This window comes from Styela clava, chromosome 7 (assembly GCF_964204865.1).
Source record: "Styela clava chromosome 7, kaStyClav1.hap1.2, whole genome shotgun sequence".
Taxonomy (NCBI): Eukaryota; Metazoa; Chordata; class Ascidiacea; order Stolidobranchia; family Styelidae; genus Styela; species Styela clava.
The window spans coordinates 690653-829316 of record NC_135256.1 but is presented as its reverse complement, the minus strand read 5'-3'; the positions used below and the strand labels follow the sequence as shown (position 1 = coordinate 829316).

Here is a 138664-nt window from a genome sequence, read left to right as displayed (position 1 = left end):
GCTGACTTTGTTATCTTAATACTGTATCAGCATATCGTCAATTTTGCCATTTAACGTTTTATAGCCAGTCAGTCTACACCCAATAAAATGGCAAAAGTACAAGGAATTAGTTCAGTTTCCATAGACACCAGCATCCTGCAAAAACTGGACATCATTCAAATGAAACAGAAATCTCTCGAAGACCTAAATCTCCTAAATCAAAGCGAAGGAGCGGAGCATCTTCTACGTCATCTACTCTACATCATCCCCATCCTTAATAGAAGAACTAAAACAATTGGCATCCGAAATTAATGTTATAAAATCGTTCGTTGAGGAAATTGATAGAAGATCCAAAGAAAATGAGATAAAAATAGACAACCTCGAGCAATACGGTAGACGGAACTGCCTCATTTCCCACGGATGTAAGAACATTCCGCCGTCTGAACCGTATCAGAGATTTGAGATGTTTGTTGCGAGAACCCTGAATACAAGTCTAAACTCAAATACCCGGTTCAATTTGGGGATATTGATACAACACACATATTCTACCCAAAGACTCTAAAGGAAATGTACCGATCATTGTTAAATTTGTTCGTCGAAGCGTAAAACACCAAATTTATGCTGCAAAAAAAGACTCCGTGGAACCGGCCTTTCCATCACCGAATCTCTAACCCATGGTTTCCCAACCCCAGTCCTCGGTCTAAAATAAGTCCGCAGAGCGTTTGGATGAGTCCGCAACGAGCCAGAAATTTACTGCGGGCCGTAAACGTTTTTGCGAAACTTAATTAACTATCAGCCAAGTTACGATTTACGTTAGGATTTACATAAAACAGAAAAAGCCAGTTTATTCACATAACATCAATCAAGTCAATAATTAACGTTTACTGAGTAGGGCTGGCATATAATCGTATATTCAATTATTAGAATAGCAATTTACTATACGAAAATTTGGTAACACGTGACGCGACAGGTCACTTGCGAGTCGCTTTATCAAAAGATTGGATTTCACAACTCTCTTGCGAATCTTCGACGAAAACAAGTCTGTAAACGCTTCGATAAATACGTAATGGGTGTTTCTCGCGAGTTCAAACAACGAAGAATAAATTTTTTTTCTGGTAGGTGTAAATGGTGGCAACGCAAATTTTCTAAATTGAAAAGCGGTCCGCGACCGATTAAATAGACTTTTTTTGACATTGCAAATCGGGCACTTTACCACGCATTTTGGTGTCCACGGATTGTCATGGCATTTTCTGAGTAGTACTGCTCTTATTTAGTCAACACAACCGCAGGTTAAAAGGATCACACATATGAATTGAATATTTTATGCAACAGAAAATATCATTGAAAAGTCGACTCTTTTAACGAGTGACGTATACGCGACGATTGCTTCAGAAGTTGTTCGCGAGAATTTTAAGGCGATGAACATGTATTTTTGATTTACTAATATACTTTAATATATTTTTTATAAATACTAAATTAAGTTGTACATTATGGAAATTTATAGCAGATAGTAGGATTTTTTCTAACGGCGATAACAAATTGGCAAGATCGCAAAAAATATGTATATATATATATCAAAGCCGAATATAATTGGGCAATATATTCTCTCATTATTATGTTCGAAGATGGCCGTGGAATTTTGAAGGAGTAATGCTTTCAACTTGTCGTAAGTCGACGCAACCGCGAGTTACCATGAACACAATTAAATTAAAATAGAAATACATTTCAAATTCTCGTTGTTGTCTTGGATTGAATATTGTGCGACAGAAAAGTCCATTATACACCAGAAAAAGTCGGCTCTTTTAACAAACGCGTAATTGCGGCGGATTTCCGATTTTGAAATTCGTTAAATTTCTGTTGTGTTTGGCTTTATTGCTTCTTCACACAGAGTACGGTTGCGATAAACGCACCTCGAGTCCGCAAAGGTTTTCGTCGGTGAGAAAATAGTCCGCGACCAAAAAAGGTTGGGAAACGCTGCTCTAACGACGCCGCATCTTATTGACTGAAGCCCGGAAACGACTATCTTTCGACAATGTATGGACGATGAACGGCGAGATATATGGAGCATTCAATGGCGAAAGGCGAGTATTTAAATCAATTGATGATATAGTAAAATTAAACTAAGTCCTAAATTAGTGCAACGATATAGATGTTAACATAGGAATTATGTCAGCTAGATATAATATGCGCATAACTAGCAATCCCATAAGCGTACTTGCAATCCCATAAGCGTATTAGCATCGTAGTACACCGGTTAAATAGTCTATTAGAAAGTATCAATTAATGACTGGAAAAAATAATAATAATGCTTTATCATGCCATCGTTGTAGTAAAATTGTGAAAGATAACGAATACAGTATTTTTTGCGACCACTGTTCACATTGGATCCATTTAAAATGCAGTGGGTTATCCCAAAGTGAATACGAGAGATTAGAAAAGAAACCCGACTGTGTTCCCTGGTGCTGTAGATACTGTATTAATAGCAACCTTCCCTTCTAGCAGTTATCAAGATCAGAAGTGATTAATTTATTTAAAATAACTCCTATTCCAAGTGGGGTAAGCACCCTAGACCCATTAGCTTTGAATGACTTTTTTATCTCTGATAATATCGACGACGACCAGGACGAAATAGCCTCAGGTCTATGCTATTGTCAATTTATAAATACAAACGATATTGAAGAGATTTGTCCAAGCTAAAAGTGAAATGGTTATCTTTTCACAATGTGCACAAATATGCGTTCCCTTGCAAACCCAAAACATTTTGCCAAACTGGAAGTTTTGTTAGAATCAATGACTAGTCGACCCGATATAATTGCGGTTAACGAAACTTGGCTCAGACCCGACCAAGTTGGCGCACATATAAATTTACGTGATTACAGATTCATTTCAAATGCAAAAAGCAACCATAAAGTGGATGGAGTAGGCTTGTATATTATGGCATAGATGGCATTACCTTTAAAATCAGACCGGAATTGTCCATAATGGAAGAGAAAACGTTCGAATCATTATTTGTTGACGTTTATCTCAAAGACCGAATTGTAACTTGTGGTACTATTTACCGATCCCCACTGTCTGATATTTCTAGAAATAAAGATTTTTTCAATCTCATGAACATTGTTTTGCCCTCACTATCAAGACAAAGTATACTAATGGGTGATTTTAATTACGACCTGATGGACACCTCGCACCGTTTCGTCAACGAATTGACTGAGTTGATGAAACGATATTCTTCTTATCCCACTGTAACCAAACCGACCAGAATAACTGAAAACAGCGCGACAATTCTCGATCATATATGAACAAACATATACGATCGAGAACCTGTCAGCGATATTCTAACCGATGAAATCTCTGATCATCTACCTGTAATGCAGTGCATGTCGATAGAACAAAAAACACTTAAAAACGAAGAAAACAGTTTTTCTCGATCATTTAATCCGACCAATATGACTGATTTTAGGACGTCATTAGATTATATTGATTTCTTTGTAGTGTATGGGAAGTCAGACCCCAACGATGCCTTTAGAAAATATTCTTGCCATGTTATACCAGTTTTTAATCGCTGTTTTTCTAAAATTTTGATCAAAAAAAACTAACAAGAAGTGGTTTAATAAAGAATTATCAAAACTTTACAAGAAAAAACAGAAACATTACAAATTAGCCCTCATCAATAAATTGCAATATTCTAGGAATGAATACTTGGAAAACAAGAAAACGTACGAGAAATGATATTGGTCAAAAAGCATTCTTACTACAGATCGCTCTTGAGTAAAACTAAAAACGATCTTAAAAAATCGTTGCAAACAATGAATACCCTGCTAGGTCGATGCAAATCTAAACTGTCAAGAGTATTTGTTGTGGGAAATAAGGAAACGTGTGATCCTGTATCGACAGCCGATCATTTCAATGAACATTTTTTCATGATAAGAAAGCGAATGTATGATAAATTCACTAATGATATTGACGATAACTTCATGAAATACATGGGCAAATCAAATAACTCTTCGATGTTTCTTATCACTCATAACAGCCACAGAAATACAAGCTATTATTCGAGCTTTTAGATCTAAAACCAGATGTGGGCTTGATGGAATCTCTATTAAGGTTATCAGAGCAATGCCGTGGAACTGCATGCTCTCTCTAGCTCATGTTTTTAATCTTTCTTTGCAATCGGGACAATTTATTGATGAATTTGAAATTGCTAAAATTGTACCGCTTCACAAAGGCGGAGACATGAAAAATGTCAAAAACTATGGACCGATTAGCTTACTGCCGTCTTTTTCAAAAATTTTAGAAAAAGTAATGTACTGTTGCCAAAAGCTTCTATTTGGCTACAATTTACACCCTAAATAGCATTGTCCCTAAGGTAAAGCATAAATATAAATTGTACCTTAAATAGTATTGTCCATAAGATAACAGCTGGATTAGCCAGAACAGCTAACCTTTTTCCAACCGTTCACCACTCCTCTCTCTAACTTCTTTGTTCCGATAAGTCTATTTGTATGGGATTGGGGGTTTCTCAAATTAGAGGATAATTTGTCTATCTTTATTTTATTACTTTTCCGGGAAGAAGGTTTTTCTTGGCCAATCAAATTCAAGTTTGTCTCGTTTTTGATAGGAGGAATTTTGGATGCGCACGATAATTTCTTATTTCATCGGCATGGTTATTTAGGTCAATTATCTTGTAAAGTTATGAAATGACCTAGCTTTATGTCTAAAAATAGCAATGATTTCATTTGTCCTGTGAGTATGAATCATTTTATGCTCGTTGAAATTTACAGGTGCTAAGTCGAAAGTCAAGGTTTTAAGATTAATTGTGGTAATATTCGATGATTTAAAGTGACAAATTGCAAATTTGTTACACAAGCAAGGCCTGCATACACATCAAAATTTGTTTTTCTGAATACGAGTCAAACTGAAGCTGGTATTAGTGAGTCCAGTACAAAAGAGAGCTCATCCTTAAAATATTGTAAATTCGTTATTTGTCATTTATCAAAATGTGTTAGGATGCGCCAAGGTATACGCAACTTTTCTGCACATACGACTATAAATGTTATTATAATTTCTTTATATCAATAGTTAATAGCATTCAATGAATTCATTTTTAGTAATTTTACCAATGCTCAGTCTGACTCGAATGTTTGGCTTATGACGAACCGTAAATTTTTTTTTCTAACTGTTTTAGGCCAACTCGATTACAAACTTGATTGCTGCGAACTGTACTTAGTGTGTATTTCGCAATGTAATCGCCTTGTATTTTCTTATTATTTGTCTTGTATGTTTTACTTATTATTTTTTAATTGATAAAATAAAAAAATTTCACTAAAAAAATTAAAAAATTTAAAACCATAAAAAAAATTTGTGTTGTTTCTTTGTGAATATTTTTATTGATCCATGTATGTTTTAAAAAATCTTAAGTTTGATTTGTTTCATGTAGAATTTGATACAGAATCAATTTCAAGTATTCAATGGAACAATAACCAGTTTCTTCATTTAGTGATTCGATTTCTTATTATTACAGCTTCCAAAATAATACGTTACAATTTGATCATTTCACAGCTCAAACATCAAAGCCAATTTTCTATTTAGTTCACTACGACCTACGTACCTAATCCGATATTTTTTTTTTCGCTTAAATTCCTTCGTGAGATGTGATCGACATTTTGTTTCAATATTTGGTATCCATCCTATTTTTTACCATTAGAAGAATTTGAAGAAACCCACTGAAATTCATTCGACTTGGCTTATTGACTTGAAGATAATATTTTCAATTCAAAATAATATTAAAAATTATAACATTTTGATAACATTAATTCTTCTCCGCTTACAATTTTTAACAACATATACTTATTTTGAATAAACTCAAACCCCTCTTGATCGGACAACATGCTGCTGGTGAAAATGACAAAAATCGTCATTTGTGAGTTACTTCAACTTTGCGACAGATTATCAAAATTCAATCGAAAAATTTGAAAATATACAAGTTTTTGTTGAAATTCATTTGACTTTGCTCACAATCGATATGACTATATCTTTAGTTTCAAATAATAAAATCAACCGCCTCTTGAGCAGAACCACATGCTGCTGGGCTTTGGAAATCACCAAAATTGCCAAATACGAGTTACGTCTATTTTGAGTCAGATTATCAAAACTCAATTGAAAAATTCAAAAATTTATGAGTTTTTATTGAAATTCATTTGAATTTGCTTACAATATATATGACTATTTTTTTCAATTTATAATAATAAAATCAACCGCCTATTGACCGGAAAAACATGCTGCCAGGCTTTGAAAATCGCCACATACGAGTTACGTCAATTTTGCGTCAGATTATCAAAACTCGGAACGGAAAATTCAAAAATTTATAAGTTTTTGTTGAAATTCATTCGACTTCGCTTACAATCTATTTGACTATATCTTTAATTTAAAATAATAAAATCAACCGCCTCTTGACCGAACATTATGCTGCTGGGCTTTTAAAATCACCAAAATTGCTATATGCGAGTTACGTCAATTTTGCGTCAGATTATCAAAATTCAATGAAATAATTCACATAATTCCAAGATTTTGTTGAAATTCATTTGACTTTGCTCACAAAATATATGACTGTATCTTTAAATTAAAATAACTGAATCAAGCCCCTCTTGACCGAAACAACATTGCATAAATTGTAATGTTCGTCTGACGTCATTGTTGCTTTGGATGAATTAGTTGCTGAATTGTTGAAATACTTTTCAATTTAATGATGTCCACATTGTTTTTAAAATCGAAGAATATACGCTATGTTTGAAATTATATATGGCCAAGCGTGCTGCTACTGTTCTGGTGTAGTGAAGTCGAATCTATGAGGTATCTGCTTTTCTCCGAATGTGTCATGGCCGTTTTCGGGAAATCGACGTTCCAAAAACGATAATTATTTCAAAACTTCTTTCTTTTCTTACGGAATGCCTGAAAATTTGTTTTTCGATTAATTAGTCTTTTTAAAACACTATTTTTTACTCAAATTCGTTGTGATCATTTAGTTTAGAGATTTTTTCATGTATTCCGTGGTAAAATTATATTTTTATCAACCTTTTCAATCTTTATATGCAACTATAAGTGAACATTATATGCGCGTGGAAACTATATTCAATGTGTAAAAATATTCTGGCTGAAAATGCTGCTAGGTTCACAGTGGTCTGGAGTGAAATAAAAATTTAGCATTTCTTGGAATTCCCATATAAAAATTTATACTTCTAATGAGAATAAGAAAAGTTTGCTGAACAGTAAAATGCATAAAGTTGACTCAACATTCATTTCATAAAGGCTCGCGTTGGCATAAATTTTGTAGTCAAAATATGGTTTTAACATATCAAAATTTTCGGCAAAAGTTTTCACTAATATTTTCAGCGGATAAACTTCAGATAGGTTCCCATATAAAACAGCTAGGCCCTTTGGATTATGCATTCGCATATTAGCTATCTTCACAAATCTAAAACAAAGAGATTGGGATGATTTTCGCTCATTACTGTACTGTTCGCACAAAGCAAGGTCACATGTTGTCACTCAAATGTGAATGAGACGTATCTAAAGGCAACATTACGGACACTCACGCAGAAGACTCATTCATCAGCAACATAATAGACATTCACTGAGAAGTAAAGAAGACTCATCCCTGAGCAAAGCTATGGATATTCACTCACAATTAGAGGAGACTCATCTCTGAGCAAAGTTACGAGCACTCGCTCAATAACTATCTCTTAGCAACATTATGGGCACTTACTCAAACGATTCATCTTTGAAGAAAGTAACATGCACTCACTCAGAAGTATCTAAGAAAAAATCAAATCACTCAAAAAAATCTAGGGCACTCACTCAAAGGCAAAGAAGACTCATCTCTGAGCAAAATTACAGGCACTCACTCAGAAGACTCATCTCTGAGCAAAGTAAATGCGACTCTTCTCTGAGCAAAGTTACGGGCACTCACTCAGAAGTAAAAGAGCCTTTCTTCTAAGCAAAGTTAAAGGCAACAATTGACATTTCAGGAGATATGAATCTCACCTAAGATTTTGTTGGCTCTCCTGATTCTATAATTGGATTTTATCTAATTATATTTATAGTTATTACACAATTGTCACGTCACGAAGCTTAAATAGATCATACAACAAGTATATTTTATCTTATGAAAAAGGTTTGAACCGGTATGGACTGGTCGAAACTAGTTCATAAAAAACAAAATAAATATATTATCTTAACAAGAGAGTTATGCTCAAATATATGGACACGTAGAGTCACATAATTTTGATTACGTCCTAGCGAAAAAAAAAATAATAGCCTTCTGGAGAAAATTTTTATCTTTAACCACTGAAAATTTCAAAGCAATTGGTCCAGTATTCGAAGAGAAAAGCGACTTTTTAAAAACGTGTCAAAGAACAACAACAACAACATAATATTGAAACGATCGTTATGTCCACTACGTGTCCAATAAAGAACAAACTACAAAGATGTAAAATTTATTTACATAATGTTGTTACTGTCTCAATCTATATGTAGCTTTGCACAAGTGTCACCCAAGAAGCGACTATTATTTAAAAGAATCTCTCAAATTTGACGTTGCCTTAGAGGTGAGACCTGCAATTCCGAACAATACCAGAGAGAAAGTTTTCGTTCCTTCCGAAGAAGGTTTTTCAGGAATCAGTGAATTCTTGCACAGGGCAATGTTCAGAGTAAAAACATAAAACAAATATCAAAAAGATTTTCAAATTTCAGAAACCACAAGAAAAGTGGACGTATAGGTTGGCATTGCATCCAGCACTTGATTCGAAATTAATTCGATTGGATTTAGTGAATTCTTGACTGTAACAATTTTCGTTTCAAACTTTATCTTTCCAGGCATTTAACATCGGAGGTCAGACAACAAAATTAATAAAAGCAAAAAAAAATCTAGTTTTTTATAAATTCACAATGATTTGTGTAAATTTCCCTATTCAACATGGCCTATTTTAAAATATATTCAGTAGCATGTAATGTATTTCCAGGAGAAAAGGAAAGAAGATCAGATGTGCTCGTTAACAGTTTGTGCATAAAGCTCAATAAAATAAAATCATCTTTATTTTAAATTTCTCAGATTGAAATCCCACAAAATTTGTCAAACTACCAGTCCACAAAAAACGAATTTCTGAGGCTCACAAAGCCTTCCCTTCATGTTGAGCACTTTAATATGGGATTCAATTATTGCATTGATGCATTGCTATCATTATGTTTTGTGTTCATTAGGCGTGCTAGTGAGGAATGAGTACCAATATGGAGGTAACTAATTTTGGTCACCCATATTACATCAAGTTGTGTTAGGGGACTGGAACCTATGGCCAGAGGGATATTCGCTTGGCTAACACGTACACTCCTCGAGCTCGTAAAAAACTTAAAACAAGGAAAATCAAAACAAAATTATGGTCTAACCCTAACCTAGTATGCAGACTTCAGTAGTATCGATTTTTGATTATTGAACGTGGCTCTTTAAATATAAACTTGATACAACTAAAAAAACAGATATAAGAAGAGCAGGGGGCACACGTTTTGAGTGTCCTGGATATGGCCACAGATCATGAAAGTTTTAAAACCTCTGGTAGTGGTTACAGCAGTGGACCAAACTACATAAGAGCGCATTGTCGCAAAGTGGCCCACATCTCGTGTTTAGTTTCACTTTAAAAGACCAGTCTGGACTATGAAAAGTGACGTAATGCTCTTTTTAGAGAGTATTTTATATCTCTTCTATCTCCCATGTGTTTAACAAAGCGATCATAATTAGAAAGTTTTTTCACAAGAAAAGTGTTGAATGGCTCTCTTATCAACGCCATAGACCAACCTTTTCCGTCTCACGGGTCACTTTCACATTTTGTACTAAACTAAGTCCTGATTTCGATATAATTCACATAAACGGCAAGTTTATTAACATCGGCAACGGCAAGTTTATTAATCAATCAAGTTAATAATTATTTACTGGTTACCCAGTAGAGCTAGCAAAATATTCGAATATGAAGTCGAATATTAGAATAGCAGTTAACTATTTGAATAGGTTCCAAATTTATTCCTATAATTGCGCTCAGCGTTCGTCCCCGATGATCGCACAATAGCCTTCGAGTTCGTCGAACAGAACGCACACGTCGATTTCCACCAGGATACAAGACACATATGTAATTATAGGAACCGGCATTTGGATGTGAATAGATGGCAGGAAAGACACTTGAGCCCATACTACACAGTAACCTTAAAACATAGTAACCATCGAAGAAGAATGGTTAACAATTGCCGTGAACGAGGCACCGGTCAACCTGCCTCTCTTAAACTATGCAAATTATTACAAAATTATTCAAAGCAATACAAACCTTTCATTAATGACGTCGCTTTCCTCGCAGGAATTATTCCCGACCGAAGATTCGATGGGGGAAAGGTCGTGTAACCAAGAATGAATATTCCAATTAATGCTGTATGGCGTTTTCGTTCTGAAATTAAATTCTACAAATTATTCTCAGCGATTGCACACAAAGATATTTCATAAATCTGGAGCAAAAATCTATTTCTGCAACATTGCCTGTATCCGAGTTTGGAGACCTCAAACAAAATGTTACAGAAATACATTTGCGCAAATGATTCCAAGAGTCTTTCTGCACACTAACAGAAATATAGGGTGTCCATAAAGTCCCTTTACAATTTCAATTTTGTTATGAAGTCAGGTCTCAATTTATCTTAACCAGGTTCGTTGTTTTTCAAACAGTGATTGTTTAAGTAGTTTAACTTTATTCATTACATTTGCAAGAGCCAAAATAATATATGATATCGATGAATTTACTTTGCAATTTAGCAAAAAGTCTTTATGGACACCTTATATATTTTGAAACTTGGTAAGACAAAATATTACAGAAATTCATTTGTGTGAGTGTGCAGCAAATGTCTTGAATCACTTAGGCTATATATCTTCAGTCTTGCTACAGCATCCTTGTATACGCCACAGCACAAAAGCATAGAAGAAAGATAAATTTTTAAATTACCTGAAACCCACTCGAAAGCACATAACTATGAATTAGTAATTATTGGAATAGCACTAAAATATAATAAAATTTTCTGTAAGATTATAACAAATTAATTGGATACTACAATCATTTTATTCAGGTTGGCACTTCTGCTATACGCAATCAAGTTATCTTTGTGTCAGATTGACCTTATCAGTTTTCCTTTCCTGTAGGATAAATATGAAAATCCTATCGTACTATTAAGCCGACTGGTCAGTTTTCCTCAACCGCAGATTACAAGTTCTAAACTGTTTTAAACTGTCAGACTTCCAGTCCAGTGGGTCATTACGAAAGCCCGTACTTAACCCCACGTTAAATTGCTGATTCAGCAATCAGCAATTGCTGAATCAGCAATTTACCTCTTCCACTGCTTGACCGGCTCTCTTCGCGGAACGATACCACGATACCTGTCGTACACTTCACGCATGAGTTGTTTTGATTGTTTCGTGGTTGGTCGACTATGCTTTGATTTGAACTTTAATAATTCTCGTTGCATCGACAATTTCCCGTCTGTTAATTCCTCAAAACCCATTCTTGCGATGTCAAACGGTCGACATAAACGGTAAAAATGATTTAGCGTTGTTTTGTAAACACTAAGAATAGCGATGTGGGCTTTAAAATAGTGTTTCCATATTTATTCCATGGGGAAGAGGAAAGCTAATAGGACGATGAATGAAATGACGAACACGTGCTTCTCTTCTGTAGGATACCAATCCATGTCAAATGGAATAAGTAACTAGTTGGATAAATGAGCTTTGATCGTGGAGAAGGCTGTAACCGACTAGTTGTCACATTAAATACCTTACAGCGGCAAAGAGTCAAGCAATCTTCTCACACAAAATTATTCCCAACGGATTCGAACCAACACAGAGTATTCAGAGGTGATAATGTCGAGCGTATAGGTCTGGAGCAACATCAGAAAATATGGCTCGAGAGTATTTAATGCTTAGCACGACATGAACTAACAAAATTTTGATTCGAACACTTAATTTCCTGGTTGATCGAAATTTTGACTCAATCTCTGAACTCTCAAAGAAATCGCATTTTATACCAAAAATCTGCGAATCTTTTCAACTTGAGAAATATTTCACTGGAATATTTTGTGTAGAGATCAACTACATTTCTAATGTTCAACTGAGATCCTTTACGGCTTGCATTAACAGGGCGCGAGACAAGTGAGAACACTCTCAATATAACGCGGTTTTCCTAATTTTGCCTTTTCTAGCGATGTGATGAAAAAAGTAAAATACAACCCAGCGATCTGTAGCTTAAGAAATCGTCGTATTTGATCTCCTGCATTTTCTATGATTGTTCGCATTTTAGCAGATTTTACATTATGTTTACATTCTACTTTTATTTTCCAGAACTATTTCCAATGAATCCTGAAACGTAATTCGATATTTCAATGCATTTGTTGCATTGTACATAGTAGCGTTAAAATTATACCGACATTGCTATCAGTTCATTGTCCGGAATATTATATTGCTGATAGAAAACTCTCGCGAATGCAAATTGTTCGAATTTACTTTAAGCCGAGGTTTTTCTCTTGCGTGTGTGCTTTCTGCTTAGAATTCTATTCACTTGGTAGTAAAGAATGATACTGTAATTGGATTTTTGTTGGTTACTTTATCTCATTGCTGTTTGAAAGTTTCACCTTTAGATTTATAATAATAGAACAAAACGTTTTTCAAAAATTTTCCGCAGATCATATGTTAGTTCGGGGATTCTTTGTGAAGCATGTGAGAAGAGATTCGCTATGACGTGTTGTTGGGGAGAGCATGAAAAAATCGTTTTGGTGAGAGACCATATTCTTGTGAATCACGTCGAAAGAGATTCTCGATAATGTGCAATTTCAAAACCCATATACAAACTCATACTCTTGTTTAACATGTGAAAAAAGCTTCGTGACAGCATGTAACAAGATAAATTTTCCAGATTTTAAACTCCGCATGCTTGGTGACATGTCATTAGATATTTATTGCATTACCGAACCTATGTTAAATAAAATTAAATGTTAAAATGACTTTCGGCGTTTCATTGTGAAAAAGGCGATTTTAGGTCGTTGGAAAATTCTAGTTATATAAATAGCATGGATTTAAAAATGACCAAAATGTTTCCAAAAGTTGGTATGAGTTACTTGTATGAAATACATTGATTAAGTTGTAACCAGATAAGAAATGTCACGTCCTACTCCTTTTAAAGCACGTTGTATAATCTCTTTAGTGATCCCTTCCATCCTTGGCGAAGTAATAGTTCGAATATGTAAACATTTCACTCGACCATGCATGGCCGTTGAGCCAAGAGTAGAACGTAAAATCAATCGATAATTTCGTTGTAACAATGCACACTTATTCGTCTATTATCATTGAAAATGATTACAATTGTTATATTTTGAAGCATTTGGGCAGGACATAATCAAAATCATTAAGTGAAGTGCTAAATTTGCAAATTCCGTAAAGACAATTGAGTATTACTCAGTAAGAATTTTAGCTATAATAACCATCGGGGTTTTGTTTTGTTGAAAAAAAGTTAAAACTTGAAGGAATTAAGTATAATTAGCGTCTGACCCTCTATTAGGCACAAAGGCCTAAAAATGCCTTAATTGCCAATTAATTTAATCGCTATTTTAAATCAACATTCAGGATCCACGAAATCGTAAGTTTGCTAGGTTTATCTATCTAATACTAAAATAACACGAACACCATAAAAAAGCATGATAAACTCAATTATCATTCAAAAAAATATCTGCATCTCGGTTACCATTCACTTTAAACAGGTTAATTTACAAGCGGTGATAAGGAAGATCAATTCCAAGGCAGAGGACAAAACTCAGAATAAAATTAATTTGGTTTTGAAATCAGCCCTTAATATCTTCAACAGCTGTCGCTGATGTGAACGCAAGGGTATACTGGAAAAATGAAACTTCGATATCCGGCGACCCCCTTTTCCTGCAAAAAAAAACGAGAAAAGGCAGGAATATAGAATACCAACTTCAGGATATCGCCGCCGAAACGATCGCGGTGACAAAGACAATCAGCAACTATAATGAAATTAAACCTTAATCAGTAAAAAAACGCTTTATTGCTGACTTTCCAATTTTTCTATTAATTTCCGAATTCGAAAAAAAGATTCGATTTTGCCCACCCTAGACCAATAGCCATTTAATTTGGCTTTGATTTCTAATAAGTTTGTTGAAGCTGGTCGTAATCGTGGAGGATGCAAGTGCAGTAGCTGGTTATCGCCAGATATTTCGGGACTATTTTCGATTATTTTCGATTAATTACAGCCATGATTAAAATCTATCCAAGTGAAAAGTGTCGGAGAGGCCGCGAAAATGCTTACAGTTGCGTCAGTATTGCATCTTGTAGATTAGTCAACGCTACGCAAATAAACACGGAGGTATCCATTCGACTAACTAATAGATTTCCGCATTTTAATTGCAAATCAATGATTAGTGTTTCCAATTAAAAATTTCTTTTGAAAGTAATCATTTTTTAAGGCATTAACAAGAGCCACAGGAAAGGTTGTTGAGTGCCGCATGTGGCTCTCAAGACGTAGTTTGAGAATCATTGCTATAGAGTGTAATTTGAAAGTACGTGAACAAACTAAACCTAGGGAAGGACATATTTATGTGAAACATAAGGGAAGAGCTTTGTGACAGCATGTAACATTAAGAAAAAGATAAAAACTAAAACTGGAGAGTAGCCATATTATTTGGAAAATGTGGGTTTAAATTTGCGATAGTGTGATCTTTTTAAAAGGCGTACCAAATTTATAGATTAACAGTCAAAATCTTGTGAAACGTGTGTGATGAACTGTTCCATAGCATTTAATATGAACTGGAAAACATATACTGATAATCATATACCTATACTGACGAGTGACCATATTTTTGTGAAGCATGTGTGAATAGATTTGCTATGACGTGTAATTTGAGAAAGCAATAAAAACATTAACATAGGGAGAGATCATATTCTTGCGAAACGTGTGGGAAGACATTCTCAGCAGCGTGTAATTTGAAAAAAAGCATACACACAAAGCGAGGCCGTTTTATAGTGAAACAAGAAGCAAGAGCTTTACGATAGCATGTATTTGGAAATAAATACACAAAGTCATACTGGGGAGAGGTTGGATTCTTGTGAAACATGTGGCAAGAGCTTTGCTATAGAGTGTAATTTGAAAATACGTAAACAAACTTACCATGGGGAAAAGCCATATTTTTGTGAAACATGGGTGAAGAGCTTTGCGACAGCATGTAAAAAATATGTACAAACCTAAATTGGGAGCAGCCGTATTCTTCAAAAACATGTGGGAAGAGATTCGCAATTGCGTGTAATTTGAAAAAGGCACATACCCATTAATACAGAACAGACGCTGAATTATACTGAAACATGGAGCAAGAGCTTTTAAAAAGCGTGTATATGGGAATAAATACACAATCTCATATGGGGGGAAGCCGTATTACTGTGAAACATTTGGGAACAAATTTTCGATGGCATCTAATTTGAGTGGGCATAAACAAACTTATACTGGAGAAGCCATAATATTGTGAAACATTTAGCAAAAGCTTTGCTATAGAGTATTATTTGAAAATGCATAACCAACCTTATCCTGGAGAAGCCATAATATTGAGAAACATGTAGGAACAACTTCGCTGTATAGAGTATAATTTGAAACTACGTTAACAAACTTATCCTGATAAGAGGCCATATTTTTGTGAAAAAAGAGGGAAAAGCCTATAATATAGAAACTGAAACTGGGAGAAACCGTATACTAGTGAAACATGTGGGATGAGCTTTTCTAGAGCGTTTAATATAAAAAGCAAACACATACTCATTCTGTGAGATACCATATTTTTGTGAAGCATATTAAAGATACTGGCTAGGATATGTTAATTGGGAGAGCATAATAAAATCATTCTCGGGAGATACCATATTCTTGTGTAAGATGTCGGCAGAGAATATTGATAACGAAGAAGTGAAACAAGAAGCGAGAGCTTTACGATAGCATGTATTTGGAAGTAAATACACAAACTCATACTGGGGAGGGGTTGGATTCTTGTAAAACACTTGGGAAGAGATTCGCAATTGCGTGTAATTTGAAAAAGGCACACACCTATTAATACAGGACAGACGCTGAATTATAGTGAAACATGAAGCAAGAGCTTTTAAAAAGCGTGTATGTGAGAATATATACACAATCTCATATGGGGGGAAGCCGTATTACTGTGAAATATTTGGGAAACAATTTTCGAGAGCATCTAATTTGAGTGGGCATAAACAAACTTATACTGGAGAAGCCATAATATTGTGAAACATTCGGCAAAAGCTTTGCTACAGAGTATAATTTATTATTTATTATTATTTATTATAAATTATTCCCAACGGATTCGAACCAACACAGAGTATTCAGAGGTGATAATGTCGAGCGTATAGGTCTGGAGCAACATCAGAAAATATGGCTCGAGAGTATTTAATGCTTAGCACGACATGAACTAACAAAATTTTGATTCGAACACTTAATTTCCTGGTTGATCGAAATTTTGACTCAATCTCTGAACTCTCAAAGAAATCGCATTTTATACCAAAAATCTGCGAATCTTTTCAACTTGAGAAATATTTCACTGGAATATTTTGTGTAGAGATCAACTACATTTCTAATGTTCAACTGAGATCCTTTACGGCTTGCATTAACAGGGCGCGAGACAAGTGAGAACACTCTCAATATAACGCGGTTTTCCTAATTTTGCCTTTTCTAGCGATGTGATGAAAAAAGTAAAATACAACCCAGCGATCTGTAGCTTAAGAAATCGTCGTATTTGATCTCCTGCATTTTCTATGATTGTTCGCATTTTAGCAGATTTTACATTATGTTTACATTCTACTTTTATTTTCCAGAACTATTTCCAATGAATCCTGAAACGTAATTCGATATTTCAATGCATTTGTTGCATTGTACATAGTAGCGTTAAAATTATACCGACATTGCTATCAGTTCATTGTCCGGAATATTATATTGCTGATAGAAAACTCTCGCGAATGCAAATTGTTCGAATTTACTTTAAGCCGAGGTTTTTCTCTTGCGTGTGTGCTTTCTGCTTAGAATTCTATTCACTTGGTAGTAAAGAATGATACTGTAATTGGATTTTTGTTGGTTACTTTATCTCATTGCTGTTTGAAAGTTTCACCTTTAGATTTATAATAATAGAACAAAACGTTTTTCAAAAATTTTCCGCAGATCATATGTTAGTTCGGGGATTCTTTGTGAAGCATGTGAGAAGAGATTCGCTATGACGTGTTGTTGGGGAGAGCATGAAAAAATCGTTTTGGTGAGAGACCATATTCTTGTGAATCACGTCGAAAGAGATTCTCGATAATGTGCAATTTCAAAACCCATATACAAACTCATACTCTTGTTTAACATGTGAAAAAAGCTTCGTGACAGCATGTAACAAGATAAATTTTCCAGATTTTAAACTCCGCATGCTTGGTGACATGTCATTAGATATTTATTGCATTACCGAACCTATGTTAAATAAAATTAAATGTTAAAATGACTTTCGGCGTTTCATTGTGAAAAAGGCGATTTTAGGTCGTTGGAAAATTCTAGTTATATAAATAGCATGGATTTAAAAATGACCAAAATGTTTCCAAAAGTTGGTATGAGTTACTTGTATGAAATACATTGATTAAGTTGTAACCAGATAAGAAATGTCACGTCCTACTCCTTTTAAAGCACGTTGTATAATCTCTTTAGTGATCCCTTCCATCCTTGGCGAAGTAATAGTTCGAATATGTAAACATTTCACTCGACCATGCATGGCCGTTGAGCCAAGAGTAGAACGTAAAATCAATCGATAATTTCGTTGTAACAATGCACACTTATTCGTCTATTATCATTGAAAATGATTACAATTGTTATATTTTGAAGCATTTGGGCAGGACATAATCAAAATCATTAAGTGAAGTGCTAAATTTGCAAATTCCGTAAAGACAATTGAGTATTACTCAGTAAGAATTTTAGCTATAATAACCATCGGGGTTTTGTTTTGTTGAAAAAAAGTTAAAACTTGAAGGAATTAAGTATAATTAGCGTCTGACCCTCTATTAGGCACAAAGGCCTAAAAATGCCTTAATTGCCAATTAATTTAATCGCTATTTTAAATCAACATTCAGGATCCACGAAATCGTAAGTTTGCTAGGTTTATCTATCTAATACTAAAATAACACGAACACCATAAAAAAGCATGATAAACTCAATTATCATTCAAAAAAATATCTGCATCTCGGTTACCATTCACTTTAAACAGGTTAATTTACAAGCGGTGATAAGGAAGATCAATTCCAAGGCAGAGGACAAAACTCAGAATAAAATTAATTTGGTTTTGAAATCAGCCCTTAATATCTTCAACAGCTGTCGCTGATGTGAACGCAAGGGTATACTGGAAAAATGAAACTTCGATATCCGGCGACCCCCTTTTCCTGCAAAAAAAAACGAGAAAAGGCAGGAATATAGAATACCAACTTCAGGATATCGCCGCCGAAACGATCGCGGTGACAAAGACAATCAGCAACTATAATGAAATTAAACCTTAATCAGTAAAAAAACGCTTTATTGCTGACTTTCCAATTTTTCTATTAATTTCCGAATTCGAAAAAAAGATTCGATTTTGCCCACCCTAGACCAATAGCCATTTAATTTGGCTTTGATTTCTAATAAGTTTGTTGAAGCTGGTCGTAATCGTGGAGGATGCAAGTGCAGTAGCTGGTTATCGCCAGATATTTCGGGACTATTTTCGATTATTTTCGATTAATTACAGCCATGATTAAAATCTATCCAAGTGAAAAGTGTCGGAGAGGCCGCGAAAATGCTTACAGTTGCGTCAGTATTGCATCTTGTAGATTAGTCAACGCTACGCAAATAAACACGGAGGTATCCATTCGACTAACTAATAGATTTCCGCATTTTAATTGCAAATCAATGATTAGTGTTTCCAATTAAAAATTTCTTTTGAAAGTAATCATTTTTTAAGGCATTAACAAGAGCCACAGGAAAGGTTGTTGAGTGCCGCATGTGGCTCTCAAGACGTAGTTTGAGAATCATTGCTATAGAGTGTAATTTGAAAGTACGTGAACAAACTAAACCTAGGGAAGGACATATTTATGTGAAACATAAGGGAAGAGCTTTGTGACAGCATGTAACATTAAGAAAAAGATAAAAACTAAAACTGGAGAGTAGCCATATTATTTGGAAAATGTGGGTTTAAATTTGCGATAGTGTGATCTTTTTAAAAGGCGTACCAAATTTATAGATTAACAGTCAAAATCTTGTGAAACGTGTGTGATGAACTGTTCCATAGCATTTAATATGAACTGGAAAACATATACTGATAATCATATACCTATACTGACGAGTGACCATATTTTTGTGAAGCATGTGTGAATAGATTTGCTATGACGTGTAATTTGAGAAAGCAATAAAAACATTAACATAGGGAGAGATCATATTCTTGCGAAACGTGTGGGAAGACATTCTCAGCAGCGTGTAATTTGAAAAAAAGCATACACACAAAGCGAGGCCGTTTTATAGTGAAACAAGAAGCAAGAGCTTTACGATAGCATGTATTTGGAAATAAATACACAAAGTCATACTGGGGAGAGGTTGGATTCTTGTGAAACATGTGGCAAGAGCTTTGCTATAGAGTGTAATTTGAAAATACGTAAACAAACTTACCATGGGGAAAAGCCATATTTTTGTGAAACATGGGTGAAGAGCTTTGCGACAGCATGTAAAAAATATGTACAAACCTAAATTGGGAGCAGCCGTATTCTTCAAAAACATGTGGGAAGAGATTCGCAATTGCGTGTAATTTGAAAAAGGCACATACCCATTAATACAGAACAGACGCTGAATTATACTGAAACATGGAGCAAGAGCTTTTAAAAAGCGTGTATATGGGAATAAATACACAATCTCATATGGGGGGAAGCCGTATTACTGTGAAACATTTGGGAACAAATTTTCGATGGCATCTAATTTGAGTGGGCATAAACAAACTTATACTGGAGAAGCCATAATATTGTGAAACATTTAGCAAAAGCTTTGCTATAGAGTATTATTTGAAAATGCATAACCAACCTTATCCTGGAGAAGCCATAATATTGAGAAACATGTAGGAACAACTTCGCTGTATAGAGTATAATTTGAAACTACGTTAACAAACTTATCCTGATAAGAGGCCATATTTTTGTGAAAAAAGAGGGAAAAGCCTATAATATAGAAACTGAAACTGGGAGAAACCGTATACTAGTGAAACATGTGGGATGAGCTTTTCTAGAGCGTTTAATATAAAAAGCAAACACATACTCATTCTGTGAGATACCATATTTTTGTGAAGCATATTAAAGATACTGGCTAGGATATGTTAATTGGGAGAGCATAATAAAATCATTCTCGGGAGATACCATATTCTTGTGTAAGATGTCGGCAGAGAATATTGATAACGAAGAAGTGAAACAAGAAGCGAGAGCTTTACGATAGCATGTATTTGGAAGTAAATACACAAACTCATACTGGGGAGGGGTTGGATTCTTGTAAAACACTTGGGAAGAGATTCGCAATTGCGTGTAATTTGAAAAAGGCACACACCTATTAATACAGGACAGACGCTGAATTATAGTGAAACATGAAGCAAGAGCTTTTAAAAAGCGTGTATGTGAGAATATATACACAATCTCATATGGGGGGAAGCCGTATTACTGTGAAATATTTGGGAAACAATTTTCGAGAGCATCTAATTTGAGTGGGCATAAACAAACTTATACTGGAGAAGCCATAATATTGTGAAACATTCGGCAAAAGCTTTGCTACAGAGTATAATTTGAAAATGCATGACCAACCTTATTCTGAAGAAGCCATATTATTGAGAAACATGTAGGAAGAACTTCACTATAAAAAGTGCAATTTGAAACTACGTTAACAAACTTATCCTGATAAGAGGCCATATTGTTGTGAAACATGAGGGAAAAGCTTATAATATAGAAACTGAAACTGGGAGAAACCGTATCCAAGTGAAACATGTGGGATGAGCTTTTCTAGAGCGTTTAATATGAAAAAGCAAACACATACCCATACTGGAAGATACTGTAACAAATTAACCAATAATTTTGGAAATAATGACATCAAGACTAAAAATAATTCTTAAGTCATAAATACTGGAGAATATTCTAGAAGATTCCAATATAATATTTGATATGTCGAATGACCTTGTTTTACATGAATAATCTGTGTACAAACGGTCTCGAACAATCGAGAAAATTGTTGTACCCTTTAAAATGCGATCTCAAACATACAAGAGATCGTCATCCTTATCGTCAAACGTTAATAAATCTGATGATCGCTACTCTACTGTTATGAATATTAACTTGAAATTGTAAGTTGGTTTATTTGATTTAATTTATCGTAATATAATTATCGAAGGAAATAAAATCTATACAGGCAATTGTTTAGATCCTTGCTGTTATATCAAATTAACAGACGTCTCAACTTGAACAAGTAACAACCGATTATATATTCTGTTTGGAGTCAGATAAATATCTAACTAGTTTAATTAGCTTAATTAGCAACTACAACAGAAGTCGTTTCAATACCATATTTTTGTGAAGCATATGTGAAGAGACTCGCTATGATATGTTATTTAGGAGTGCATAATAAAATCATTCTCGGGACAGACCATATTCTTGTGTAACATGTCGGAAGAGAATATTTATAACGTGATAAAAAAGATCAAACTCAAACTGGGGAGTAGCCGCATTCATATGAAACATGTGGGAAGATTTTAACAGCAGTTTTAACAGTGCAATTTTAATAGGATACACAAACTCATCCTGGAAATAGGCCATAATGTTGTGACACATGTCGGAAATTCGTAAACAAACTTATCTTGGAGAGATGCCATATTTTTGTGAAACATGTGAGAAAAGCTTCGCGGCTGCATGTAACAATAAAAAAAATGCAAACTTAAACTAGGGAGTCGGAGTATTCTTGTAAACCACGTGGGAAGAGCTTTTCAACATCGTGTAATATGAAAAGGCAAACACTTACTCATAATGAAAAGATATTTTTGTTTAATATTCCATGATATGACAAAACTAGCTTCAATTTATGCATCGAGTTCCTTGCTATATAATATCATAAATTTCTCCTGCCTTTTCAGTATTAATTTAAAGCCATTTAATCTGTGTTTCATTACATCTGATTTACGAGGGTAGTCTCGTACGAAGTTTTTGTGATTTGTTCCATAATGCCGTTCCACATTGCTGACTTTAATATGACTTAGCCGCCTTATGAGAGTTTAATCACAAAGATTTGTTTTCTTGACCAATGAACGCGTATTCTTCTTTCCAGTCTGACTTGACAACTTGTTCATATTCGTATTGACTGATTTAAAATTCCACGCCACAACGATTTTCATACTAAAACATAATTTGTCCCAATGATTGATCAAAATTTCTACCGCTTAAAAAATTCAAAAAAATGTATACTACAGTACAGTACAGTACTACAGTTTCTTTTAAGTTAAATTTGGATAATAAATGCTAGCGAGAAGAGCCGCGTAAAAACTCTGGCAAGCCGCGGTTTGCCCACCGTTAGCATATGACATTAGAAAAATTCAAAACATAAACTGGGGAGTAGCCGTATTCATATGAAACATGTGGGAGGAGTTTAACAGTAATACACAAACTCATACTGGAAATAGGCCTCAATGTTGTGACACCTGTCGAAAATACGTAAACAAACTTATCCTGGAGAGATGTCATATTTTTGTGAAACACATGGGAAAAGCTTCTCGGCGGCATGTAACATTAAAGAAATGCAAAATTAAACTGTGGAGTAGGAGTATTCTTGTAAACCACATGGGAAGGGCTTTTCAAGAGCGTGTAATGTGAATAAGCAAACACTAACTCATACTGGAAAAGGGCCATATTATTGTGAAACATGTGGCAGAAGCTTCTCTATAACGTGTAATCTAAAAAGGAAGAAAAAAACTTATACTGGAGATAGGTCATAACATTGTGAAACATGTGAGAAAAGTAACTTATCATGGGGAAAGACCATATTTTTGAGAAGCATGTGAAAAGAAATTCGCTATGGCGTGCAATTTGGGAGATCATATACAAACTCATACTGAGAAACAACATATTTTTATTGAATATGTAAAAAAAGCTTTTCGGGAGTGTTTCAACAATAATTTATGAAAGTGAAAAGTGAGGTCACGAAATAAGTGCATGGTTAGCTGATTTTTGGTCGCCATTCTTATATTTTCCTCACCTTGCTCGTGCGCTGGGCGTGCTTAATGTCAGCTCAGTTTACGTTTTGTAAGAGATTATATCATGCCTAAATGATTTAACCTGGATTAAGACGTTTAAATAAATATTTCTCGGTACAATGACTGTTGGTATACAGTACTTTAAAACGGATCTACACTGAGGACCACACATGTTGTTCGTTTGTATGATTTCTATTTTAAATGTAAATTTTTTAATATTCAAATATTCAATAGAGCAGTAATAACATGAGATCAAGTCCGTATACTCGTTATTAAAACACATGATAAATGAATACCTCTTGTGGGAGAGCTCTTCGATTTAATTTCACATATAATTAACATGGAATAGGCAGCGACTGGATATCTCACAGGCAGTCATTTCATCTGGGCTAGACCAGCTATCGACCTCAATATTGCAATAACTCAGAACGCCTGCAGCGTCTTTGCCGAAATTTGTGCTCGCCACTAATAATTAGTTCAGAAAATCCCGTGTGTTGCAAATCCACACAAATAGAATGGACGTTCACGATGCAAACAAAGATATTTTACTAACGCAGATAATATCAGAGCGACAAAATACGGTGCTTATTCCACGACAGCCAAAGCAAGAAGAACGCTGCGATCAGTAGCAAGACTTACGTATGCAGCGGTGTTTGGAGTCGTACATATGCAAGGACTAAACAATAAATATAAATACAATACGAAAAAGATATGACGACGCCCCTAACATTACTTGCAGAAGACACTGGTTTACATCTTGCAGATCCCCTTGTTGCTATGGTGAGCTGTGTATGTTTGAGAATAGCGGGTCCGTTGATTTTGAACAGCTGGCATCAGATAATTAAGTTATTTTCGCAATTAGTAAAAAGCAATCGTACACAAACTGCCTGAGTTTTTAAGTAGGTTAGACCGTTTTACCGGGGAAACGAAGTCGTAGGAAAACAAAGCTGGTTATCGAGCAACGAAACAAATACAGTTTATTTCAGTTTTGTATTATTGTTACGTGTCGGGATGTATGGCTCCGATTATTTAACCGATTAATATTGTCATTCAGATACTATATTAAACGAACCACAGAACTCACAAATGGACTTGATTTTCAACAAGATTTCCTGAACAAAATTCCCAATCCTGCGAACAGTTTGAAGAATAATGAAAGTCACCCAGCCACCCACGTTGATACAATGCAGAAATACTTAACTGAGTGCACTGGTCACTGTAAAAAATATCATGGTGTTTACAGGGTGATATATGTAACAATTACAAATTATACTCTGTTATTAACAATGACATAAAATAATATGTAAATTTTACAAGTTCGGCTATGTAAAAATACATTAATCTATGTAAAGTTGATAATACAGAGTATTTTTTGTAAAAAGGTCATCAAACCATTAAAATTTTTGTTGGAAAAACATATGTAACAGATGTAACAGAAGTTTACGGAAAATTGATTTACATAGTAGTAATTTCATACGTTTCCACGCAAAACATATTTTTCTGTAAAATCATCATTTAATCATAAAATATATTTCATATGTTTTATAGATTCTAAGTAGAATATATTATTCGCTAGCAGTAGTGGGATCGTGGGAAAGTAATTCAACTTTAGGGGGTGTTATATATATATATATATATATATCTATTTGCTGCATTGAGGTTACATACTATTTTTTGCTGCATTTGGGCCACTCGTTTTCTGTGGCATATAGTGAGCTACTCACAGCGTTAATTTTGGTGGTTTCAGTGGGAAATGTTTTGACAAAATTTCACGCAAGTAATACAGTTTGTTTAAAACATAGTCGAGTTGGTGCACAATCGTCGTCGCCCAATTCCGAGGGACTGCTTTTTTTAGCCTATTTGCGGAAATGAAGAACATTATTGGATATGGTCGACACCGCATGGAATAGATATAGTCATTGGCTATTTAATCATTGTCCTTCATTAAAAAGGTTCACAGCTACGGCTAAATGCTTTGCTTGCAAGGTAAATTAAACACCAGTTACAATCGTACCATGAAATAGCCGAAAACAGTGGTTTTGGATGTTTTAAGGTGTGCCTGAGGCTTGTCGCCTTGCCCTATTTACAGCGTGATATGTTGTTATTTTGGCGTCACGGTTGATCGCTCGCTGAACGATATTGTTGCGATTTGCCCACTCGTTCTGACTGCCTGTATCTTCAATTCTCCATGCCCTCACACGAAAGTATAAAGAGTAATTGTGTATATACTGTATACTGTATATATATATATATTGTGTATCTACGTAGGCCAAAGTGTAACCTGAAAATAGATTCAATGGCGATATTTGAAAGTTGTTCATAGTGGATTCTAGATAGCAGATGACAAAACTTCCATAATTTCATAAATTGGATTGTCTGAGATGTGACATATTGCTGAAATTTACGAAATCACGAGTTAAAATTCGAACACATATAAATCAGCGAATTTTAGGTCAAATTTGAAAAATTTTTCACTAGTCTATGCGGAAGTTTTGTATTTATCTTTTCAGGGAGTGGTTTAAATTAATTATTTGTCATTTGACCCCAAAATTGAAAAGTTGTTCTATTGTAGTTGTATTGAAAATTTCAATATATTTGGATAGATTTCAATAAAGCAAAACTAAAAATAGTTTTATAATTAAAATTCATTTAATAGTTTTCGAGAAAATTGGGTTCAAAAATTTTTTTTTTTATCGCTTTTTGGTTATAACTTTTGATATAATTAATAAAAAACAAAAATGTTAATACCGTTCAGTTGGTATTTTAGAGACGCATTCGGCGATATATTGTTCAATGATATTGGATGGCTAGAAAAATAATTCAAAATTTTGAAATTTCCAAATAAATGCAGTTCGGAAACATATGATAGCATATCGTCGTTACTAGGGTTTCATCGATTATTTTAATTTTTCGCCTTCGATGTCGTTTTTTTTTGTTGTATTCAAATATATTTGAATATAATAAGTGCATTTCACGTGCTTTTCATCAACTTTAGGCAAAAATATCGAAAATATCGCTCCTTTATGGCGATGTTGTCAAAAACGCAATTTTCGCCGTAATTGTTAAGTTTTCTGGCGATAATATGTTGTATTAACAATCAAAAGCATTTATATGAGCAAGTTTTAACTGTACCTAGTATTATGGTACTTCACATCATTAAATTAAACCATCACCTGAATAATTAACCATTTTTTAAATAAATATAGTCACCATTTCGGAAACGAGAAGAAGAATCGGCGATGTATGAAAACTCAAATTCCCGCAGAATCAAATCCAATTGCCCGGTCTAGTAAAGCAAAGAACGTTTCCCATTTAATTCAATGTTTTGTGTTGTGAGGACCGTGCTTAATCATATAATTAAAACTGGAGAACAAAGGGAATGAGAGTGGAAAACGAAATAACCCGGCATCGGCATGAGCGACCTAGACTTCCGATATAGAAAGTTTTTCTAATTCCTACATTTCCGCTAATCTAAGTAACAATTTGTATCCAATTGTTAATTAGGAATACTGTCGCTAAAAGGATCACAGATGTTTCAAATATGCCACTGTTCGTTAAAATAGATTTTAGGGCTAATTAGCTCTTTGTAATCTAATTTCAACTGCGCAGTGTTCGATTTCCGATTTTCAGATAATGTATTTTTCCGAGTGAGATGCGTCCAAAATAGCCAACAATGTACAAGAGGTTACCATAACTCATTTGCTTATTTGATAGTCGGAAATTAGTGACACCAGTTAATGTAATTAGTATTATGTATTTCCGACAATGTGAAAAATTATAGTAACGTCATACGTTTTTTTTGAGTGAAATTAATTTTGGCGTCATAGCAGAGATGTTCATGTGATATGATGTCATAAATTAATATAAAAAATTTCGCAAAATACGAAAATTGCCGTTGTACGGAATATCCGTATGTTATTCACGCAAGTATACTGGATAATAAGTTGAATATAAAAAAAAAACTAATAAACCGCGTCACCAGTAAACTTGAAGTCATAGTAGCTATTTCTATTTGTGCCAAGGGTGCAGGGACGTACCCAAATCTTACCCTCTTCGTAATTTTATGAAATCGCTCATCTGGGACTTCAAAGAGAGGGGCGTAGGAGTAATATGAAAACGTATCTGCGCATTTCTTGATATGTTCAATAAAGGTGTTATGGCAATATTGTTAGCAACGCAATGCAGATCGTTGCTTTATATAGAAGTAAAATCGTCAAGCTTTACACGACCAATCCAGCTTTTCAACTGTTATAACGTCTCATGACCACCCCCCACCCCAAGATCAGTCTTTCAAAATCGGTAACAGCAAAATGACCTACGCTGACCATGCAGTTTATAGTGACTGTTTTGTACCATTGACCGACAAACAATTCAACTCAGCGTTGTATTTTAACATCTCCGGCTAAAATAAGCACGGTGGTATACACCTGGTCACACATGATTTATTTCCAAAAAAATGTGTTCGAACAAAGTACATTTGCATGCGAAAAGTACATAGTAATCAAGAATATATATTACAATAACCGCTCTATATCATGCATCAAACTTTTCTAATATTCCGTTGTCATCCATTCAATATCCAGAAACGTTATGAGGGTATTTAGAAGAATTTTTATAAAATAACCTATTTTTTTGCCAAAATAGGCATGGGTTTCAAAATCCGGTCAGTCCTATTTTAAGACATGAGAAACCCAATACACAGATTACAAAATTCGATTGGTGCGTGCGTCTCCTGCCGAAATTTTAATGAACTTATATTTATATTCATGGATTGTAATAGATAACCTTTTCTAGTGTACAATAGTTCTGGCTTATAAACAAATTTCTAGAGATGCAACCAATTTGTCTTTTTCCCCATATTTACTGTGTCTACCTTTTTCCAGATTGACCTTACGCTTTTCTGACAATATTCACTTGTCTTATCCTCATTGAACCTTTTGTTCTTCAAATAACAGTTTTCCTTCCACATGTTTTTAAATGACTCAAAATTATCTTATATATATATATACTATAAACTTTCTATTTGAATGTTCTCGAGTTTGCTTGGAAAGTTTTCCTTTTCCTGATCTTTGACAGACTTCCGTACACGTTCAATGATCTTCTGTCAGCTTCGTTTTTTCCCAAATCTGTGACTAGGAAAACAAAACATAAATTTATTTTACAAAATAATATAAAGTTTACCTTTTTTAAAAAAATATTGGACTAGACTACATTTACTGCGAAATCCTATTCTGTCGCACTGGATAGGACTATCACGTCTGTTCCATATATTTTCATGTCTTCCATAATTAGGTAGCGAGATACTTTGCAGACTCAAAGTGATAACATCATCTCAAACTATTTCTTTGCATACAATATCTCAGAGCCTTTGTTTTACATAATAACATGTCCCGCATCCTTATGTACAAACTGAATTGCCTTTGATTCAAAACGATAACTAAAACCAACTTCTCTCATCGCTCCTGACAGAGCAGACGCAGACCATATATGACGTCATATGTCTCGTCTGCAATTTGCACATTTTGTCAGAGTGAAATATACCATAGCAGTGTCGCAAGTCCCAGATAAGTTTCCGGTGAATTATTGGAATACCATACGATAGCGAAAATTTTTTCTTGTTAATCCTCCAATTCTGGCCAAAAGATAACCGGGTTAGAAAAGAGAAAATCATGATTTATTTTTGTAGCCACAATTTAGCAAAAATAGCAAAACGGGATATAGCTAGACCTAGAAACTGTCGGCAAAAACCAGAGTTTTTTTGCTTGAATTTCAAATCCAACATTATGTGGTGATAGTTGAGGGTAATGTTGAAAAAGACGAAAAGTTTTAGACTTTTTGCTTGAGGGATTTATGTAGAAAATAAAGCCCAAACTATTTGGGCGACAACAAAATGTGGCCCAAAAATTCCCGTCGCCCAAATACAGCGAAAATAACTCCGTGTTGTCGACCAAATCGATAAAATAGAAGTATATATATATATATATATATATCTTGTCGTTCTCAGGTTTCTGCATTTGCGATGACCTTTTTTAAATAATAAAAAATTGGTTGTAAGTTTTAGTAAATCATGTCGTTTACTGGCGTATAATCCCAGTTCTATATTAGCAAATGCAATCACACGTGATTCAGTATAAAAATGGAAATCTCAGTATAAACAGAGAGGGTGGTGTAAATTCAGGGGAGTGTAGAGAAATTACTGGTATTTTATATCTTTGTCTTCGATAGACATTTGTCGTAAAAGTTAGTTCAGAGCACGTGACCATTTCGTCTACAGGTGTATCACAATAAATTCTGTTACGTAAAGAATACAATCATCAAAACAGTCGTTTTACTAATATGAATAAGTGAGTCGTCGTGGGTCGGATTGGTTTACTCCGCGGGCCGTAGGTTGCCGACCCCTATTTTACGGTATGCAGGTTTCCCCGACAATCGACTTTTTTGTTTATATCCGTAACAATGATCAATCAGTAAAAACTCAAAGTTGTCGGAACAATTAGAAATTTTGCAGCTTATCGTACACATCGTTCGCTCAGGCAGATATTCAAGCATAGTTGTAAACATTGCCTCGGTTTTACGTGTTATTTAACGCTTTTCAATTGTTATTTCATAACTTAGTTGTAAATGAAGTATTTTAATGGTCATTATGTATTCAGGTGAGTTGCAGTTTTGTCTCAATAATCAAAAATTAGTCCCGGGAAATCTGCGATAGACTATGCTAAAACGAGCTATAATTACGTGTAAGCGACATGTGGTTGTATATTTTAATAAAAATAAGGGTTTTGAGCATGTAAATCATTTTATGTCAACTCTCTAAAACACTCTCAAAATAAGCAAAATAAGCAACTTTTGCGATAGTAAAGTATAGGGAGAATAATTTTTCAGGGGTTAAGGGTCGAGGAAACATCCATTGTTACGCCATAATCTCCACGCAGGTTTGCGCATGCGTACAAAATTTGAATTTCGCCGCCTTTTACTACACTTGAGACTGCTGAGTTTGCAACTTTAGGTTTCGGGCGATGTTAGTCAACTCACAGACAACAGTTATTAGGATGTTGTTAGAATTGTTTGCTGACTGGGCATGGGAAGGATAAAAGTCGACAAATACTGGTACAGCAATACCGTGAGATGATGAACAAAAGATAGTACGGTACGATACTAGGCCAATATTACCGGTAAGTTCTTTAAAGTGACCTTACAGTTACAGCACCAATTAGTACCGGTAACGTACCGTGCGGTACTAGTAACTTAGTCTTCTATCAGTAAAATCAGTCTTCTATTGATATGAACAAGTTAACGTTACAACTTTAATGTAACGTAAGTTATCCTATTATCGCCACTTTTTAGGGTGGATCAATCTAAAGTCTATAATATTTTACGTATCATTTTCTCTATATTATCTTAGAACATGATTAACCATGTATGTTGAGTAGAGACTGCAGTGGGTCGATGCTAGAGGCGTGTGGTGGAAAATAAATCGCCTTGTAGCTTGTTTTTATTTTTTTATATATGAAGAAAGAATCTCCCCTAAGCCCCACCCGTACTTCGAGTCTTGTTATGACGTCACCTCGCAATCAATATGACGTCACTTCTAATCTGTTTGTTTAGGTGGCTCAGAAAGCAAGAAACAAAAGTAAATTAAATTACACAATATGGAAAATTAAAAACATCAACAACAAAAATTGAACGAAAAAATGAAATATAAAGCTATTAACGAGTTTTAAAATTTCCCTGAACAAGGCTATGGAAGATAGATTGAGCTACAGTTAAAATCTATTCACAATTCATACAGTAAAAATTGTTGCTATAATCAATATTTAATGGCAGGCATTCGGGACAAGTCCAATTAGGGCATCTAAGTTTACTGCACCCAACCCATTTACGCTGATTACGGGGAAAGTCTTCCTTATAATCCTACGCGCAAATACTACATTCATCGTCGCCATGCCAATCCTCTGTGCTTCCTGTTCTCTGAAATCTTCGGTTACGCAATTCAGATTGTTTTTTTCCCTTCAATTCAATGACGCGCCCCTGCTCATTTAAATCTTTTGTGACTTCATTTTCTGTCATGGCCGAAGTGTTTAATTTAACGCGCAAAGGAAGTTTGCGCTTTCTTGGTATTAATTCTTCTACTGGAGTAAAAACATCGGCCAACTCTCTTGGAATTATTCCATGCCGAATTAGCGGGTTTTCGTGTATAGGGGGGGAGGGGGGGGGGGGGGAGCTACTAATTTTTGATGTTGAAGGCTCCTGAATATCGTCAGTTTGAATAGGGATTTCAGAAGTGGGGTTTGCCGGTTGAGACAGATCGACGTCTGTATCCATCCCCTCCAAGCCACGAAAAAGTTGGTTTTATCTACGGCGTTGGCAAAGGAAAAATACCCGATTTTTTGAATCCGCTTTTGATATTGCTTATGGTCATACTATGCACTAGAGCAGGGCTTCCCAAACTAGGGGCCGCGGCTCTGGAAGGGGCCGCGAAACGAATTTTAGGGGCCGCACAGAGAGCATCAATTTTACACAAAGTAATATATCTATTGTACTTTTCCAGACTCTTGATTCGAAATACAATTAATAAAAATAATGTGAAACAAAAATTTCACGATTCCTACTGAACACATCATCATACTGTGTAAATAAGACAGTGTCTTCAATTTATTTCGAAACTAATACTAGGGCTTATTTTGGGAGGATGTAGAGAATACCGAAATTTTTTATTATGCCAAATATGAATACCCCTTTCCATTACTTATAAATAGCACGTCTTCATTTAAAATAACTGCTACATATAGATTATTAATCATTTAAAAAGTAGAAATTTCTTGCTATCGACTAGGACTCAGTGGTTCTCGAATTTCATTGAATTGTGACGCCCTCCAAAAATATGCTCAATTTACGACTACCCGTGAAAATACGTATTGATACCTTTCAATAAAAGACTTTTTTTTGCAATGAGTTTCATATGGAGGAACAAACAAAACATAACGACAGTCAGTGAAATCGTACTTAATGGGCCTTGGTAGAAAAGTCTGCTTTATATAAAAACGAAATCGCAAAGGGGATAGGGGTCCGCAACGCTTTTTGAACAAAGAAATATAATCTTTATCTACAGAAAACCGAATTTTCAGAATTAAACTTTTTTATTGTAACACCATCACAGGTTAGATCGATATAATCTTCCCTTTTTCTGTAAAAGTAGAAGATATGGGTTGTTTGAAAGGTTCACGAATCATGAAATTTTGCGACGTCCTAGCAAAATTGAAACGACGCACTTCCACGGGATTAGGTCAAAAAAAAATTGCGCTATCGACTAAGTCTTTTTTAAAGGGGAGCGCCTATATTAAAATATTTTCTAAAATTCAGGCTTGATTTTATTTTCGGGGAAACACAGTAGAATCACCGCGCTTGCATAACAATGCATATTCTGACCAAAAGACCCGATTTGCGTGTGCTTGCATAACAATGCCGGCTTTTATAATTTTTGAGCTAGCGGTTCCCGTTCGAGGCGATTTGCTAAGGGCGCCTCGAAATATATTACATATTTTATTTATTCTAAATGTTTTATTGTTTCTCATTGTTGCAAATGATGTGTATACGAATCAAATACATTTTACTGTTCTATGATGTGTACGCTCTGTTACGTCGGGTATCCTACATGCTGCAATTTCGTAGGCTGCAGTTTATTCATTTGCTGAACATGAGTGATTTTTTTAGCATTTTAGAGAAAAACCAGGCAGAGATAAGATAAGTACATACTAACGATGACAAAATTGTGTTTTATTATCAAGCAGCATATTTTTCGTGTAGGTGCGCCATTAGTTTTTTCCATGATAATTTGGCGCCCCACGAACCGCTTATGCTAAGAGTGAACAATTCCAGATAAGAACCATGCCGTCGGTGGCCAGACATCGTAAATCATCATATAGGCCCGCATAAACAAACATTGAGCCAAGGCTGGACTTGCCATGCAGCAAAAAGTATTCGCACCCATTACACTGAATAATTATGTAACGTTAATCTGAATAAATATGTGCTTGTTTTTGTAATTGAGTAGGCCTACTAAAAGTTGAGAAATAGCTGTGTCAATAAAACATCAAAAAAGCATATTTCGAGCTGTTTAGCATTATTAGCGCGAACAAGGGCCGCGGAAAATTTTAATATATTAAAAGGGGCCGCGAGCTCAAAAGTTTGGAAAGACCTGCTCTTGAGGATACTTCAGAATGCGAGCAACATCTTTTTTTCTTCAGCGAGTTTTTTGAGATCTTCAGTTGTATGTGATAACTGTCCGTCGAGTATTAATATAACTGAATTCTGGAGGCTTCTGTCAGCAGGGCAATACTTTAAAAATTTTTTTTTTAAATATTGTTGATGTTACCACTCTCCGACTTGGCATATAAAGCACAATCCGGTCCGTTTTTTGCGTAGTTTTCACCCTGGAAACCCTTGGAAAAAATAACAAATGGTGGCATAGCATGACCGGCCGCATTCACGCAACTAATAACTGTTATGTGTTCCCGAGAAGCAATTTGGCGGCTATGCACATGCTTTGTGCCACGAGGAACCAAAACCTTCTTTTGTTTTTTATTTAAATCTATCATAGTCTCATCGCAATTGAATATTCTTTCGGGTTTAGATTGTAAATCGAATTTGTCCATAATTGTTCTCAGATCCTGAAAGTACTGGCGTAGGTCCTCCACAATTGTTGTGCTAGACCGCGCTCGGTCTAACAAATCGGGTTTTCTCAGTCTCAGGTCGCAGATGTTTTTGTTGCGCTCCTGGAATCCCCGCCACCATTTGTATCTCGGTCCCCTATTGCCAAATTTATTTTTTCCAGTAGGTTTATCGACTAGCCACGCATGTTGCTTTACTTGTTGGATATTCAATGGCAATGCCTTTTTTGCCCGGTTATTTTATGTATGAAATAAGCTGCTTTTCATTCTTTGCCTCTAATTTAGTTCTAGGTCCCACAACCGCATCAAAACCCACCTTACCGTGAACCCTATCGCTGAGTGTTTTCCTCGGCACATTGAATTTCACAGATGCCGTTTTAATCTTCATTGCTTTTATTACGGCGCGATATGCATCGATCATCGCCACACTATTTTTCCATGTTTTTCGTGGGAGCCCTTTTTGGCGTGCCATAATGCCTTCACCCTATTATCGCCACCCTCCGGCTAAGATAATTAACAACAGTCGCAAATTTCTGAACACTTCTAACGTCAAATTTGATTCTATCTTGATCTGTCGCTGACTGGCAGAATTTAAAATAAATAAACGGCAGCAGGCGAATTTGGGCTAATAATTAGTAATTCTCGCGCGCCCAAAAAGTTGGCCGAGCGTGACATCAGCCGGTTTTTTTCATGATCAATTTGCGTGCCTTTTTCTGAAATACTTTTACGCCACCAGGTGACAGAATATAAATAACATTTATCACTTATGACGTCGCAATGCGAAACTAACTTGAATCCAGCGGTATGTTGAGTAGAGACTGCAGTGGGTCGATACTAGAGGCGTGTGGTGGAAACTGGTGAGTGGCGATAATAGGGTAACTTACGTTAGACTAAGTTAGGCCACGTCCTGACGTCCAGCACGTTGTTTGGTCAAATTATTGAACTGAATGAAAATTGTGTTTTCATAGTTGACTTACGGCATTGGTACCGGGACTCTGCACATTTCTGTTAATTTAAATTTATGTTTTCAGATGAATCTGCTTCCACATCAACAATGAAGATGTCCTTTTTTGTCCTGATGTTGAGCTTTTGGATACAGGCCTACTTTTGCTGCATTTATAGGATAACGTTACACGAAAACTGCAAATGAGGCACGAACAGACCAGTGCCTCTGGAATACATTAACAGGTAACTTAATGCTTTACCGGTAATGGAAACAATTTCCTTCGAGTTCGTGTGTGAGATTCAAACCTATCAATTTAGTCTAGTCATGCATGGTGTCTGATAGGTCTGAAATCAGCAGACAAGCAGTTGCATTTTTTGTTTAACTTACGTAATTATGGTTTTATGTGTCTTCGGGAGGATGGGGTTTGCAGGAAAGTGGATAAAACGACTGAACCGCAACTGTTAACTCGACTATTATCATATAATACAACCTTATATTACACGATCAGAATAGATATATATTAGCTTGCACAGCACCCATGCTGCATTCATCCGAAGCAAGAAGCAGCAGATACAAAATCAATGAAGCGTAAAACAATAACAATGAAAGAAGTTAACAGGCAGTGTTGCCAGAAATAGACAAAACGAAATAGTACAAATATTACAATATCAACATATTCACTCTGTTTTAACTTTTAGTTTAACAGAGGTAAAGTAGTCCATCACAAATTATAGAGACTAATCTTTCTGAAGAAGCCCCATGCTTTGTGAGCACATCAGCTAACTGGTATTTTGACTGCAACCATTCTACGCCACAAATTTCCTTCTTCATAATCATTTCTTTGAGCATTCCAATTTCAATTCGAAGTCTTTTGTTGGAAACATTTTTACTGGAGTATAATGCATCTCGAAGTGAGCAATTATCTGTCATTACATAAATTGGTATATTGAATGAGTTTGCAAAATAAATTTCTGACAGCATGCTCTTAACAAATACAGCATTATCCACGGCGTCAGATAGTGAAAGTGTTTCAGCTGCCAAAGTGCTTTTGGCCACTCTACGAATCCGTTTCGATTGCCATGTTAGCAATGAGCATTTGTCATCATCTCCAACTAGAAATACTAGGTGTCCACCTTGACTACCTCCATCAATTAAATTCCCATATGCAGCATCTGCAAATACCACAATCCTGAGTGATTGGTCTTTTCCCAGATATTGATACTTCAGCTTCATTTCTCGAGCTTTCAGTTTTCTAATTATTTTATTGGCATGATGAACATCTTTCTGTTTGCCTTCTTTTAGATTTGTGGCAAGTTGGCAGACATCATAACTCACATCTGGCCGGGTTTGATTCGATGTCCAAAGCAATTGACCAACTATAGCTCTCAATGCATCCCTGTCTTTTTCATTCAACTCATTTTCATTTGAACTTGATGTAAAATTTTTAAGACTCTCAATATATGTTTCTTGATCCACTGTTATTGCTGTTTTATTTTGTTGAATATTAAGACCAAGATATTTAAAAGCCTCGTTTTTCTCACGACTAATCTGAAAAGTGGAACGTAAGCTTGTTATAAATGTATTTTCAAAATTCTGTGTTCCAGCCCAAATGATATCATCAACGTGAATTCCCATAATTCCATGCAAGTTGTTATCACTGTTTAGGTGAAATAAAGCAGAATCTCCGCATGACATTTTCGCCCCATTATTCAATATAAAATCTTTGAGCTTTTTATACCATTTCAAAGATGCATCAGCCAGTCCATAAACACACTTATTTAGTTTCCAGAGTTTGTTGGAGCCAGCTTCTTTAGGGGGAACCAGGAATATTTCACGATCCAAATTTTCGCCTTGCAGAAAGGCAGTCTTTATGTCAATGGTATTCAATTTCCATTTTTTCTGAGCGACAATTGCCAACAGCAAGCGGAGGGAATCTTTAGAACATGTTGGCGATTCTGTTAAGACACTGTCATTGTTTTCCTCAAAGCCTCTTGCCACAAGTCGTGCTTTAGGTACAACACCATCTTCTGTAGATTTTAGAGAACAGACCCATCGTACTGAAATAGTTATTTGTCCAGTGTTGTCAACCTCTTCATAAACATTATTTTCTTTCCAACTTTTTAACTCTGATAATTTTGCGCCGTCAAAGTTAACATCTTTTGTAACCAGAACATTTTCTGTAGGTGCTTGGAGTTCTTCTTGTAGGTTTTCGACCTGCTCAAAATCAACATATCCAGTATTTCCCTTAATGCTTTCTGGTGATCGATATTTCACATTGAAAGAATTTTTATATTTTCCAGTTGCTTTTCCAGCTCGACTTATAATTTCCACTTCATAATCCATACCATCATGCGAATATGTGACAATTTTACCTCTTGCTAAGTGACATGAAATATCACTGTCATCGTCCCTGTTTGTAACATTCGCATTTGAATCATCTCCACTGACGTCACTAACATCTGCTTGAGCAGTTTGTGATATTGGAGCCTTATTTTTGTCATTGGAATTATCAGGCAAAATAGTCATCTCGGTAGGTTCCGCCACATGTTGGACTCTGCAAGAATGCACTTTCACACATTGGCCTCCATGCCGAATAAAGATTAAAGGCCCATCTTGACCAATTACACGTCCAGGTCCTTTCCATTTCTGTTGTTCATCTCTTTTATAATACACATACTCTCCCTTTGTGAAGGCATCAACCGTCTCTCTCGTTTGTTTTCGTAGTGCCCTTCGAATCTTTTCAGATGATTCCGACTCAATAAATGCTTTCCGAGCAATATGAAGAGCCAATATGTTTTTTGCCACATACATGCTTGTACTTGTTCCTTCTAGTGCTGGAAGATTTTCATGAATAACAGATGGTAGTCTGATGCTTCTACCAAAAACAAGTTGATTAGGGCTAAATCCTTTAGTATTGATAAGACTATTTTTAGCACTAAGTGCCCAAGCCAGAGCTGTTTCCCAATTACAATTATTTTCATCTCTCACCTTGAGAAGAATTTCAGAAAGAATTCTGTTATGACGCTCGCACAGTCCATTGCTCCATGGAGAATATGCCGGAGTAGTAGAAATTTTGATGCCAAAATTCTCACACATATCATGAAATTCAGCAGAATCAAATTCTCCACCATTATCTGAAAGTACTCTGTTTGGTGCTCCGAATATGCTAATCCAGTGTTGCATGAATTTTTCAACAATCGTGGAAGTCTTTTTATTATGAATGACAACAGCGCTGCTGTAACGAGTAAATTCGTCTACAATATGGAGGTACCACACATTTTGTTCTAACTGATGGAGATCCAATGCTACAGTCTGATTGAAATCCGTAGCCCAAGATAAGCCAACCACAGGACGTGGACAAGGCCTTTTATATTTGGTGCATATTTCACATCTATCAACTGTTTCATCTATAATCTGACTATATTCAGGACGATATTTTCCAGTATTAGTTATCAATCTTTTCATATTTTCTTTCGATGCATGCCCAAATTGTTTGTGAATTTTCAATATATCATTTTTGCTGTAACTTTTTGACCCGTTTTCTGATAATAAAATTTCAGTTTTGTGACCTTTTGAACGCCTTTTCTTAGGCAGTATTTTGACTGTGTAGTGGCCATTATTTGATAAATGGAGTGCAATTTCCTGTCCCAACATCATAGCCGTATCATTCTTCATATTCAAGTGAGTTTCTGCTCTCTTCAGAGATCTTTTACTCATCAGCAATGGAAGATGGGTGTCTATGATTTCCACTTCCAATTCCAGAATTTTACGGCCAATTTGAATGGGAATTACTACTCTTTTAATAGCATTAACAGTGCGGCCATCTCCAAATTTAAAGGTTCGACTACTGGGAAATATCTTGATGTTTTCGCGCATCTCAGGCTCCAAAAGTTCAATGTATTTCTCAAACCAGGTTTTTCCTGCCACAGTTTTTGTGCATGCGGTATCAACTATAGCATATTCAGCATTTTCTGAAATGAAGATTTCTTGATAGTTTTCATTGGTCATTAATGCCATTTGCACATTTTCACATTCTTCATCATCCGAGTCATCAGCACAGAAAACTTCCCGATTTTGATGAGGGCATTTGCGAGCCCAGTGCATTTTTGAGTCGCAGATGGAACATCTTGATATATTGCCATTTCTGTCAATTGGATTCATGTTTTGATCAAAATCCTTTTTACTTTTCACCTGATAACCAGATTTCCTGGTAAACTTATTACCGGTATTCCCAGTATATCTTCTTCTTGAAGTTACCGGTATCGGTAGTTCAGTTAAAGCTGCACCTTGTGACACAAATGCATCATTTGTTTGTGATAAAGACAACAAACTTCCTCCGGTGCTACCGGTACAATTATGTTTTGAAAAAATTCTTTTTAATCCAGATTTCATTGACTCATATTTTAAATCACTGCCAACTGTCAATACAAGCTGTTTTTGTTCTTCAGTTAATAGTGCACCATCCATAATTCGGAATGCCAAAACTGCATCAGGCAATTTCATATCAAACTTTACCAAATTAGAATTCAAATGCTCAAATTCTAATATATAATCAGCCATTGCTAGACCGGCTGGCCTAGTGTAGGAATTAAATGCAGTATATGCATCATAGGCTAAATCAGTCTTCTCTGATTTGAAAGCAACATCCAATTTTTCAATAAGTAGGCTTAGACCATCATCCACATTCAGTTCATCCGCTGTTAGATCAGAAACAGCCTTTTCAGCTTTAGAATTGCCATCTAAAGACAAAAGTCGCACCAAAATTCCTTGTTTTTTCACCGGTATCTCAGTCACCGCTTTCCACATGTCCAGTTTATTTACCCACTCCATGTAGGTCAAATCTTCACCAAACTTTGGTGGTTGAAGTTGTTTTGCAGTCATTTTCCTCTGCTACCAATGTTAACTCGACTATTATCATATAATACAACCTTATATTACACGATCAGAATAGATATATATTAGCTTGCACAGCACCCATGCTGCATTCATCCGAAGCAAGAAGCAGCAGATACAAAATCAATGAAGCGTAAAACAATAACAATGAAAGAAGTTAACAGGCAGTGTTGCCAGAAATAGACAAAACGAAATAGTACAAATATTACAATATCAACAGCAACCACTCGCCCTTTCATCAGACTATGTCTGTTTGTGTCCAGATGCATGGACTTAGAGGTGGAAGAAGTCGTAGCCAGCCAGCAATTACATGAACCATGGTGGCGAGGAGTCAACTAATCAATCGCCTCGCACATAGTTACCCCACAGGCAGATGGAATCTACCCAAGGTAATCTGAGGTACAATGCAATTCTAATGCCAATAAGCTCATATGCAATGCATGAAGCGGTAATGTAAAGTTGGTGGCTGTGTTTGAGGTAACTGTATTTAATTTTTCGCTCATGATAAGTGGGGATTTCAAAAATTGATTCTTTTACTTATTTTCCTAACCTATTTTATTGTATTTCAGATTATTTGCAGAATCTGGTGTACATCCCACAGAGAAATTAAAAGGACAAGATTACAACTTGGGTTTGGGGCATTCATAGCCAGATATTATCTTTCAAAAATCAGTTAAATGTATTTGAACTCTTGTCCTACAGTTTATCCATAATCCAGATGCCTTAAAATTTTTTAGGTTGGGCTCCTTGTTACACATTATATTTGGTCAGTTTTTCACTTTATAAATATTGTTGGTGTTACTATGTGGTCCCTGTTTTTCATTGTAATATGCCTAGCAAACTAATTTTTACAATTTACTTCAATTGGTTATTTTATTCTCTTATATTTGATTAGCTAATTTATGTCACAAGGAAGATTAATGTTTATGTTAACTGTCCATTGAATCTGATTTTGAAATTATCTTGAAAAATGTAGAAATCCAGCTTAAGCACCGATTTTTGCAATGAGACTATCAAAAAGTCTGTGTATGTTTTATAAATTTGGAATGGTTACTCAATGGCCAGAAATATTTAAAAAACTGCCTTTTTTGAATATTTTTGCTTTGTATTTATTTACATAATATGTTTGCTATATTATTAAACAAAATCCTATTTATCTTAAATGGAAACATTTAATTTAAAAACATTATTTTTTAAAATACAGTCGTTTCGAATATATGATATTTTGAACTAATTTTAGTAATTCTAAATTTTTCATATTTTTTGGTAACTAGTTTCGTTCAAGAAATTGAATTTTATTCTGACATGCTTATAATGAACTGAATTTTTTATATTAGTATGAACTTGGTGCCACCGTTTCTATGCCTTTGCCAGTGATTGAAGACTGTTTTGATTTGATTTTTTGGATGTTTTGGCTTTTAGTGAAGTTGAAGTGTTTTGGAAGTATTCAAATTTTTTTATGTTTTACATCAAGAATTTGGTGATTTTTATCCAAAGCGAATCGAAATTACAGTCTCATCACTGAAATTTACCAATTACATTAACGCCCACGTTTTACACCTTCACTCCCAACAAGGGCTTTATACAAGCAGCCACCGAAATGAAATTTAAGACAAATTATTAGAATCCCAATTATTTTATCATGGCCAATCCACATTCACACCGCAAGTATGTAGATCAACCTAGAAAGGCATATCCATTACAACAGCTTCGATTCACGAGATATATATTGCATTTATTGTTGGAATAAATTTTTTGGTTGAATTCACCTTAAGTAGTTTTTTTCTTTTGTCATGTGTATGCTATGCAGGTCAGGTAATGTAAAGGGTTAATGGGGCCGCAGGCTCTGTTTTTGAAAATGAAGTAGCTTATGTATTAGCAAGTTACAGGGCGTATGTATTTTCGGGAAATAGGCTTCTTGTATTTTGAAATAAGAAACACCATGTACAATGTGAAAACAGAGTGTGTATTTTTCACTAGTACACAACGTTTGTTTTTAGAAAATTAGGTGACTCAATTATAGTGGCTATACAAATACCCTGTATGGTGCGAACATGGGCCATGGATACACTGCTGCCAAAGAATTTAATTGAATTATTTTTACAGTGTACAAGACAACCAGGTAAAATGAATCAAAAAATAACTTAGTTGACATATCAGGTGGCGCTCCGGTAGTATTTGTACCAAGATGACGCACAACCTGAACAACCCTAACCTGGTACACATACAATATTCAGGTTGTGCGCCATATTGGTACGATTACTTCGGGTGCACCCATCAGGTTTTATACTTCTGAATAAGGGGAGTTTGATCACGATGACAACTCTGCCTGTTCTAAAAACATGTTGTTCATCAAAAGAATGTTTTAACTATGGTTTGGGGCTAAGTTGACATTGGGTTGTATGGCACAGCAAAACTAAAGCTAAATACATCGATATTCAAAAAGCATGTATTGTACTTGTATCAGGACTGTAAATCCAAGCATAATGTGTTAAAAGCCTCAAAAACGTTTGTTCATCCACAATACATCTCTATTTGATCAAGAATTTTGCTGCATAAATGTATTTCTATATCGTACTGTTTACCATTATGTTGTGGAACACGACAATTATTCGACTCAATGAATCAGCTGATTTGGCGTTCATTCATAAAACGGTTTATCGTTCAATGAAATCTATTGCTTTAATTAAATAATTTCACGCGTTTTTAACAAGGTTAAGTATATTGCATAGATGCCGCGTTTTGAAATGAAAGTATCATTAGGAACTGAGAATATTGATAGAAGAAATTACTTTACGTTTGATACTTTGTGAGAAATAGGTTTCATCTAATTTTTGTGATTTTTTTTTAATTTTCACGAAACAAGCTGTTTCTTTAACAATTACACAGATCCTACCTTGGGTCGTAGTTTAAAAAGTACTTTTATGATCAAACATGTTAATATCTGAACAACAACAACAAGCATGAAAAGAGATCAGCTAGTTATGGCGAGGAAAGCTCGGTCTGCGACACAATCAAGATGTGATAAGTCGTATATTCCCTGAACCGTTACCGGTACCATACCGGGATCCAATCGTGTTCTTCCACTGTATTCTTAATTCGCATCGTCATTTACTCTGTATGTGCCAAGTTCTGTTTTTCACTTTCGACAACTTTTTATCATATAACCTAAATGTGAAAGAAATGCATGCTTCAGCATGCATCAGTTCATTAAGCCAGTAAAGTTCTGTCAAATTGAAATTAACGTTGCTGGGCACGCCGATCCAGTTTTCAAAGTGCTTAGTCATGTTAATAAGCGTTATTCTCGTTTAATTGTGTACATTGAGGTATATCGCATTTGCTTGATGGCGCCCTTGCGCTCGTCAAGGGGTACGTACCGGTTTCCTTAATTAAAGTCCTCATGGCTCTTCATATTTCCGTATTTTATTTATCATCCGTTGTTGTTGTTTCTATGCTTTTTAGTACCGTATTGTACGTGATAAACCCAAGTCTTTTGCTATATCTGTTGCTGAAATCCAGCATATAGGTGTCGCTGACACGATGACTTAATAGTCTTTCGCGACTCCTCGTCAATTGCGAAACATTGTGTATTTTTGATTTATTCAAATTTATTATTATTTGTTGACAATGTTTCATGCACGACGAAATAAAATATCTGAATCTGAATCTGATAACATTTGTGAAATTGATAGCTGATGTGAATATAAACAAAATGAGTTTAAAATTACATTGTGAGCGCAGAATGATAACAATTTAATATTGCATGGGTTGGAATTGATACTGAAGGATTAGTTAGAGTTAGTGAGGGGAGCACAAAATAGCGAGAGTTTTATTATAAATTGCAGAAGTATTTCATAACAAGCTGACATTTGGTTAATTCAGTGGGTTTTGAGGTTTTCAGTAAACTTAAACTGAAACCTGATTAAAATCTAATTTTTCGATACTTTGAAATGCATTTCCGTTACTAAATTATAAAACGCTAGTCGATATGAATCGGAATAAACTCACAAGGAAATAAGCATTAAGAAAGAGTATGGGACAGGTCAATTATTGGGTCATGTTTAATATAATGCTAATAGACATTGGTTATTTAAAACCCATGCCCCGCTTGCATTTTATATTTTTAAACCGTGGAGTCGATAGAATAATCATCTGACTAAGAACCGACTCCGGTCAAAGTTGAAACAATAATAAACTTGATTCTGAAATATAAAGTTTCGACATAAAAACTCCTGATTTCAAGTCATTTTAAGTTGGGGCTCAAAAGTTGATTCCGAATCAAGGTTGTGGGGTTTACGAGGGTCGTTATTCTTCCAATTGGAAATTTAATTCAATACGAAATTTCTACTTAAAAAGCAATAGCGCCGTTTTACCGTCAACGCAATACGGTCATAACGATATCATTTGTGCGTTATAACCATAACGCAATGATTTTTGTCGTTACGATATGTTTTCTTTTTCCACTCAAAAAGCAATAGTTTGATGGTCATTACGATATCATCTGTGCGTTATAAATTTGACGAAATGACTTTTGTCGTCAAGATATTTTTTCCTTTTTTCATAGTTGTCGAGTTGTTGTTCATGCTGAGTATTGACAAACAATGGCACAAAGTTTTAAATTAGTCAAGAAATAAAATTATTTAAAACGCATGGTTTATTGATGGAATAATGTATCCTAAAATAAATCACAAAAATGAACTTTTCCTTGACGGATGAAAACCCTCACGTTAAAATTTGGTCGCTCAAAAGGAGAGTGTAGTATACTAATTCGAGATACTTTCCAAAGTCGCGACACAGTCGCTTCAATTAATACAACGGCGCGTTGAAAAGAAAAGTAGACTTTTCTAACATCAGTTTACGACAAGTAAGAATTATATATTTTTTACATATAATCGATGCTACACGTGAGCTAGTTCATCTTCTTAAAATTAATTTGCACGATTTGTATTTCTAAATCCGACTTCATAAGAATCAATTTATTAGGAAATGGATTGATATTTCGCGACACATGTAAAATTAGGTTTGGAACGATTGGCGTATATCATTTCTATATTTTTTATATTCATATCATGAGACAGTTACAATTTAATTTCGTTTTCGTTATATCTATGTTAAAATTTATGTTTGCGCCATAATTCATAATAGAATCCTATGACAGCGTTAAGCGGGGCATTGATAGCGTACGTGTCCTGTACTGGGCTTACAACATCTACGAGGATCTAAAGATTTATCGCTTGACTGTTTGAAATTTCCACGCCACATCGATTTTTATACTGAAACATACCTTGTCCTGATGATTGATTAAAACTTCTACCGCTTAATAAATTCAAAAAAAGGTTACACTACAGTTTCTCCCAAGTTAAATATGGATAATAAATGCTAGCGAGAAGAGCCGCGTAAAAACTCTGGCGAGCCGCGGTTTGCCCACCGTTGGCATATGTCATATGACATCAAAAAAATATAAAACATGAACTGGGGAGTAGACGTATTCATATGAAACGGTTCCCGTACATTTGAACCCACGTACATTTGAACCCACGACAATTGCACCTGCATATATTGCACCTATGGAATTTTTTTTTGTTTTGCGGATATTTGAACCCATACTAACCTTAACCCATGGGTTTTAGCCCCCGTATATAAATTGAACCCGCAGATATACACATGGGTTCAAATGTACGTGGGTTCAAATGTACGGTCACCATATGAAACATGTGGGAAGATTTTAACAGTAGTTTGCAATTTTAATAGGATACACAAAGTAATTCTGGAAGGAGGCCATAATGTTGTGACACATGTCAGAAATACGTAAACAAACTTATCCTGGAGAGATGCCATATTTTTGTGCAAAAATGCAAAATTAAACTGGGGAGTAGGAGTATTCTTGTAAATCACATGGGAAGAGCTTTTCAAGAGCGTGTAATGTGAATAAGCAAACACTAACTCATACTGGAAAGAGGCCATATTATTGTGAAACATGTGGCAGAAGCTTTGTTATAACGTGTAATCTGAAAAGGAATAAACAACTCATACTGGAGAAAAGCCGTAATATTGTGGAACATGTGAGAAGTGCTTCACTATAGAGTGTAGTTTGAAAAGAAGTAAACAAACTTATTATGGGGAAAGACCATATTTTTGAGAAGCATGTGAAAAGCGATTCGCTATGGCGTGCAATTTGGGAGAGCATATAGAAACTCATACTGGGAAAAACCTAATTTTATTAAATATTTGGACAAAGCTTTTCGAGAGTGTCTCAACAATAATTTATAAAAGTGAAAAGTGAGGTCACGAATGACCAGTGCATGGTTAGCTGATTTTTGGTCGCCATTCTTAGATTTTCCTCACCTTGCTCTTTCGCTGGGCGTGCTAAATTTCAGCTCAGTTTACGTTTTGTAGGAGATTGTTTCGTGCCTAAATGATTTAACCTGGATTAAGACGTTTAAATAAATATTTCTCGGTACAATGACTGTTGGTATACAGTACTTTAAAACGGATCTACACTGAGGACCACACATGTTGTTCGTTTGTATGTATTTCTATTTTATATGTAAAAATTTTAATATTCAATAGTGCAGTCATATCATGATCAAGTCCGTATACTCGTCATTAAAACACATGATAAATGAATAACTCTTGTGGGAGAGCTCTTCGGTTTAATATCACATATAATTAACACAGATTCCGACAAACGAATGCATTTGCTGTTACATTATTGCAGAATGAATATAGGATTGAAATGTAGAGATGTCATTTTTTTAATGAGGCAACTATCAGTTTTCATTTGATATTTTTGAACCTTGGTTCACAAAAATGCACAAATGTTTCCTAACGGTTTCGTCTCAACTTTGTAAAATTAGTTCCGTATTAGAACATGTGCAACTATTTTTGTCTTGTCGAATTTTGAAACACTTCATTAATAGACCCGAAGATAATTTTATTTAAAGCTATTTAGTAGATATGGCTAATAAAGATATTCAGTAGATATGGCTAATAAAGATAAGTCTCCTATTTTCAAATGTTAGATATATTATATACCTCAAGTATGTTTCCTTTAATATTCAGGGAGGTACCGTATATATTATTCAGAAAAATAAACCCCAAGCACATACTCACTGATTTTTTTATCAGCTGGTATTTTGAACAGAAAATCCAATTAACTCGATATTAGATGTCAATTTGATATGTCAGTATTTGCTAGATAGTCCTCTGTGATTGAAAAATCATCCAACAGTGTTTTAATGGATAGATCTTGTGGGGTTTTCAACTCCAGTCAGATACAATTATAAAGCCGAGCCTAAAAAAATCAAAAAAAAATCAGCTCTTACACCATTCACTCACAATAACCGTCAGTCTTATATACATGATACGCAAGAGTGAACATGGGGGGCCTGACTCTGATGACCATATATGGTCTTTGTATTACAGTTACCTGTCGGGAAGTATGGCTATGATTATTTAACTGATCAATATTGTCATTCAGATACTATATTAAATGAACCATAGAACTAACTAATGGACTTGATTTTCAACAAGATTTCTTGAACGAAATTTTCAATCCTGCGAACAGTTTGAAGAATATTGAAAGTGTCCCCTACCCACGTTGATACAATGCAAAAATACTTAACTGTGTGCACAGGTAGATAAAACAAGACAACCAGGTAAAATGAATCAAAAAATAACTTGGTTGACACATCAGGTGGCGCTCCGGAAGTATTTGTACCAAGATGACCCACAATCTGAACAACCTCAACCTGGTACACATACAATGTTCAGATTGTGCGCCATCTTGGTACGATTACTTCGGGAGCACCCATCAGGTTTTATACTTCTGAATAAGAGAAGTTTGATCACGATGACAACTCTGCAAGTTTTAAAAACATGTTGTTCATAAAAACAATGTTTTAACTATTGTTTGGAGCTAAGTTGACATTGGGTTGATTGGCACAGCAAAACTAAAGTTAAGCATGTATTGTACTTATATCAGGAATCTGTATCCTGTAAATCCGAGGGTAAACCAAACCAAAATGTGTTAAAAGCCTCAAAAACGTTTGTTCGTCCACAATACATCTCTATTTGATCAAGAATTTTGCTGCATAAATGTTTTTCTATATTGTACTGTTTACCATTATGTTGTGGAACACGACACCAACAGCGGAAATTATTCGATTCAATGAATCAGCTGTTTTGGCGTTCATTCATAAAACGGTTTATCGTTCAGTGAAATCTATTGCTTTAATTAAATAATTTCACGCCCTTTTGACAAGGTTATGTATGTTGTATAGATGCCGCGTTTTGGAATGAAAGTATCATTAGGAACTGAGAATATTGATAGAAGAAATTACTTTACGTTTGATACTTTGTGAGAAATAGATTTCATCTAATTTTTATGTTTTTTTTTTTTAATTTTCTCGAAACAAGCTGTTTATTTAACAATTACACAAATCTTACCATGGGTCGTAGTTTAAAAAGTACTTTTTTAATTGAACATGTTAATATCTGAACAACAACAACAAGCATAAAAAGTGACGAGCTAGTTATGACGAGGAAAGCTCGATCTGCGACACAATCAAGATGTGATAACATTTGTGAATTTGATGTGAATATAAACAAAATGAGTTTAAAATTACTTTGTGAGTGCAGAATGATAACAATTTAAAATTGCATAGGTTGAAATTAATACTGAAAAATTAGTTAGAGTTAGTGAGGAGAGCACAAAATAGCGAGATTTTTATTATAAATTGCAGAAGTATTTTATAACAAGCTGACATTTGGTTAATTCAGTGAGTGTTGAGGTTTTTAGTAAACTCAAACTGAAACCTGATTAAAATCTAATTTTTCGCTACTTTGAAATGCATTTCCGTTACTAAATTATAAATCGTTAGTCGATATAAATTGGAAGATACTCACATGGAAATAAGCATTATTAAAAAGAGTATGGGACAGGTTAATTATTGAGTCATGTGGAATTAAATGCTAAAGACATTGGTTATTTAAAACCCATGCCCCGCTTGCATTCTGTATTTTCAATCTGTGAAGTCGACAGAAGAATCATCTGACTAAAAACCGACTCCGGTCAAAGTTGAAACAATAATAAACTTGATTCCGAAATATAAAGTTTTGACATAAGAACTCCTGATTTCAAGTCATTTTAAGTTGGGGCTCAAAAGTTGATTCCGAATCAAGGTTGTGGACAGAGGCGTACCAAACTAGTCTGCTGCCCGGGGCGAGTTTCTGATAATGCTGCTCCATATACCTAACTTTTAAAACTAGAATTCGGTTGGAAACCGAAGACTCATCGATCGAAGGTTAGAGGATCCCCCAAAACAGTGCTCTTACTCCATAGTGACACCGTGTGTCCTACTACTAATTAATTAATAACTCGCTAATTATACGACATAATTCGTCGAAAATCAATAGGCTTCTGTTCCGAACTATGGTGAATGCACATGCCAAACTTGGATCAGATTCAACCTCGCTTTCGTGAGATATCGCGTGTATCTAACAGACAAACAAACAAACAAACAGACAAATACCTATCAACATACTTACCGATCTTAAGATCGATAAGTAATAAATTGGGTGATAAACAGATTATAGATGTCGTTATACATCAATCAAGTAAAGGTCAAGTGAGAAAGAAACGTTTGTTTTATTAAAATGAGCATCAAAAATGTTGCGATTGTAAAATATAGGATATCTGGGGTCAAGGGTCGGGGAAACAACCCTTGTTGAAAAACCATCACCCCAGAACACATCATGTTAGCTTTTAATTGATTAAGAACACATTTAGGTGAGCGTGTGTAGTAACGCAAACTCTACAGCTTGGTTCTGCTGCATCCCTACAATGTGCTGCCTGGGGCGGTTGCTCCCTTCGCCCCCCTTCAAGCACGCCCCTGGTTGTGGGGTTTACGGGGGTTGTTATTCTCCCAATTGGAAATTTAATCCAATACGAAATTTCTACCTAAAAAGCAATAGCGCCGTTTAATCGTCAACGCATTACCGTCATCACGATATCATTTGTGCGTTATAACCCTAACCCAATGATTTTTGTCGTTACGATATGTTTTCTTTTTCCACTCAAAAAGCAATAGTTTTACGGTCATTACGATATTATCTGTGCGTTATAAATTTGACGCAATGACTTTTGTCGTCAAGATATTTTTTCCTTTTTTCATAGTTGTCGCTGAGTTGTTGTTCATGCTGAGTATTAACAAGCAATGGCACAAAGTTTGAAATTAGTCGAGAAATAAAATTTTTTAAAACGCATGGTTTATTGATGGAATAATGTATCCTAAAATAAATCAAAAAAATATACTTTTCCTCGACGGATGAAAACCCTCATGTTAAAATTTGGTCGCTCAAAAGGAAAGTGTTGTATACTAATTCGAGATACTTTCCAAAGTCGCGACACAGTCGCCTCAATTAATACAACGGCGCGTTGAGAAGAAAAATAGACTTTTCTAACATTAATTTACGACAAGTAAGAAGTAATTTTTTACATATAATCGATGCTACACGTGAGCTAGTTCATCTTCTTAAAATTAATTTGCACTATTTATGTTTCTGAATCCGACTTCATAAGAATCAATTTATTAAGAAATTGATTGAAATTTCGCGACACATGTGAAATTAGGTTTGGAACGATTGGCTTATATCATTCCTATATTTTTTATATTCATATCATGAGACAGTAACAATTTAATTTCGTTTTCGTTATATCTATGTTAAGATTTATGTTTGCGCCATAATTCATAATAGAATCCTATGGCATCGTTGTGGGGCATTGATAGCGTACGTATACTGTACTGGGCTTACAACATTAACGAGGGTGCTTTTACATTCGTTTCTCTCTGGCAAGCCCACCCCTCTCCTCTCTATAAAAAAATCATTGCTTCGCTTCATACCGATCACAAGAGGTCATTCCCAGCGCCTTGATGTTATAGACCACAATCTCAAAATTCCGCGATTTCACCAAATATTATTCCCGACATCCGGATTAGGAAAACGGTTTATATCTCAGAATCCGAACCACAAGTTGGAATAGATAAAAATGTTTTGTCAATAAATACAAATAATTGTCAATGGTTCAGTGTAAACTAAGTTCCACGGGCCGCACGGAATGTGTCCGCGGGTATATGCGTCCCGAGTACAAGGGTTTGGTTTGGATCACCTTCAATTAGAATATTATATGACCAACACTTTCATTTCCATGAATTCAGTTTGTTAACAACCAGGTTTGACATCGCCGAAACCTATATAATTTATTCGTTCGAACATTTTTTTTTATACAAAATGTTCAAATGAAGTTTTGGTTAAAAAGGTTGACCTAACTACAACCCTGAAAATCCATTGAAGTATATAATTCTGCTGCAATACATTGTGTTGCTGCAATTCTCCATTTTATAAATAGCACAGTAATCTCATACGAGGATTGACTCAATTTCCTGTCCCATTTATTCCCATCTATAGCTTCGACGCGTTCGAGCGAAACCTGACACATAAGGAAATGCGTTGCAGTTTACGTTCAATCGCTCTATGTATATCGGCAACTATATCAAGCATACAGTAATTTAGTTTACCATATATTTGTGAGTGCGAAGTGTTTGAATATTTAAGTCAGGCGGGTCTAGGATAGATTTGCAAAGAATTGGGTTAAAATCAGTGACAGAAGCTTGGAACACAAAATGGAGTTTAAATCAGAATTATGTAGAGTACAAATTTGAATCTATTTTGAGCATTAGGCGTATTTATGCATTCGCATATAGATCAGGAGATGGCTACTTTTGAACCTTGGAAAAGTTTCAACGCGTTTCAGTTAATCACAATTTCACCTAAATTTATTTATATTACCTAGAGGTGATATATCGAAAGATTAATATCGGCACCACATAGTTTTAGCAATTCAAATCCGTTTGACATATGCATTCTAACCAGTCTGATCCAAAATAATAGAGCTGTGTATTAAATATATTTTTGTCATTATCCTTAAATGAATATTTTTGTATGACTACGATTCTAGAATTACTGAAATCACGAGTAGACGGTAATGCAATATTGTTGTAAATTCTAAATTTCTTTCAAATTTAAAACTGATTTTAAAATCATGATCATACACCAAGTATAATTTTAAAAAGTTGATTTTCACGTTGTCTGAGTTAGTTCATCTGTTCTGTAAACATAGCGAGTGGAGGCTCATGAGTCTTGCATGCAAGATTCATCGTTAATACATACGATACCTTAAGATCAAAGCATTAAGTAAGAGTTCGGCCACCTTATTTCGATCGGACCTCCTTACTTTTCGTCCTTATGTTTGGCAGTTCCGGTGTTATTTACGTACTGCTCAGTCGCAAAGCTACCGTTTTTTGACTTGGCTTCGATTCCAATTTGTTTTGATTTATTCGTACTCTATGTTATTTTTAATTTACCGATACCAATTTACCAAGTTTCTATTTCCACCTCAAAGATATTGCTATTTAAAAATTTTACCTGACGCCGTTTAAGATTCATTCAAGATTTCACATTCCTGGTTTTAATGATAAACATGAGAGCGTTTTCAATTTATTCTTATATGGACAACGGTTCCATTACAGTTGAATCCACGTACATTTGAACCCACAACAACTGCACCTGCATACTATTGCACCTATGGAAATTTTTTTGTCTTACGGATATTTGAACCCATACTAACCCTAACCCATGGGGTTTAGCACACGCATATAGATTGAACCTGCGGATATACACATGGGTTCAAATGTACATGGGTTCAAATGTACGGTCACCATGGACAACACTCATCTCGGCATCGACATGACTTTCTTCGAGTTATTGTAACTAGCGAGTAAACTTAATATAAATCAACATAGTGAATCCTATTGTGCGGCAATTGGTATGCAGTCTCTTTATATGTGATGCTGTAATACCCGATATTGACAGCGGGCATTATGCCGAAATAGGGTTGTATTTTAGTATAAATGAGGCCTAAGTTTGAACAAGATTGTGGAACTAAACGGATCAATTCGGTTGAAATATGGGTCTAGTTTAGTTTAGTTTCAATTGGGGCCCAGGTTACCACATTTCCCACAATACAACTATTAGCTACGGTAAAAGTTGAAACTTCGCAATATATAATTTCGACGTAGTCATTTCTAGATTGACTTTTTCTAATTTAAAATTAGTTTTAATCGCGTATGTCGAAGTGATATCACATGTTACCATATAATACTGATATTGAACTTTGAAATGTTGTTAGTGAGCTCTCTCCCATCGATGATCTGTTGCTTTTTTTAGATCATGTTATAAATATCGTAACAGACTAATTTTGTTTAACCTACTCCTATTTTTCACTATTGATTTTCGACTATTCCACTAGATCAGTGGTTCTCAATGAGGTGGCGCGACCCACAAAAAGGGGCGTAGACAATTGTCTGAGGGGGCCTGAAGCTAATTAATAATTAAAAATAATCGTTAGATTTGATTTTGCCCGCTTTATTTTGGATATTTAAATATTTATAATTTAAGTTCCATCCACGTATTTTCAACGTGTTTTCTCGTATAAAACATTCTCTCGCTTTAGTACCGGTAATATGTGGCTTATTGTTAGTTAGTTACTTTATAGTTTAGGCCGCGAGACTCAACTAAAAAGGGGCGTGACTTAAAAGGTTTGAGAACCACTGCACTAGATTAACTGTTGAATGTCATACAGTATAGATGTCTCCGTTCGTAATTTATTTTAAAATACTTCCGAACTCCCGCTGTGAAAAATTTTCTTGCAGTTACCCTGACGACAAGTTTTAGATTAAGATCTTTTGTTCAAAGCTCCCGCCACGGATGCGAAAATGTGAGTTTTGAGAAAAAAAACATCGCCGCCACGTTTTAAAGTAACAAATTTGTTTCTTCCATTTAGGGTTCGGGTTAGGAAGGTTTTGAAAGTTTGAATTTCTAGCGCAATCTGCATTCCTAGCCCTCACACTAACTAGATGGTTCTCATTTTTTTTTAGAGGTGGTTTGGGGTGTTATTTGAGGAGGCTTTGTACAAAAGATCACTAAAATTACTTCAAGTTTCGTGTTAGAATTCATTAGCATCGCAATTCCACAGAAAAATGTGATCATTTGCCCGTAAAAGTTTCTGGATATTCTTTCACGCTTTCGGCTTTTGATTTGGAAGCATACAATCCATTTGTTAAAGATTTTCCAGAATACTCAATAGATATTAAAATTTTTCAAATCTCTTTTTAGCATAAATTAAAATTTCGAGAATTTGGTATTAGCGATCTTATCGCGAAGATCACCTGCATGCTCAAATAAACTTTTGTTTAAAATGATTGGTCAAACTACAACCCTGAAAAGCCAATAAAGTATATTAATTCTGCTGCAATACATTGTGTTGATAGAATTTCCATTTTATAACCTTATACTTGAATTGACACAATTTCCCGTCCCATATATTCCCATCTAGAGCTTCGACACGTTTGAGCATAACCTGTCACATAAGGAAATGCGTTGCAGTTTACGTTCAAACTGTGTATGTATAGCGACATCTATTTTAAGCATACACTAATTTAGTTTACTATGTATTTGTGCGTGCAAAGTGTTTGAATATCTAAGTCAGGCGGGCTGAGATAGGTTTGTTAACCAAGAATTCGGTCAAAATGAATGTTGCCAAAGCTCAATCAACAAAATGAGTGAAAAGTGTTAAAATAAAAATTATAAAATATGATAAACCAAACCTATTTTCAGCATTAGATGGATATATACCGGCGTTTTAATGTTTGTGTTATCGCGTAATATGTGGGTGAAGCCTCCAATCTTACTTTGAAGGAGCCACGTCACCTTTTTGCTATTTACGATACGAATACGCCCAGAAGGTTGTTAAACCTGGCAGAGGTCAAAACCGGATATATCTTGGTTTGAAAAATTGACGATGTTGGCATCCCAGCGTTTTAGCGCTTCAATTTGGCGCGTAATATTTGTATTAATCATGCTAACCATATTAATATTGCTGTACATTGTTCTTTTTGACACTAACTTTAGGAAAATATTTTTCACGATTATGGTGTTTTAGTCACCAATAATAACATTATAAGCACAAGAATGTGATGGCACTTCATAAGTGAAAATTCTAAAACTATATCGAATTCAAATATATGATGTAAATCATTTTTATACACTAAGAATATTTTGAGAAATGATACCATACTTAGATATGGGGAAATATATTTACTTTGTATGTATGACGAGGAGTTCGTATTGAAACTTTTAAGTGTTGATGTATACGTTGTTTATGTTAGTCCGTCTATTCTCTTAATATAACAATATGTGGCGCAACATTTTTGCATGTACGACGCATTAATAATAACTTAAAAATGTTAAGGTTTAATCGTTAATTTAGAGTTCTTCCAAGCCTTAATTTTTTTCGTTCGCCCTTGTTACTTTTTGCCTTAATGATTGGCATTTCTCGTGTTATTTACATACAGCTCAGTTGTCAGCCACCTTTTGCAACTTCTAATTATTCATACTTTGACTACAATAATATGTACTACTGATTATAGGCAATGTTAGGTACAGGTAACAAGACTTAGAGTTTATCGAGAACCACAAAATGCACAGGTGCAAACTATTTTTGGTGCTCCCGAAGTATATGTACCAAGATGGCGCACAACCTGAACCATAACCTAGTACACATACTATGTTCAGGTTGTGCGCCATCTTGGTGTGAGTTATAGCTGTCTCCCATCGATGAACTAACTGTTGCTTTGCTTATATTATGTCATAAATATCGTTGCAGACTAATTGTGTTTAACATACTCCTATTATCACTATTGTTTATTGACAATTTCACTGAATCAGTGGTTCTCAAATGGTGGGGCGCGGCCAATAAAGAGGGCGTAGACAATTGTCTGAGTGGGCCTGAAGCTAATTAAAAATATTGTTTAGATTTGATCTTTGTGCGCCATCTTGGTGTGAGTTAAAGCTGTCTCCCATTGATGAACTAACTGTTGCTTTGCTTAGATATTGTTATAAATATGGTTACAGACTAATTTTGTTTAACATATTTTTCACTATTGTTCTTCGACGATTCCACTAGATCAGTGGCTCTTAAATGGGGCGGGACGTCCATCACATAGCGTAGACAATTCTTTGAGAGGGCCTGAAGCTAATTAAAAATAAAATAATTTTTAAGATTTGATCTCGCCTCCATTATTTTAGACATTTAAATTATTTTTATTTTAGATATTTACGTTCCATCCACGTATTTGCGACGTTTTTTTTTTGTATAAAACATACTTTCGCCTTACTACCTGTTATATATAGCTTATTGTTAGCTAGTTATTTTATATGTGGGGCGTAAGTCTTAACAAATCCTTAAAATGGGGCGTGACCTAAAAAGTTTGAGAACCACTGCACTAGATTAACTGTTGTTAAATGTCATACAGTATAGATGTCTCCGTTGTAATTTATTTTAAAATACTTCCGAACTCCCGCTGTGACGAATTTTCTTGCAGTTACCCTGACGACAAGTTTTAGATTAAGATCTTTTGTTCAAAGCTCCCGCCACTGAGGCGAAATGTGAGTTTGCAAAAAAAACTTCGCCGCCACGTTTAAAGTAACAAATTTGTTTCTTCTATTTAGGGTTCGGGTTAGGAAGGTTTTGAATGTTTGAATTTCTAGCGCAATCTGCATTCCTAGCACTCACACTAACTAGATAGTTCTCATTTTTTTAAAAGTGGTCGGGAGTGTTTTTTGAGGGGGCTTTGTACGAAAGATCCCTAAATTACTTCAAGTTTCGTGTTAGAATTCATAGAATTCAAATAGTATTGTGATAAATTTTATTCGCAACGGTAGCAGTGGCATCAGAATGCCGATTTTTTTTCTAATTCCAAGCGAGCGAAGAATCGTATTCTGAGAAAATTGTAAACTAGATACTGAAGTTTGAGAAGGCATGTAACATTTGTGATTTGGGAATACTTTATTTTTCGCTTTTTAGATAATACATGAGGCATGTGTTAGATCTGAATTGTATGATTTAAATAAATCTTAAATAAATGGTGAAACATTTACTCCGGGTACAATTACATAATCAAATTGAATGGGACATAAAGAATACAATTTTTCTGGCGATCTCATTAATTAAGAATGCGCCCAAAAAACTAATCCTATTGGCAAGGGCAGAACTTTTTGTATGCGTGTGTGCAGTTATCTGCATACTCGGTACTCATTCGTTTTTGTGTATGACCTTATTATAGATCAGTCGATCGTGAGCTATCTTGACGATTTGAGTCGATCGCGGACGAAAGAAGGTTGGCCACCCCTGATATATGAACAACACTCATGTCGTCATCGTCACGACTTTCTCCGAGTTATTGTAACAAGCGAGTTAATTTATTATAATTCCACGTAGTGAATCCTAATGTACGGCAATTGGTAAGCGGTCTCTATATATCTATGAGGCTGTAATACCCAATATCGACAGGGGATGTTTTTCCGTCGACGTCAGTTTGTATTTAAGTAATTTGACGGATTATATCGTATTTGGGTTTATTTATTTTAACGAAGCCTAATGTTTAAAGATTGAACAAATTTGTAAAATAAAACGGAGTTTTTCTGATAAAATAATAGTCTTGTCTAGTTGCTGCGAACGTAAAAAAACGCTGCTTTTCAAAAAAACTAATGTTGTGAAACACGACACAATAAGCGGAAACTATTCGAGTCAATGGATCAGCTGTTTTGGCGTTCATTCATAAAACTGATTATCGTTTGGTGAAATCTATTGCTCTAAATAATTTTAATCGTTCTGTGCAAGGTGATGATGTATGTTGAATTCATAGTGTGCCTTGAAATGGAATTATCATTAACACCACCAATGTTGGAACTGAATATTGTCACAAGTAATTACTTTATCACAGTTTTTCCTACATCTTTATAAAACAAGCTATTTCTATAACAAGAGTCTCCCTGCGTAATTACTCAGATATCACCATAAAAAAAACTTTCTGAACAAACATTTCATTATCTGAGTACATAACAAAGTACGTGAATATTGAAAGCGAGCTAGTTCGGATGCAGAAAACTTTCCCCAAAACGCTCTGAAACGCAGTATGTATTGTTTTTCTTGCTTATAATTTTTAAATAATTTGCTCTGTTTGTTAAGATTTTACAAAAAAGGCGATGCAGATACGGTGCTTAAAATACTAGTGACAATACCCAAAACGTATAACGACTTTAAATCTCTTTTTGGTATAATACAGAATTGCGAGGATTTGGCCCTATCTGCATACTTATTGACTTCAGTATTGCGAAGATTTGGCCTTATCTGCATACATATAGGATTCAGAATAGCGAGGATTTGGCGTTATCTGCATACATATGGAACAACACTTTTATTTCTATCAAATCATTTCCTTAAAACAGCCCAGTTTGACATTTCCGAAATCTATAGAATTTATTCATTCGAGCATTAATTTATACAAAATGTTCAAATGGAGTTTTGGTTCAAAAGGTTGACCTAACTACAATCCCGAAAAGCTATTGAAGTATACAATTTAGCAGCAATACATTGTGTTGTTGGAATTCCCATTTTATAAATAGCCCAGTAGTCTTATACGAGGATTCACTCAATTTCCTGTACCATTTATTCCCATCTATAGCTTCGACGCGTTTGAGCGAAACCTGACACATAAGGAAATGCATTGCAGTTTACGTCCAAGCTATGTATGTATAGCGGACAATTATTTCAAACATACAGTAATTTATTTTTCTATATATTTGTGAGTGCAAAGTGATTCAATATCTAGGTCGAGTGGGGCTGGCATAGGTTTGTACAAAAGGGTCAGGTTAAAATGAATGTTGCTAAAGCTTAATCAACAAAATGAGGAAAAAGGATTAAAATAAAAATTATCTAAAGTAAAAAATTTAATCTATTTTAGCATTAGACGGAAATGTACAGACATTTCTACTGAAAGTGTTATCGCGTATTATTTGGGTGAAGCCTCTATTCTTATTTTGAAAGAGACACGTCACTATTTTGCTTTTTACGATATAAATAGCCCAAAATGTTGTTAAACCTGGCAGAGGTCAAAACCGGATATATCTTGGTTTTAAAGATTGACGGTGTTGGCATCCCAGATTTATGTGAATGCCGGATCATTCTTATACATATTTTGAATAATGATACCAAACTTAGGTAAATTGGATGCGCTACATTTTTTCGCTGCTTAGGAAAAGCGTACACTTTGTGAGACTGAGTAAACACATAAGCTTATTTTGTTTTATATGGGCAATGATTATGAGTTAATATTTCTGAGTGGTATGTGGTGTCTCACTTAGTCCATCTATTATCTAAACATAGAAATATATGGCACAGCAGCTGAAGTTCGGCAGGATTTGATTCTTGTCGATCAGGCCGCGTTTCTTTTATTTTCTATTTGTAGTTGGCAATCACGAGAATTCTCTCCAGTTATCGGCCGTCCTTTTTCAACTTGGCTGTTCAATTTTTTCGCACTTAATGAGTTTTCGATTCACCAAGAATTTACACTGAATTTATTTCGATTATTTTTGCTCGAAATTATGTTTGAGTATCAACTCCGAGTTCAAAGTGATTTTTTTTGTGTATTCTGGGTAATTTAAGCAGCTGATTTGGTAACGGACGGCTCAGACCGGAGTTTGTCTGGATACACGACTGAAATCTAAGTTTTTATTGCCATAATGGATTATTAAACCAATTTATAGAGCTTACTTAGGCGAGTATACTTTTTTTCTTTTTTTTCTATTCTTTTTCATGTATGTAAAAATCCGTTAGCTGGTCGGCGTAGGAAATTTGCCATCTAAACCAGATTATTATGTTGCTCCCAGTTCGAGTTAATATAAACGTCATTAAAAATAACGTTGAACAAAAGATACTCTAACCTTTACCCCTGACGTTTGACTCTACTGCTGTGTTTATTATGATGTTATGAAACTCGATGCCAACAGCGGAAATTGTTAGAAGCGTAGCAAGGTTCATTCACAAATTGTCATCGTATATTGCTCGAGGGTTTTGCACAAAGTGAATTGTTTTCATTCAGATTCAGCAATAACACTCTAAATATATAACAGTATTTGAAGAACGATATAATTGCTAGACATATATTTGCGCATAGCCTATACATGGAAGCACTCGGCATGATCGTTTTTCGTATATTTCTGGCTATGTCGCATTATGGGGCATTAAATCCATTTTATGGAGTCGTATATATTATGCGTTTGTGCAGACAGATGTTTTAGAACTGTGCGATGCGGAATACCACTAATTTGCCTTATGACAACCTAAAATGCATTGCCAAGGTGCTTACACGAGATTTAAATTTTTTTTTTTTTTTTTGGAATGTTTTCCCTATACTTTACAATCTACCCCGCTGATGTTCTATATTAATACTAAACAGTGAAACGCTTATAAAAATGTTTTGTTGATGGAAACCATAGGTAGATTTTACGAATTTATGATGACACGAATCCCATGAGATAGATATTCGATAAAACTTGAGATTACAAACTCCAACACTTGCATTATGTATCCTGATGTACCCAATGTTATAAATTCTTTGTGATTCAGTTGTTCAATGTCGAAAACCTCTTTGTCATTGATCCTGTTGTAAATTCCACTTTGTCATTCTCAGTTTCAACCATAAACATAAAAATCAACCTGAGGTAAATCATTTGAAACACTTCAAGTGTTGGAGTTTCATTTCATCGCAATTGATGGTGAGTTTACTACATTCGAGACTTGTTTGATTTACTTACTGAACATTTTTTTATTGAAAACTGTAGGATATGAATTCTATATTTATCCCGGGGAGAGGAAAGCCTTAAAAAGGCGTAATCATCCATCGAAGCACGGCTTCTCGTGCGTCACAGTTCATGTCCGGTATTAGAACAGATAGGTTCAAGTCGGATATGGGTATACAGATTAATTATATGGCGAGACCGACAACACATCAAAATCACGTGGTAGAATATGATTTAGTCGCCTTATCGACTTTCATCCAAGAATAAATATGAAATATCTATATTTATTATATTCTTGTCCTTACCGGTGCTGATTTCCATTTGTTAAAAAGGTTTTTATTTCAATACCCCTGTTACCACAGTTTTATGGTTTTAGTCTAATAATATCCCAAGCGTATCATTTCTTTTATTATTTCACATATTTCTTTTTATTTTGTATGATATATCTGACAAACCCGAATCTAATGTTTTAAAGGTTTGAAAATGGAGCAGGAGATCGGGCCAGCTGTGTCGGTGTCAGAGACAAACATAACTCATTCCGATGTGCAAGACTTGAGCGTGAATAACGCTGCAGAAGTTTCCGTGACAGCAGAACGTTCAGATATTGCACACGTAGACGAAGCATCTGTGATAGCAGAACAGGCGACTGTGACAGCTAGAGATACCGTACTTTTTGCGGAACAATGCCACATCGGTAAGATAATTTATTCTGAAATATTGTTTCAACTCATTGTTTTCCCAAATTTTTTTTGTAGCGCCCCCTCGTACGACTTTTTGACTAACAAGCGCCTCCCTGACTAAAAGTAGAAATAAATTTATTCTCTATTTATTATTAGTCTAATGAGATGTGCGAGCCGGGTGAACGGCACCAAATTTTCAATATCCGGCTTCTTTTTAGTCAGAAATAGTGTTACCGGTATGTATTTTTGACTTTGTTAAATGCGATTCCTCTCGCCATCTAGAAGTGCGTTCAGGGCTGTGAAATGCAGAAAAAACTTATCACTCGAACCCGCAAGTGAGGATATTTCAATTTTGTTCATTTAACACGCTGGAAACCTTCGTTTTAAATCCACAAATTTAAATTTACATTCATGTGAAATCACAAAGTAGAACTAATCTATCTTCTTAGTTTACATCAAACAATGTATGTTGTATAAGCAATATTATATCAATAGGCAATGATATCAGACTTCATTTAATTTTTTTTAATTAACTTGGTTTTCCATTTTCAACTCACAAGACAGTGCTTCTAATTAATACCTAATTGACATATGTGACTATATTGCAGCGAGTAACGAGACAAGTTTGCAAGCTGAGGAGGTTTCTATTTCCACTGAGCAAGCAAACGTTACGTCAGGGGAGGCAATTATCTCTGCAAATGTACTTCAACAAACCAACAATAATGGTAAATAATTTTTATACCTTTTGTCAAACTTACTTTGATTTTGGCCTACAAGTCGCATTCTTGTGTTAGAGGTCTTAACTTACTAACCCTGACCAATTTTGGTATTTAGTTAAATTTTTAAGCACCCTAACCTACTGAGAAAAACCCTCTCTTCCAATATTTGGTTAAATATTTAACCACCCTAAGTTAGAGTTGACCAAAACGAATCGAAAAATCGTTTTTTTCTAATATCAAAGTATTCGAAACTTTTTTGGCAAATAATTTGAATAATGATAGTTAGAAGTATGAACGCTTTACCAGGAAAATTTACTGTGGCACAGAATTTTCAAATCCATGGCCGATGACTTGGATGCGTCGAATTATGGAAAAATAAAAATATTAATATTCTAAAATATCACAGTGATTACAGTTGTCCTATAGTTATTAATTGTATGCAAATTCCTTCATACACCAAGATAGGATTCTGTTACTTGATTTTATTTTGAATGTATTCGATATTTCATATTCGAAAATATTAAATTCGAATGTATTCGAAACAGTGAACTATTCGGTATTGGCCATTCGTTTATTTTTTTTACCCAGGTTCAATGCTATCAAATACGATCACAAATATAACTAAAAGGGCATTCATTTTATAGGTGACTATGGTATGGTTCGGCCGAAACTATACCATAGTCACCTGAGGTTGATCTGTTTCATTATTCATCATAAAATTACAGCCCTGTCGCACTTGACCTCTTTCCTTATTGCTTTGATTATATAAAACTGATCAATGTAATATTGCAATCTGTAGAATTTTATCGCAACTTGGAATTTTGCCAACGGCTTGAAAATAATCTCGAGCGGGTCAAATTTAATAAATTACAAGGATTGCAAAAATGAAGAGCAATTCTAAATTTGGTTTCTCCTATTTGGGAAGAAACTCCTCGTTTAGGAAACACTGGTCTAAAATATTGTACACTCATGTTTAAACTAGTTTTACTGAGTGACTCAGAACTTCATCTATTGCAGAAAAGTTAACTAAAGTAATCTTATCCTGTACAAGTATTTTGCCTAATTATTGATTAGTCAGCAAATAAATATTTATTCGGTAAATTTCTTGGGTATTAAATATAAAATGCACTAGCCATAGATTATAGCAGCGTTCAGGGCTGTGGATTCGGATTCATGGTTTTGAATGAATGTTTCTACCGAGCCTTAGTTAGTAATCCGTAGTTTATTTGTCCAGCATACTTGGATACGCAGTGGGCACACACAAAGTATTAGAACCATCTAAAAATTGAAAAAGGTCGGATTGCAAAAACTTATTTTGCAACTTTTATCAAAGAAATCTGTTCTTTAATTTTTAGAAACCATCATAACCGGGGCTGCGGTTCAAGATATGAGCATAGAAAGTGCCAAAGATGTTTCGGTGATATCCGAACATACAGAAATAGCGTCGCAAAAGACAACTGTCAAAACAGTAGAAGCAAATGTTTCGGCAACCAAAGCTCACATCTCGGCAGAGACTTTGCAACAAACCAACATAACTGGTATGATTGTTTAAAAGCTTTTTATATATTTTACATAAATGGGTTCAAAACCAGTGATTCTCCACATTTTTTCTGATATATTCCTTCTATTATTAAGTACTTCTTCGTACTTCTTCCCTATTCTTGAAAACATTCAAATTTTCAAATGAAATTAGGCTTTGAATGTGGTATTATACGTGGAGAAATACTGTAATTAGATTATTACCAAAGTAATCAAAAACTATCTGAATACAAAGTAACATTTCTGTTTTTCTCTATGTGAAAAAACTTCTTAGTTGCGAAATGCTGACCTAATATATCGTGCTTTCATATTTCAAGGAGATTTCATGATCAGATCAAAACTTTTAGTTTGCAGTAAAATTAACTAGAGTGATCCGGTCCCTTAGAAGTATTCTAATCATCATTTATTAGTCGGCAAGTTAATTTTTATTCGTCGAACTTATGAAGAAATACAAAAAATAAATTCTACTGATATTAGATAACACCAAATAATGGGACTATTTGTACACTCCGCCATCCTTGGTCATAATAGGACGATAATAGTTATTTTCGGGCTATTTTACGTTTATGTTTATGTTGTGAAATATTCCCGCAATAACTAAAATCATTTTAGGCATCCAACTATAATCCATGCTTGATCCGAGTGTTTTTAACCACGGGGACGTCATCATATTTATTTTATGTATAATTTCTATTTTACTACAAGGTCTAATTTATTTGTATGAGTATTTCAAAACTCAAAAATAAACAAAGAATCTGTTGTTATTTACGCGAAGTATTTTGAACGCGCGAGCAACGTTCTCCGGCACATAATAAACAAACAAAGATACCAGACAGCACGCGCTCAAATAATCTTCGATAAAACAAATACGACGTCAATTCAAAAGCCCACTCTTGTATTTTTTGATGGTGACGTAAAGCTCGTCCCGACACATATCGATCACGTGTTTACCAGAGCGTTGAAAGTGAGAAACTTTTCTCAAAAATTTTTGAAATTTCTTTCTTCTTACCGGCGTATGGTCGGACGCGTTTGCGCTACGTAATTTGGGCGGGTTTTAGTGGGAAGCGGCGAAAATAGGCTTTTAAAGAGATATTGGGAAATGTACTAGCGTGTTTGGGTAACTATCTACGTCATATTATAAAAGGGGTATAAGAAGTCGATCCGGACCAGCGCAAAAAGCGGATTAATGTTGTAATGAGATTTTATGATTAGATCAGAACTTTTATTTTGCACTAAAATTAACTAGAGTGTTCCGGTCCCTTAGAGGTATTTTAATCATCATTTATTAGTCGGCAAGTTAATTTTTATTCGTCGAACTTATAAAGAAATACAAAAAATAATTTCTACTGACATTAGATAACACCGAATAAAGGGACTTTGGGTTTGGATTCGGGGCCATGATTCTGAGCCATCTAAAGTAATCTATTATTTATTTTCAGAAACCAGCATTACCAGGGCTGCTGTTCAAGATATGAGCATAGAAAGTGCAAAAGATGTTTCGGTGATCTCTGAACATACAGAAATAGTCTCGCAAAAGGCAACTGTCCGAACAGTAGAGGCAACTCTCTCTGCAGCAGAAGCTCATATATCTGCAGAGACTTTGCAACAAACCAACATAACTGGTATGATTGTTTAATGTTTTCTATATATTTTGCGGAAAAAAGTTCTGAACCAGTAGTTTGCCATCTTTTTTAATATTTTCTTTTTCTTGTCAATTACAACTTCCCTATTCATGGAAATTCTGTTTCTAACATTCGATACATTTTCGGAGTCAAGATTTAGCTGGAATGAACGTCCCTACCGAGCTTCAGTTAGTAATCAGTATTTTTTTTTTCAGCATGCTTGGATACGCACTAGACATAATCATATTAATAGAACCATGATAAAATCGAAAAAGGTCGGATTGAAAATACTGATTTTTTCAATTTTTATATAAGAAATATGTACTTTTTATTTCCAGAATCAAGCATTACCGGGGCTACTGTTCAAGATATGAGCATAGAAAGTGCGAAAGATGTTACGGTGATCTCTGAACATACAGAAATAGCGTCGCAAAAGGCAACTGTTCAAACAGTAGAGGCAAATGTGTCGGCAACAGAATCTCATATCTCTGCAGAGACTTTGCAGCAAACCAACATAACTGGTATGATTGTTTAACTGTTTTCTATATATTTTACATAAAGGGGTTCTAAACCAGTGATTCGCCACTTTTTTTGATATATTCCTTCTCTTGTTAATTACTTCTTCCTGTTCATGGAAACTTCCACATTTAATGAATTTTTAACGAATATCTAGCTAATGCAGCATGCGCTTTGAAGTTTACATAATTTGAATAGTTAAAAATTGATTAATAAATATGCATGTATTGCAATAACCATAGAAATAAAACAATATCGGTGAAATTGCACTAAAATTGGTTTCTCCTACTTGGGAAGAAACACCTCGTTTAGTAAACACTGGTCTAAAATATTGTACACTCATGTTTAAACTAATTTTATTGAGTGACTCAGAACTTCATCTATTTCTGGAAAATAAATCAAAGTAATCTTATCACGTAAAAGTTTTTTGCCTAAATATTTCCTAGTCGGCAAATAAATATTTATTCGTTGAATTTCTTGGGTATTAAATATAAAATGTACTAGCCATGAATTATAGCAACAATCAGGGCTGTGTATTTGGATTGATGGTTTGGTTGGAAAGAACGTTTTTATCGAGCCTTAGTCAGTAATCCGTAGTTTATTTGTCCAGCATACCTGGATACGCAGTGGACACTCACAAAGTATTAGAACCATAAAAAAATTGAGAAAGGTCGGATTGCAAAAACTTATTTTGTAACTTTTATCAAAGAAATATGTTCTTATTTTTCCAGAAACCAGCATTACCGGAGCTGCTGTTCAAGATATGAGCATAGAAAGTGCAAAAGATGTTTCGGTGATCTCTGAACATACAGAAATAGCCTCGCAAAAGGCAACTGTCCAAACAGTAGAAGCAACTCTTTCTGCAGCAGAAGCTCATATCTCTGCAGAGACTTTGCAGCAAACCAACATAACTGGTATGATTATTTAAAAATTTTCTTTATATTTTACAGAAAAGGGTTCTAAACCATTGATTCGCCACCGTTTTTGATATATATCTTTTCTTGTCTATCATTTTTTCCTCATATTTGATAAATTTTTAACGCTATTTAGCTAATGCAGCATGCGCTTTGGATATTGCACGGTTTGAATAGTTGAAAATTGATGAAGAAATATGCACGTATTGCAATAACCATAGAAATTGAACATTTTTGGTGAAATTGCACTAAATTTGGTTTCTCCTACTTGGGAAGAAACCCCTCGTTAAGGAAACACTGGTCTAAAACATTGTACACTCATCTTTAAACTAGTTTTATTGAGTGACTCAGAACTTCATCTATTTCGGGAAAGTGAACTAAAGTAATTTTATCCTGTACAAGTTTTTTGCCTAATTATTGATTAGTCGGCATATAAATATATAATCGTTGAATTTCTTGGGCAGTGTTAACTCTAAGCGAATTATGAGTGCGAAAGTGCTTCGCAGTCAAAAAAAAAGTGCCAAAGTGCTTTTGCCGATTTTAATAAGTTAGGTGCCCTAGCCTTTCATATAACCCATTTAAAACGGCATAGATACTCGAAAAAGCACTCCTCCGGTTAATATTATGAATTAAAGAGAAGCCTTTCGGTAAACCGAGTTTCCTTTATAAGCGAATTCATGTTTAATTAAAACAAGCGAATTCACCGGCAACGTAAGGACATCTGCTAACACCTGCCGCGGACAAAACTTTCATGCAATGTATCACGGTGTCAGTTGCTTACTCGCGTGAACAGCAAAGGCTTTCACATTTGTTACTCCTTCCATCTAGCAGACAACGATTGATACATGCAGGCTGGAAACCATATTAGTTACAGGGTGGATCATTTGTAAAAAAACCTGCAAAAAATCCCCCCCCCCCCAAATATAAATAGCAATCAACTAATTAGGGTCAGGTGCGCACGTGCGCTGGAAATTCAACTTTTCGATTTATCCCTAAACCTAATCTGATAATTATTTATTTGTGATTTTGAACCACTTTGAAAGTCGCCACCCGCTGTTTTAAAAGATAGGTAAAGATACGTTCCCTCGGAAATATTACGCGCAGGATACTCCCCTGTTTTAGGAGATAGGTTGACCTACTTTCCTTTCAAACTTTTTCTCCGAAATATTACACAAGATCACTTTGAAAATCCTAGCGAGCTAGCGTGACCTAATTTCTCATTTACATTTATATTATACTATTTCAGAGCTTACCCAAAGACAAGTAATTTTTAAATGTCTACATGCCTTGGTTTGCGTGCGAGTTAGTTTAAATCGGGCAGAAAACATCATATATTGGCAAAATGTTTAGTAATGCCATGTACTTTCAGCATTCATAAATAGCACTCTTTGTAATGCTGCTGACCTAGTATCAAATTTTCGCATCACAACGCCACTTGCGAGGTTTCCATATATTTCAATTACACTAATAGGAACGATGACACCAACGAGTTTTCTTTTGCTAAGGTACACGAAATATAACGAGGGTGATTCTTGAAAAAAACATGAATATAAAAAATAAACGAATGATATGATAGTGGATCCCATTTTGAGAGTGTCTCGAAATACCAATCCATTTGATAAATAATTTTTATTCGACCACATGAACGCTGATATCCTGGAAATTAATGTTGAAAGAGAAGTACGCATTCTCAGATATCGGACATCCAGTCGCGATATTCAATCGTTCATATGCACAAATCTCACATTAATAGTAATTGCTACCCAAGTTTGTAAAGTTTAGAAACCAACAAACAGAAAATAACTTATCCTAAAACACAATTAAAATTCAGTCAATAAATTGCGCCAAGACGATGCCATACAAAACAAAAAAGATTTGGTCGCGAGAGTTACGTTAGATGACTGCAAAACGACGTTGTTTTTTAAGCAGAATGTAAAACAATCAAATTCAAAATACGGGAGTTACGACGCCCTTAACACATCGTGTGTATTAAACTTCCCTGGTAAGTACTTTGGTAAGTACTATTAATGTTATTGTACTTATACACCTGTTGGAGTATTTCGGACAATTTGGAATTTAAAATAAATGAAAACCCGACATATAATAAAGACGCAAAAGTAAAATGAACATTTATTGAAGGAGTTATTATTTAAGAAAGACAACATGATCGTACAATTCCGCCAAAACCTCGAAGTTCGCAAGTGAGATGATAAATAAATACTTCCCTGTATTCGATCAATTAACTTTAGCGTATCGTTGTTCTGCCAACAAACAGCCGGGTGCAAAATGTTTCCGTCCTGTGATATGCTCACAAATATTCTCGATATTAATATCATACCCTCGCGTATGTACTTTCTATTAGCTCTTTAGTGATCCCTTCCATCCTTGGCCAAGTCATGTTTCGAATATGTGAAGGTTTTATTCGACCATACATGGCCGGCGGGATGTTAAAAATGTAAACAAGAGAGAGGTAAAATCAATCGCGAATTTCGTTATAACGGCTCGTTTACGAATTGTTGCGCCTGTTATCGTCGAAAATGATTACATTTGTTGTATTTTGAGGCATTTAAGCAGTAATAATTAGGGCATGACATCATCAAAATCGTCAAGTGAGATCTTGAAATTGCAAATTCCGTAAATAAAATTGTGAATTACTCGGTAACGAATTCAGCTTTAATGACCGTCGGTCGGGGTATTGCTTTGTTGAAAATTAATATTAATGCGAGAGCGCCAAAAACATACAGTCCATACCGATGCGACTGCAACTTATATGGCCGCACTTGGTGTGGCGCGTTTATTAATAGTGTAAAATAAATTAAACGAATATCAATTATAACCAAGCCTGTGAGCGTGTTTATTTTCTGTGGGCAAGAATCGTAAAATACCATCACATATTGCGATATAACCTTGTATTTTCGAAAACGGGTGTCCTGAAAAGTAAAATATGATCTAAATTAATCGCAAAAATGTTTTATTTTAAATGTAACAAAACACATTTTCGCGATATAACCTGATATTTTCGGAAACGAGTGTCGTGAAAAGTAAAATATGATCTAAATTAATCGCAAAAATGTTTTATTTTAAATGTAACAAAACACATTTTTCGCGATACAACTGTATTTTCGGATACCGGGTGTCATGAAGAGTAAAATATGATCTGAATTAACCGTTAATAATGTTTCATTCCAAATGTATCAAAACGCATTTTTTGCGATATAACTTTGTATTTTCGAAAACGGGGCGTCATGGAAAGTATTAATCTAATGTTTTATCTATCGTCTAACTAACGTCTGGTACACATCATTTTCGGGGAGAACTCTAGCCCGCGAAACGTCATTTAATTTAAAATAGAGAATGTTTCACGCATTTCAAAACGGAAAATCGCCAGTAAATCGACAGGGATTCAATCCTCCAGATTCAGTATTCTATATCCCCGTGTCAGAACTTTCTGAAGAATGGGACAAAGAACCCGTCAAACCATCGCGGAAGAAGGGGAGTATTTTTTGCACTAATAATTAGGGCGTGACATTATCAAAATCGTCAAGAAACTGGTGAATTTGCAAATTCCATAAATAAAATTGTGAATTGCTCGGTAACATTTTAGCTATAATTATCGCCGGGGTATTGTTTTGTTGAAAACACGTTGAAACTTAGAAAATTAGTTACAATTAGCGCTTGACCTCTATTAGGCACTCGGGCACTCGAAAAAAAAGCACTCGAGCCCAATTTTTTTTAGCATTAAGTCGCATACGTAAAATATCCTGTAAACGAAGTGCTGTTCATTAACGTCATCTCGTCTTATGACCACGCAGAAATGCCTTTATTGCCGAATCATTCAATCACTATTTTCAAATCAACATTCAGGATTGGCACAATTTCAGATTTGCGAAGTTTATCACCATAGTAAAACATGAAAAAGTTAATTATCGTCTTAATAAATATCTGCATCACAATAATATTACCATTCGCATAAAATTGGGACGGTAAATTTACAAATCTTGATAGGTAATATTAAAGCCAATGCAAATGTTAATTTGAGTCCTCAATGTCTTCAACAGCTGTTGCCGATGTGAGCGAACGGGTAAACCCGAAATATAAACTTCGATGTCTGCCGACCCGCAAGAATTCATATTTGTAAAAAAGAAAGGGCGGGAATATAGATTACCAAAACCTGGATATCGCAGCCAAAACGATCGGTGACAAGAACGATTAGCGATTACAACGGAATTAACCAGTGAAAAGGCTTTGTTGTCGATTTTTTAATGTTTTCACCGACGTTCCAAAAATATTTGTTATTCGGTACTCGTTTAAAATATTCGATTCAAAAAAATATTGAATTTTGCCCACCCGTACTCGCATATCAATGAGAAATAGTTGTGAAAATATCGCAAAATTCCGGAAAATGCCACGTGCTTTCAACATTGTGATTACAATAAAATGGCACTCAATGGTATTTTGTGAATTTGGCAATTTTGCAAATCTGTGACATGCTGCTTAAAGTTTCGTCTGATTTGAAAATAGTGCACTTTGGTCACAATTCATCCAAAGTGACTATAACACTTTACTAACACTTTTATAGTCATTTTGAATTCATCGATATCATTGATAGTCACATGACCACTCTCGTTCAAAGAAACGCACTGCGTAGTATTCCAACAGCTGGTTTCAAAGACGCCGGGAGCGTTTTTGCGGGAGAAGCGGAATGGTGTGCTTGTATAATAATCATATTATAAAAAAGAATTTTGCCGTTAATGCAAAAGCTTTATCTCCTATGTTTGCATCTCATAGGTTAGAATTCCGGTAAATATCGTTTTGATATGCAGAATTGAGTTACAAAAGTATTAGTATGTTACTTATTTGTCAACTTAATACTCGAAATTATTTGTTACCTTTGAATTTTTATTCCATTCGAAATGGGAAAAAAGTGCTATTTCTCTTCAAAATCGGAAAAAAGTGCTATTTCGCGGTCCCTAAAAAAAATTGCATAAGTGCTTCGCAATTTTCGCCAAAAAGTGCGCTAATAGTGAACACTGTTCTTGGGTATTAAATATAAAATGCATGAGCCATAGATTATAGCAACGTTCAGGGCTGTGTATTTGGATTCATGGTTTGGAATGAATATTTCTACCGAGCCTTAGTCAGTAATCCGTAGTTTATTTGTCCAGCATACTTGGATACGCAGTGAGCACACAAAAGTATTAGAACCACCAGAAATCGAAAAGGTCGAATTGCAAAAACTTATTTTGTAACTTTTGTCAAAGAAATCTGTTCTTTAATTTTCAGAAACCAGCATTACCATGGCTGCGGTTCAAGATATGAGCATAGAAAGTGCGAAAGATGTTTCGGTGATCTCTGAACATACAGAAATAGCGTCGAAAAAGGCAACTGTCCAAACAGTGGAGGCAAATGTGTCGGCAACAGAAGCTCACATCTCGACAGAGACTTTGCAACAAACCAACATAACTGGTATGATTGTTTAAAAGCTTTCTACATATTTTACAGAAAGGGGTTCAAAACCAGTGATTCTCCACATTTTTTCTGATATATTCCTTCTATTATTAAGTACTTCCTCCCTATTCTTGAAAACCTTCAAATTTTCAAAGATAGTTAAGCTTTGAATGTGGTATTATACGTGGAGACATACTGTAATTAGATTATTACCAAAGTATTCAAAAACTATCTGAATACAAAGTAACATTTCTGTTTTCCCTCTATGTGAAAAAACTTTTTAGTTGCGAAATGCTGACTTAATATATCGTGCTTTCATATTTTAAGAAGATTTCATGATCAGATCAAAACTTTTAGTTTGCAGTAAAATTAACTAGAGTGATCCGGTCTCTTAGAAGTATTCTAATCATCATTTATTAGTCGGCAAGTTAACTTTTATTCGTCGAACTTATAAAGAAATACAAAAAATAAATTCTACTGACATTAGATAACACCAAATAATGGGACTTTGGGTGTGGATTCGGGGTCATGGTTCTGAGCCATCTAAAGTATACTATTATTTATTTTCAGAAACCAGCATTACCGGGGCTGCTGTTCAAGATATGAGCATAGAAAATGCGAAAGAAGTTTCGGTGATCTCTGAACATACAGAAATAGCGTCGCAAAAGGCAACTGTTCAAACAGTAGAGGCAAATGTGTCGGCAACAGAATCTCATATCTCTGCAGAGACTTTACAGCAAACCAACATAACTGGTATGAATGTTTAAAAGTTTTCAATATATTTTAAATAAAAGAGTTCTAAACCAGTGATTCGCCTCTTTTTTTAAAATATTCCTCCTCTTGCCAATTACTTCTACGTTTTCATGGAAACTTCCACATTTGATGACTTTTTAACAAATATTTAGCTAATGCAGCATGCGCTTTGAAATTTACAAGTTTTGAATAGTTGAAAATTGAATAAATATGTACACATTGCAATAACCATAAAAATAAAACAATATTGGTGAAATTGCACTAAATTTGATTTCCCCTATCTGAAAAAAAATTCATCGTTTAGGAAACTCTGGTCTAAAAAATTGTACACTCATGTTTAAACTAGTTTTGTTGAGTGACTCAGAACTTCATCTATTTCTGGAAAATAATGCAAAGTAATCTTATCCGGTATAAGTTTTCTTATCTAGTTTTTGATTAGTCGACAAATAAATTTTTAATCCTAAAATTTCTTGAGTATTACATATAAAGTGTACTAGCCATGAATTATAGCAACGATCAGGGCTTTGAACTTGGATTCATGGTTTGGTTAGAAAGTTCGTTTCTACCAAGCCTTAGTTAGTAATCAGTAGTTATTTCTCCAGCATGCTTTGATATGCAGTAGAAATACACAAAGTAACAGAACTATGAAAAAATAAAAAAAAGTCGGAACAAAAAAACTTCTTTTGTAACTTTTTTTTAAGAAATTTGTTTTTCATTTCCAGAAACCAGCATTACCGGGGCTGCTGTTCAAAATATGAGCATAGAAAGTGCAAAAGATGTTTCGGTGATCTCTGAACATACAGAAATAGCGTCGCAAAATGCAACTGTCCAAACAGTAGAGGCAACTCTTTCTGCAGCAGAAGCTCATATCTCTGCAGAGACTTTGCAACAAACCAACATAACTGGTATGATTGCTTCAAATTTTTCTATATATTTTACAGAAAAAAGTTCTAAACCAATGATTCGCCATCTTTTTTGACATATTCCTTTTCTTGGCTATTACTTCTTTCTATTCATGGAAACTCCCACTTTTGATAAATTTCAACGAATATTTAGCTAATGCAGCACGCGCTGTGGATATTGCATGGTCCGAATAGTTGAATATTGACGAATAAATATGCATGTATTGCAATAACCATAGAAATAAAACAATATTGGAGAAATTACACTGAATTTGGTTTCTCCTACTTGGGAAGAAACCCCTCGTTTAGGAAATAATGGTTTAAAATATTGTGCACCCATGTTTAAACTAATTTTATTAGGTGAACTTTTTCAATTTCTGTATAATTAACCAAAGGAATCTTGTTCCGTAGAAGTTTTCTGTCTAATTATTGATTAGTCGGCAAATAAATTTTTATTTTTGAATTTTTTGGGTTTTAAATATAAAATGTACTAGCAATAAAATATAGCAACGATCAGGGCTGTGTATTTCAAATCATGGTTTGCTTGGAATGAACGTTTCTACCGAGCCTTAGTTAGTAATCCGTAGTTTATTTCCCCATCATGCTCTAATATGCAGTAGTCATACATAAAGTAATAAAACCATAAAAAAATCAAAACGGTCGGATTGCAAAAACTGATTTTGTAACTTTATTAAAGAAATCTGATTTTTACATTTTAAGAAACCAGCATTACCGGGGCTGCTGTTCAAGATATGAGCATAGAAAGTGCGAAAGATGTTTCGGTGATCTCTGAACATACAGAAATAGCGTCGCAAAAGGCAACTGTCCAAACAGTAGAGGCAACTCTCTCTGCAGCAGAAGCTCAAATATATGCTGAGACTTTGCAGCAAACCAACATAACTGGTATGATTGTATAAAAATTTTCTTTTTATTTTACAGAAAAGGGTTCTAAGGTTCTAAACCAGTGTTTCCCAACCCGAGTCCGCGGTCTCAAATGAGTTCGCAGAGCGTTTGAATGAGTCCGCAACGAGTCAGAAATTCAGCCACTTTGCGATTTACGTTAGAATTTACACAAAACATAAAAAGCAAGTTTAGTAACATAACATTAATCGAGTCAATAATTACTGGTTACTTAGTTTACCTGGGTATATATTCGAACATTCAACTATTAGAATTGCAATTTACTACTCGAAAATTTGGTAACAGTCGACGCGATAGGTCACTTGCGCTTAATCAGACGATTTGATTTCACGGTGACCGTGCATTTAAACCCATGTGTATATCCGCGGGTTCAATCTATATGCGGGTGCTAAAACCCATGGGTTAGGGTTAAATACCTAATAAAAGTGGTGTTTCTCGCGAGTTCTCACAAAGAGAAACAATTTTTTTCCTGGTCGGTGTCAATGGTGGCAACCCAAATTTCCTAAATTGAAAAGCGGCAATATAAATTACTAAAAATAAAACGAAGAACACCATAAGTTTTGTTTTATGATGGTCCGCAACCGATTAAAAACGCATTTTCGACTTTGCAAAACGCAAAATTTTAGATGCTACCGTACCAGGGCATTTTCCCTTAGGATTCTTTTCTTTACTTTCTCCACATTGGTACGTGTAGTACTGCCGTAGGTGTTGTACGAACAGCTCAGATTTGACAAATTAACAAAAATACGAATCAAAACAAAATATAATCGGGCACTTTACCACGAATTTTAGTGTTCACGGATTGTCATCATATTTTCTGAGTAGTATTGCTTTTATTCCGTCAACACAGACGCAGATTTAAATGATCCCAATAAAATTAATAATAAACCATGGCGATGAATATGTATTTTTGATTTACTAATATAATTTAAATATATTTTTAATAAGTACTAAATCACTTTCCAAATTACTTTCTAAATATTTATAGCAGATAGTAGGATTTTTCTAACGGTTATATATATTATAACAAATTCGAAAGATCGTAAAAAATATATATCAAAACTAAGTATATATAATCGGGCAATATATTCTCACATTAGTATGTTCACAGATTGACATTGAATTTTTTGTATTTTAGTGAAGTAATGCTTTCATATTGTCGTAATTCGACGCAACCGCGAATTATCATGAACACAATTAAGTTAAAATAGGAATACATCTTAATTTCTCGTCGTTGTCATGGATTGAATATTGTGCGACAGAAAAGGCCATTGTTGAAATTCGTTAAAATTCTGTTGTGTTCGGTTTAATTGCCTGTTCACACGGAGTATACGGTTGCAATAAACGCACCTTGAGTCCGCAAAGGGTTTCGCCGGTGAGAAATTAGTCCGCGACCAAAAAAGGTTGGGAAACGCTGTTCTAAACCATTGATTCGCCACCCTTTTTGATATATTTTTATTTTGTCTATTACTTTTTCCTATTCATGGAAACTCCCACATTTGACAAAAATGCAGCATGCGCTTTGGATATTACATGGTTTGAATAGTTGAAAATTAATGAAAAAATATGCACGTATTGCAGTTACCATAGAAATAAAACAATATTGGTAAAATTACATTAATCTTCTATTTGGGACGAAACTCCTCGTTTAGGAAACACTGGTCTAAAACATTGTACACTCATATTTAAACTAGTTTTTTTGAGTGACTCAGAACTTCTTCTATTTCTGGAAAATTAACAAAATTAATCTTATCCCGTGGAAGTTTTCTTGTCTAATTAATTATTAGTGGACAAGTAAATTATTATTTCTTGAATTTCTTCGGTATTAAAAATAAAATGTATTAGCAATAAATTATAGCAACAATCAAGGCTGTGGATTCGGAGTTATGGTTTGAAATGAATGTTGCTACCGGGCCTCAGTTAGTAATCAGTAGTTTATTTCTCCCGCTTGCTTGGATACGCACTAGACATAATCATAGTAATAGAACCATGGAAAAAATGAAAAACGTTGGATTGCAAAAAGTGATTTTATATCTTTTATTAAAGAAATCTATTCTTTAATTTTCAGAAACCAGCATTACCGGGGCTGCGGTTCAAGATATGAGCATAGAAAGTGCAAAAGATGTTTCGGTGATCTCTGAGCATACAGAAATAGCGTCGAAAAAGATAACTGTTCAAACAGTGGAGGCAAATGTGTCGGCAACCGAAGCTCATATCTCTGCAGAGACTTTGCAACAAACCAACATCATAACTGGTAGGAATCTTCAAAGTTTTCTATATGTTTTCAAAAGAAGAATGTAGACAAACATTTACTCTGATTTTGCAATGGGAATCAAATTTGTCGTGAACAAGGTCATTAAATTCAATCTTAAATTTGGTATTCGGTAAATGTTCATGACAAAAGCATATATCTAGGTATTCAACCAAGCTTTCGCCCAATAGCGCTCATATCCACAGCTGTCTGAAAATGGTTAGTCAAATGTAACTGACAACGTCACAGCTATCTTTTACTTTTCAGAGCAATTTATTTAAAATGACTGAGACAGTTGCTAAAGATAGAATCAATCTCAACTCCAAGGCCAGCGTTCATGAATTTCATACACCCTTTGACAATATGTCAAATATAATAACTCAAGATATTAGTTCAATGTATTGAATAAATATAAAACTTACTTTTCTAGAAACCAACATAGCCGATGCTGTTGTTGGGGAGATGAAGGCAGAAAACATTCATGTCGAAAATATAGTTGTGCAATACGTTCTATCCGGTATGTTAGATTCATTTATTTCATAAGGTCTGAATCATTTATTCTACAAATTTTGTGTAGGATTATGCTGTCATTGGTATAGTACAGAGGTCGGCAACCTCTGGCACGCATGCCACAATTGGAGAACAAGAGAATTTCTCATGGCACGCCAAGTGATTTGAGGCAGATTCAGATATTTATTTCGTAGTGCGACAAATATTCTACATTTGAACAAAGAATAACCATTCGACAAATTCATTGAAAAAACATGCAATATTTAACTGCAATCGACGAAAGGCTGAAATCTATAAGCGAAATTAGTGTAGTTTACCGTGTGCGGTGCAGTGTTGCCACATTCCGCTACTTTCGGAAAAACAATGAATAGATTAGAGGCCAAAATTTATGCGGTCCCGCGTTGCCAGATTTGGCTACCTTCGAAAACGCTTCGCTAATTAAAACTACTCGTTTCACTAGCTGTGTTTTTTTATACTAATGTTGGATTACTTTTTGCCCTTTAAAAACCGTGAAATATTGAATATTATTTTTTCGAATCATACTTTGAGGCAATTCTTACATCTCTTTGCTAAAATCGTCGATTGTTTTTGTCATCGCGATATGTTAATTAGACCGTAAACACATTTAAGTTTGTGTTTATTCTCCCTGAATCACAAAAATTATTTCACAACACCCATAATATTGACTTTCTATTTGCACTCAGAATTGTGCTGAGAGTTACTATACACTCATCGGCGGTGAGATGCCTGAGTCAAATAAAGAAGTGAATCGCTGACGCAAATTTTTTGATTTAGAAGCGGCATTAAAAAATACCCAAAAAAAAAAAACGTAAACAATTTGTTGTAGGTCTACGTGAGATTAAAAACGCTTCTCTGGGCATTGTGAATTGCAAAAATTCTTGTGTCTAGGGAACACATAGAATTGGGCGGCTTTGAGAATCATAACGTCACCAGGATCGCAACACAGTTAATTGTGCGTGGATTTTTTATGTTATACTTTAAATTGCCGTCGGAAATATTCATGCTAATATTATATGATACATACTATTAAAGTATATTGAACTCATTTTTGTTGTACTAAAATAAATTTTACTCCGTGAGATTTTATATTAGACCTAGGGATTTTTCTAACGGTTTTATCTCAAAAATATTCTGAGTGACAGCATTTCTATGGAGCGGAGTCATTGTTGCAAGTACAGCTCAGATTTGCCGAATTGTCAAAATGGCAAAAATACGGATCAGAACTAGATATAACCTGGAAGTTTACCAAACCTTTTTAAGACACATAGATTTTCATGGTATTTTAGGGTAGTGAGGCATGTATTTTGTCGACGCAACCCCAGGTTAAATTGTAGACAAGTAAATTATAATAAAGCAAGACATTTGAAATATGACCATATCGGTCATTGATTGATTACTTTGCACACCAAATAATAATTATTATCCGTTGAAAAAGTCGTTCCGAGGAGATTTCGAGGCAATAAATATATAATAATAATTGGCTAACTAATCGCAAACCTAAATTGGGCTGGTAATCAGACAAGAAACCGTGGTTTGCCATACGATTGATCCGTTTTATCAGCTTTCCTCTCCCCAGTATAACCTTGTAAAATTTTAAAACAGAGGTGGTGAAGTTCCAATTTTAGAGAATATATAAATCAATATTAAATGTTTGTTCATATTTTTTGTAGGACAAGCTGAGGCATCAGTCGGCTCCTTAGCGCCATCAACATCTGGATGGATCCATCAGGCACAGCAGACCCCGGTTCGGTCAATGGCAGCAGCAAATGATGCCGGGCAGGCAGTCACCGTTCGGAAGGAAATAAATATTTCAGGTGATTAAGAGCAGTGATTCCCAACAGCCGGTCGGCAAAGCTTTTCTTCAGGTCCGCAAGAAATTTCGTTGTTTTGTTGTTTTCATGACACGTCTCAATCGGTTCACTGAAGACGAGGTTGCGTTGGTTCATTACGCAATTTCTCTTCCGACGTAATATTGCGACGTCTTTCGGCTCTGATTCATCGCGAATGCGCTCCATCAGACTTTGCAAGATTCAGAAACCTGAAAGTTGGCACGCGTGCTTTTTATTGTTCTGCGTGCATTTTCTGATTAATCGGACCATCCATAAAAAACGTTAGGCATATTTATTTGTTTAAACCACAAAACAGTCAAGAACAGTATAATATTTCAGTAAGATATGAAGTTATTGCGACCGTGCAGGTGGTCACGAACCAGTCAAAAAAGCATGGGTCGCAGAAATCATTTCCAGTATTTTGAGCAGACAGTAGGATTTTCAGCCTGTTCCCAAGTTACCGACGACTTTGTCATGGTAATGTAAATTAATTTTGTTTGAGGCGTCGATCAACTGCAGAGGGATTAATATGATGAACCAGATGAAATAGGAAAGGCTTTATTGAAGTTGTAATACTCCTTTACAGTTCAGATTTAAAAAAGAATCACTGTCACAATTTTGGATATCTCTTGATAACGAATACGCATCTCTAAGTAATCGAGCAATCAAACTATTGTATATTTTCAACCAGTTACTGCGTTATGCAAAAAAAATTTTCATCGCCAGATTTAATTAAAAAAAAGCGAAGAAATTGGCTGCACGCCGCTGTAAGGCTACATGTTGCAGAAACTCCTTTGGGGCCTCGTTTGCAATTCTAAATTGGAAACGAAACAGCAGCAAAATTGTCACTAGAGTCAATTGTGTTTGTACATGATTTGGCGTGTACATTTTTTCATGTGAGATAGTTTATGCGTGCCCTTCTTACGCATAATGGGTGCACAGCACCTCATTTCAATACCCAAATATATGGTATTATTTAATGTTCAATTTTTGGCCGGCACATTATTTGATAGTTTTTCTTCGTTTGGAATGTTTTTGAGTGTCCTTTTTTGTCTAGAGGCATATTGAGTGCCAGAAATTGCAATATATTGCGCAAATGTATGTTATTCTTTTCTGTTGCGGTCATTTCAATTTTTTTGCTTGTGCGCGAGTACATTTAGTTTAATTTTACCGGTCTGCCATGGTAGAAAGGTTGAGAACTACTGATTTAGAGCATGGATGCATTTTGCTTTTCAAATTGAAATTTCTAATGTATTGAAGTTTTCTCTTTTCAATTTGGTGAGATCAGTTACCACGATTCCATAGTGTAGTGTAATCCTGTCAAATTTCAAAACAGAGATGGTGAAGTTCCAATTTTAGAGAGTATATGAATCAATAATAAATTTTTGTTTATATTTTTTGTAGGACAAGCTGAGGCATCAGCCGACTCTTTAGCGCCATCAACATCGGGATGGATTGGTCAGGCACAGCAGACCCCAGTTCAGTCAAAGGCAGCAGCAGATGATGCCGGGCAGGCAGTAACCGTTCGGGAGGATAAAAAGATTTCAGGTGATTTAAAAAGCATGAATGCATTTTGCTTTGTCAAATTGAAATTTCTACTGTATTAAAGTTTTCTTCTTTCAATTTGGTCAGATCAGTTACCTGAAATTGTAAATTTTTAGTGATGTGAGGCCTGCGGTACACGATTGCGTCGCGTTGTTGCATATGGCGTTACAGTGCTCTAACCGATAACTTGCGCGAAGCAAACAACGCATGTTATAAGATCAATAATTTTTGTGCAATCTACTGCTAGAAAACCTATGCACAGGGCATAGTTTCACCCAGTCAGTTATTTGTATCTGGCCCTCCAGAAGTATATGAACCAAGATGGCGGACACCGAAACGTAGCATGTGTACCAGATTAAGTTTATACCATAATTTTATTCCAATTTTCCCTATTTTAGTTCTATGGGCTAACCAAGTGACTCCCATAGTATTTATACTTGAAATTATGGCCCAACCTGGTTCACATACTATTCTCCGGTATCCGCCATCTTGGTTCACATACTTAGGGAGTACGGGCCCTCCTGCATTAAAGGTTGCAATCCGCTGGCTTAGCCTATGTGAAATTATCATTCGGGTTCACTGAGTCACAGTTGCTTCGTTCTCTACAGTCCTATAAATTCCACTATAAACGCATTAGCAACATCAAATAAAATTTCGTTATTTTTCATCTAGGTTCAGGAAAATCATCTTCTAAAAACTTCTTCCAAAAACGTGAGTCTGGCTTTAGTTTTGTATTTACTTTGTGTGTGATAAAAACTATTGATGTAGGACTTGATCAAATCTCACTTGTGGATCGTGGACTCCCTACATAGGGTGATTGGATATCCCGATGCCAATGCTTTTGAAGCCTGGGGCTCCATTTGCGAAACTTCTTTATCGTTTAACGCAGGGGTTCTCATCCTTTTTGCTGTCAAGTATCCCCCCGCGAGTCACGAAACAATTAACGCGAACCCCCGTAAACAGGCATCGAACGAAGTTGTGACATATTGCCTAACAATTTGTTGCAACAACAATTTATTGACCATATGTAACTAAATCAAATTTTCGCGTTGATATTATTGCCCTTGTCGTCTGCCTAACTAATGAATTCCTAAAATCTTTCCTAAGTTTTAATAAGCATAATTACTTTCTCCAATACTCACAGCACGCAGTCTTAAAGATTTCAGTTTGTCTTTGTGTGCGAAGCCGTTATTTTCACATTGTTGCGTCACAATCACAACAATCACGCATTTTCCTCTGGTAGTAATAAAACATATTAAAAACAGCAACAAACAAAAAATCGATTGCCTTCCCTGTACCCCTGGAAATCTTGTCGTGAACCCCTGGGGGTTTGCGAACCCCAGGTTGAGAACCTCTGGTTTAACGTGTTAGTAAAGCACCAACTCTCTCGAAAAGGCAAAAAATGACATTTTACGTAGAATTGGTAGTCGCCAAAGTACTATAACACTCTGGAGTGCTTGTAAACTAACGAGGCTAAATCTTCCTCGTTACTAGTTCAGCTTGCTCTAAATGTAGATTCAAGTAAAAATAGTCTTGCTGCGGTGTTAGCATACTTCATGAAAAATCGGCACAATATCAAAAGTCCCTCAAAGCTTAACTTGGGTAAGAGTGACAGTAGTCTAGTATCTGTAGAGTAGCTGTTAACCCAACCATATATGTCTATTCTGATGGTACCATTTACAATTCACTGGAGTACAGCTACAGGTATCGGCTCACATCCACATCCAATACACAGACTCAATGAAGCAATAGATACCGGTACTAACATTCAATATCGAATTACAAGTAGTACTTCAGCATTTATTTTATGCATCTATAGATTACTGCTATATGACCCAAATTCTAAAACACAGGCTGCAGAAAATGTAAGGCATAGAAAGCCTACGGGTCGTCGCAAAATATGCTTGTTTTGATACGGCCGAGTGAGACGGTGATTTTGTTCAACGACTATTGTGCGTAAGATTTCGAGAGAACAAACCTAACCGTGCGTCAAGTGTTTACGAGATATTTCTTGAAAAGAATTAAACGAGATTTTGCTGTTGCATTTTTGAAAGACAAGGTTACGTTCTCGTAAACCCGGCCTTTTACGAAGTTTGGCGAAAGGGGCCCCAGGTTGCGCTGCTCAAAAGATGCGTATTATCACTGTATCTGCCTAAGATGTTCCATTTCCTGTTGTGTTACAAACAGTACCGGTACATCCGTACGGGTTTCTGAAATACTGAAAAAAAAAATACACAAACGAGGATGAAGCAGTACTTATCAGTTGGCTCAGTCTATACTAATGTAAACAAACTTAAATATAATCACTACACCACACAATAAATACCTAACGACCAAATATAAAAACACTAACGAATATAATAAACAAACCACCTCTGCCGGCACCTTAACACCCGACAGAAAAACAAATACAAACTAATGTATACAAATAAATACTAGTGCACTAGTGCAACTTAGAATATAAAATTCCGCATATAAACTTACCTGACATTGTGTTCTCAAGAGCCGTCAAGCAGCAACTTGAACTTAGAATCACAATAACTAGACTGAATAATTTAACGATACTACAATGAACAATGTGAGAAATATCAATGACACACTGTTTATAAATAGTACAAATAAATATAAATACAAATAATTATCACTCAAAACATAAGTCGCTCATTGGCTATAAATCCTAAGACAACACTCTCAGGCCGATGTAAAAACACCATCAGAAACTTCAAGCATTCTGCAGTATGCGGTCCGCTGGCGTCACTTTGACAAAGTGTTTGTTGTGCAGTAACCACTCGATAAGCTGGTTCATAGCGCCAACTAGCGAAAGAAAATGAATGTACATCAAGATATTGGAGATTACAAACCAACTTACGTGTAACCGATTGTTATTTTCAAATTAATTGAAGACCAATTTCGAACATTTTCAAACAATCATTTAGTTATTATTAGATATGAACATAAATATGTCGAGATATGATATATGATTAAAATTACACCAGGGGTCACCAACCTTTATGAAGCCGAAGGGCTACTTACTGGGTACCGAACTTAGGGCTACCAGTTAGCTAATTCGACTGATTAGGTTTTTAACTATTACTATTAACGGTATTTAGCTATGGGGAGACACTGATAATATTAAAGATTTTTTATGAAATTATCAACAGCTATTACAACATAGAAAATAAATCAATAACACTTTTATTTTCATATTCGATTGTTTTTAAATTAAACGTTTTAAAATGAACATCCGGGGATATCACTATGTGTCTGCAATTATAACAAACATTCTGTACAAGCCTAAGATATAATGGAATTCAAATGTTACAGTTAACAAACACATTTACCAAATTGTAAATATCTTTGTTTCAAATAGTGAATGGTCGCTTACGACTTCCTCCACCATCAGGTCCATTCATTAAAAAAAAGCCTAACTCAGTGGTTCTTAAACTGGGGGGCGCGCCCCCCTAGGGGGGCGCGAGATGCTCTCAGGGGGGGCGCGAGAGGTCACAAGATGGAATCGGAAATTTACATGAAACGGCTCCTGAAACGGTCTCCGCGTTCGTTAAAAATACCGGCTTTTTCGTGTTATAATAAATTTTTCTGTCTCGTAATAACTACAATAATTCAAGATGTCTCTCTATTTTAAGTCATTTGTGTTCAAGGTAACTCGCGGTTGCGGCGACTTCGACAAAATAAACTCATTACCTATCTAAAATACCACGCCAATCCGCGGACATAATAAAGTGTGATCAACTGCCCGATTATATTTAGTTTTTATATTTATTGCACTCGTTGTCGTCATTAGAAAGAGCTGGTATAATATTCCAGAAAGTATATTTAATTTAGTACAATTAAAATACATGTAAAGTATATATATTAGTAGATGAAAAATACATATTCATCGAAACGAAACCCACGCTGTACGGCTTTTGAGTCAGTCCTCGAGATTACGGCAGTCGTTAAAAGAGCCGACTTTTTCAACGGATATGTAATGGTTTTTCTGTTGAATAAAATATTCAATCCATGATTGATATACTTATTTAAAATGGTTGCTTTATTTGTTTTGATTTTTATTCTTGCCAATTTTACCAATATGAGCTGTCCCTGCAACTCTTACTCCGCTCTATCGCAATGCCGACACTCGATTAATTTCAAGATATCACAGTTACAGATATTCCAGAGTCTGCGATCCCAAGGAGTAAAAATTTATATCAAGTCTGTGGTTTTAGAAAACTACTGGTGTGCCGCACGCACAAGGAATTTATGAGATTTTCAATGTCCAAGAAAGTGTTTTTAATCTGTCGCGGTCCACCCCAAAACAAAACTCATGGCGTTTTCCGTTTTATTTTTAGTAAATTTTAAGTTACGGGTTCACTTTTTTATTCTATCGTTAGCATCTCGTCGCTGATGATTATAATAAAAACTAACTCGTTTTCCTCAGAGGTGTTATGGTTCCATTCGAGAACAAAAAAAGTAATTATAATCGTCTTCGCGGCTCAAGAATATGTCGAGGGAAATTTCGGATTTAGGAAGAATAAACACCGAAATCAAGATTTTTAGGGCTTAAATAACACGCCACGCTGACGTAAACAATGGAGATTTGAACAAAATGCAATCGCAAACGCCTTAGCGACAACAATTGATTGAAATTTTACGTGTCTTATGTAAACGTTTAAGCAGAAAAAACATTAAAGCATAGGTTTATTGCTTGTTTAGTTTTACTTAATAATTAGATTGACTTTGCCAAGTATTGAAAACTGAGCGGAAAAACGAGAAAGTATGATGACCAACCACTATTTGGCTTTATACATACGACAGTGAATGGCGAAGATGTACTCCGAAGCGTTTTATGCCTAAACAATCTGAGCAATGACGCTATGAGACCAACACTCTGTTATAGCGCCATCCTAATATATAACAACTTGTCCATCACAAAAGCATTTTTTCAAAGCAAAAAGAGGGGGGGCGCGAAGTATGTAAAATTTTTCAAAGGGGGGCGCGGCTCAAAAAGTTTAAGAACCACTGCGCTAGATCCAATATCATCAGTTATATATGGTCCTAGCTTGATCCGTTATACTAACTAACTAATCTCATGCCTGACATGGCTCGCCATATAACTGAGTAATCAAAATCATGTAAAGTATAAATAAGATTTGAATCATCAAGTGCTTTGTCTGGTCTCGTGCCTTAAAAGTTCATCAGGTCAACGGCTTATTGTTTTTGTATCATCGTAGTATGGTTTCTTCTGATTGCAACCTTATCAATTGTAATTGAATAAAGGTATTGGTATTTGATAAGGTACAACGCCATGTACAAAATCTCTGATTGCAGTGAGACAACGACTAGCTATTTATCATTTGCTGGCTCATCTGTTATTCTACGTAAAATTGCAAAATTATGAAATTCAGACAAACGATGCAGAATGTTCTTTAAACAGCCAAATGAATTCCAACTCTAGCACACTGACTCTTCTTTCCTTCTTAAATAAAGTTCATGAAGGACTTCTCAAAAAATCTGCAAAAAGTTTGAAGAAGACATTTTATTTGTTTTTATTCTTTGTTATTCCCAATCGCATCAGAAAGATAAAAATTGGAATGCCGAATACCTGGCCAATGCGCAAAATTTGATGGCATGTCGTATCGCAAAAATATCAAAACTCCACAGTATATTCCAAAAATTCTTCATTAAATTTTTAAAACTCTTCATTCCATTTTACACAACACCCCGTTTATGCAGGTTTGCTCAGATGCAAATATTAAACATCTGGAGCGTCATGGTGAACAAAACAATAAAGCAATATTTGTCGTATACTCAACTCATTCCATTTACAACTATTTTCAGGAAAGCAAGTGGCTAAATTTAAAAAAATAGTCAATCGCGATGCATATTGGAAGTCAAAGGATTCGATTACTGGATTGTACAAGGATCAAAGGCTGGTTGAACCTGAGTTTGAAACAAATCCACGTATTAGGGAATTGTCGCATTTTTTCGGAGGTGAAATGGCGCTGAAAACAAAAGAATATTGTAAAGATGCCGAATTTAGTGCTTTGGTGGATAACATTAGCGAAGGGAAATTTGTTACTATGGAGCAATTGATCCAAAGTTTCCATTCACAGAAAAATAGGCTCATTGCAATCGTCGGGCAGGCCGGTAGTGGAAAAACAACATTTACAAAGCGCTTGGTCCATGCTTCGTGTAAAAATTCATCAAAAATAATTTTCAAAAAATGGTTTAAAAAAAGTTTTACTTTTGAGATTATTTATTTTGTCAACATTCGCGATCTCCTTGAATCGGATTCAATTACTGCAATGGAATTGCTTTTCGGTAATATCACTGATTTGAGTGAGGAAAGCCAAAAATATGGATATGAGTGGATCATTGAAAATCAGGAAAAGGTCATTTTTTTCTTTGATGGATTGGATCAGGCGACTTGGTCTCCTGGCGGACATCATCCCAAGATAAATCACAACGAAAAATCCAGTACACCGACGGTGATGTACAACGTTATCATTGGTCATCTTTTTCCCAGAGTTAAAATTGTCATCTCCTCTCGCGAGCATAGCATAGCTGCTCTCACTGTTGATCTTCGACCCCAGCTAATCTATGCTTTAGTAGGTTTGAGCCCAGATGACGTCAAGAGGTTATTCATCGCACTCCTTGGTGATATCGGCCAACAGCAATGGAATCGGATGTGTTCAACCTCTCCTGCAATTATTCCTCTGTCTTCGGTCCCAGTATTTTTAGTATACAACGCCATTGTTCAGAAGTTCAACCCGGAAAATCCACCAGATACCATGACAGGAGTTATGTTGGAGATCCTTGATATTCTTCTGAAATCCCAGCATGTCAGAGATAAGCAGGTTCTGCACAAGTTGAAAGAAATGGCTTTCCGAGCAATGAGCGAAGGTCGAGTCGTTTTTACAGAAGACGAATTACTGAAGTTTGGAATAGATCCAGATTCGATTCAAGACCTGGTTATCAAAGTTCCAGGCCGCACAAGGGCGAGTCATTGCCTGCTTGAAGGAACCCAACAAATATATTTCTCGCACCAAGTAATTGAAGAAAACCTTGCCGCCATGTTCGTATCAGAAATGGGAGTGGGAGAATTTGAAGAATTCGTGAACGAGTTCATTCATCAAGATCATTGGTCGGTTGTTCGCAAATTCTTGTGCGGAATTCTTCTCAACCCAGCTTTGGCAATAGACTGGCCTTCACAAATGCTTCAAAGTAAGATGTTGTTGCATTTAACCATTAGTACAAAGCTGGATTTGGTCTCTTATAAAACTAATTTCCCAATTAAAGGCTTTTTTAGTTTCTAGCCTCCGTCTCTTGCATGTCAAATATTGGCACTCGTGTCACGTAATTGCACTTATGCAAAATGTCTTTAAAATTTGCTTAAAAATACTTTGAAATTTTCATAATGCTTGTTCTAACACACATGTTCTTCTTCACATTCAACCTCAAACAAGCGGCGCAAACTCCAAAAGTCACTTAAACATAAGAGCAGTGCTTCTCAACCTTTTTCATATCGCGGCCCACTTTTATTAATGTTTTTTTTAAGGCTAAATTAGGTCAAGGCAGGATTGTTCAAAACGAATCGAATATTTGAATGTATTCAAATATCAAAGTCAGTTCGAAGTATTCGAATATATTTTCGCAAATTTTCGAATATTAGTCACTTTTCGTTGGCAGATAGGTGTTTCCTATTCGAGGGAAATTTCCAAACAATTTTCTGCATTTTCACGTATTGTAATAATGATATAACATAATCGGAACATTGATCGTTACCTTCTTTGTGAGATGGCGTGCATATGGTTGCTACACCTTTGCATGGTGGGCATTGTCGCTATTCCTGGCAAGGCTTCTTGTTTACGCATTGATTTCCAGTACGTCCAAATAGTGGAAATTATGTAAAGCCTTAATTGTTACGATACCCAAAAATAGTTTATACTTTTTCCCGCTTTTTGGCATATAATTTTGATAATGGTTGTAAAAAGTATCGAACTTTATAAGGATGATTTCTTGTTTCATAAAATATTCAAATTCATGACCGATGCCAGCTTTAAAATACCGTACCGTATATTAACTTAATTTTTTCCAACGTTGTTTTTGGTTGCGCCGACATAGGCAAGAAAGCTTACTTAAAATACTAAGCAATCTGCAGACATCAAATGTGTGGTAAACTGCTCCATTAAAATAATTTTTGTTCATGTTTTCATACTTACGGAAAAATAAATACATTACTATTTTCAAATACCACCATCGTATAAATAACATGGATGGTAACAGACGCATCCGATAGTTTTGTATGAGCGCCTTCATTAATGGAATCGACTGGGATCCTCATTAGAAAGTATGGCTATTCTATTAAAAAGTTGAAATAATCCAAATCCTATAACAAAATATATAGAAAAAAACTATCATTTGTCAACGAGTTCACAGCCCATTATGACATGCTTGACGGCCCACCAGACGGCCGCGGACCACGAAGCGCTGTGTAAGAGGATTTAAGGATATTTGCAGTGTACTTGAGCTTTTCAGCTAAATTTATGATAGGCGGTATATTTTAAACTATAATTTATGGTATTTTTGTTATTGCGCCACATTGTTGAAAAAACTATTGGCTGCCCAGTTGTCAAAATAGAAAAAGTCCTGCAATGCGTTTGTAATTGAATAACAAAATGCCGAACCTGTGAATTAGTGCTACTTGACGTCAATTTGCCTCATGAAGATTGTGTACTGCGTTAGGTCTGATAGTTTCGAACGAGACCAAATCCTGATTTGTACGAAAAGAACATGCATTTTAAACATGTTTTCAGTATTGGTGGAAAAATAAATTACTGATTACTTTTATTGGAAGTATTAAATTAAATAATGGTATTTGAAATTCCCTATTTTTTACAATTTAAGAAGAAAAACTTCTGATTAATAAAATTTAACATTTTTATATTTGGTTTAATGTACCGGTATATTAATACTATGAATTCTTGACAGTGCATTCTTATTCAACATTCATTATTTCTCAATAAATCTTAGTTCAAAACTTATGGTTGTATTGTGTCAGTCAGGGGGTGGCAAGACATTCTCAATGCATGTTTTATAGTTAAAGATAAGAAAGCAAAAGAAGAAATACTGAGAGGTAGCTTGAACGAACAACTGAAGGAAACAAACGATTCAACCGCTTTGATGGAATTGTTCGGAGCTTTGTACGAGTCGAATGACGATGAATTGATTCGATCCCACGTTCGTGATATCGATTTCAAGGAAGCAACAATCAATCCCAGTGGAATGCTGGCAATATCGTCAGTTATGCGTCGAAGTGGAAATCTAAATCTTCTGCGTTTCTCCGAATGCAATCTCACCACAGAGCTATTTGATATCATGATGTCGAATCTGAAGGATTCCCAGCTCAAGGTTTGTTTACTTCAGTCTTTGCGATGATTTATCAACACCGCGTTATCCTCCATTGTTGCAATTGTTAATGGCCAAAATTACCTTGTTTGGCTCACTCTTGCCTTTATACTTACGCAGTTCACGCTTTTCATTTGATTCATTTACTTCTAATTGTAGAGAATTGCATAAAATATCTTTGACTGAAATCGTCATCACTTGTTATAATTGTTCACGCCAGGGGTGCACAACCTGCGGCTGTCGAAGATAATATGGGCAACCGTGCTGGTGTGTGTGTTACTGTTGAATGATTTATGTTTTATGTTGGCGCTTGACTTTTACGGGAAACCATAGCAGTACTTGTGTCTGTAATGAAAATATTTGATCACGATCATAAATAAATGACAGTTGTAAATATTTTTTTTATATTTGTTAAGCGGTATTTCGTCATTCCATATGAAATTGGATTTTTTTCGGCGTTTATGTAAAGAAGTTACTATTCGAGACCCTGCTCGCGAAGAAGCTTGTTAAAAAAGCTATCTTTTTTGGCAAATAATGATTTTTTTGGTTGCTAAAATTATTTAATCGATGACCAATACGAGAATTTGAAATGTCTTTTTTTATTGATTTATCTCTGTTAGACCTAATATTTCAATTGGGTCGACCTACAACATAACAACATCGATATTGTGCTATGGCTTCTAGCACCGAAATTCAATTGTTAAATTTTGGCTATGTCACAAAGTGAAGCCAGCAATTTTAAAAAAGCTTTGCGCTCTCAACGACCTTTAAATTATCTGATTCGATAACAAAAAATAATCAATAAGCGCTTTTATTTCTTAGATTTGTTTAAATTTCACCATTAAATGAACGTTTCAGACGCAAGTCAATAACAGATACTAATTCTATAATAAATAATAGCTCATAAATAATCTCGGTCTCATTGGCGGCCGTACATCTTTTACGAAAACATAATGCGGTCGTCGTTTAACGAGAAAAGTTTGTGCATCCCTGGTTCACGCCTTATTTTTATTTTCATAAAGAGTTTTATTCAGACACCTCATCAATTAACATTGCAATCGAATTAATACCGATGCTAGGACAACTCACCACTGGATGGCCATAATAAAATATATGGGACTGATGCAAATAAGTTGGATTCGTTTTGAATCCATCACATGGCATCGATTCATTTTTATAACAGCTTGATAAAATTATTTCAGTCTGTGATTAGCAAAACTGCAAAGTAGCTGTTCGTCAATGATTGCTGGTGTTGGAGTTTTATTTTTTTTAATTTCCTGCTGTCTACGATCATCGAATCATGGAAATAATTTTAATTGAAACTGCAAATCCTTTGAAAAAATAGAAAATATTATTATTGAAATCGATTGTTTCATCCCGTAGCGAGGAGTCATATCAAACATTTTATTTAGCAGCACTGAATTGAAAATTGCCGTTATGTATACATAGGTCAAGAAGTTTGTCCTGGGCAACAGATTCAATGCTGAATTATTTGCTTCTGTTGAAAAATTCACAGAATCTTACGTTGATGAAATGGTGTTGGAGAAATGCAAAGGAAATGATGAAGTTGGAATCATCAGTAGAAGCGTTATTTCTAAGAAAGTGAGTTGAAGTTACTAGATGCTTTGTCTCAGAGCGTTTACAGAATTGAAACAAGTTTGACTTGTTTGGCAAAACCTACCAGTTCTTGCTTGTATAAATGGGGGATATAATCAATAACGTTTGGACTAAACTTGGAAACAAAAATTATGATTCTATTTTACTCGTCTTACGGTTTGCCATATCCCAATGCTATCTCTTTACTTAAAGATAACTAATTGAACATATTATTTCAACTAATAACTAATTTGCATGATGTTTCATCTTTTAATGTTGGTCCCGTGGTTGGAGTAATAACACCCGATTAAAGTAGAGATGAAAGCATAAGAAGCAGTTGAGACTTGGTCTTCGCAAACCTTTGAATATGCGATTTGTAAACCTTATCAATATATATTGGGCATAATATATATAACAGTAGTGAAAACAATTTAATATAGGCAAAGTCTGGGGGATAGATCAAATCGATTTGTTTGCGAACTTTTTGTAAGGCGTTTCCTGCATTTATGCTTTGAATAAAATGAAGAATATGATAAGGAATCAAGGTTTCCGATCCAGCATTGACTACGCAATTTATCACACATGACAAGGCGTGGAAAGAAATTTTTCAATCGGGGGTTCTGAAATTTGTAATTGCCAAGTTAGACTGTAAAGTCCGGTATACACGACAGCATTATAACTCACCGAATCGAGACTCTGCGCACTGTGCGGTATGCGCAAATCGTGACGTCAGACCTGTCTTCCATACGTACCGGTACCGTACCCTATGGAACCATAATTTAATATTCAATGTTCAGGTAAAATCTGGTAAAAAAAATTGAATTGGTGAAAGCTGAACGGTTTGGAATAACCATCAACGATAAGATCACACTTGCCAACACAAAGTACCCCGCATATCATATCATTACCGTAGCAATGTACCATACCATACCGGTACTGGTGATATTACAAACCGTACGGTAACCAGGAGCCCTATTGGGACTGAACATCCACCGTTACTTTTGCTTGTCACATGAAATACAACCAGTTGTCTCAGAAAAACCACCAGAACGAGCAGAGCAAGACTGTCAGTACGGTGAACTGCGGTCAGAAAACGCTAGTCAAGCGTTCGCCAACTCAGACAAACGCAGCGCAACGCAACGCAGTCCACCGCAGACGAATAAAATGAAACAAACCAAAAAAAATACGCTGCGGTGAGTTCGCACACTGTGGTGTATACCGGCCTTTACAGCTAGGTGGTCTGGCCGGCAGTCGGAAAACGCGGGTTTCAATGAGAATTGTTGTTTTAAAAAGTGTTCAAAGCTACGAAAAATTGCTATGTGTAATACAGAAGAATATTTTTTACAAATCGAAACTGAATATGTCTAGATTTGCCAGGAACAAGGGCTACAAATAAAAATTGCGAACTGAATGAATCGCCTTATTCGGTCGCAATCACGTCACTTCTACTTTAGACCACAAGCGGCGTTTCGCGAATACCGGTACGGCATCAGTAAGACAGATTGGCGTTAGAAACAGCATAGCATGAAGCGGTGTCTTCTGAAAATGAGTAACAAACAGAGATCGATAGCTTCATTTTTTACAAGATCAGGAGTGAGCGATGACCAAGGACAGAAACCTACTTTCATAGTGAAAGACGATCTTTCAACATCCGTTGACAAGCCAAAGTTGAAATTTCAATTGTATATCGGTTATTACGATTATTTGACCAACCATTGCATTCCAGAAAAAGTTATTCTTGCGTTTATGCAGAGGAAAGCTCGACGTTTATAGGTTATATCGTAAATATACCCAATATATCGAATAGTTTTTGGTTCACAGCGCTTTATCCGCAATTCTTTTACGCACTCTATTCCCCATGTTATGCAATGCAAATAAACCTAACTTCATTGGTTGGTTTGAGGAAGCTTCATATCAGCCGGAGACGGAGCCATAAAGTTTGCTGCGCTTATTCGGCGCGTGGCAAGTCGCACCTATTAGCAGTCAAATTTTTTTTCACTTTCCAAAAAGGGGGGTTTCGAAACATTTTCATTTATTTTGTTTGAATTGAAGCCCGTTTCTTGTGACTGCTTTGTCAAATCACTAATTAAATATACAAAAAGTTTGATTCAGTCGTTTCGACTTTTTTACTATTTCAACTTGATTTTACTCAGGTTATCACAGTAAATGCTGAATAAACTTGATCTATCTTTATCCAGGTGTTTATCAACGAGGTAGATCTGTATGGTAACAAGATGTCAGAACAACTCAGCATTGAAACTGGAATCGTTTGTTCCAAGTATAATGTTGAATGTCTGCATCTGATCAATGCTAACTTGAGAGAGATTCATCTTCGTAATTTCTTGAAACATGTTGGGAATGGTAAAGTAAGTGATTAACATTGTAAAAATATAAAGCACAAACAATTGATTTGATTAATATAAAGACCAAAACATAACGATTTCGAACGATTCGGTTTATTTTGAATTGAACATCATACAGGCTGCAAGTCACTATTTACCTTATGTAGAACCGTAAACTTTATGTTCCGTGGACCCTTCATGAACCTTCTATGAAGTAACCGCAGCCCCCACAATTTTCGAACCGACAAACACAATAGGAGAACATAGCATAGAGCTATTAGGGACAACATTTAAATTAGTTGCCACTCCTCACGTACGCAAATAGCTGATTTATCTCATGTGAACAAGCGTAGAAAATCCATGACCGCATGAGTAAGTGGAGACGAAGGTGATAATGACTTTTAATGCAGTGGGGTTATGCTCACAACTACTTGTTTGTGTGCGATATATTCATGAATATGATATCAAAACTAAATTTTCGTTTTTTCCCTCTTTTTTAAACTACTACAAAAATGCAGATGTAAGGAAAAAATTTTAACATTTTTTTTTATACGGAAGGCTTAAATGGGATAAGTCTTTGTCGTATTTTTGCTGTTCAGCCATCTTGCTGCTAACAGAATGAATGTGAAACTTTCATGGAGCAGTGGTTCCCAACATTTTTTTCTGCGATTCCAATTTTTGTAAAACCAAATACTACAGATACTCGCGACCCTACAACGAGAAAAATTAGAAAATCAATATCTTTTATTCTAAACATTCTATTTAATCAATGGGAACAATGTGCCTGTATATCGACTGTAAGTTTGGTTGCGCTGTTGTAGGTAACTGTTTATTTAGTTCAATGGTTCCCACTCCTTTTACTCAGACAAGCAATATCAATAAAAATGAGCTCGCGGTAATAAAATATTGCAATAAATGAAAGTAAAATACACTGTGTCTGCGATTTGGCACAGATTCGAACAATGAATCGCTAAACACCAAAAACAGTTTAGGGTTCAAACAACAAACGGTCGATTTGGAAAATATTACCTTCGCTTTCACGTGGACAGTGAACGATGGCTCAAAAGTTTAAAATTATTGAACACGTCTGACGATGCTCCGGTGAAACGGGAAACTCTCAGAAGATTTGAGTTATTTAGCAAAACAAAGACAGCCTTGATAAAACGTGGTAGGTTGTAAGAAAGCGTACGATACTCTGGAAAATGGAAAGATGCTTCTGAATATGGATGAATTTGAAATCCTATTCTGTATATTTCAACAGTGTTTTTTGTTTAGTCCCATGTTAAAATATTGCAGATTGCTCCATAATTAATTCGAAATCAAAACAGAATATGAAAGTGAAATATGTAGAAACGTGTGCGGGGTTTCATCTTATGGAGTGCCTTTATTTTGTTTGATTTGTTGACGATTCGTTTTTGACTGCGTGGAGGCGTTTGAAATTATGTATAAAATGCAACACTCTCCTTATTTTTGATTTAGGAATGTTAATTAGATATCTAAATACAATCATATTGCAACACTAAATTGTTTCACTTTTATACGGTGATGATATGGACAAAAACACGTACGCGTATATTTCCAAACACGCGCGAGAATTAACAATGCGCTTTCGCGACGGCATTCTGGCTCGGCAGAGATCATCAACTCTATTGCAGCTTAGGTGAGATGGTGGACATGGGGTTTGAACCCAAAGTCTTAAGCGCGCAACGACAATATGATCGCCATCGCGCCTCTCATGTTGCCTGGATTCGTTAAATTTCATAATAATCATATTTTAGTGGATGCAATGGTCTAGCTCAGCGGTTCCCAAAGCGGTCGAAAACGTCTTCTTGTGGGCGTTTGCAATAACTGGAAGGGCGCGATGGCGATTTGGGCAATTGGGGGACACTGGCTGTTAAACTGAGCGATTGGGGGCGGTGACAACATTTCGGGCAATCACAAGAAGTGTGATATTATCTCTCATTTTAACTTACTCCTATGTTTTGGTTCAACCTAGTAACTTGTGATTTCGTAGTTGGAAATTTCTCGCTTAACGTAGAATATTATGATTTATTAAATCCGTATTGTTTCGCAATAATACTAGTATGGCGCGTGTCATACGCTTCCTTCACCATGCCCTCCTATGATGTCAAGCACGTTTCGTTTTTCTGTTTTGAATTACAGCTTCATTTTACTATCGAATTCGAAGGTGCTTGAAAACGGTACAATACAATTTATTTCGGCATTCTGAAAACTCAACACTCGGTTAAAAAAAAAAACTATTACAAAAATGCCTGGAAAACAAACAAAACTAAAGAATTAGGTTTATAGCGTGTAATGCCCGTGCTCGTTCCTCGAAAATAACACACACAATATCAAATATAGTAAAAAAGACTCGATGAGCAGTATCAAAAGGCTCATCGGGCGTTTCATGTGATGGGAAAATGAGGCACGCATACAAGTTGAAAAAGATGACAAAGTACATAGTGTATCGGACGCAAACGCGTTACGGACATGTCAACGCATTTGGGCAATAATTACATTTGATTGAAAAAGTGCAAAAACAAACGAACGCTGGAACATGTGTAGGATACTTGCTACATGAAAATTTAAAGGCAGTCAAACTGTTTCATATGAGAACTAATAATAATCAAGATTCCATATAAGATGAACGGAGATTTTCTCAATAAATAAAAAATATTGGCATCACAGAGGTCTCCATTATTCTGATCACGTGTTTGTATTTCCCTGAGAATCTCAACTTTTAAAGTCCATTCAGGCAGATCCAATAGTTTTTATTCTCATTTTCGTCTAAAATTGTTCCAACTTCCTGTGCTTCTGTCAGTTATAGTACTGAAATAGGATCCACGAGGAGAGTTATGCCGTCCGGTTTTCCAAAGTTTCGATTCAAAAGTCTCCTATTCCATCGTCCAAGCAGAGTTATATGTGGTTGTGTGGGTACAACACCCTTATTTTATAATTTTGCTAATGCTGGGAGCAACACATGACAGCTGGACCATCTGATTGAAATGACGTACGCCAGATCCTACCATCTCCACGTTGCGACTTACCTGGTTCATTTTTCATTCTTGAGTCATTGAATAACAAGGCTACATAAATAATACACAAGGCCTTCTCTTGGAGGTGCTGTGCCCCGTTAAACATTTTGTTGTTATTTATATGACCTAATAGCAGAAAGATCGCTTCAACAGGAAACTAAGTGAGTGATAGACAATTTTGTGAAACGGGTGCAAATCTGTCTCTAACGCCAAGGAGGTATTTTGCAACATATTCTAGAGAGAACATTACTTTTGTACAAAGTTTCTTAGATTCCTGAAACTTCTGTGTATAATCAATCACACACAAACAGAAGTTCAAGCGCAAATAAAATTAAATAGTTATTTTTCTGTGGGAATAATTAAAAAAATTTGGGTTTCTTTTTTTGGGTAACCCTGAATTTCCACTGAACCACTACCGTTGGTACTATGCTTTCAAAGCGTCAATCAGTGTGTCGGTGTTTCATGTTTCTGGCTACAGAATCAAATTGATATATCCTTACGTGTGGGATCGGGTTAAAAGTTTTTATTACTTTTGTCAGCTCATACTTGGTAGAGCGTGCGTTTAGTGCCGTGATTGCGCGTCTGGATATCAGAAGATATCCCCTCGATCATGTCAGGCGAGAAGACTCAAGATGTTTCTGACTAAAATCAAGCCAGACATTAAGTCTGGTAGTCGAAAAGTTGACCAAGGGCCTAATGCCTGGTTTATACTTATGAAAAATAACACTAAAGGTAACTGGCATTTCATGGTTAATTGAACTCGAAACATAGAAATGATATAACAGTCAACGCATTCCGCTTTCATATCAGTGATTCTCATCTATGGGCCAAGCATAGCGCAGTCACTTAAATTACATAAGCGTTTCATGCATTGGCACCGAACAAGTCGCTAGACATGGTTTAGGTTAAAAATGTATAACAACTAGGTTGTAAGTCACTATTTGCAAGTTTCTCATTATCAATAAAATACATGAAATTCGGGGAAGTCATACTAAATTACTGGTTACATGGAATATCGTTCTGCTCCATATGTCACATTAGGTGATTTCATTAATTGAATGCCTGTGTAGATTGTACTATGTTGAGCATTATTTCAATGTTACAATCGTCAATGTTATTATTCATTCAGTTGAAGAAACTCTATGTCGGCCTCAATTGCAATCTTGGTGTTAAGGGGATTGCAGTCACAGGAATTATTGTGTCACAATGTGGAGTAGAGAAGGTTGGAATGTGGGACTGCAATCTGACAGCGGAAGCAATGAAAGCATTCAAGGAAAATGTTCGGGATGCAAAGGTTCAAATATTTTAAAAATGAAACATTGGTTATTTAAAGATTGATCTAATGGATCAAGCTAGGACCACATATAACTGATGGTATTGGATCTAGCGTGACTATGCTACTATGTAATTTATATTGAGTAACAAAAATCAAAACTGCATTGAGTTAATCTTAAGGTATAACTTATCGTTCATTCAATTCATATTGTTTCAATACCATCACTCCGAGCAAGGCTCAAAACAAGCAGCCAATAGAAAAAGAAAAAGTCTTTGATACATTCAATCGCTTTTAAACTAAAACAATTAGAAATATTTCGAATTGTATATTAATCAGGTTGCAAGTCATTATTTGCATTGGTGAGCTTCTCATCATTTTAATAAAATGCATGAAATTCGGGAAATCCAGACTAAACTGCTGGTTACATTAGATATCGTTCTGTTCTATATGCCACATTATTTGATGCCAACAATCTAATGCCTGTGTAGATTGTACAATGTTGAGCATTATTTCAACTTTTCATCCATTTCAAATAAGAACTTGGTAAGCAATGCCGAACCAGAATGATTTCGGTCCTTCCTAAATATAGTAATACCTTGCATAACAGTAGCTGCTTGTACAGAGCCTTGTTAGGAGCGGGGGATGTAATACGCCGTAGAAAAATATTGAGTAATGCAATGTTATAATGCCTGGTTTACATTTACAAAAATAACACCGAAAAGTAACTGGCATTTCATGGTTAATTGAACTCAAAACCTTGAAATGATGGAAGTATCTGTTGTGTTCTTAATTAAGCCACTTTTGTTTGCAAGAAATACACAAGTATAGAAGTTGTAGCAACATCCTTTGTTGACCAACTCAAACCATCGACTGGCCGGAAACTCCAGTCAAGGACAAAACGTGATGAGTAGTCATGCGATTTATGACGTAATAAATACACCACATCACCTCCCTCCTAAAAATAAGAATTGTTAGTAGCAAGATTTAACGCTGACAGACATATACTAATGATGTAGTAACCAGAGTTTTACATTAAAAACAACTTAAAATTGAAATCTATCTGGTCTCCTGCTCCGCCGAAGTGGGTAACGTCGTTCAATATCTGTAGTCGACTTTGGTGTTTGATTCTGTGCTTCGTCAGTTACCGGTGTCCGACCGATGGGAGAGTTCGGTGGCGGTGATTCGATGTTTGGAGACGGCACTGGACTTTTGGATACTGAACTGTCTGTTGCATCCGGTTCCACACTCGCAGGCTCGTCATGTTCAAAATGATCATCTTCAGATTCAACCAGTTGCTCTTTATATCTATGTTCTTGCTTGATATTCAAGTCAGATTTAATAATCGGGTCGATTTCCCTTTTACAACTAACATTGAGAGCGACACTGAAAAGATAAGTCGGTGGCCCTATTATTTTTGTTATCCCACCACGTTTCCATTTCGAGTTTCCACAGTAATCGTGACTGATTCACCAACGCTAAATGATCGCAGAGTTTTGTTACTCTTCGTTCGCACTGTATATTGTTTTTCTTTAACATGATTACGAATGTTAGGTTTGATCAAGTCCGAAAGAGTACAAAGACGTCGTTTACAGAATAATACAGACGGTGCCCCACCTGTCGTGCAATAAAGAGTATTTCGATACCCTAGCAAAAAATCATCCAAATGTAAGTCGAAGTTGTTGGCATCGTTAACTGAGCGCATAGCGCGCTTGAACGTTTGTACAAATCGTTCGGCAGCACCGATAGATACAGGATGATAAGGTGCAGATTTCTTATGCTTGATACCATATGCTTTCAAAAAGTGTGCAAATTCATGTGAACAAAATTGAGGCCCATTGTCACTCACGAGATATTCTGGTAAACCATATCTAGCAAAAAGACTTCTTATGACACAGATAGTACTATTGGCGTTAGTTGACGACATTTCAATAACCTCAGGCCAATATGAATATGCATCTACTACTATTAAAAACATCGCGGCATCCTAGATAATCCATCTGCGTTACAGTGTTTTGCCGTTGGTTTGAATTCAATTTCATAGGCCAAACCTGCTAGAAACAAAGCATATCTCTGTAACCTTGCAGCTGTTGTAGCAGGGATACCTTTGTTTGGATGGAAAATATACGTTAAAGGACGGTGATCGGTAACTAGAGTAAATTTCCTCCCACATACGTAACAATAGAACTTTTTGACCGCCCAAATAATTGCAAGGGCCTCTTTCTCTATTTGTGAATATTTCCTTTGTATTTCGATAAGCAATTTTGAAGCAAATGCTATGTGACGTTCGGAACCATCTTTCATTACATGAGACATTGCCGCCCCGAAACCATACAGTTAAATATCACAAGCAAGTTTTAAAATTAATGAAGAACCATAACGAGTTAATACAGTGTTCGAGGTCATAAGCTTTTTGGCTTGAAGAAACGCTTTTTCGCAGTATTTAGTCCACTTCCATCTGCAATTAGCCCTGAGCAAACAATTTAAAGGATACAGTACAGATGACAAATTCGGAATGAATCTTCGATAGTAATTAACCATGCCAATAAACGATCTCACTTGACTGACGTTTTCTGGCCTCGGTGCATCACGAATGGCTTTAATTTTAGCATCCGTTTTGTGAAGCCCATTACAATCAACTTTGTATCCACAGAATTCAACGCTGTTTTTAAAAAATCCAGTTTTACTTTTATTAACTTTGAGAATATATTGTTGCAAACGCATAAGAAGTTTTTTAATATTGTCGGCATAAGCACATTTTCATTTTGAGCCGTCTATGTAGGATCATTTTTTTTTACACAAAGTCCAATGCAGCCAACAATGAGGCCACTGAAGGTTTGGGAGCCATGCCGAAAAGAATAGCTTCAAAAAAATTGAAGAAAGTTGCCAGTTTTTCATAGTACTCAATTCCAAATATCCAAAACGAAGCGAACAGTCTATAAAAAGCCAACAATGATGAATTTCCAACTGGCACCGCTTTCTTGTCAAGAATTAAGAAGAATTCCTCAGGATCAGATTTCGGACCAATGACCAATAAAAATGGCTGTCTCAATGATGGAGGCTTGGTTTCAGCATAATATCCAACGTTGCAGCCGGCCTGAATAAAAATGAATGAATAAGTTTCCAAAGGATGTCATCACTTTGAAAACTCATTCAGAAACATGTCACGTTGCATCTGCTATGGTATTTTGCAAACAAGTTAGGAAACAGAGTACGCACCCCTTGAAACTTAAATAATGCCCACTGCTCTTGTCCTTTCTTCCCCTTTGTGTTGAGAGGTGGCAAAATCCTCGATAGAACTAGAAGACTCTTTAGTCCATCTAAAATGTGTCAAATACTCGAAATATGCTCTCACACAAAATACATAGATATAATAAAGCTATTTCACTGCCGCCCAGTTGGCAATGTGGCAGAGATAGTTCTAAGTCAACTAGTATTTATACATAAAATATCAGTAATATAAAGCATAAAGCACATACCATCATCACACTGAACACAATCCTGATTCATTTTAGGAATTTTTTGAATGAGTGGTGGAAAAATTTCCATAAACTTCTTACACTTCGGGCAATTCATCTCAAATTCACAGTCAATCTGAGTTCACAAGAAGCACATCTGAAAAAAAAGATGCTTTCTATATCCGTACTTCTTAAAAATATCTTGATGTGATGAATACAATAATAAACAGCCTATGTACATTGCACTTTACATCTAGATTTATTGCTAACTTACCAATCCACCCTCATAAGCATCACAGAACCTTGGGTACTTTTCTAAAATGTCTGTTAAGGTCATAGGCTTCAGCTGTATTTCAAGCCTACGATAGTCATGACTTTCCTTCATTATGTTATATATTTCTGCCTTATTGTCCTTGTTAGGTGTGGTTTCTTTCAGCCATTTAATCTGAAAAGCAATATACATATAAAATATTCCAAAAAATACTAGCTGCGGAGAAATAAAAATAACCACATATGAAAAAAATCAGAAATTTCCCACCTTTTTCAGTATAGGGCTATCGTCTTCCAGAAGTGAGGCATCCAGTTCAACAGTACTCCCACTGGTGTCAGCATCTTCGCTACTCCCAAAACTGAAACTACTTGCATATGTTGAGTGGCTTCTCTTTTGTTTTTATACATCTTATCTTCTATTGCCATTTGTTTTCGTAAAGTGTTGAGCTTGTTTTCTATAAGGCCGGAACCACGAAGAGGATCATAATAATGGCCCTAAAAACATTTTTAGCAATTTAACAATAACAACAAAAGAGCCCTAATGACAAAGCTGACAGGGAGCAGACTTGAAGTCAGTAAACACAGAATCATATTCAACACCCATTCTGGCAACTTCAGAAGAGAGGAATACAGCCTTAATGACGAAATATTGTGTACAAGATTCATGAGATTGAATAATGCTTTGTAGGGAAAGCGAAATTATCTCAAAATGAAATTATGTACATATCCGGTTGTTCCCTTTAACTTCAACTTCAGCTTTGGAATTTCCTCGACACACGTCGAAATTCTAATACTAGTTGGTGGAATATTTTCACATGCCGTAAAAAATTGTCAAGTCGAGTAAAGGTTGTGCAACATTGATTTTGAGAACAAGTAATATTTATATATTTCTTCTTTGACAGATCATGTTGGTGACGTAAATGAATTGATAGTTCATCTGTCCCCCTCATCTTACATTCACAACCTTCCATTGGACACACATAAAAATTCATTATGAGGCTCAAAAGGGCCTAAAACAAATAACAGTATACCGGTATATACTAGGCCTATAGCTCTGCAAGCAGTGTGATAAAAGTACCAATTTAACACTGCAATGAGTTATCGGTAACTGTTTAAGAAAGAAAGTGATGGCAGACTGACATAGGCTAGTTGTACTGTTTTATAGACCCAGTAGACTGCAGTCATCAGGTTGTAGGCCTGTGTGTCTGTAACTTGAGCTAAAAGCATGTAGCCTACATCAGACATAAAGTTAACTTAACAGTCAGACAGGCCGGCAGACGTAACTTGGCTCAGTAGCCAGTTGTGTTATACTGCAGTTCATGCTCATTTCGATAATATTATTTGAATCCACTGCTAGCAATCACTTACCGACAACGGACAATCGCTCCGAAACTGTTAGCACTGTCAGAATGTAGCAGGTGAAAGCTAAATTCCATTCTTTCATAACAGCAATTCACTCTGTAATCCAACTGTAAAAAACAACGACCTAGCCTACCCCATCCAACTGTCCTATTGGCCTCTCACGCAAAATAAAAATCCCAGCATAATATCTTTAACCGTAACTGATAGGCCACGCAAGCTGTGAGTGGCCATGCTGCATGATAACCTTCGGCCGAAACCACCGCCCTCGACAACGCGAGAAGGAAAATGACGACTTCGAAAACAATTTCCCCGCCCAATTCCACGCTTCGCCGGTTCCAACTTTAAAAAATAAACAGAGAAATTAGCGGCGAGAGAGAGAAGGCGGTCGTCAAACGAGAGAATATTTGACTTAAAGACGAGTGAGAGTGCGAGAGGAATGACGCTCGAGTCACGATTGAGTCATTTTGTTTCTAACTCTTCCGAATTAGTCACGCGATTGACTCGAGTTTTTTTAGAGTGTACTTTTTGAGGTATTAAACCATTGCTTTCTAGAAAAATACTGCTCCTTCACCATTGGCATAACACTGCCACTTGATATTTCGACCACATCCCTGTTTGCTAATTCCATTGACGTCGCAATTTGAAATGCCCTTTGAAAATCAAATTTTTCCTCATCTTTTGCCATTAACGTTTTTCTAGTAGCCTCATCGAGTATACCAAAAATTGAGCCATCGCAAATGAAATCATCCCTCAATGGACCGAATTTACACCACTCAGACAATTTTCTTAGCTCTGCTGCATATTCACGAACCCCTCCAGAAAACTTTTGATCTTATCTGTGAAATGTGAACCTTTCCACGAAAACGGAACGTTTCGGTTTTTAATGATCTTGCAAGGTTTTCTTTATAACATCATATGTTTTGGAACTAGATAAGTCGGGTGCCAAAAGATTGTGTAGTATTTGGTAGGTTTTAGTAGGCAAGTTTGCAATTAACGTTGGTACCTTTTTCTCACCGGCAATATCATTTGCAATAAAATACTGTTCTAATTGCTCACAATAAAGCGGCCAATCACTCCCATCATATTGAATCATATTCTTAGCCATTTCTTTGATTTACAAGGAATTTGTTACGCGGTCCCACATATAAACAATAACAGTGTCTCACCAACGTCTTTGCACATATAAACAATAACAGTTTCTCACCAACGTTTTTGCGCATATAAACAATAACAGTGTCTCACCAACGTCTTTGCAATCGCTGTAAATTTACGATTCATCCACATGTGTGTATCCCATTCTCGTCGCCAGTTTGTTGGGTTCTTAAGCCCCTTTTGTTTGCAAGGAATACTCAAGTATAGGCGTTGCAGCAACACCCTTTATTAACCAACTCAAACCATCGACTGGCGGGAAACTCCGACCAAGGACAAAACGTGTTAACTAAATCGTATGAGTAGTCATGCGATTAATGACGTAATAAATACACCATACTCTCAACGCTTTCCGATTTAATACCAATGATTCTTATCTATGAGCCAAGCATATCGCACGCAAATTTCATGAGTGTCTCACACATTGGCACCGAACAAGTCGCCAGGCAACCGATCTCTAATATGTTGGAAACTTTCAAATTCAAGTTTGTGTAGAGTCTGTAAAACTTCTCACTCCCTGAATGACGTGGCATGTAAGGGGTTTGAACCCGAGATGATTTTAATAAAGTTAATACTACCGAGTTAACCACTACACCACTGCGATCACTGAACTCAATGATTATTCAGGGTATTTTACTCTTACTATGGCCTAAGTGTGGCACATGGATATATCTCATGCCAATTATAATCATCAATGTTATTATTCATTCAGTTCAAGGAACTCTATGTCGGCTACAATAGAGATCTTGGTGTTGGAGGGATGGGAGTCACAGGTATTATTGTGTCACAATGTGAAGTAGAGAAGGTTGGAATGCAAGGATGCAATCTGACAGCGGAAGAAATGAAAGCATTCAAGGAAAATGTTCGGGATGCAAAGGTAAAAACAATTTGAAATGAAACATTGGTTATTCAGAGATTAGTGTAACGGATCAAGCTAGGACCACATATAACTGATGATATTGGAGCTAGTGTGACTATGCTAATATGTAATTTATTTATATTGAGTGACAAAAATCAAACTGCATTGAGTTAATAATAAAATATAAGAAATTATTCGGGGTCATATCGTTTATTCAGTTTGTATAGTTTCATTACCATCACTCCGAACAAGGCTCATATAAATATTCAGTAATGCAATGTTATAATGCTTGGTTTATATTTACAAAAATAACACCGAAAAGTAACTGGCATTTCATGGTTAATTGAACTCAAAACCTAGAAATGATTGAACTATCTGTTGTGTTCTTAAGCCCCTTTTGTTTGCAAGAAATACACAAGTATAGACGTTGCAGCGACAGCCTTTATTGACCAACTCAAACAATCGACTGGCCGGAAACTCCGACCAAGGACAAAACGTGTTAAGTAAATCGCATGAGTACACTGTTAAAAAATTTTACATGGAATTCCATGGCAGTAATTTTACGGTATTTTCCGCCTAAAATTACCAAATTTTCCTCGTAAAAATTACAGGACAATCCCGTTTTCACAGCCCATATTGCAGGGATTTCTCAGTAAGAATTATCTAACTTTCTGAGTTGATTTCACCTTAATTCCAAGTGAAACCGACCTGCTTTTCCCTGTAGAAAGTACACGAGTTGCATGTATTCTTGACATGGATATTCGTGTAAAATGCGTGATAGAATTTCCCTGTAATTGCAGTTACAGGGAATTCCGTGGCAGCAATTCAAACTTGGAATTTCGTGTATTCTCTAAGTAACTCCCGATCTTGTGACAGATCAACTAAAACAAACTTAGAGAAGTTTATTCTCAAAAACAAATCACCAAAAAATCTCAGGCACAGACAGCAAGACAGGGGGTGTGGTAACGCCCCCAAAACCTTCAATATAATTTTAGGTGATTTTTAGTTATATTTTCCATCACTATATATGTCATCAAAATAACAAATTTCTCAGCATGCCCAAGACTTAGGACAATTTCCAAATACGACCATGAACTCAAGCTAGAAATCCTGATATTTGACCCCCATCCCCCCAAAAATATATTGTTCTCGGCTTCCAATTGGTTACGGTCCAAGTCTGATGAACAGTACATTATATTATTCAAGTTTGATTTTGAAATGTGTGGATTTCCCAAAATCAGGTTTTCGAGGGAAATTTTAACAAAAACAGCCAAAAATTTTCATTTTGATATAGTCTGGAGTGATTTTCTCGTGTTTTGATACTCCAGAGCCGTATTCCTTGCATTCTAAGTAAAATACCTTAAATAATTTAATACCAAAATATGTTGAATAACTTTTTGGCAAGCAAAAAGACTGAAAATTATTCAAAAAAGTTTTCCAACAAGTCGATTTAGGTACTAATATACATAGTCACCCATCTCTCGCTCATTGTACCGCCATTGATAATGGACGTTCACAAATTTAATTTGCATATTGAATACGTTAACGTCCTTAACCAATGACAGTACTATGAGCGAAGGATGGGTGACTGCCTAGGAGGACTTACTTGTGAAATCTACTTGGACTATAGTTCAAAATCTAGAAAAATACAACTTGTTTGATCGATTTTGAGTTTTTTTTAATTCAAGATGTCTTACATAGAATACAAGGAATATAACTATGAAATATCAAAACCCTGGACAGGAATCGCACCAGACTATTACAATGAAAGTTTCCATGAATTTTCTCCAAAAAAAAAAAACGATTTTAGGGAAATCCCCCATTTTAGGGAAAAACATTTCTCTCATTTACAACGCACACGGTTAAGCGAATATCACACGCATCACGAGACACAACTGGCATAAAGCGGCGAAATACCGCTTCCCGATGAAATTAAACTGAAGGTTCTCGCACGTTTTAACGAAAAGTTATGACATTTTTTAGGAGGGGTATACAAAATTCTCCAGCCAGAAAGGTTACATAGGGGAATGAACTCAAAAATAGCAGCAGTATTCTTTGGGTATACCAAAGGCAAAATATGCCATGAATACATACGTTATTCCATTAAAAAATCCTCCACTGTTGCCAATATTATCTTCGCAATAGACACATAGTAAGAATATTAGAATGTCAGAGAACCGCTTGTAAAAAGAAAAGTGTACTTAGCTCAAACCGAAAGCCTACATATTTGGAGAGACTTACAACGCAGTGCTATTGACACACATCAAGATAAGATGGTGGATCGTTTTGCTCAAGAACAGGAAAACCACAGTGTGAACAGCAAGAAATGAGTCTCGAGTGTATAACATGAGAAATCATAATTCTACTTGCGAACGAGCACGTGAGATATATATTTAACAGGTCTTATTCATCATTGCTCAAATTTGGCCGATGCTAGCACAATTGGCAAAGTTAATATTGGTAATATTAGAGATTTAGGAAACCTAATATCGAAGTTATATGCTTTGTGGGTGTCTCACTTGATTTTTTGTTTACTACTGTACTATGACCACATATGGTAAAAGCACTTCTCTCGGTAACCCACTACGTAGACATGCATTATTGGTAACACTTATCTGCAGACATTGATCGATTTTTCGTCGATGTTATTGAGCAACTCATTCTGCCCTGCCTTGTAGGTGAAATGTTCGTCTAGAAATCCACTCTCAAATAAGAAGAGCCACCCTGTCTGAATGTCTGCAATCGGCAAATTGTTACATTATTGATATCACGCCTGTGTTCCGTGTGATGCTTTTATCATATGGTATCTCCCGCAATAACAGCATCTTTTACTGATTTCTTATAGTCTACTCTAATTGACATGCTTGATAATCATGCTAGAAGTTTGAAAAGATTTCTGACAACTTGTTAATGAACAATTTAAATTCATTTTTGGAGCATTTACATATAGGCCTATAAGTCATCTTAACTTTCTGACATTATATAGCTATCACATAGTTCGGTAATATACTGGTATCGCCTACCCATCAGTATAACTCAAACCTCCTACATTGATCAACTTCCTCATTAAAACGGAAGAACTCGCCTTCTTGGTCAATGGCGGATCGCGGTTCGTGACAGTCAGTCGCTTAATCGCTTGCCGCATACGTTTTGACGCGAGCGAATGGGCGTCTGTGATTGGTTTGTTCAGAAAAGTGAGAATACAGTAGTCAATAGAAAAGCAGAAAAGATGACGCACAGTAAAATCTCATCGTTCTTCCATGAATTCCCAGTATATTTTACGACGTCACAAAAACAGGAAAGTGAAATGTATTTTAACTGCCATTTCCTTGTTAAAGCTATGAAATTTTTTAACAGTGATAGTCATGTGATTTATAACGTAATAAATAAACCACATCACCTCCCTCCTGAAAATAGGAATTGTTAGTTGCAAGATTTAACGCTGACAGACATATACTAACGATGTATTAACCAGAGTTTTACATTTAAAACAACTCAAAATTGAAATCTATCTGTTCCCCTTCTCCGCCGAAGTGGGTAACGTCGCTCAATATCTGTAGTCGACTTTGGTTCTGATTCTGTGATTTGTCAGTTACCGGTGTCCGACCGATGGGAGAGTTCGGTGGAGGTGATTCGATGTTTTGAGACGGCACTGGACTTTTGGATACTGCACTGTCTTTTGCATCCGGTTCCACACTCGCAGGCATCGTCATGTTCAAAATGATCATCTTCAGATTCAACCAGTTGCTCTTCATATCTATGTTCTTGCTTGATCTTCAAGTCAGATTTAATAATCTGGTCGATATACCTCTTCCAACTAACATTGGGAGCGACACTGACAAAATAGGTTAGTGGCCCTATTGTTTCTGTTATTTCACCACGTTTCCATTTCGAGTTTCCACGGTAATCTCTAACGAGGACTGATTCACCAACGCTAAATGATCGCAGAGTTTTCTTACTCTTTGTCCGCACTGTATATTGTTTTCCTTCAACACGATTACGAATGTTAGGTTTGATCAAGTCCAAAAGAGTACAAAGACGTCGTTTACAGAATAATACAGACGGTGCCCCACCTGTCGTACAATGTGGAGTATTTCAATACCCCAGCAAAAAATCATCCAAATGTAAGTCGAATTTGTTGGCATCGTTAACTGAGCGCATAGCGCGCTCGAACGTTTGTACAAATCGTTCGGCAGCACCGTTAAATGCCGGATGATAATGTGCAGATTTCTTATGCTAGATACCATTTGCTTTCAAAAAGTGTGCAAATTCATGTGAACACAATTGATGCCCATTGTCGCTCACAAGATATTCCGGTAAGCAATATCTAGCAAAAAGACTTTTTATGACACGGATAGTACTATTGGCGTTAGTCGACGACATTTTAAAAACCTCCGGCCATTTTGAATGTGCATCTACTACTATTAAAAACATCGCCCCCTTGAATGGCTCGGCAAAATCTACGTGGACTCGGATCCATGGTGCTTGAGGCCACTCCCAGAGGTGCAGAGAAGATTTCGAAGGTTAATTTTGCTGCATTGCAATTTTGAACCATATTTTCTATGTCTTTTTCTAACCCTGGCCACCAGAAATAACTTCCAGTCAAAGATTTCATTTTCACAATTCCAACGTGACCATCATGCAATTTTTTTAACAAACGTGATCTCAGAGAATTCGGTAAGATTACTCTGGAACCCCACACCAAACAACCATCATGTACCGTTATTTCATTCACGTTTATGAAAATAGTAGGGCTTGATACTGGGTTTCTGTGACTGGTACAACGACCACCATTTCAGTACAGAGTCATATACTTCCAATAAATCAGCGTCACAACACGTTTGATTTATAACCTGTTTACACGTTATCGGCAGAGAATCACAAATGGCAAAGCTGTTTAGTGTAGCATCAGTAATATCGTCTTCACTTTCGTTCTCTTGGGCTTGAAGCGGCATCCTAGATAATCCATCTGCGTTACAGTGTTTTGCCGTTGGTTTGAATTCAATTTCATAGTCCAAACCCGCTAGAAACAAAGCATATCTCTGTAACCTTGCAGCTGTTGTAGCAGGGATACCTTTGTTTGGATGGAAAATATACGTTAAAGGACAGTGATCGGTAACTAGAGTAAATATCCTCCCACATACGTAACAATAGAATCTTTTGACCGCCCAAATAATTCTTTATTTGTGAATATTTCCTTTGTATTTCGATAAGCGATTTTGAAGCAAATGCTATGGGACGTTCGGAACCATCTTTCATTAAATGAGACATTACCGCCCCGAGACTATACTGTGAAGCATTACAAGCCAGTTTTAAAGTTAATGAAGGATCATAATGAGTTAATACACTGCTCGAGGTCATAAGCTTTTTGGCTTCAAGAAACGCTTTTTCGCCGTATTTAGTCCACTTCCATCTGCAATTAGCCCTGAGCAAACATTTTAAAGCAAGGCTGCCCAACCCGCGGCCCGCCCTATAAAGTTGGTATGCAGACTTTTTAAATTTTTACCTACATTTTGTTTTACTATACATAGGTAACTTTCGTGGTTTTGGTGTGATTATTCCTGTCATCTATCTACGTTCAAATGCCTGTTTTTATTATTAGATATGTGTCAAGTCTTGCACCCTGGTGGACATTAACGTCATTTTTTTTTATTTCTCGCAAAACTGTGAACTCTGTTCGACGAACTATAAAGATATTGGGAACATTGGCGATTATTGGGAACAAACGCTGAGCGCAAATATCGGAATGAACTTGGAGCTTAGGTTTGCAAATTAATTTCAGTTCGATTGCTCTCTTTCATGTCGGTTTTGATCGTCTTTATCGCCAACGTGAAATAAAAAGTCAACAATATCTTGGGTACTGGTCCCCGGACGTCTTTTTTATGTTTGAACTTTTGTTCATATTATGTTCGCGTTTAATAAAATTTTGCAAATGTCGTCACTGCGTATTCGTCAATAATTCTGATGAAATTGACTAAATGGCATTGCTACTGATTAGTCACAAATCTGTATATATAGACTATTCGTTCAGAAATCTTCGTTATGTTACTTCATTAAATACTTGTATTGGTGTTTCAAATTTCACGAAATGGCCCACTAAAACTTGATATTGCCGCACATTATGCTCATTTAAACATTAAAGCAGTATCGTAGCTACTGAAAATGAATGAATAAAAACACTATAACGCAAATATAACACTCAACTTTGACGTGATGTGTTTTTTGCGTGGTCGCCAAAAAACCGCAAGTATGTTGTGTGATGATTAATTCGGTCGCCCGAGAGTACTATGTCCACGCCCCGTTTACCAGATATTCGAATAGTAAACCGCTATTATAATATTCGAATAATTTGCCAGCCCTACCCAGTAACCAGAAAGCAATTAATAATTTGATTGATTTCATGTTATTAAACTCGTCTTTCATGTATTATGTAATTACCTACACCAAAATCAGGACTTATCTGGTATTAATGTATTGTACAGACGTTTGCGGCCCGCGACCGATTTCGTCACGTGAAAGTGGCCCGCGAGACAAAAAAGGTTGAGCAGACCTGCCCTAGTATGTGACAAACTACCAATTTCAGGTTTGTGTAGAGTCTGTAATACTTCACACATACTGGATGACGTGACATGCAAGGGGTTTGAACCCGAGACCCACGATTCTAATACAGGACCACATATAACTGATGGTACTGGATCAAGCGCAAGGGTTCCCAACCTTTTCATCTCAATTTCCCACTTCCGATTAGGCTGAGTTGTTGTTTCCCATTACATATGGACTTATTTAAAAAGAAAATTTTTTTTGTTAATAATAATTGGTTTGACTTTCTATGATAAAGGCTTGCAATTGATGTAGAGTTTGAAACCCCGAACATTCATTGCGCCGTCTAGCATCCCAAGACAGTGACGATCCGTGTAAAGAAAATCAGTGTTATCCATCGAATAGAACAATTTAACGCTTTAAATTACCAAAAACGCATAAAAGTTTACATAACATTATACCGTCCATATCAATTCTGCTGTTTTTTTTTTAAATGATAGACCGGAAGTCTGAATCTGTTTTTGAAAATGCGTATTGTAATAGGACAAGGAGATTTGTTCATCTTTGACGGCGCAGACTTACTCGGCAGAATTTCATCACACTCCACGAGACAAAGTTTCATTTATGTCCCACCGATGTTATGGAACTTTTGGTTCTTGCTATTCGCAGGACATCTACATATGACGCAGTTAATATCATTTTCAAACTCATTTGAAATTGCCCATGTTGTAGAATCTTATCCTGCTTTTATTTTGCAATTTTTTTTTAGCAAACTGATAAGCAAATGGGTATTTGACATATGTTGACTCATTTAATTGGGCTACATAGAACCATTGGAAATGGTCTTAGTGCAAAAAACTCATTGCTGCAGTTGCTTTTATGCAGTTGCAGCCATTACCTTTTATTAACAATTTAGCAGAATGGAGGGACGGGTCAAATATTTGTTCATCAGAGCGCGTGCTTACCCAATATATCCGAGACATTTTAATAAAAACTGTTCTTTTTTGCGGCTCTGCAAAGAAAATATTCTTGCGTAACGTTTAATTTAAAGCATTGGTGCTCGCTCGAGACATGCCTGTGAGGTTGTTATCGGCCGACCAAAGATCAAAATGAGCTGCGTAGCACTATCAGAATATCATGCCCAACAACGTGATATTTTACTAAAGTTTTGATTAATTGAATGAGAATCTTTTTCAGCATCATGGCAAATACTGTGATTTTCATTGTGTAATATTTAATAATTGTGTTGTTGTGCGTACATTTTTAAAAAAGCATTCAATTTTCCACCTGCAACCACCAAATTTCCCACCGGTTGAAACTATCTATCACTGATCACTGATCTAGCGTGACTATGCTAATATGTAATGTGTATTGAATGACAAAAATCAAAACTGCATTCAGTTAATATTGAGTATACGAAATTATTCGGGGTCATATCGTTCATTCAGTTCATTTTGTTTCAATACCATCACTCCGAACAAGGCTCAAAACAAGCAGCCAAACGAAGAAACAGCCTACGAAAGGAAAAAGTCTTCGTTACTTTCAATCTCTTTTAAATAAAAAAAAAATAATTAAGATTATCAATTAAATTGTATAACAATCAGGTTGCAAATCACTATTTGTATTATGATGTTTCTCCATCATTAATAAAATGCATGGAATTCGGAAAATTCAGACTAAACTGCTGGTTACATTAGATATCGTTCTGCTTCACATGCCACATTAGATGATGCCAACAATTGAATGCCCGTGTAAAATACTCTAAAAACGATCGAGATTTCCTGAAAATAACATGGGGAAGGCGCAATCATTATTTTTTGAATGAATTAAAAATGATGAAGAAACGTAAAAGTTTTTTGATAATATGCTTTTTCTGATCTAAATATCCTGGCATTTCACAGTCAATAATATCGCTTTCAACGTTTTAATGGTTTGGGGAGGTTTTGACGTCAGAATGCTCGATACCAGCATTCACTAATTAAACATAAGGATATTATGTATTTAAAATGACTGGGTTTATTCTGGTTCGGCAGAGATTATCGAATCTATTGTCTTGGGGGAAATGGTGCAAAGTCTGTAACCTGCGACGCCATTCCCATCGCTCCTCTCATGTTGTCGACTGAACTATGTCGGCGTCCCATATCACAAACTTGCATTCAAATCCCATGTTAGGAGTGGGAGGATTGTAAGGAGTGGGAGGGTTGTAACACGTCGTATAAAAAATATATTCGGACACCGTTGAACTCTCAACAAAGGAACATAGACTGTAGATTTGAATCTTTCCACATCTTATGAACAAAGAGCATGATGTCCTAGAGCAGTGGTTCCCAACCTTTTATGGCTCGTGGCCCCCTCCCGGGCCTATTAGCACTCGTAAAAGCTATTCAGTATACAATCAAAGGAAATCTTGTGCTTCGGACTGTCTGACGAGGTTTCTTCTATCAGGCGCCGTCTTTTACATAGCTAGACGAATGTCATTGTCACATCAAGACGGTTTCTAGATTTTGTGTTGATGGTAATAATATCAAAAAAAACATAACCAGGCTTCTCCTCCGACAGAAACCAGACTTGTCCAATATTGCTTTCCTGTCAGTGTCAAATCTAACTTGGTTGGCAGCAAAGAAACCGATGCCCACTTCTTTCACCGGTTGATGATTTTTGTCACGATGGTTTTGGAGTTTAGATGGACGTAATGATTTATTGCTCTTTAATACGAGCAATGCAAGCATTGAGCACGTTTTCTGCCATCTCGATTTACCTTGGTAAAGCCAGCGTAACTGTCGTTCCATTCTCGTATTTTGGGCATTCGGAATTTACAAATGGGTTTTGCGTCTATAATACGATAGCATAGGTTATCTCGCAGTCTAGTGGAACTGCCAGTCTGCAAGTCAGACGGCCTACTGGTGAACTATTTTGATTGGTTGATTCCAAATTTCATTGTGATCAAACAATTCACGCTCAAAAAAGTGAATACACTCTGTGATCGCAAATAACCTATTCAGTTAATGAAACTGCGATGAACTCTGAACAGGAAATTTTATTTTAAAAGGAAAGTATGCAAACAAGGTCGCTTTATGACCAATTATTAGCCTTGTGTCGTGGCCCCCCTCAAACTGCTCCGTGGCCCCCTTAGGGCCCCCGGTTGAGAATCACTGTCCTAGAGTATTTTTTCGATAATTCATTTTGATTTCAGCCATCAGCCAATTAGCATTACAAAACCTGGATGACGAGGCATTGTGTTAATAATACAATGGGTATCAAATTTGAAACTGGCCAAACTTGGTCGACTGATAAAGCGGATCGGTACTGATAGCCCAAGCTAAGAATAATGAACATTACTGACGTTGTAACATGAAATGATTGAACAAACTCGGTGAATCAAACTACTTAGCTGAGATTTAGATTCCAAACATTCATTCGAAGATTTTCGAATTTTGACCTCGACTTTAGAAGTTAGCATAACTAGATATATTCTAGCAGTGAACACCAGAATTCAGTCTGCTCGTCCATTGTTTAAAAGGCCATAAATATGTATTGAGTACGGAGAATGGAAATCAATCAGTTATAAATCATCACTAATAACCTTTTACGGATTTTGTATGATTGATTCATGTATGGACCTTACATGATCCAACCCAATATTTTTTCTTATCTTCCTTTCTCAGTCGTGCATTTGCAAACCATGAATAATGTCTGAGTAACAAGTTTCATGATTTGTTTCAGATCAATTGGTTGGATCTGAGTTGGAACGACGTCAGCAAACTCGGAGACGAAGGATTATCTACAATCAGTGAAATTGTTCATCAATGTCAGGTTCAAACGTTGTGCATGTTTAGATGCTACTTCAACGATGATCAGTTGAAAAGATTCAAAGCATTGATCGCTGATACCGGAGTTGAGTTCAAATGCTAACTAATTCAAAACAGTGGGTGTAGTAAAATGTCTTCACTTTATAATATTTTCTACTTTTACATTACTTTACTACTTTACCTTTATCTGATTTTAACAGAACACTCAATTATATCCATTATAATTGTTACTCAAACGAAAATTTTATCCAGTTTGTGAATATTTCTGTTTATTAGTGTGATTCTATATACTTGTACTCATACTTATAAGATCAAACAATACAGAAGGCATTTAAACTTTCACTGCAATATTGAATCATGGCCCCAACTGCGATTCCCGACAACAAGTTTGGACTTTGCTCCATTTCCAATTATTTTGACTCTAACTTTCGGATGTAAAAAAATTTTCACCACGGAAACGCATTATTGTCACAAAAACATTATCGTGGTTCACTTCACAATTTCGACTCCTGACTTGAAGCTTGAAACAAAAACTCGGCATCAATACTCCCCTTTTACAGACTGATGCAACTCCTAAATGAATTCGTAAAATGTATTTTGTTTCGCTCCGAACAAGACTTTCGATACTTCTGATGTTAAACATTCAGAATTTACAAAGACCTTTTTCAATTAAATTGCGAACATGGGAAGTAGGTTGAGCTTTCCAGAAATTAAACCCGGGATCTCAAACTTTAATTCAAGCAGAAATGCGACCTCTGCACTTTGAAGAATCTTGATACTGTAACTTGATACTGTAACTCTGAGCGAGTCTTGCAGATTTTCATCAGTGAGGCGTGTTCCATGTTTGTTCCTGGTGGAGTGAGTCGCGGCGCTATGGCCCATCGTGTTACGCGTTAGGTTCGCAGGTTAGAATCCCATCCGTAGATAGTTATGTGCGAAAGGATTGCTGGACTCCTCGCCGTTGTAGGGTGGTTCACGTAACCGCTGGTCGGTTAAGACTTCCTTCGCCATCAAGTCCAGGCTTCCGGAAACAAATAACTAACTAATCCCATGACCGACATCGAATAGTAACCGGCGAGAAGCCGTGGTTTGTCATAAAGTTAAGCCGTCCTATCTGCTCTCTTCTCCCCCAGGATAAATATGTAAATCTCCTCCTATCCTGAGTTTTTGTCAAAAATGTTGATTCGAAAGGATAGGTTGAAACAAACGATGGTCTCGTAAAATAGGATGGTTTAAATCGCGAGCTTTTTGAGTTCCTAAAGTTTAATAGTGTCTCTACTTCACTAAATACCAGTAATTATCTCAATAATTGAAGCTTAATCGAGTAACTGACTTTTTTAGAAGTGTACATTGAACTGGTAGCTCACAACTTAATCTGTACCCAAAAAGTAGCCCTCGGCTGCGAAAAGGTTGGTGACCCCTGCGAGTCTACACAGACTCTACACAAAGCTGAAATTGGTAGTTTGTCACATACTAGGAGTTGCTGGCCTGGCGACTTGTTCGGTGCCAATGTATGAGACACTCATGAAATATAAGTAAGTACGATATGCTTGGCCCATAGATGAGAATCATTGGTATTAAAGCGGAATACGTTGATAGTTCCATCATTTCTATGTATTGAGTTCAATTAACCATGAAATGCCAATCAACTTTAGTGTTATTTTCTTAAGTATAAACCAATCAATATAACACTGCATTACTCAACAATTTTAATACGACGTGTCACAACCCCCACTCCAAACAAGGCTCTGTACTACGTCATAAATCGCATGACTACTCATGCGATTTACTTGATTAACAAGTTTTGTCTTTGGTCGGAGTTTGGTTACAGTACAGTCCTACTATATAGTCTACATACCGGAAATGTAACAAAAAGATCTAGGTATGATAAATTTATTTTTACATTGTTTGCGGGCCACAATAGTGCCAAGAATAGGTAAAGAGTGCAATACAAAACAAACACTTATTGTGCAAACACATAATTATCAGACATAGCCATCACAGGCTAATAGAATCCTACTCGATTTTTAGTTTTCTATGATGCCTATATTGTTAGCATATATTCCCATATTCCCGACCAAAAAGATAGAAGGCCAGATAATAATTTAGACTGCCAAGCACATTATTCAACTTCACTAGTTGCCTCAGCTAGCCATAACACTGGTCAATTCAGTAACATTAGTGATGTAACAATATGTCAAAAGATTTTCCTGAAAAGTTTTATTACGAAACAACACGAAATGCGATTTTTTGATTACTCTCCGAATGTGACTCGGGACACAGATAATGAAGCAGCGGGCCATATGTTGCCCGAGGGCCTGGGTTTGGACCACCGTGGCCTAGGTCTAATAGTTAAGAGAAAGAATATAACCCCAGATTATATTATAACCCCAGTTTGCGTCATCAAAAAACCTTACTAATTCAGACAATTTCCGCAGAGCAAATTTGTGTTTTGCAGACGAAGTCCTTTTTATGTGAGCGGTAAGCGCTAACAATATTGAAAACTTATACCGTATTTCTCCACGTATAATATGCACTTTCGGTACCGGATCCCAGAGTAATTCGTCGTATCGGCAAAACTGAATGTTCGTAAATCATTTTTTCTTACTCTGCGTATCATTTCTCTCGTTGTGACCAATCGGCAAACCTGACGCTCATAAATCGTTTTTCGTTTCAGATGGCGGTTTTCTCTTTGAAGTGGGATCTGTGCTTCATCACAAAACAGTGGTTTTTATGAAAGATTGAAATTAAATTTTATTTACGGATATACAAATCCAAAAATAATAATAATAAAATGAACAATTTTACAAATTTGCGCTGCGTAGATTCGTCTAGCAAGTTTCTCCATTTTAACGGTGGAAACTAAGCGCCACGCAATTTTTAACATGCGCGAAGATAGGTAACAGCACGAAAATTCAAAGCCGAAACAGCACTCCGAGACGACAGGTCTGGTCGACGTCATAAACACCTAAAACATATTATTAAATCACCATGAAACTTGCCAAGTTAGCTTGTTCCCGAAAATACAAAACTGAAGTCGACGGAAATCGACCGTGCATATTATGCATGGACTTTGGTATTTTCATACAATCCAAACTTAAAAGAGCCTTGCGTATTATCCACGCGTATATGTGCGGAGAAATGAGGTGTTTAAGCGAATTCACGACAAAAGTTTTTCCCCACCTTCGAAGTTACTGTAACATAATAGCGATCAAACATTCTTGGTAACGAAAGACTTTGTATTTGTAAGTTTCAATGTGGATACGAAAAACGTCCTAAGTGCCCGTAACATATAACAGTCGAATAAAAAACTGATTTCATCGAACATATGAACACATCTTCAATTGCGAAAGAATTACTGAATCTGCAAAACCTCGTTTAGTTAAATAAACACAAACCAATCTGATTACTTGTTCTTTAATATCTGATTCAACATATCTGAGAAGGGAACACACACGAGAGAAAGTAACATAATTCATACACTTCTTATTTGCATCCATAGGCACTTGGATGAATGAGGCTGGCTTTTGTAATTGAAAAGTAAAAATTTGAATCCACGAAAATATAGCGGTTGCGGCAAAGTTAAATTAAAACTTTTAATTATTCTTTCAACACACGAACGTGAAAAACAATTTATCATTGCTCCGCATATTGTTCTGTCGTATTGTTACAAATACAAAATCGAATTTTTCAAACAGCAATGACATAAAAATAACTGAACACAAATCTTATTATTATCTAGTTGATATAATTCTAAGCAGAAAACACACACCTAAAAAACTACTAAAAATCTTCGCCCAAACCTAGTTTAAACAATTTTGCATTCGCGAAATAAGCAATCATAGTTTTTTATCAGCAATGTGAATAACATAATTTTGCCAAAAAATGCACTGATAGGAATGTCGGTATAGTCCTAACGCTGCTATGTACAATGCAACAAATACATCAAAATATCTGAATTACATTTCATGATTCATTGGAAATAGTTCTGATTAAATAAAGTAAAATACAGAAAAATCTATAATCTTCTAAAGGTTTAACTATAATGCAAACAAGCAATTGAAATGTATATACTAGAGATGTACCGATACCACTTTTGTTGCCGATACCGATACCGATCCGATACCAGCTAAAAACGCCGATACCGATACCGATACGCCGATACTACAAAAAGGCCGATATTACCGATATTCCGATACCGATACTATGTAATTATTACTTAATTAGGTATGCTGTGTAGGGCAGACGGGTTAAAACAATGGTCTTTAAGCGTTGTTCATAGTACACATTATTTCAGATCGAAAAAAAGATATATATGTCACATATTATAAAATTAATGTTTGGTATCCATATGCTGTAACTGATTAAGATACATTGTACAGTAACGCTAGTAATCTCGGTGTTCAATTAGAAAACTCATAAGCCGGGATGTCCAATTTGAATTTAATGTTAATATCGCGAGCTTCGAATATCGTTATTCGTGTTTAAAAGAATACATTCTAGCGCCGCCGTCCTACGTTCAAATTAAAAGCATTTTACAAATATTTAAGTTAGTGGCTAATCGTAATCGTCGACGCAATAAGTCAAAGCCAACATGAAAGAATATCAATCAGCACCGACAAAAAGAAGGCCCACCGATAACCGTTGAGGATGTTTTTTTACTTCACTATTTTATAATATTTTACAATTGCTATCATATATTTTGAGACAGTCTAGGGCTAGGCGGTCAAGTCAATATATCTATAAAGAAATTGTGTAGTTAAGCAAAATTAAAATTAATACCTGTGTAGTGGGATAATTGTGTCGGAATTTAGTTTATCGATGTCGACGGACTAAATGACACTCGTACTTCACGACAAATAGTCAGAATTTATACCCGTGCCAAAAGTCCATGTGCCGTTAATAAGGAAGGACCCCAATTCCACTGTATGATTTAAAACTGGGCGCCTAGTTGCTTTTTGTTATGTGCTGTGTTGATATATTTCTTCATAAAAACTATGTAATATTAAAAATGTCAATATAAAAATTTGACAGCGAAAATAGCCAAATTAGTTGAGCTAGTTTAGCTGATAAATAGCTAAAAACACGTGAATCCTATTCTCTCGCAGGGGTGGGGACATGAATGGCTCATAGCTCACGATTTCTCCAGACAAAAATAAATTAAAAAGTAGTATTCCAACTTATCTTTTAAAACATTCTGGACCATATCAAAAAGGTAAATATATCGGTAATATCGGCCTTAATCTAACCGATACCGATACATGGCCGATACCGAAAAAATGGCCGATATTGCCGATACCGATACCGATACATCGGTACATCTCTAGTATATACATGGCGAGAAAATTAAATATGACGATTTCTCAAGCTACAGATCGCAGGTTTGTATCTCACTTATTTCACCACACCAATAGGAAATGAAAAATTAGAAAGCCGCGTTGTGTTGAGAGTGTTCTCAATGTGAATGGGAAGCTTGTCTAGAGCTCTGTTTAAGTAAAGGATCCCAGTAGAAAATTAGAAATGTAGTTGATTTCTACAGAAAATATTTCAGTCAAATATTCCTCAAATTGCAAATAATCATGTTTAAATAGTCTGAGTACATATTGGAATACATCTGAGTAAATCAGAATGGCAACAATATAACTGTCATATAAGCTTAAAAATGTCCGCTTCATTTACACTGCAGAGGTCGCATTTCTGCTTGAATTAAAGTTTGAGGTCCCGGGTTTAATTTCTGGAAAGCTCAACCTACTTCCCATGTTCGCAATTTAATTGAAAAAGGTCTTTGTAAATTCTGAATGTTTAACATCAGAAGTATCGAAAGTCTTGTTCGGAGCGAAACAAAATACATTTTACGAATTCATTTAGGAGTTGCATCAGTCTGTATAAGGCGAGTATTGATGCCGAGTTTGTTTTTCAAGCTTCAAGTCAGGAGTCGAAATTGTGAAGTGAACCACGATAATGTTTTTGTGACAATAATGCGTTTCCGTGGTGAAAATTTTTTTACATCCGAAAGTTAGAGTCAAAATAATTGGAAATGGAGCAAAGTCCAAACTTGTTGTCGGGAATCGCAGTTGGGGCCATGATTCAATATTGCAGTGGAAGTTTAAAGCCTTCTGTATTGTTTGATCTTATAAGTATGAGTACAAGTATATAGAATCACACTAATAAACAGAAATATTCACAAACTGGATGAAATCTTCGTTTGAGTCACAATTATAATGGATATATTTGAGTTTCCTGTTAAAATCAGATAAAAGTAATGTAAAAGTAGAAAATGTTATATAGCAAGGACATTTTACAACACCCACTGTTTTAAATTAGTTAGCGTTTGAACTCAACTCCGGTATCAGCGATCAATGCTCTGAATCTTTCCAACTGATCATCGTTGAAGCAGCAGTATTTCATCGTCAATGTTTGAACCTGACATTGATGAACAATTTCACTGATTGTAGATAATCCTTCATCTCCGAGTTTGCTGACTACGTTCCAATTCAGATCCATCCAATTGATCTGAAACAAATCATGCAACTCGTTACTCAGACTTAATTCATGGTTTGCAAATGCACGACTGAGGAAGGAAATGAGAAGAATTATTGGGTTGGATCATGTATGGTCCATACATGAATCAATCATACAAAATCCGTAAAAGGTTATTAGTGATGATTTATAACTCATTGATTTCCATTCTCCGTACCCAATATATATTTATGGCCTGTTAAACAATTGACGAGCAGACTGAATTCTGGTGTTCACTGCTGAACATCTGGTTATGCTGACTTCTGAAGTCGAGGTCAAAATTCGAAAATCTTCGAATGAATGTTTGGAATCTAAATCTCAGCTAAGTACTTTGATTCACCGAGTTTGTTCAATCATTTTATGTTACAGCTTCAGTAATGTTCATTATTCTTAGCTTGGGCTATCAGTTTGGTCAGTTTCAAATTTGATACCCATTGTTTTATTAACACAATGCCTCGTCATCCAGGTTTTGTAATCCTAATTGGCTGATGGCTGAAATCAAAATGAATTATCGAAAAAATACTCTAAGACAGTGGTTCTCAACCGGGGGCCGGTGGCACCCTAAGGGAGCCACGAAGCAGTTTGAGGGGGCCACGACACAAGGCTAATAATTGGTCTTAAAGCGACCTTGTTCGCATACTTTCCTTTAATAAATAAAATTTCCCTTTCAGGCGTTTATTGCAGTTTAATAACCTGAATAGGTTATTTGCGATCACAGGGTGTATTCACATTTTTGAGCGTGAATTGTTTGATCACAATGAAATTTGGAATCAACCAATCAAAATTGTTCACCAGTAGGAAGTCTGACTTGCAGACTGGCAGTTCCACTAGACTGCGAGATAACCTATGCTATCGTATTATAGACGCAAAAACCCATTTGTAAATTCCGAATGCCCAAAATACAAGAATGGAACGACAGTCACGCTGGCTTTACCAAGGTAAATCGAGATGGCAGAGAATGTGCTCAATGCTTGCATTGCTCGTATGTAAAGAGCAATAAATCATTACGTCCATCTAAACTCCAGAACCATCGTGACAAAAATCATCAACAGGTGAAAGAAGTGGGCATCGGTTTCTTTGCTGCCAACCAAGTTAGATTTGACACTGACAGGAAAGCAATATTAAGCAAGTTCTGGTTTCTGTCGGAGGAGAAGCCTGGTTATGGTTTTTTTGATATTATGACCATCAACACAAAATCTAGAAACCGTCTTGATGTGACAATGACATTCGTCTAGCTATGTAAAAGACGGCGCCTCATATAAGAAACCTCCTCAATCCGAAGCGCAAAAATTTCCTTTGATTGTATACTGAATAGCTTTTACGAGTGCTAATAGGCCCGGGAGGGGGCCACGAGCCATAAAAGGTTGGGAATCACTGCTCTAGGACATCTTGCTCTTTTTTCATAAGATGTGAAGGATTAAAATCTACAGTCTATGTTCCTTTGTTGAGAGTTCAACGGTGTCCGAATATATTTTTTATACGACGTGTTACAACCCTCCCACTCCTTACAATCCTCCCGCTCCTAACATGGGATTTGAATGCAAGTTTGTGATATGGGACGCCGGCATAGTTCAGTCGACAACATGGGAGGTGCAATGGGAATGGCGTCGCAGGTTACAGACTTTGCACCATTTCCCCCAAGACAATAGATTCGATAATCTCTGCCTAACCAGAATAAACCCACTCATTTTAAATACATTATATTCTTATGCTTAATTAGTGAATGCTGGTATCGAGCATTCTGACGTCAAAACCTCCCCAAATCATTAAAACGTTGAAAGCGATATTATTGACTGTGAAATGCCAGGATATTTAGATCAGAAAAAGCATAATATCAAAAAACTTTTACGTTTCTTCATCATTTTTAATTCATTCAAAAAATAATGATTGCGCCTTTTCCAGGTTATTTTCAGAAAATCTCGATCGTTTTTGGAGTATTCTACACGGACATTTAATCGTTGGCATCAACTAATGTGGCATGTGAAGCAGAAAGATATCTAATGTAACCAGCAGTTTAGTCTGAATTTTTCGAATTCCATGCATTTTATTAATGATGGAGAAACATCATAATACAAATAGTGATTTGCAACCTGATTGTTATACAATTTAATTGATAATTTTAAATATTTTTTTTTTTATTTAAAAGAGATTGAAAGTAACGAAGACTTTTTCTTTTCGTAGGCTGTTTCTTCGTTTGGCTGCTTGTTTTGAGCCTTGTTCGGAGTAATGGTATTGAAACAATATGAACTGAATGAACGATATGACCCCGAATAATTTGTTATACTCAATATTAACTTAATGCAGTTTTGATTTTTGTCATTCAATACAAATTACATATTAGCATAGTCACGCTAGATCAGTGATCAGTGATAGATAGTTTCAACCGGTGGGAAATTTGGTGGTTGCAGGTGGGAAATTGAATGCTTTTCTAAAAATGTACGCACAACAACACAATTATTAAATATATATTACACAATGAAAATCACAATATATGCCATGAAGCTAAAAAAGATTCTCATTCAATTAATCAAAACTTTAGTAAAATATCACGTTGTTGGGCATGATATTCTGATCGTGCTACGCAGTTCATTTTGATCTTTGGTCGGCCGATAACAACCTCACAGGCATGTCTCGAGCGAGCACCAATGCTTTAAATTAAACGTTACGCAAGAAGATTTTCGTTGCAGAGCCGCGAAAAAAGAACAGTTTTTATTCAAATGTCTCGGATATATTGGGTAAGCACGCGCTCTGATGAACAAATATTTGACCCGTCCCTCCATTCTGCTAAATTGTTAATAAAAGGTAATGGCTTATGTAAAAATAAAGTACGATCATAGTCATCTCGGCTACGTTTCACGTTTTCAATGAAAATTTTTCAGCAACTGCAGCAATGAGTTTTTTGCACTAAGACCATTTCCAATGGTTCTATGTAGCCAAATTAAATGAGGCAACATATGTCAAATACCCATTTGCTTATCAGTTTGCTAAAAAAAATTGCAAAATAAAAGCAGGATAAGATTCTACAACATGGGCAATTTCAAATGAGTTAAAAAATGATATTAACTGCGTCATATGTAGATGTCCTGCAAATAGCAAGAACCAAAAGTTCCATAACATCGGTGGGACATAAATGAAACTTTGTCTCGTGGAGTGTGATGATATTCTGCCGAGTAAGTCTGCGCCGTCAAAGATGAGCAAATCTCCTTGTCCAATTACAATACGCATTTTCAAAAACAGATTCAGACTTCCGGTCTATCATTTAAAAAAAAAAGCAGAATTGATATGGACGGTATGATGTTATGTAAACTTTGAAGCGTTTTTGGTAATTTAAAGCGTTAAATTGTTCTATTCGATGGATAACACTGATTTTCTTTACACGGATCGTCACTGTCTTGGGATGCTACACGGCGCAATGAATGTTCGGGGTTTCAAACTCTACATCAATTGCAAGCCTTTATCATAGAAAGTCAAACCAATTATTATTGACAGAAAAATTATTCTTTTTAAATAAGTCCATATGTAATGGGAAATAACAACTCAGCCTAATCGGAAGTGGGAAATTGTGATGAAAAGGTTGGGAACCCTTGCGCTTGATCCAGTACCATCAGTTATATGTGGTCCTGTATTAGAATCGTGGGTCTCAAGTTCAAACCCCTTGCATGTCACGTCATCCAGTATGTGTGAAGTTTTACAGACTCTACACAAACCTGAAATTGGTAGTTTGTCACATACTAGGGCAGGCCTGCCCAACCGTTTCTGTCTCGCGGGCCACTTTCACGTGACGATATCGGTCGCAGGCCGCAAACGTCTGTACCGAACATTAATACCAGATAAGTCCTGATTTTGGTGTAGGTAATTACATAATACATGAAAGACGAGTTTAATAACATGAAATCAATCAAAATAATAATTGCTTTCTGGTTACTGGGTAGGGCTGGCAAATTATTTAAATATTAGAATAGCGGTTTACTATTCGGATATCTGGTAAACGGGGCGTGGACATAGTACTCTCGGGCGACCGAATCAATCATTACACAACATACTTGCGGTTTTTTGGCGACCACGCAAGAAACACATCACGTCAAAGTTGAGTGTTATATTTGCGTTATAGTGTTTTTATTCATTAATTTTCAGTAGCTACGATACTGCTTTAAGGTTTAAATGAGCATAATGTGCGGCAATATCAAGTTTTAGTGGGCCGTTTCGTAAAATTTGAAACACCAATACAAGTATTTAATGAAGTAACATAACGAAGATTTCTGAACGAATAGTCTATATATACAGATTTGTGACTAATCAGTAGCAATGCCATTACGTCAATTTCATCAAAATTATTGACGAATATGCAGTGACGACATTTCCAAAATCTTATTTAACGCAAACATAATATGAACAAAAGTACAAACATAAAAAGACAAGTCCGGGGACCAGTACCCAAGATATTGTTGACTTTTTATTTCACGTTGGCGATAAAAACGATCAAAACCGACATGAAAGAGAGCAATCGAACTGAAATTTATTTGCAAACTTAAGCTCCAAGTTCATTCCGATATTTGCGCTCAGCGTTTGTTCCCAATAATCGCACAATATCTTTATAGTTCGTCGAACAGAGTTCACAGTTTTGCGAGAAATAAAAAAAAAATGACGTTAAAATGACCTCCCATTCATTGGGAAAATGATGGATTTTCATTTGGAATCAATAATTACTGTTCCGCTAACCAACGGACAATAAAAAGCGCGGGTTCGTGGAAAGTGATCGCAGTGGGATGTCATAATTGGAAGAGTGTTTATTGACCCGTCACATTACTGAAGTCAAATAAAAATAAGGTCGTTGGTTACAATAATTAATATAGTGTCATTTCTAGTTCCCATATAAGTGTGATTTATACTAAAATAGCAGGACAAAATATAATTGATGTAGCTTACTTATTAGAGCCGTTATTAAGCTTAGTTTGGAACAGACCTGCGGGCGACTCATATGGTCTTCGCGGGCGACTTGGTGCCCGCGGGCAACGCGTTGGTGATCCCTTAGGTCCTAAGTTAACACTGAAGCCAAATAATTGTGACTCACTATGTGTTATCTATGACGGCATAATGGTACTCGTGCTGTTGAAGTCATAATAGAATGTCGGTTGTAACTTTCAAGATATTGCATTGTTCGGTCTATTTGACTTTGATAGTTAAGTTTATATTAATTTTCAGTATATTTTACTTTCTCAAGAAGACAGGAAGGGACCGTGAGGTCATCGAGTCACTGCTACTTTTACCATTTGTCTGTGGTAGATGGACGGAATTTCTTCATGTGGCAGATGAAGATAACCCGATAAGTTTTTTTTTCCAAGGTCACGGACTTAACGGTATTTCTTCACACTATCACTTTCTTACTTAGCGCCATGCGGGGAACCTGAAATTCCCATTTTTAAATTCTTTAGCATACATTGATCGAACCAGGGAATTCGTGAAAGATTTAAATTTTCAGGTCTGAAATAGATCACTTAGCTTAGCTCAACATATTTGCAATTACGTTTTTTTTTTAACTTTTGTGCTGCAGATTCCAGAACAAGCTTTGAGTTGCAAATTTTTAAAGTTAACTTTTTTCTATGAAGAGAGAAAGAGAAAGTGGAGCTCTTTTCAGAAAAATAAAGCTAGAGAAGAGGAACTAAAAAAGAATGAAAGAGCCATTTTGTAGTTTGAAAAAATTGCCTCTGCCAAAAAAACAGAAGAGGTTAGCAGCCACAGTAAATTGCTACCTCAAGTTGAGACGGAAGAAGAAGAAGTGTACCTCGAGCAAAACGACAACGAGATGATCATTGAAAGAAATCAGTCTGTGAATGAAACACATTCATTATTCTCATAACGATGTGGCTTCTTGGCCAGAAGTATTAACTCATGAAATGAGAGTTGAGATGATCAAATTATGGCCCAAAAAGTTTCCAAATAAAGAAGGGCCATACAAGCCAGCGAATAGAGTAATAAAAGAAAGAGACAAGGAGAAAGAATTCCTAAGCTTTGTGAGGGAGGAGTGGTTTTATAAGACGCTAAAGAATGGTGATGAAGTTTACAGATCATGGTTGCTATATTCGAATAGCCATTCAGGATTATATTGTTTCTGTTGCAGGTTATTTCAATCGAAAAATGATAATTCTCCATTTGCTTCCAAACCTTTTGTAAATTTTTGACATCTTCATCCGCGCATTTCTAGTCACGAAAATTGAAAAATTCACAAACAGTGCTTTAATAAATGGAATGAGCTCGCACTGAGGCTTCAGGTTCATAAAACAATTGACAAAGAAATGCAAATACTTATAAATAAGGAACAGAATAGATGGAGAGAAATCCTGAAGAGCGTAATCGCAGTCATAAAGTTTCTCAGTAAACAAAATCTTCCTTTCCGTGGTCATCGGGAAGATTCTAATTCAAGGAACCAGGAAAATTTTCTTGAAACTTTAAAACTCCTTGGAAATTACAGTACAGTCAATAACGAGCACATTTTTGGTACCCAACTCTCTAGAAATGGCATGGCAACGTACCTTTCACCAGCTATCCAAAATAAAATTAATCGAGCTTCTTGGTAAAAAGGGTAAAAGATCTCATTCTGTAGGAGATAACGACAGCAAAGTATTTTTTAATTTTGCTTGACAGTACTCCTGACGTCTCTAATATCGATCAGATGTCTTTTATTGTTAGATACGTTACAATTGACAGCAATAACGAGATATAAATAAAGATATCCTTTCTCAATTTCTTTCCACTGCACGAAAAAATGCATACGAAATTAACAAGTCTATTTTCAATGAGCTTGGGCAAAATGGTTTAGACATGATGTTGTGTAGAGGCCAAGTATACGACAATGCTTCCACCATGGCAGGAATTCGTACTGGAGTGCAACGCAGAATAAAAGATATTAATTCTAAGGCCTTGTTTTACCCATGTGAAAACCACTCACTTAACCTTGCAGGAGTTCACGCAGTGGGATCGTCGGAAGTTTCTGAAACACTTTTTGCTGTTGTGGAAAGGATTTATTCCTTTTTTTCTGCTTCAACTCATAGATGGGAAGTATTGCTAAAGTATGTGCCAAATGTGGCAAAACGAGTGATTGACACACGATGGAGTGCGCATTACGAAGCTGTGGAAGCGCTTCAGCAATATTTCATTGACGTGGTGGGTGCATTAAACAACCTTTGTGATCAAAATGAAAACATTGATACACGAGGACAAGCGCGTGGAATCTTGGATACGATTCAGCATTTTTTCTTCGTTTCTTTTTTACAATTTTGGTTGGAAGTCCTAAGAGAATCTCATGACACTAAATATTTACAGCGGAAAGGTGTCTCTGGAAGAATGTACCCACAAGATGAAAGCATTCATTGTTTTTCTAAACAATAAGCGCAATGTAGTGGTAAAGCAATGCATTGGAAGAGCGATAAAGATCTGCGAAGATCAAGAAATACCGATTGAAGAGAGACGGTTCAGAAAGAGGAAAAGAATGCCTGGCGAATATGCAGAAGACGTAGGACCTGTTGAAGAAGTCGAGATATGCATGTTAGAAGCTATGGACCGTTTCGGAGTGAAGCGGAAAGCGTTTCAGCGATATGTGTGCTCTAAATAAGACCTGCCCACTCTTTTTGTCTCGCGGGCCACTTCCACGTGACGGAATCGGCCGCGGGCCGCAAACGTTTGTACCAAACATTAATACCAGATGAGTCTTGATTTTGGTGTAGGTAATTACACAAAAGGCGAGTTTATTAACATGAAATCAATCCAATTAATAATTGATCTCTGGTTACTGTAGGGTAGGGCTGGCAAATTATTCGAATAACATGTCGAATATTAGAATCACAGCTTACCATTCGAATATCTGGTAAACGGGGCGTGGACATAGTACTCTCGGGCGACCGAATCAACCATTACACAACACACTTGCGGTTTTTTGGTGACCACGCAAGAAACACACACATCACGTCAAAGTTGAGTGTTATATTTGCGTTATATTGTTTTTATTCATTCATTTTCAGTAGCTATCATACTGCTTTAATGTTTAAATGAGCATAATGTGCGTCAATGTCGCGACAATATCAAGTTTTAGTGGGCCGTTTCGTAAAACTTGAAACACCAATACAAGTAGTTAATGAAGTAACATTACAAAGATTTCTGAACGAATAGTCGATATATACTGATTTGTGACTAATTAGTAGCAATGCCATTTAGTCAATTTCATCAGAATTATTGACGAATACGCAGTGACAAAATTTCCAAAATCTTAATTAACGCGAACATAAATGAATAAAAGTACAAACATAAAAAGACAACGAGTCCGGGGACCAGTACCCAAGATATTGTTGACTTTTTATTTTACGTTGGCGATGAAGACGATCAAAGCCGACACGGAAGAAAGCAATCAAAATGAAATTTATTTGCAAACTTAGGCTCCAAGTTCATTCCTATATTTGGGCTCAGCGTTTGTCTCCAATGATCGCACAATACCTTTATAGTTCATCGAACAGAGTGCACAGTTTTGCGAGAAATAAAAAAAAATGACGTTGATGTCCACCAGGGTGCAAGACTTGACACATACGTAATAATGAAAACCGGCATTTGAACGTAGATAGATGGCAGAAATAATTACACCAGAATCACGAAAGATACTTATGTATAGTAAAATGTATGTAAAAATTTAAAAAGTCTATTTACAAACTTCATAGGGCGGGCCGCAAAAAAACACTCCGGCGGGCCGCGTGTTGGGCAGCCTTGCTCTAAATGAAGTTTTCGGCTTTTTAAATTCCCACTCCTTGTTACGAAGTGACAGTATCGAAATAGATATGGGCAAATTTGAGAAAATGTATGCTGATTTTTACCGAGTTAAGACTAGAAATCTCTAGGTTTAATCGACTAGTACAATCAGGTGGTTTTACATTTAAAAATGACGCTACAGCGCTGGACGTTCTGCAGTGGTTAAGCAAACATCGTTTATGTGAATCAACACTTTATTTATTTATGAGTCTTGAGTTTTATCTCACTGTTGCCGTTTCTATAGCAAGCTGCGAAAGAAGTTTTTAGTGATTGTGAGAGTGAGTGTAAAGGAAATGAAATAATGGTAGAGTGCGACCAATGTAAAAGATGGTCTGCATGCGTCATCCAAAGTGAGTATTTGAAATATGTGAATAATAAAGAATGGAAAAACATTTTACTTGTATGCTCGATACAAAAGTTGCTTTTTATAGTCCAAATTCAAGCGGGTATATTTTTGTACATGACAAAAGTGTGTTATCAATACATCAACATTCTATACATACTGACAACAAAAAAACTCAAACTCCGTAACACTCTAAACACGACACTCGGCTCAAACTGAACAAAAAATGGATTGCAGCGAGGCAGATTTTTTTCCTGCTAATCATGTGACTGAAAATTTGAAAAAATTACCTCATTTCAACAAAATTTGCAATTTTTCAAATTTGGATATTCGCCAAAAATTCTGGCTAATGTTGCTGAAACACATAATACAGGTGAAAAAACACAGATCTATAGCACATGTGTGCAAGTTGATCTGTGTAGCGTATTTTTGATATCTCCAACGATCTGGAATCAAATCATGTGTGATCGTTCAGAGCATAGACTCAGCTCTGATGGTATCTGTATAGCAAAGACTTTTGTGATTGCGGAAGTGCAAAAAATGTACAAATGTTGTTTACCAACTTTGCGATAGCATTATTTACATGCCCCAGAAAGTGGCGCTGAATTTTCGACGGAAATCTTGAAACCAGTAGGGTACATAAATCTGCATTGTTTTCATCAAAAATGCTGCATTTTCATGCTCCGTTGATATTGCTATATTGTTCTACAAAACAATTGGTAGGTCGGAGGGTCTCATAAAAATCAACGGCTTCCGAAAACATAATATTGGCTGTAAGCGAAGCATTCATGTACGGGGTGAGGTTAGAAAAAAACTAAGAGATATAATTAAATTTATTTCACATTCTGTTCATTATAATATTGGTTACGATAAACTGACACAGGAAGAGAGGGAATTTGGTTCGCACTCGTACGCCCCTTCAAGTGACGTGTTGCGGAAAATAATAAATGAGAAAAAAGACTTTAGACAGACAAAATTTTCTGTCGTGAATCTGAAAAATATGATGGAAAAATATGAGGAAGATAAGTACATAAGATTCATTGGTGCAGAGCCACCCAGCATAATATTTATGAGCAAAACACAGTTGAAATATTACTCCGCCCGCTCTCAGGAGGATATTATTGATTTGGATGGTACTGGAGGTATCATCAGGCGCGATCCTTCCAGTAGAGATTTTCAAATTTACACTTTGCTTGCGAGAAACCCCCATCGGGGATACCTCTCACTACCAGTTGCGTCTTTTGTGATATCAAGACATAGGGTGCTTGACTTTAGTGCGTTTCTTGATCAAGGGCAAGCCTTTAAAGTCGCAGAATTGGGCCATTGTAGAAAGCCATTAAGAATTATGAATGATGGGTCCATGGCTATTTGGAATGGTGTCCTGAAATCGTTTTGCGGGGAGACTCGAGTTGATTAATACAACAGATGTTTTCGTATCATTATTGGCAAACCAAAACATTCAGACTTGAATCATTCAATTGTTCAAAATTGTTATAGTCACGTTATGCGAGCCGCTCTTATCATGTGCTCTAAACATTTCACTCATGTCACAGATAGTATGATATGAATGTCCAATTTTTTCATTGCACAATGCTCGATGAGCTTGATGATTTAGTTTCTTTGTAGTGAAGAACTGTCGTAAAAATTCAACATATCTAAAAAAATGCGCTCCTAAATTTAGTTTTAGGGAAAAGTTTCAATATCAATTTGAGTGAAATTTCATCACATGGGGTTGAAAAATCCAGTGATGAATTTCTCATTGCAAACGAAAAAATTGACTCGATACAATAAATAGAATCTCTCTTTTATGCCAGATATGCTACAATGTTGAACGAATTTTTTGACACACGTAACGTGTTTCTTACATCAAGACTGCTTCGATATTTCGTTTTTGTAGTTATCAATACTAAAAACCAGGTCTCACATTATTAAGATTTCGGGAAAAGTATCAATGCCTTCTGATCTGGTCTGGGTATTGATTGACGTTTGTTTTGCCAAAACTATTTTTTTACCCGATGTGCTAACTTTATGATCATCCGGATTCTGAAGTATAGAATTAGCACTGTCTAGGCATGACCTGTTAGCTACGAGCCAGTAGTGTATGAGTCACGTTCTTAGCGAGAAATATTTTGTTGGAAATATCTTATACGGACTGATGAAAAACATTCTTATACGGGCGTAGTGAAAACAATTGTCCCAATATTATAGCGACATACTGACATGGCAATTGTTTGTGAAGTCAGACATGCTGCTTAAATGCGTTGTGTTTGTCTGGTTTGCTGTTGGCTGCTGTTTTTAGTCGTAGGGTTTGTGGTTAGATTGTAGAGGTTTTATTACAGCCTTGTCCGTTTTTGTGTCACCTCTCTGCGGACCGGCAGTAACCTTTCCGCGGACCGGCAATGAGCCGCGGCCCGGTGGTTGCCGACCACTGTTCTATTGAATATGTTTTATTTCCTGTGCTATATAATGCACATTTTGTTCTAATGGCTTTATCAATCGAAACCTATAAATTTTACCGTTATCGATTCATTGGGGGAAGTGAACAAAATACTCAAAGAAAGGATAGAGAAACACTTAATTCCGTTTTTGGAAAAAAACATTACAGCTGAGAAAAAATCAAATACAATGAAAGGTGTTTTATTGGTCAAAATGACAATAGCAGTTGTGGGGTCTGTACATGCATTGCTACTGACGTTTGGTGCTCGTTGGGTGAACCACCTGCTTTCAATTCAGAATTAATATTCAAATACCGTCACTTCATAACTTATGAACTGTTCAATTTGGGCGAATTTGGAGATGGAGAGAAAACAGATACAGAAGTTGTTATTAGAAGTTACGCCATGCATACAAAAATGATCAATATTTGGAATAATTGTTTGTTCAATTCCGCCCTCCAATCGTTTGCTTCTATTCTATCAAAATTACATGTAGAAGTAGAAGGTTGTTCCGCTAATAACTGGTTAAATGAGAGTATATGTAATATGTATATGTAATAATCTAGAAAAGGATAAATTGCATTCGGTTCTAATGGTCGTATGTGAGGAGTTTAGATGAAATCTTGGCTAGCATCATGTTGTGGTCGAGTTTACTGTGGACTTTCGAGTTTAGCTTGTTTTTGTTGATGTGAGTGAGTTTGAGCACGGGTAATGTTTTTAAACTCTCGAGTGTCTCGACGTTGTAATTTCAAAAAGTCAATGGCGAGCTTGAAACGCATACCCAATAGACAAGCAAGGCCTGCATACACATCAAAATTTGTTTTTCTGAATACGAGTCAAACTGAAGCTGGTATTAGTGGGTCCAGTACAAAAGAGAGCTCATCCTTAAAATATTGTAAATTTGTTATTTGTCATTTATCAAAATGTGTTATGACTGCGCCAATTCATTTTTAGTAAGTTTACCAAAGCTCAGATTGACTCGAATGTTTGGCTTGTGACGAACCGTACAATTTTTTTCTAACCCTTTTCAGGCCAACTCGATTACAAACTTGATTGCTGCAAACTGTACTTAGTGTGTATTTCGCATTGTAATCGTCTTGTATTTTCTTATTATTTGTCTTGTATGTTTTACTTATTGTTTTTTAATTGATAAAATTAAAAAATTTCACTAGAAAAATTGAAAAATTTGAAACCCTAAAAAAAATTTGTGCTGTTTCTTTGTAAATATTTTTATTGATCCATGTATGTTTTAGAAAATCTTAAGTTTGATTTGTTTCATGTAGAATTTGATACAGAATCAATTTCAAGTATTCAATGAAACAATAACCAGTTAATTCAATCAGTGATTAAATTTCTTATTATTACAGCTTTCAAAATAATACTTTACAATCCAATTTGATCGTTTCACAGCTCAAACATCAGAGCCAATATTCAATTTAGTACACTACGACCTACGTGTTTAATCCGATATTTTGTTTTGTTTTTGCTTAAATTCTTTCGTGAGATGTAATTGCCATTTTGTTTCAATATTTCATATCCATTCTATTTTTAACCATGAGGAGAATTTTAAGAAACTCGCTGAAATTCATTCGACTTGGCTTATAGATTTGAAGATAATATTTTCAATTCAAAATAATAATAAAAATTACAACATTTTGATAACATTAATTCTTCTTCGCTTACAATCTTTACCAACATATACTTCTTTTGAATAAACTCAGCCCCCTCTTGATCGGACAACATGATGCTGGTGAAAATGACAAAAATCGTCATTTGTGAGTTACTTCAATTTTGCGTCAAATTATCAAAATTCAATCGAAAAATTTAAAATTATATAAAGTTTTGTTGAAATTCATTTGACCTTGCTTACAATCTATATGATCATATCTTTAATTTAAAATAATAAAATCAACTGCCTCTTGACCGGCACAACATGATGCTGAGCTTTGAAAATCACCAAAATTGCCATATGCGGGTTACGTAAAGTTTGCGTCAGATTATCAAAATTCAATGAATTCAATAATTAACATAATTCCAAGATTTTGTTGAAATTCATTTAACTTTGCTCACAAACTTTATGACTATATCTCTAATTTAAAATAACTGAATCAAGCCCCTCTTGACCGGAACAACATTGCATAAATTGTAATGTTCGTCTGACGACATTGTTGCTTTGGATTTCTTACCGTAGCTGAATTAGTTGAAATACAATTCCATTTTATGATGTCCACATTGTTTTTAAAATTGAAGAATATACGCCATGTTTGGAATTATGTATGGCCAAGCGTGCTGCTACTGTTCTGGTGTAGTGAAGTCGAATCTATGAGGTATCTGCTTTTCTCCGAATGTGTCATGGCCGTTTTCGGGAAATCGACGTTCCAAAAACGATAATTTTTTCAAAACTTCTTTCTTATCTTACGGAATGCCTGAAAATTTGTTTTTCGATTAATTAGTCTTTTTAAAACACTATTTTTTACTCAAATTCGTTGTGATCATTTAGTTTAAAGATTTTTTCATGTATTCCGTGGTAAAATTATATTTTTATCAACCTTTTCAATCTTTATATGTAACTATAATTGAACATTATATGCGCGTGGAAACTATATTCAATGTGTAAAAATATTCTGGCTGAAAATGCTGCTAGTTTCACAGTGGTCTGGAGTGAAATAAAAATTTAGCATTTCTTGGAATTCCCATATAGAAATTTATACTTCTAATGAGAATAAGAAAAGTTTGCTGAACAGTAAAATGCATAAAGTTGACTCAACATTCATTTCATAAAGGCTCGCGTTGGCATAAATTTTGTAGTCAAAATATGGTTTTAACATATCAAAATTTTCGGCAAAAGTTTTCACTAATATTTTCAGCGGATAAACTTCAGATAGGTTTCCATATAAAACTGCTAGGCCCTTTGGATTATGCATTCGCATATTAGCTATCTTCACAAATCTGAAACAAAGAGATTGGGATGATTTTCGCTCATTACTGTACTGTTCGCACAAAGCAAGGTCACATGTTGTCACTCAAATGTGAATGAGACGTATCTAAAGGCAACATTACGGACACTCACGCAGAAGACTCATTCATCAGCAACATAATAGACATTCACTGAGAAGTAAAGAAAACTCATCCCTGAGCAAAGCTATGGATATTCACTCACAATTAGAGGAGACTCATCTCTGAGCAAAGTTACGAGCACTCGCTCAATAACTATCTCTTAGCAACATTATGGGCACTTACTCAAACGATTCATCTTTGAAGAAAGTAACATGCACTCACTCAGAAGTATCTAAGAAAAATTCAAATCACTCAAAAAAATCTAGAGCACCCACTCAAAGGCAAAGAAGACTCATCTCTGAGCAAAGTTACAGGCACTTACTCAGAAGTAAATGCGACTTTTCTCTGAGCAAAGTTACGGGCACTCACTCAGAAGTAAAGGCGACTCTTTTCTGAGCAAAGTTACGGGCACTCACTCAGAAGTAAATGCAACTCTTCTCTGAGCAAAGTTACGGGCACTCATTCAGAAGTAAATGCAACTCTTCTCTGAGCAAAGTTACAGGCAACCATTGACATTTCAGGAGATATGAATCTCACCTAAGATTTTGTTGGCTCTACTGATTCTATAATTGGATTTTATCTAATTATATTTATAGTTATTACACGATTGTCACGTCACAGAGCATAAATAGATCACACAATAAGTATATTTTATCTTAGGAAACAGGTTTGAACCGGTATAGACTGGTCGAAACTAGTTCATTAAAAAACAAAATAAATATATTAACTTAATAAAGATACAAACTACAAAGCTGTGAAATTTATTTACATAATGTTGTTACTCTCTCAATCTATATGTAGCTTTGCACAAGTGTCACCCAAGAAGCGACTATTATTTAAAAGAATTTCTCAAATTTGACGTTGCCTTAGAGGTGAGACCTGCAATTCCGAACAATACCAGAGAGAAAGTTTTCGTTCCTTCCGAAGAAGGTTCTTCAGGAATCAGTGGATTCTTGCACAGGGCCATGTTCAGAGTAAAAACATAAAAACAAATATCGAAAAGATTTTCAAATTTCAGAAACCACTAGAAAAAGGGACATATATGTTGGCATTGCATCCAGCACTTGGTTCGAAATTAATTCGATTGGTTTTAGTGAATTCTTGACTGTAACAATTTTTGTTTGAAACTTTATCTTTCCAGGCATTTAACATCGGAGGTCAGGCAACAAAATTATTAAAAGCAAAAAAAAAAATAGTTTTTTATAAATTCACAATGATTTGTGCAAATTTCCCTATTCAACATGGCCTATTTTAAAATATATTCTGTAGCATGTAATGTATTTCCAGGAGAGAAGGAAAGCAGATCAGATGCGCTCGTTAACAGTTTGTGCATAAAGCTCATTAAAATAAAATAATCTTTATTTTAAATTTCTCAGATTGAAATCACACAAAATTTTCAAGGTATTTTTTTTTTACTCCTTTTTTCGCTAGAGCAATTTCTAAATTTCTTAGTTTGTTTTTAACTCGTCATACTCAGTTCTTATTACTCTCCTCTCAAGATTCGAACCCTGGACCTTCCGTTCAGTTTCAAATTCTCTTAGAATTCCTCTCAGCTTTTCTTCTCCTCCCCCTCATTTCATGAACTTGATCAAGAATATCAGAAACTGGAGAATCCAGAAGCCTGA

At 35.7% G+C, this 138664-nt stretch overlaps 3 protein-coding genes and 1 long non-coding RNA gene across 4 annotated transcripts; 3 read left to right on the top strand and 1 right to left on the bottom strand.

Moving 5' to 3' along the window:
- The first annotated feature begins 30366 nt into the window (after positions 1-30366).
- On the top strand, positions 30367-41623 carry LOC144425260 (uncharacterized). Its single transcript, XR_013477410.1, has 3 exons — positions 30367-30527; positions 35054-35210; positions 40431-41623. It is a non-coding gene; the product is annotated as an uncharacterized LOC144425260 (long non-coding RNA).
- Positions 41624-59598: 17975 nt separating this feature from the next.
- On the top strand, positions 59599-74631 carry LOC120330749 (uncharacterized). Its single transcript, XM_078114346.1, has 11 exons — positions 59599-60597; positions 61097-61315; positions 61910-62026; positions 63376-63558; positions 64999-65181; positions 65520-65702; positions 66429-66611; positions 71895-72077; positions 72630-72812; positions 73535-73717; positions 74435-74631. The coding sequence occupies exons 2-11, from the start codon at positions 61105-61107 to the stop codon at positions 74629-74631; spliced, it is 1806 nt and encodes a 601-aa protein (XP_077970472.1). The 5' UTR covers positions 59599-60597; positions 61097-61104.
- Positions 74632-76708: 2077 nt separating this feature from the next.
- LOC120327802 (NACHT, LRR and PYD domains-containing protein 4C-like) lies at positions 76709-116468 on the top strand. The gene is made up of 12 exons (XM_078114550.1): positions 76709-76889; positions 77317-77403; positions 79088-79231; positions 80651-80794; positions 81464-81502; positions 86630-88015; positions 89892-90202; positions 91649-91801; positions 93994-94161; positions 98305-98469; positions 105400-105564; positions 115810-116468. The coding sequence occupies exons 1-12, from the start codon at positions 76736-76738 to the stop codon at positions 115996-115998; spliced, it is 3105 nt and encodes a 1034-aa protein (XP_077970676.1). The 5' UTR covers positions 76709-76735; the 3' UTR covers positions 115999-116468.
- Positions 100965-103829, bottom strand: LOC120327486 (uncharacterized). Its single transcript, XM_078114770.1, has 6 exons — positions 103545-103829; positions 102445-102671; positions 102181-102351; positions 101928-102042; positions 101668-101768; positions 100965-101545 (listed from the first exon to the last, which is right to left on the bottom strand). The coding sequence occupies exons 3-6, from the start codon at positions 102289-102291 to the stop codon at positions 101243-101245; spliced, it is 630 nt and encodes a 209-aa protein (XP_077970896.1). The 5' UTR covers positions 102292-102351; positions 102445-102671; positions 103545-103829; the 3' UTR covers positions 100965-101242.
- Positions 116469-138664: the final 22196 nt, after the last annotated feature.

What these genes read in the sequence shown, in the direction of transcription:
- LOC120330749 (XM_078114346.1), top strand. Translation starts at nt 61,105, where the DNA reads ATGGAGCAGGAGATCGGGCCAGCTGTGTCGGTGTCAGAGACAAACATA. An exon ending in TCAACAAACCAACAATAATG is followed by an intron (nt 62,027 to 63,375) that starts GTAAATAATTTT and finishes TTTAATTTTTAG; the next exon opens with AAACCATCATAACCGGGGCT. An exon ending in GCAGCAAACCAACATAACTG is followed by an intron (nt 65,703 to 66,428) that starts GTATGATTGTTT and finishes TTATTTTTCCAG; the next exon opens with AAACCAGCATTACCGGAGCT.
- LOC120327802 (XM_078114550.1), top strand. Translation starts at nt 76,736, where the DNA reads ATGAGCATAGAAAGTGCAAAAGATGTTTCGGTGATCTCTGAGCATACA. An exon ending in ACAAACCAACATCATAACTG is followed by an intron (nt 76,890 to 77,316) that starts GTAGGAATCTTC and finishes TTACTTTTCTAG; the next exon opens with AAACCAACATAGCCGATGCT. An exon ending in GGAGGATAAAAAGATTTCAG is followed by an intron (nt 80,795 to 81,463) that starts GTGATTTAAAAA and finishes TTTTTCATCTAG; the next exon opens with GTTCAGGAAAATCATCTTCT.
- LOC120327486 (XM_078114770.1), bottom strand. Translation starts at nt 102,291, where the DNA reads ATGAAGGAAAGTCATGACTATCGTAGGCTTGAAATACAGCTGAAGCCT. An exon ending in ATGCTTATGAGGGTGGATTG is followed by an intron (nt 102,043 to 102,180) that starts GTAAGTTAGCAA and finishes TTGTGAACTCAG; the next exon opens with ATTGACTGTGAATTTGAGAT. An exon ending in CATTATTTAAGTTTCAAGGG is followed by an intron (nt 101,546 to 101,667) that starts GTGCGTACTCTG and finishes ATTTTTATTCAG; the next exon opens with GCCGGCTGCAACGTTGGATA.